Source organism: Panthera pardus, unplaced genomic scaffold, assembly GCF_024362965.1.
Source record: "Panthera pardus isolate Hobbes unplaced genomic scaffold, ASM2436296v1 HiC_scaffold_18, whole genome shotgun sequence".
Classification (NCBI taxonomy): Eukaryota; Metazoa; Chordata; class Mammalia; order Carnivora; family Felidae; genus Panthera; species Panthera pardus.
Genome location: NW_026526743.1, coordinates 1,672,016 through 1,774,071, shown reverse-complemented (window position 1 = coordinate 1,774,071; position 102,056 = coordinate 1,672,016). Strand labels below are relative to the sequence as shown.

General features: G+C 49.8%; 4 protein-coding genes, 3 long non-coding RNA genes and 1 other non-coding gene across 11 annotated transcripts; 5 read left to right on the top strand and 3 right to left on the bottom strand.

Moving 5' to 3' along the window:
• The first annotated feature begins 15,491 nt into the window (after positions 1 to 15,491).
• Positions 15,492 to 24,819, top strand: LOC109253200 (insulin growth factor-like family member 3). 2 transcript variants are annotated; one of them, XM_019425933.2, is made up of 4 exons: positions 15,492 to 15,598; positions 23,809 to 23,862; positions 23,999 to 24,266; positions 24,453 to 24,819. In XM_019425933.2, the coding sequence occupies exons 1-4, from the start codon at positions 15,580 to 15,582 to the stop codon at positions 24,484 to 24,486; spliced, it is 375 nt and encodes a 124-aa protein (XP_019281478.1). In that variant the 5' UTR covers positions 15,492 to 15,579; the 3' UTR covers positions 24,487 to 24,819. The 2 variants fall into 2 exon arrangements, with proteins under 2 accessions (XP_019281478.1, XP_019281479.1); XM_019425934.2 differs by lacking the exon at positions 23,809 to 23,862.
• Positions 18,898 to 25,880, bottom strand: LOC109253203 (uncharacterized). The gene is made up of 3 exons (XR_002074284.2): positions 25,745 to 25,880; positions 22,454 to 22,691; positions 18,898 to 19,477 (listed from the first exon to the last, which is right to left on the bottom strand). It is a non-coding gene; the product is annotated as an uncharacterized LOC109253203 (long non-coding RNA).
• Positions 25,018 to 25,582, top strand: LOC128777993 (uncharacterized). Its single transcript, XR_008423269.1, has 2 exons — positions 25,018 to 25,338; positions 25,372 to 25,582. It is a non-coding gene; the product is annotated as an uncharacterized LOC128777993 (long non-coding RNA).
• A 15,360-nt stretch (positions 25,881 to 41,240) lies between the features above and the next one.
• Positions 41,241 to 43,923, top strand: LOC109253201 (insulin growth factor-like family member 3). The gene is made up of 3 exons (XM_053905507.1): positions 41,241 to 41,348; positions 42,938 to 42,991; positions 43,080 to 43,923. The coding sequence occupies exons 1-3, from the start codon at positions 41,324 to 41,326 to the stop codon at positions 43,349 to 43,351; spliced, it is 351 nt and encodes a 116-aa protein (XP_053761482.1). The 5' UTR covers positions 41,241 to 41,323; the 3' UTR covers positions 43,352 to 43,923.
• Positions 43,924 to 53,773: 9,850 nt separating this feature from the next.
• Positions 53,774 to 53,879, top strand: LOC128778120 (U6 spliceosomal RNA). The gene has a single exon (XR_008423494.1). It is a non-coding gene; the product is annotated as a U6 spliceosomal RNA (small nuclear RNA).
• Positions 53,880 to 59,328: 5,449 nt separating this feature from the next.
• LOC128777992 (uncharacterized) lies at positions 59,329 to 62,956 on the bottom strand. Its single transcript, XR_008423267.1, has 3 exons — positions 62,755 to 62,956; positions 62,288 to 62,348; positions 59,329 to 59,893 (listed from the first exon to the last, which is right to left on the bottom strand). It is a non-coding gene; the product is annotated as an uncharacterized LOC128777992 (long non-coding RNA).
• Positions 62,453 to 66,363, top strand: PGLYRP1 (peptidoglycan recognition protein 1). Its single transcript, XM_019425941.2, has 3 exons — positions 62,453 to 62,792; positions 65,427 to 65,548; positions 66,114 to 66,363. Exons 1-3 carry the CDS (start codon positions 62,506 to 62,508, stop codon positions 66,290 to 66,292), a joined length of 588 nt encoding a protein of 195 aa, XP_019281486.1. The 5' UTR covers positions 62,453 to 62,505; the 3' UTR covers positions 66,293 to 66,363.
• A 531-nt stretch (positions 66,364 to 66,894) lies between these two features.
• CCDC61 (coiled-coil domain containing 61) lies at positions 66,895 to 90,633 on the bottom strand. Of its 3 annotated transcripts, none has more exons than XM_019425940.2 (14): positions 90,560 to 90,633; positions 82,758 to 82,916; positions 82,424 to 82,506; positions 78,272 to 78,429; positions 77,095 to 77,256; positions 70,029 to 70,239; positions 69,850 to 69,932; positions 68,957 to 69,126; positions 68,759 to 68,834; positions 68,291 to 68,433; positions 68,123 to 68,201; positions 67,894 to 67,945; positions 67,325 to 67,400; positions 66,895 to 67,220 (listed from the first exon to the last, which is right to left on the bottom strand). In XM_019425940.2, exons 2-14 carry the CDS (start codon positions 82,903 to 82,905, stop codon positions 67,123 to 67,125), a joined length of 1,539 nt encoding a protein of 512 aa, XP_019281485.2. In that variant the 5' UTR covers positions 82,906 to 82,916; positions 90,560 to 90,633; the 3' UTR covers positions 66,895 to 67,122. The 3 variants fall into 3 exon arrangements, with proteins under 3 accessions (XP_019281485.2, XP_019281484.2, XP_019281483.2); XM_019425939.2 differs by lacking the exon at positions 90,560 to 90,633 and adding an exon at positions 86,780 to 87,298; XM_019425938.2 differs by lacking the exon at positions 90,560 to 90,633 and adding an exon at positions 86,469 to 86,598.
• Between the last annotated feature and the right edge of the window lie 11,423 nt (positions 90,634 to 102,056).

Sequence of the window (102,056 nt, the reverse complement as noted above, 5' to 3'; positions counted from 1 at the left end):
GAGGGGCGGGGGGACAGAGGATCTGAAGCGGGCTCTGTGCTGACAGCAGGGAACCAGATGTGGGGCTTGAACTCACAAATCTGGAGATCATGACCTGAGGGGAAGTCTGAGGCTCAACTGACTGAGCCACCCACGTGCCCCTGGATTTTGTTTCTTAACCCTTTTCTTCCTCCAGGGACAGGAGAGGATCAGACAAGCCCTCTTCCTGTTACGGGATCGAGGAACTAGGTCGGTATTACGAAAATTGGTCCTCCCACCCCCCCCGAAAAAAGATAATGAATTCAGCATCTATCCTGCCTTTTTTTTTTTTTTTCAACGTTTTTTATTTAATTTTGGGACAGAGAGAGACAGAGCATGAACGGGGGAGGGGCAGTGAGAGAGGGAGACACAGAATCTGAAACAGGCTCCAGGCTCCGAGCCATTGGCCCAGAGCCCGACGCGGGGCTCGAACTCACGGACCGCGAGATCGTGACCTGGCTGAAGTCGGACGCTCAACCGACTGCGCCACCCAGGCGCCCCTATCCTGCCTTTTACGCAAGCACTGGACCGCAGTGTAGACAATTAGCTGAGAAAGACAAGTATTTCTTTCTAGAAGTAGTCCAAATAGGGACACCTGGGTGGCTCAGGCCGGTTAAGCGTCTGACCCTTGATTTCGTCTCAGGTGGTGATCTCACGGTTCATGGGGTTGAGCCCCACGTCAGGCTCTGTGCTGACCGCACGGAGCCTGCTTGGGGTTCTCTCTCTGCCTCTGCCTCTGCCCCTCCCTTGCTCGCGTGCTCTCTGTCTCTCCAAATAAATAAATAGACTTAAAGAAAACTTAGTCCAACCAATAAAGGTAGAAAAAGGGGGCAGAGTGACATTATTACTGTTTTGCGACTCTGAATGAATGAATAGATCTAAGCGGCAGCTCAGCCGCCCTCGCGGCGGCCCACATCGCAGGGGGGGGGAGCGGGGCAAGTGGATGGGATGCGCCTCCTAGTGGAAGTCCTGCGCACTACACGTGATGTGTCCCTCCCTTCCCGGCAAACAGGAGGAATCTCGCTCCGAGCGCAGGCCCTTGGCAGAGGCCGAGATTGGGCTCCAGACTGTGGAAAACCGCAGGACAAACAACCTTGTTCCTTCGTCACGTAAACTACCAGGAAACAAACAAAAAAGATGTAGGGGGAATCGACAGGCTAAAAGGCATTTAAGAGACATACTAACCAATCACAGCGTCTGGACCTGATTTGGTGGTGGTGGGGGGGGGGGTTGTTTGTTTTTTGTTTCTTTTTACTTTTTTCAGTTTTATCAAGATATAAATGACATCCAGCACCGTATAAACAAGTGTAAGGCATACAGCGTAATGATGTGACTTACATATATCGTGAAATGACGACCACGATAAGCTTAGTTAACATCTGTCATCTCGGGGTCCCTGGCCGGCTCAGTTGGAAGAGCACGTGACTCTTGATCTTGGGATCGTGAGTTCGAGCCCCACACTGGGTGTAGAGATTACTTAAATAAATAAAACTTTTTTTTTTTAATGCTGTCATTTCATATAGATAGAAGAAAAAACTTTCTTTCTCGTGATGAGGAAACGTTTAGGATCTACTCTCTTGGCAACTTTCAAATATTCCACACGGCAGTCTAACTACATAGAACTGTTGTCATGTCCTAGGTTATACTGCAGTACTCATCTGTCTTGTAACCAGAAATTTGAATCTTTTGATTAGCTTCGTCCAACCTCTCCACCCTCCCCTCCCACCATCTGGACCTAATTTGGATTTTGATTTCACACTTGCAGACCGCCGTGGAGGGAGGCTTTAAGAAACACCAACCGGGGCGCCTGGGTGGCTCAGTCGGTTAAGCGGCCGACTTCGGCTCAGGTCATGATCTCGCGGTTTGTGAGTTCGAGCCCCGCGTCGGGCTCTGTGCTGACAGCTCAGAGCCTGGAGCCCGTTTCGGATTCTGTGTCTCCCTCTTTCTCTGACCCTCCCCCGTTCATGCTCTGTCTCTCTCTGTCTCTCAAAAATAAATAAACATTAAAAAATTTAAAAAATAAAAAAAAGAAACACCAACCTTGTCAGCACTTGATCCTGGACTTCCGGCCTCCAGAATCATGAGGAAGTCAGTTTCTGTCGTTTAAGCTCCTCTCAGCCTGTGGTACCTTGTTATGGCTGCCTTGGAAAATGGGTACAAAAGGACAAATGGAAAAGAGAAAGGGGAACCAAGAGCAGGGCCATGACTGGGGGAGGCAACAGCGTCTCCTGTGGGATGGGGTTGGCTTGAGACTCACTGAAATACCACAGGACACAGAGTCCCCTCAGCCCCCAGGAGACCCGTGGGATCCCCCCCCCCCCCAGAGGGCAAGGCCCTGGGGAAGAGCAGGCTCTGGAGAGAGGCCTCTGTTCTGGATGCCAAAGGAGGGCATGACCTCCTTGTGCCTCAGTTTCCTTATCTGTACAAGAGGGATCACATGGTACCTATTGTCAGGGCTGACGTGAGACTTAAGGATCAAGGAGAACACAGGTTTTTTAACGTTTATTTCTTTTGAGAGAGAGAGGGACTGCAGGGGAGGGGCATCGAGAGAGGGAGAAAGAATCCCAAGGAGGCTCCACACTGTCAGCACAGAGCCCAACGTGGGGCTTGATCCCACGAACCATGAGATCATGACCTGAGCTAAAACCGAGAGTTGGACGCTTAACCGACTGAGCCACCCAGGCGCCCCAAGGGGTATAAGCCTCGAATGGCTCTCAGCACGTAATCACTCACTAAACTTGCGTGATAATATTTCCTCTCCCTTGAGAAGAAGGAGAACGAGGTGGGGCGCAACGAAGCATGCTGCACAAAAACTCAACCAGAGACAAGACCCTCCCACAAGTGTCAGGCACAAGGGCACGCTGGAAGTCACATTGTTTTTTGTTTTTTTTTTTTTAATGTTTCTTTATTTTTTTTTTTTAATTTTTTTTTTTAACGTTTATTTATTTTTGAGACAGAGAGAGACAGAGCATGAACAGGGGAGGAGCAGAGAGAGAGGGAGACACAGAATCTGAAACAGGCTCCAGGCTCTGAGCTGTCAGCACAGAGCCCGACGCGGGGCTCGAACTCACGGACCGCGAGATCATGACCTGAGCCGAAGTCGGCCGCTTAACCGACTGAGCCACCCAGGCGCCCCAATGTTTCTTTATTTTTGAGAGACAGGGAGAGACAGAGCGTGAGCAGGGGAGGAGCAGAGAGAGAGGGAGACACAGAGTCCTAAGCAGGCTCCAGGCTCTGAGCTGTCAGCACAGAGCCTGCCATTGGGCTCGAACTCACAAACGGCAAGATCATGACCTGAGCCAAAGTCAGACACTCAACCAACTGAGCCACCCAGGCGCCCCTGGAAGTCACGTTCTTGACAATGGCCACCGTGGAGCCCCTGATGTAGGCCTGAGGAGGGAGCAGTGAACTAAGGGATGCCACACCCTCCTTGACTTCAGTCACAATGCCTCGACGGTGTCTCAGTTACCTCCTAGCGCGTAACGATACGCCCCAAACTCAGTGCTGCCGAACAGCCACTGTGCTTGCTTCCCACGGAATCACAGCCAAATGGTTAGTGAACTCGGGGTGGAGAAGGCTTTGGGCGGGGGCTCACTGGCCCCTTTGCCCAGAGCCATTGACTCGAAGTCAAGCCTTCCCCCGAAGGAGTCTACCTCTCCTAACCTCTGTCCAGGTGTTTCCTGGCGAGGCTGGAGGTGGGCTGGGCTCCAGGCCTGGTCGTGTTTACCAAAGAAGGGGGTGAGGTCAGGGCACCAGAGGAACCCATGCTACCCAGGACAGGGCTGAGCTTGGTGTCTCTGAGACGGGAGGAGGCTGGCCGGCTTTCCGGGGCCCGGAACATGGTCTCACAGGGCAGCTGAGCGAGGCCCTCGGGGAGGAGGAGGAGGGAGATCGGGACAAGGTATGGAAGTGGGGGTGGGGGTGGGTCTTGGAGGCCGTGCTGGGGGCGGGGAGGACAGCAGGGGCCAGGCCAGGGCTCTCGGACACTGGAGGCCGCCAATCTGACAGCAGTGAGGCCTTGGGGTCAGTCAGCCCCGAGTCTCAATCCTGTCCCCGTACCTTCCGAAGGCGCCAAGATGCCATTCGCAGGTAGTATTACCCGCCTCCATTTCTGATGTCAGGTCCTGACGGCTTCAGGCCCCATACCCCCGGCTTCTGCTTCGCGTGGGCAGACGGACCTATGAGAGAGCCAGTACTCTCCCTCTCTTGGTACCGGCAGGAAGTTCCAAGCACTTAAACCCGTCCCACATCCAGGAACCCTCATCGGCCCCAAGTCCTAGCCCAAAGGAAGGCCAAAGCCACCCGCTTCAGTCATCTCACGTGGACTTCCCTCCGGACTGCTCATGAGCCCTGCCCTGCACCGTTGCTCTCTGTGTGCACGATCAACTCTATTTTGGACGGGTGTCATCTGTCCCACGTCAATATAAATTCCCCGGGCAGGGGCTGTCCGGCCTCCAACAGGAGACACTAGACCCTCAAATAAAAAGTTCCACCACCAGGGGCGCCGGAGTGGTTCAGTCAGGTAAGCCTCCCGACTTCAGCTCCGGTCATGATCTCAAAGGTCGTGGGTTCGAGTCCTGAGTCGGGCTCTGTGCTGACAGCTCAGACCCTGGAGCCTGCTTCGGATTCTATATCTCCCTCTCTCTCTCTGCTCCTCCCTCCTCGTGCACTCTGTCTCTCCCTCTCAAACAAAAATAAAAAACATTAAACATTAAAAAAAAAAGTTTCACACGGGGCGCCTGGGTGGCTCAGTCGGTTAAGCGGCCGACTTCGGCTCAGGTCACGATCTCGCGGTCCGCGAGTTCGAGCCCCGCATCAGGCTCTGGGCTGATGGCTCAGAGCCTGGAGCCTGCTTCCGATTCTGTGTCTCCCTCTCTCTCTGCCCCTCCCCCGTTCATGTTCTGTCTCTCTCTGTCTTAAAAATAAATAAACTTAAAAAAAATTAAAAAAAAAAAGTTTCACAACCAGCTGCCTTCTTGTCCCCCATCCCAGCCCTGGCCACTCTTGTCCAGGGATGAGTCCAGGCATGAGGCAACCATCTGTACTGCTCCTAGAGTTCTACGGGGAAACAGACTAGGGCTGCCGTGGCCAACGCCGTGTACCCAGTTGTCGGGACTCTGTCTCTTTCCCCCTCAGGATGCTCAGGGTCTCACAGGAAGTCACAGTATCTCCCACCCCCACCCTGGGTCCCAGGATACGGGGAAGACCCCAGCAAAGGGACCCACCGCAGGTCACAGACAGACACAGTCTGGACTGTCCTCCCGGCCCACCTCCATCAGTCCTTGGCCAGCTCCTCCAGAAAGGACAGGAAGGTCCTGCCCTCAGCCCTTCCCGAGGGAGAGGCCCCGGGTGCCGTGTTCCCACACCTCTTGGGTACCGCTGGCAAATCTGTACCTTCTGGAATGTGCAACAGAAAAGGACATTCCCTTTCCTCCCGTCACCGGCTTCCTACTTCGCTCCAGGAGAAAATACCTGCGTCTCCCTCCTGGCATCCTGAGGGCATTCTTTCCGTCGTGGTTCAGAAGGCCCTCCCAGGTGAAGAGCAGGAAATACCTCCTCCCATCCACTTGTACAAGAATATCTGTAGCAGAATTATTCGTAATAGCCTCAAGCTGGGAACAACCTGAATGTCTATCAGCTGGCGAATGGGTGTGGTGTGGGTCTCAGCCTCTATCTGCTGGGAACGCCTGAAGGGCTCACCCGGGCGCCCGTGCCATTGTGGTGAGTCCCCACTGGCATTTCCCCAACCGCAGCCAGCGTGGTGGCTGGATCTGCCTTTGTGGGGTTTTTTTTTTTTTCATGTTTATTTACTTTTGAGAGAGAGAGAGGAGAAAGAGTGTGAGCGAGGGAGGGGCAGACAGAGAGGGAGACAGAGAATCTGAAGCAGGCTCTGAGCTGTCAGCACAAGGCCCAACGTGGGGCTTGAACCCACAAACCGTGAGATCATGACCTGAGCTGAGGTCGGACACTCAACCAACTGCTGAGCCACCCCGGTGCCCTCACCCTTGTATTTCTTATTATGATCCCAGAACACGCGTCGGCAACAACCACCAGGGAACTGTGAATAAGACTGATCACGCACAAGTCATAGAGGGTACGCGGCTTGCCCAGGGACACACGGCGAGGTCCCAGGTAGCGAGAGAGGGAAGATGCACGCAGCCGGGGCTCTGCTTCTACTAGGGGCCGAGGATGCGGTGTCTAGGGTTTCACAGGTTCACTCTTTCTGGGTGAATTTAAAGCAGAAGAGCGGGGGGCACTTGGGTGGCTCAGTCGGTTAAGCATCTGACTCTTGGTTTCGGCTCCGGTCATGATCTCACAGTTCGTGAGTTTGAGCCCCGCGTCGGGCTCCACACCGACAATCCAGAACCTGCTTGCGGTTCTGTCTCTCCCTCTCTGTCTGCCCCACCCCGGCTCATGCGCATGCGCTCTCTCTCTCCCTCTCTCAAAATAAATAAAGCATAACATCAGGAGCTGCACTCAACCCGTCAATTATATAGGTTACCCCAGACTTTCTAAAGAGGAATTTCATGGGGAGGGGGGTGGCCTGGTTCCTTATCCGGTTATTTTTTTCCCCTCTGCAATTCCATATTGCTAATTTCATTGTCCCACATAAAAACCATGGTTCCTCCCCGAACATCCACAGATGTTGTCTGTCCGCTCAGTTCTACCCACAAAACGATTATACCATAAAAAGATTTTGGTTTGGATAAGAGTCTGAATCACTGACTTTCTCATATGTCATCACGACGCAATTATTACCACTGTGTTTTAAGCTTATTACCCTGTATTTTCCCCTTTTTTATGTTTATTTACTTCTTTTGAAAGAGACAGAGAAAGGGAGAGAGAGAGAGAAGGAAAGAGTGTGAGCAGGGCAGGAGCCGAGAGAGAGGGAGACAGAGAATCCCAAGCAGGTTCCGTGCTGTCAGTGCAGAGCCTGACTCGGGGCTCAAACTCACGAACCGAGATCACGGCCTGAACCAAAATCCAGAGTTGGACACTTAACCGACTGAGCCACCCAGGCGCCCCAGGAACACAATACACCTTAAAATATTTACTGAGAGATTCATGACCTTGTAACTGGGGAACGTTGTGTGGTACGTTACACTGAAAAAAAAAGTGAGATGTTTTCATTTCTCTCTCTCCGTATACAGGTGTGGATTTTTTTTTAAAAAGCACTTAGTGCGTTTGCAAGCACGTTCTGCACCAGTGGCCACCATTTCATCGTGAAGCCGGGTGAGGGGAGCACGGAGCTCATGAGCTGACCAAATCATGGGGATCTGGATGGAGCAAGGAAGGTCAGCACTGCAAGAGTCTCCCCCGCATCATCCCCTCCCCGGTCACCTCCACCCCTCGAGAATGAGGATCTTCTCTCCAACCCGATGAGTTCATCATCTCACAAGCTCTGCAAGGTTGACCCTGCTATGGTCTCATTCACGGCCCTGTGGGCCCAGAAATGCATCAACCGGGGCCACTTCAAGTCCTGTTCCAAGCCTGGAGACACCAGGACATTTTATCGTCCCGGGACATGCGTCTCTATGTTTTGGTGGTGGCTTTGGAGGGAGTGTCCTCCTCTACCTCAGACATGATGGGGACAGCCCCCTCCCCCCAACCTGAACCCAGGTTCAGAGTCCCTCCTCCACCCCCCGGCCCACAGGAAAAGAGCAAGAGAACTGAGTGCCAATCCTTAGTCCCAGTGCTTGCCCTTGCCCATAATCCCCCCGCATCTGACCCAGAAGGGATGCTGTCAAAACCCTGATGTGAAATTGGAAACTGGTCGTGAGGCTAAATACGGGTGGATCTGAACCCCGAGGACATAGCATAAAAAAGAGAGGAGAGGAAATTGGGAAGGTCACAGAAGTGGCAGGACAAAGGAGAGCCTAGAGAGACTCCAGGGGCTAAATGAAGACTTGATTCTGATTCTGCCATATTCCCAGTCTCCTCAGAGCCCGCCTCACCCCCGCCTGTGTCCGCCCAGCACTTGATCTGCTAGTCTGAGAACTGGCCCCGTGTTTCCTGGGGTGGGGGCCCCTGTATGGCCACACTCCGAGGGCCCCACCTCCCACTTCTGATCTTCTCCAGCTCAGTTCCGAGCAGAGCTGCACCCAACCCCCTCCTGGAGAGAAGTTCTGGTGAGGGATGGTTTGAAATGGCGTCCAGATCCCCCTTTTCACTCTGGAATGAACCTCCTTCCCCTCTCCTTCCCTTCCTGATCCCAGGGTTTGTGGTAAACATATATGATGCACTTTTTAACTCGTGAAAGACATTAGGGACCCTTGGGTGGCTCAGTCCGTTAAGCATCCGACTCATGATTTCAGTGCAGGACATGATCCCAGGATCATGGGATCGAGCCCCGCGTGAGGCTCTGTGCTGACAGCACAGAACCTGCTGGGGATTCTCTCTCTCCCCCTTCTCTCTCTGGCCCTCCCCCACATGCACACACTCTCTCTCAAAATAAATAAACTTAAAAAAGAATACATTCTGAGACCTTAAAAGTATTCTCTATGTATTAATTTCATTTTTCAACAATTTTATATCAAAATTGGGACAGAAAAGGGAGGTGCTCTGGGTCACTGAGGTGGTGTCTCCCCAAACAGGGTGCAAATAGGCGCCTCCCTCCCGGGCTTTCTCAAAGGTTCCAGACCTTTGGCTCACTGACTGAGCCACCCAGGTGCACCTGAGATGACATTTAGTTCAAACATCCCAGCCTCCCATCCATCAACGTTGATTCAGGAGGGCCCTGAAGAGTCCTCTGAGGGGGAAGGTCAGAGTCTTATGGATTGTCCACTTTGACCCTGTCCTCTATGTTGTGTTACTAAGTCCAGATCTGTCAGTTTCCAGAATCCCATAATGCCGACATGTTTGGTTTATTCCAAAGAAATCATTGTGGAGGCAAATAAATTCTTCCCGGGTGAGCGTCCAAACTCCCACACCACCGCTTACTGGCCGTGGGGCCAAGGGGTGAGTCCAGCCCTGGGTTTGGGATTCCAGGAGAGGCGAATTTTTGCTCCCTGGGGGTGGCCCTTCCCGCCTGGTCCACGCTCGCGCGGCCCTGCCCCATCCCCGATGCCCGCCAGGGGGCGTAGTGGTCCGGTCCTCCCTCCTCCGGGCAAGAGGAGTCAGGAGGTACTCAGCACTGACCACTCCTCCTTCCCTATGGATGGTGGCCCAACCCCCTGTCCCACACCCTGGCGAGGTCGAGGCAAGAACCCCAGGCTTTGTGATAAACATGGGATTTTACTCACTGAAACCAGGCGACCATGGTATCTTGAAATGCGTTCATACGTTGAAAAAGCGGGCATATCTCGCCACCTGTGAGAGCAGAGAAACGACCCAGGTCCACCATTTATGGCCTTCCCAAACTGTCAAGCTCCCCTGATGACAATCTAGGTAAAACTGTCAGATGTATGGAGTCTCTTGCGTTTTGCATCTGGCCAGAAAAGGGCCTAAGGTCTTGAAAAATATGTCAGGGCAGTGTCCCCAGGGCCAGCCTGGGGATTGTACCTAATGATACTGTGTAGGGGTAAGGGTGGGGGGTCAGGGCCCTGGGGACTTCCCAGAGCACAATAATCTCTCAGGATTGTCCAGAATCATAGAAAGGGGACCAGTCACCCTACGCAGGAGAGTCAGGCTGAGCGTCTCCTGTCCCCAAACACAGCTCCATGTTCCACACCCAACTCAACAACAGACCCCTCTCTCCAGGACCATTCAGGAAGCAGAACCCAGCAGTGAGCGGACACTGAAGAGGGACAGAGAAAGTGAGCAGGAGAGAGACAGACAGAGATGGAGGGACAGACAGAATGTGGACAGAGGAGTGGAAAAGAGAGACCTGAGCAGGAAGCTCTCCTCTCCCGCCCCGCATCGCCCCCTTTCGGGCCTGCTTCCTCTGGCAGCGGCATCCTCCAAACTGGGGGTCTCACCGCCTCGGTAGCGGGCTGTACAACCCCTTGAGTTCGTCTTGAATCATATGTTTTATAATCAAAATAGATTAGAAAATGGTTATTAGGTGCCTCACAGAATCGTATCAAATGCTGTTTACTGAAACTCCTCAGGGCCGTTGTAAACCTTGGCGGCCAAATGGTTCGATGCTCAGTAACGGAGCCGGCTCCAGGCGAGAGCCCCGCTTTCAGACTGGGCTGCCCGTCTTGTTTCCCAGTTGAGGGCCCATCTCTCGCGACCTGGATTCAATGCACTTCCTGGGGAGACGCAGGGCAGGCCTGGACACAGGCCTGGTTGCCTCACCAACATCCGAAGTACAGTAGAGGCATGGAGACCAGCCAGGGTGACGGCGACAGCACAGACCACGGGGCATGGCTTGGAGAGGTCTCTGGGGAGGGACAGCCAAGCAAGGCCCCAGCCGCATGCTCCAGGGCCCAGAGCCTCATCTCTCCAAGGAGCTGAGTCACAAAAGGGCAGGAAGGTGGAGGGAGATCCGTACAGGACTGATTTGCCTATTTTTGATTTTTCATGTTGTTAGAATAATACTGGGTGGCTCGGTCGGTTAAACATCCGACTCTTGATTTCGGCTCAGGTCACGATCTCACAGTTCGCGAGATCAAGCCTTACATTGGGCCCTGCGCTGACCGCGCCGCGGGAGCCTGCTTGGGACTCTCTCTCTCCCTCTCTCTCTGCCCCTCCCCCAGGCTCTCTCTCAAAATAAATAAATGAACTTCAAAAAAATACGAATACAATACGTGGTCCTCTGCTTTGTCTGGCTTCTTTCACCTGTTTTCAAGAGGCATCCGGGTTGTTGTGTGTATCGGTATCTTGTGTATGTTGTGAGGAACAAGATTTCATTAGACGGATACGTCGCATTCAGTTCATCCACCCGTCAACTGATGGGCACTCGTGATATTCGCACCTTCTGACTCTTGTGAGTCCTGCCACTGTGAACGAGTGATTGTCTCAACAACTACTTCAGTTCTTTTGGGTATCGACCCAGGAGCATAACTGCTGGTTCACGCGGTAATTCTCTGCTTAATAACTTATTGAAGGACAGACAGTTTGCCACAGGGGTTGCACTGTTTTACTCTCCCGCTAACAAAGTATGAGGGGTGCAATTTCCCCAAACCCACTAACACCTTTCCCCCCACTTAAAAAATCATCACCATTCTCGTGGGTGTGTAGTGATAGATAATTCCTAGTAGTTTTGATTTGCATTTCCCTAATAAAAATGACTTTACGCATCTTTTCATGTGCGTGTTGGGGACATTTGGATATCTTCTTTGGAGAAATATTTATCCAAGCCCTTTGCCAATTTTTAAATCGTCTTGTCTGTCTTTTTGTAAGAGTTCTATATATACTCTGGATATGATATTCTCGATCACTGTCAGATTATGATTTGCAAATATTTTCTCCCATTCTGTGGGCTGTATTTTCACTCTTCTTGATAGAGGGAGGTCCAGTTTCATTATTCTGCCTGTAGATATCCATTTGACTCGGCACAACATGTTGAAAACTATTCTTTCCACATTGAATGGCCTTGGTGCTCTCATCAAAAATCAACTGGGGGCGCCTGGGTGGCTCAGTCAGTTGAGCATCCAACTCTTGATTTTGGCGGTCATAACCTCCCAGTTGTGGGATCAAGCCCCCAAGTCAGGCTCTGCGCTGAGCATGGAGGCTGCTTGGGATTCTCTCTCCCTCTGTTCCCCTCCCATGCTTGCTTGCTCTCTCAACATAAACAAACAAACAAACATTAAAAAAATCAATTGGCCATAGGGGTACCTAGTTGGCACAGTCAGAGCGTGCAACTCTTGATCTTGGGGTTGTGAGTTAGAGCCCCATGTTGGGTGTGATGATTACTTAAAAATAAAACCTTAAATCAACTGGCCATAGATGTATGGATTTATTTCTAGAACCTCAATTACATTCTGTCGATCTGTATGTCTTCCCTTATGTCAGTACCATACTGTTTTGATTACTGTATCTTTATAGTGAGTTTAAAATCAGGATGTGTGGGGCTGTCTGGGTGGCTCAGTCAGTTAAGCATCTGACTCAGTCGGTTAAGTGTCCGACTTTGGCTCAGGTCATGATCTCTCAGTCCGTGAGTTCGAGCCCCACAGAGCCTGGAGCCTGCTTCAGATTTTGTCTCCCTCTCTCTGCCCCTCCCCCACTCACACTATGTCTCTGTCTCTCTCTCTCTCTCAAAAATAAACATTAAAAACAATTTTTTTTAAATAAGTAAAATCAGGATGTTTGAATCTTCCAACTTCATTCTCCTTTTTCAAGATTCTTTTAGCTATTCAGGGCCCCTTGAAATTCCATATGAATTTGAGAATGAGCTTTTACATTTCTGGAAAAAGAAGGAGGAGGAGATGGAGAGGAAGAGAAAGAGGAAGAGGGAGAAGGAGAAGGAGAAGGAGAAGGAGAAGGAGAAGGAGAAGGAGAAGGAGAAGGAGAAGGAGAAGGATAAAGAGAAGGAGAAGGAGAAGGAGAAGGAGAAGGAAGGATGAGGAGGAGGAGGGGAAAAGGCCATTGGGATGTTGCTAGGGATTGAATAGAATCTATAGATTGCTTTGGGAGGCAATAAGCTTAACAATGTAAATGAAACTGATTTTGGGGGTGAGGATGGGACTTTGCTATGGAAGGAGATGAGGGCAGGGAAAGGAAGAGCCTGGGGTAGAAGATGAGGTTCGCTTGGGAGTGGCTGTGACTGGAGATGGGGTTCTGTCCTCTGTCCCCTGGAGGCTGCATTGGGATAGTCACATCTCTGGAGTTGCCATTGGTTCAGTCAATGGTCAAGCAGCAGATTCCTCAGGTCCCTTTATCTCTAGAGAACGAATGGTGATGGCAGATCTCCAGTCCTCTTCCCTGGCCCCCCCAGGGGCATTGCTCGGCTCTGGAGCTGGGGCAGATGTCAGACAGGATAGCTATCACTTTGGAACTTGATGTCAGATTCTTTAAGAGCCAGGAGAGGACAGATGACCCCTTCATTCCCCTAAATGCCTCCAGTAATAAGGCCACTTGAGCAAAAAGGAAGGTGTGGCATGTACTTCAGAGCCATCCCCATTCTCCCAAGTTGAAATAGTGAATAATGCCTTATCGATGTGACCCTGCAAATCTTTTTCCAGGTTCTTCTGTATGTGACTACCTGCCCTGCCCGTCCACTCCCTGACCTCACACTCCCAGCCCAAGGACCAGAGTGTAGTAACCGCAGCTGATATTATTCAGGTGCAAGAGACTGTGGCAGGCAGTGACATTTTCTTTCCAGATTTGGAAATTCTTATTTGAATGAGTCGGCAAAACGGGAAATTTGCCGGGTTTCTGGGGGTCACTCGTGAAGCCAAGACAGGGACTCAAATGCCGCAGGGATACCATGTCAACTTCCATATCAGCTTTTTAGTCATTTATTCGAGGACACACAACTTGTACCTCGCAGGCACTGATCTTAGGTTCAGGATGTGAGAGTCAGTGTGGAGGCTGACCCCGCAAAACTCACTGTTCTCATTAGGCTCCGAGGGGAGAGGGACTGGGAGAGGTGGAAGGGCCCAGGAGAGGAGAGAGAATATAAATGAGAGAACGGGAAGAAGTCGTGCTGGGCACTAGGTGAGTGAGCAATGGCTTTGGAGTTGATTGATGTGACATCAGTGTCATTATCCTACTTGTTTCATTGATGTGCTGGATGAAAAAGCCCACAACTATCGCTAGGCCCTCAGGTAGACCATGGCCTCATTAGAATGAAGACAACAGGACGGATAAATGTTTTCACTCATCTCCTTCATGGAAATGAACCAGCTTTGTGCCTGACTATGCTTGATCTGAGAGACAGGGGAGTAGCTCTTCCCCAGTGAGAAGCCACTTGGGACCAGAACGTGGAGTCACTTCCCTTAGGGAGGCTGACAGGGCATTTTATTGCCTGTTTTTCTTTTCATTTTCTTTTGAGACTGAGTGTAAGCTGCACAGTGATGTACGATCTATTTTCCCCAGTGGACACAGGCCAGTGGTTAGTAAAACCAGGAACAGAGAAGGCTCTGAGCCCCAGATCAACTCCCTCGGTCCTGGCAGGGCCCCCATGCTGTTGGTGGCCTGAATTTCCGGCCCCCAGCACAGGGCTGGGTCTGATGTATAGGGGGTGGAGGAGCTGGGGAGTGGGGAGTTGTGGGGGAGGCTACCCAGGAGAGAGGTCCTGAGACCACCCCCGGCGCATGAAATCCCACAGGACCCACATGAGCAACAGCATTACAGGCAGGGCGGAGAGGCTGCCTGGGGTGGGAGAGGCTCGAGCTTCAGGCTGATTTCTGACCAATTCACAGAAAGCCATTATGTCAAGACAGACATGTGGAGTTAGATACACCCTGAACACAGGGCTTTCATCATGCATGCATCCATTCATCCATTCATCCACCCATCCATACATCCGTCCGTCCATCCATCCATCCATCCCTCCATCTATCCATCCATTCCACATTCCTCAGGCACCTGCTCTGTCACCAGTCCTATGGTAATCAGTGCTAAAGACACAGTGGTGACTTAGTCCCAGGACCTATCCTTCTGATACTTATGTCCAATGGGGAACATAAATCATCCCAAACAATAGTGACTCACAGTGAGTAGGGCTGGAACAGAGGGTCAAGGGGATCACGATGGCTTCCTGGAGGAAGGGACATCAGAGCTATGACTCTAAGAATGAGCGAGAACTGACTGTTTCAAGGAGGCTCAGCCCTGGGAGGGCAGAGGGTGGGGCCAGTCACCCCGTGGGCCGCTGAGAGGATTCTGGACTTAACCTCATGGGGTCCTATGCAGAAATGGAAGTGGTGAGATTTGAGTCTGTGGAAGATCCCAGCATTTGTCTCCTGTGAGGGGGGTGGTCAGAGGGTTGAGACCGGAGGCAGGAGGCCAAGGAGGAGGCTTCTGAAGCAGACACTGTGGAGTAACCAGAGTCCTAAATGTCTGCTCCCTCCAAGGGGTGGGGGATGGCACGCTGTCCTCCCAGTACATTCTCCCCCGCTCTTCAGGCCTCTCCTCTCCTCAGCGAGCCGCAAGGTAGAGAAGTGTTCTCCAAACTGTGGATCATGACACTTGCCCAGGATGTAAGACCGACGAGTTTGTCACAATGGGTGCTTTAAACATTAAATTCTTGACTTGGATTCAGGTCATGATCTTGTAGTTCGTGGGTTCGAGCCCCGGCACCAGGCTCTGCTCTGGCAGCAAGGAGCCTGCTTGGGAGTCAGTCTCTCTCTCTTCCTCTTCCTCCTCCTCCTCCTCCTCCTCCTCCTCCTCTGTTTCTGTCCCTCCCCCGCTTGTTCTCTCTCTCCCTCTGTCTTTCTCTCTGCCTCTGAATAAATAAATAAACTTTTAAAAAATTGAAAAATAAAAAATGGATTCAGCTCCGCCATCGTTCGTCCCAGGTGTTTCCTGGGGAGGCTGAAGGGAGGCTCCACTCACCTGAGGTCTTCATGCCCCTCCCCTTTTAGCAGCACTGCAGCTACACTCCTGTGTTGCAACGTGAGATGAGTAGGTTCCCCAGGTGTGGGTAAGGGTGTCTATCGAAGTCTCTGTATAAGGCCCCAGACCCAGCTCTTCTGCTGCCCTGCCATCGACTGCCCTGGAGCTGCATCGAGAACCATGGTGCCCAGGACCTTTGGTAAGGGCACTCCAGCCCCAAGCTTCTGTGACATCACACCCCTAATGCACCTCTGGACCTCAGACCTAATGCTCTCCTGCCCACCCATCCTTGGCTTCCTACTTGGTCATCGCCCCCAGGTTATCTCTGACTTCATCGGTCCTAACCTGCAAAAATATTAGACTCCGCTCTTCCCCTGGCCCTCCCTGCCACCCTGAGTCAACATCCACCCTGAGCTGTTCCCAACGGTGAAAGGAGGTCAGTGACGTCACGTTGTGCACCCCGGTGGCGACCAGAAGGCTCCTCTCTCGCATTATTCGCGTTCCCCTTCTGCTTCTCAGCTGCTGTCTGGATTTCTGAACTCCTGAGCTCAGGCTCAGAGGGAATCGCAGGTGAGAGCAGGCGTAGCGAGAAGGGAAGAAGGGACCGTACTATGGATGGAGGTAGGGGCTCCAGAGGTCCCAGACTAATCCTTGGAATCCAATCCAGCTCTGAGTCCCCCAGATCCTGGACTGTGGATGTCACAGCTGGTGCTCCGGTGTAGAGACCCCTGTTACCCCGTGGAGCAGTGCTGTGGTGAGGGGGCCTGACTCGGGGGTTCCAGGTGAACCTGCTGACTTGGCTTCCAGCACTGTTTTCCCAAGTCCTTGAGCTCTCTGAACGGGCTGCTGGGAGGTTGAAGGTCCCAGGCATGAGGCTCGATTGCACCAGGATCTGTGCTCACGTGAGGGGTGTATTCACATTCAGGCTCAGGGAGGAAGGAGAAGTGGATGGAGTTTTGTCATCTATGGTCCATTCAGATGAGCAATGCCTACTGTGTTCATAACACTTCCTTTTGGGTAACTACGAGTCTCTAGCATCTCCTTCCGTGTATTTCCTGCCCCTCCCCCCTTCTCCTTCCCCTCTCTTCTCCTCTTGCTCAAGTTGAATGAAGAGTAGCCCAACCACCTTCCAGAATTGCTTTTTATCCAAGCCACCCTAGGAATCAAGCGAGAGCCCGCCCCATACCCATTTCGCTGCTCATTCGCTCTCATCCCCACCCCTGACAATCACCAATGTGCATTCTGTCTCCATGGATTTTCCTACTAGTTTCGTTTAAATGGAATCAATCAGGGGCGCCTGGGTGGTTCAGTCGGTTGAGCATCCGACTCTTGGTTTCAGCTCAGGTCATGATCTCATGGTTTGTGGGTCCGAGCCCCACATCGGGCTCTGCCTAGACAGTGCAGAGCCTGCTTGGGGTTTCTCTCTCCCCCCCCCCTCTGCCCCTCCCCAGCTTGATCTGTGTCTCAAAAAATAAATAAAAATTAAATAAATAAAAAATAAATTTAAATAAATTTAAATAAAATTTAATATAATTTAAAATTTAAATTATAATAATTTAAATATTATATATAATATATATTATAAATATTATATAATAAATATATATATTTAAAATAATTTAAATTATAATAATTTAAATAATAATTTAAAATAAAATAAAATAAAATTAAATTAAATAAAAATTAAAGGGAATCAATCATACCATACATGACTTTTTATGTTACTTTCATGTTCCCCTTTGCATAATATTTTTGAGGCTTATTGACACTGTAGAATTTACCAGTACTAATTCCTTTTTTAAAAAGTGTATTTATTTTGGGGGGGGGGGGGTTGGGGAGGGGCAGAGAGTGAGGGAGAGAGACAGAATCCCAAGCAGGCTCTTTGCACTTAGCACTCGGAGCCTGACGCGGGGCTTGAACTCACGAACCATGAGATCATGACCTGGGCAGAGATCAAGAATCAGATGTTTAACCAACTGAGCCATCCAGGTGCCCCTACTTCATTCCTTTTTATAGCTGAATAGTATTCCACCCTGTCTATATACCACAATTTGTTTATCCATGCATCTTTTAATGGGCATTTGGGCTGTTCCCATCTTTTGGCCACTGGAAATAGTACTGTTATGAACATGTGTATATGTGTATTTGAGTACCTGTTCTCACGTCTTCAGGGTATATACCTAGGAGTAGAATTTCTGGGTCAAATGGTAATTCTATGTTTAGCTGTTTGAGGAGCTGTCAAACTGTTTTCCACGGTTGCTAAACCATTTTATATTCCTATCAGCAATGCACGAGGGTTCAGATTTCTCCACCTCCTTCCCCATCCTTGTGATTTTCCACTTTTCTTTTTATGACAGCCACCCTCGTGGATGTGAAGAGATAGCTTATAGTTTTAATTTGCATTCCCTTAATGAACAGTGATGAGCATCTCTTCATGTGCTGACTGGCTGTCTGTATGTCCTTTTGGAAAAGTGGACACTTTTCCCACTTTTAAACTGGGGTGTCTTTTCTTATTGAGCTGTAGGAGTTTTTCAACAAATTCTGGATACTTACCTCTTATCATATATGTGATTTACAAATACTTCCTCCCATTACGTGATTGTCTTTTCACTTCCTTGATATTTTTGTGTGCAGCACACAGGTTTTCATTTTGACAAATTGTATTTTTTTTCTTGGTCTCTGGTGCTTTTGATGTCATAGCCAAGAAAACATGGCCTAAACCCAAGGTCATTAAGATTTACTCCACTGTTTTCTGCTAGTGATTTTATGGTGTTAGCTCTTATATTTAGGTCTATGATCAATGTGAAGTTAATCTTTGTGTATGGTATGGGAGAGATCCTTCTTTCTCTCCTTCTCCACATCCTTCTTATTCTCTTTTACACACAGACACCCAGTTTTCCCAGCACCATTTGTTGAAAAGATTATTCTTTTCCCTAGTTCATTGTCATAGCACTTTTGTTGAAATTTAATTGACCGTAATTACACTGGTTTATTTCTCGACTGTCGATTCGGCCCATTGATCTACATGTGAGTCCCTTAGGTCAATACCACACGGAATTAACTAGTACAGCTTTGGAGTAAGCTTTGAAATGATGGCGCATCAGTTCAACAACTTTGTTCTTTGCTTTGGCTACTCTGGGTCCCTTCCATCTCAGTATGAATCTTAGGATCAGCTTGCTCATTTCTGCAAAGAAACCAGCTAGCATTTTGACAGGAATGGCGTTGAACTTATAGGTCAATTTGGGAGCACTGGCATCTTACCAGTATTACATTTTTCAACTCATGTACATTTATGGAGCTCGATTTATTTACACGTTCTTGAAATTCTTTCAACAGCTGTATTGTTTTCAGTGTGCCCGTTCTGCACTCCCCTTATTAAATTTATTAACAAGCATTTTATTATTGTTGGTACTATGGTAAGTAGAATTTTTTTTAATTTTTAATGTTTATTTATTTTTGAGAGAGAGACAGAGTGTGAGCAGGGGAGGGGCAGAGAGAGAGAGGAGGGGGGGTAGACAGGATCTGAAGCAGGCTCCAGGCTCCGAGTTGTCAGCACAGAGCCTGACACTGGGCTCAAACTCATGGACCATGAGATCATGACCTGGGCTGAAGTCGGATGCTTAACCGATTGAGCCACGCAGGCGCCCCTGTAAGTAGAATGATTTTCTTAATTTCAATTTCAGATGGCTCTTTGCTAGTGTGTACAATGGGCTTTTATATGTGGGCCTTGCATCTTGCAACCTTGCTTAATTCATCTGTTAGTTCTGTAGTGGCCTTAGTAGCTTCCTTGAGCATTGTTAATGTACTAGATGATCATGGTACTTGAAAACAGAAATCGTTTTACATCTTCTTTTCCAGTTTGAATGTTTTTTTTTTCTCTTTCTTGCCGAATTTCTCTGGCTTGAACTTCTAGTGCAATGTTAAATCGAGTGGTGAGGGTGAATGTACTTGCCCTGTTCCAGACGTTGGGAAGAAGTGCATGCAGTCTTTTGCCATTAGGTACAGTGAGCTGTGGGTTTTCTTGTGGATCAGGTTGAGGAAGATCTCTGGATTCCCAATTTGTTCTTTGTTGTTGTTACTATTTTAGTCACAAAAGAGTATAAATTTTGTCAAATGCCTTTTCTGTATCATTTGAGATAATCATGTTTCCCTCTGCCCATATTCTCCTAATAAGGTTTATTACATTGAATGATTGTCATATGTTGAACCAACCTTGCATTCCTGGGATAAATCCCACTTGGTCATGGTGTAGAATCCTTTATATAAGCTGTTGGATTTTGTTTGTTAGTATTTTTTCTCGAGAATTTCTTAATTTATATTCATAAGAGATGTTGGTCTATAGGTTTGTTTTCTTGTGATGTCTTTGGTTTTGATAGTAGGGTAATATTAGCCTCATAAACTGAGTTGGGAAGTTCTGCTGTTTTATTTTTTGAAATTTATGGGGCACCTGAATGGCTCAGTCGGTTAAGTGTCTGACTTCAGCTCAGGTCGTGATCTCATGGCTCGTGAGTTTGAGCCCCATGTCGGGCTCGGTACTGACAGCTCAGAGCCTGGAGCCTGCTTCGAACTCTGTGTCCCCCTCTCTCTCTGCCTGCTCATGCTCTCTCTGTCTCAAAAAAGCAAAAAAACAAAAAAACAACCCAACATTATTTTTTGAAGTTTATGAATGATTGGCATCAATTTAAGGATGGTTTTTTTCTTGGTCATTTTAGCTACAGTTTTGTCGACTCTGTTAGTCTTTTCAAAGAACACACTTTTAATTTTATTGATTTTCTGTGTTGTTTTTTCTATTCTCCATTTCATTTACTTTCCTTGGTATCATCACTGTTTCCTTGGTTCTGCTCCCCTGGGTTTGTTTGCTCTTATTTTTTCAGTCAGAAGACTGAATTATTGCTTTGAGATCTTTCTTCTCTTATCAAATAGGCATTACGTCTATAAGTTCTCTGCCATCACTGCTGTAAGCTGTACGCCATATGTTTTGATACATGGTGTTTTCATTTTCATTTGTCTCAAACCATTTTTGAATTTCCTTTGTGACTTTAGATTTCCTTGACCCACTGGTTATTTTACTTAGGAACTGGCTCTTATATTGCTGCATATTTGTGAGCCTCCCAAATTTCCTTCTGTTGTTTACTGCTCCTTGAATTCCACCGTGGTCAGAGAACGTATTTGGTATGGTTTCAATCCTTTTACATTATTGAGGCTTTTTCTATGGCTTAGAATATGGTAGAGCTTATAGAATGTTACACGTGTACTTGAAAGAATGTGTATTTTGCTATTTTGAAGTGTTCTACAGATGTTTGTTAGGTTTAATTGGCTTCTAGTGCTTTTACAAGTATCCTATATTCTTTTTTTTTTTTAAGGGAAAGAGAGCAGGAGTTGGGGAGAGGGGAAGAGGGAGAAAGAGAGAGAGAGAGAGGGAAAGAGAGCACAACAGAATCTCAAGCAGGCTCCACATTCAGCTCAGAGGCCCATGCAGGGCTCGATCCCATGACCCTGGGATCATGACCTGAGCTGAAATCAAGAGTCGGACACTCAACAGACTGAACCACCCAGGTACCCCCAAGTATTCTATACGCTTGATGACCATCTATCTGCTGTTTTGTTCTATTCTTGAAAAGGGGGTGTTGAAGTCTCCAGCTATTGCTGGATTATCTATCTTTTTTTGTTTGTTTAGAACTCAAAACCTTTATTTGCACTGTAAAAGGGAAGAAAAGTGATTGGTAACCGCGTGTGTGATGCAACAGAATTAGTTCTTACCATAGAGAGCAACACATCAGCACTCTAACCACCTACTCTTATAACTCGGATTTCACAAGAGCACACATACCCAAACATATTTCCCCACACGTGCATGACTAATACTCGCTAAGTTCCAGTGACAATAACTGTATTACACCTAGGTCACTGGTAAAGAACTGAACTATCAGGCCAACATATTTTTTTAATTTTTTTTAAGTTTATTTATTTTTGAGACAGAGACAGAGCAGGAACGGGGGAGGGTCAGAGAGAGAGGGAGACAGAATCGGAAGCAGGCTCCAGGCTCTGAGCCATCAGCCCAGAGCCCGACGCAGGGCTCGAACCCACAGACTGCGAGATCGTGACCTGAGCCGAAGTCGGACGCTTAACCGACTGAGCCACCCAGGCGCCCCGAATATTTTTAAACATTAAAAAAAAAAAAAAAGGCCCAGAAGGCAGAAAAATCCCAAGGGAAAAAAGTATTGGGGATTTTAAAATTTTTAAGTGAAATTTGTTTAAAAATTTTTTTAATGTTTATTTACTCTCTCAATAGAGACAAAGAGAGCGTGAATGGGGGAGGAGCAGAGAGAAAGGGAGACACAGAAGCTGAAGCAGGCTCCAGGTTCTGAGCCGTCATCACAGAGCCCGATGTGGGGCTCGAACTCACAAACCGCGAGATCGTGACCTGAGCTGAAGTCAGACTCCCAACCGACTGAGTCACCCAGGTGTCCCAGGCGCCCCAGTTTTTAAAATGAAATTTAAAGGGATGAAGGACATGACAAAAAGCCACTGGTATTACTTTACCAATTTAATAAATGCATCTCAGAAATAACTGTTATCATAAAGGGGTTTCAGATCTTTCCCTGAATTTTTATAAGCAGACCACATCTAGTAAAGGTCCCTCCTCCCCAGTTTTGCTTTACTCCCTAAACTGATTTTGGCCAGTAGTTTCCCCTCTAGTACTGGGTCATCTCGGAAGTACCTTAGGGGCACCTCGGTGGCTCAGATGGTTAAGTGTCCGACCCCTGGCTTAGGCTCAGGTCATGATCTCACAGTTCATGAGTTCGAGCCCTGCATGGGACTCTGCACTGACAGCACAGAGACTACCTGGGATTCTCTCTCTCCCTCTCTCTCTGCCCCTCTGCCCCCTCTGAAAATAAATAAGTAAACATTTTTTTAAAAAGCACATTAGACAAACAAGCTGACAGGTGGGGCCCATCGGGAGTGTCCAGATCCAAAGACCTCAGTTTACCCTAAGCTTCCCTCTACCTGGGCCGCCCACTCAAGGTCACCTCACATACCATCCGTTACTTACCGTTAACATTATTATGATCTGCCCCTGAGCCATATGCTCTTTGGATCCTCACCCACGATCCATGGGGGGAGAAATCCGCAAACTGTCACTCTCCTCTGGTTCCCTTCCTCGAGTTCATGGAGCCTGCGCCCTTCTGCTAGATCACGTGATAACCGTGAGCATGGTCCCAAATAGCTCTCCAGGGAGTAAATAAAGGGGTTTGGGACAGAGTTGCTTGAAAGTTCTAAGGATAAGGTACCTGGGAGATACAGAAATGGCAGGTGTTTTGCAGGGGAGGAAACTTAAAACAAATGGAGAAGCCATCCTCTCTGCATTCTCACTAATGCTGGGGCCACCACACGGAGGAAACCGCACTCACTATCTGATATGCGGTAGCCCAGGAGGTGGGGGCTCAGGTTATGGAGTAAGAGGACACTTTCCACCTGCAAGTCGTAGAAGATGAACCCAGACCTTTGCCTCCTGTTTTATCCATATGATCTCATGGTTACCTGCCTCTGTGTGCTTTCAAAGCAAGGACAGCTGCGGAATGCGTGAACTTGGTAAAGCACTAACCCGGTCACGTGATTGCATTTAAATTTTTTTTTTTTCAACGTTTTTTATTTATTTTTGGGACAGAGAGAGACAGAGCACGAACGGGGGAGGGGCAGAGAGAGAGGGAGACACAGAATCGGAAACAGGCTCCAGGCTCCGAGCCATCAGCCCAGAGCCCGACGCGGGGCTCCAACTCACAGACCGCGAGATCGTGACCTGAGCCGAAGTCGGGACGCTCAACCGACTGCGCCACCCAGGCGCCCCATGTGATTGCATTTATAAACACCCTTCGGGTCGCCTCCCTTCTTTCCCATTTCCTGCATCTCTCCAACTCCATTCCTAGTCGGGGGGGGGGGGGGGGGGGGGGGGGCAGAAGTCGCAACACAGGTAAGGGGAGCTCCAAGTCCAAGACCCTTTCAAGCCCACCCGTATCCCCAAAGCAGCCCTGCACCCAAATTCTCTCCTTGTCAATCTTACCCCAGCTTCCTTCCTCTTCCTTTCCATCCTCTGGATATCTTTAACACCTGCCCCACCCCCCACCCCCCACCTGGGAAACTCCACTGCATTCTTAGAATCCTAAGCTATGGCATCCCAAGTTTTTCCTGCATTCACTCCCCTTTAAAGGGTCCAGGCTGCTCGGACCCAGCTGTCTAGACTCTTACGTGCATCAGGAACTAGCCCTTAGGCAGAGGTGGCCCCAAACCCAAGCCTGTAGAGCAAATCTGGAGCCAAGCCTTCCCCATACTGGCCTGCCCTCCCTGAGGCCAGTCAACCCAGTGGCCGCACTCCAGCCCCATCCTCAACCTCCTTTCCCTCTCCTCCAGCTCCTGTGTGTGTATTAGTCTTTCTTCTCCTCCAGCAGTCAAAGACTGTCACAGGTGAGTACCAGGATGGGGAAGAATGAAGAGGGACGAAGCTCCCCTTGGGAAGTGGGGTCACGGTTCACAGAGGGCTTCTGACTGGGAGAGTTAGTGCCGGGACCTCCTTGGGCTCACACCAGCAATCTCTGCCCAGATGCCCCCATGGGCCCAGGGCTGTGGCTATGTCAGCAGGCGCCCAGGTGTGGGGACAAGATCTACAACCCTTTGGAGCAGTGCTGTAATGATGACACCATCCTGCCCCTGAATCGGACCAACCTCTGTGGCCCTAATTGCACCTTCTGGCCCTGCTTTGAGCTCTGCTGTCCTGAGTCCTATGACCCCAAGAAGTATGTTGTGAAGTTGAAGGTTCTGGGTGTGAAGTCTCGATGCTATTCCTCCCCCATCTCCGGGGACTGTGCCAGGTGAGGACCTTGCCCCTGGCTGAGGAAAAGAGGGTAGGGATGAGGAGAAAGGAGGAAGGGAGTGTGGGTGTCTAGGCCATTCCTTTTGAGGACACCCTGCTCACTTAATCTCCAGCAGTGACTCAAATCTTATCATTCATCCCCTTGTCTGTGCTTCATAATTTATTGGTTCCTCCTTCTTTGCAGCAGAAAGATGTTTTCTCATTTGGAAAGATATTGAAGAAAATAAATTTCCACTAAGGCAGCTTGGAAAGGAAGGCTGGGGCAGGCATCAGCGTCTGTGCAATGAAGAGCCTGGGATTTCCACCTTGGAGAGACCTTAGCTGACTGCCACTTGGTTTTCCCAGTGTGCTCCATTTTGACGTCCGCCCATCATCTCTGTCATTGCTCCCTTGTCCTTCGGTCCCTCTGTCCTGATTCACCACCCTTGCTGATACGTGTTAGTCAATCAGCTCACGGAGGTGCCGTGTACCATAGGCACCCGTGGTTCTATGGTTGCTCTATGAAACCCCTTTTGCTATTAAATATCCATGGGATTCTGTTGCAAAAATAATGTGCTCTTCAGACTCGTAACTTCTCTGGAGAAGATTTTCCAGCACGTATCAGACTTGCTTGTGCTTCTGTATGGCCTCCTAACTTAAGAGATATGACAGATGCCAGCAGGCCTATTGGGCAACTCCTAGCTGCTGAGCTCATTATGCTTCAAGTTGCATGTGGGAAAGAGCCTTCATTCTTGCGAGAGCAGAGTAGAAGGATCTAGGAAGGCTCATAGGCTTCACCCTTAGAGATAACGCCCAAGAGAGAGTACTACATTGTTCTGTGTCCAGCCCTTGGGAAAGAGGATTTCTGATTGCCTTAAGTTACCTGAAGGAGTAACAGAAGTGTCATCAAAATGGTGAAATGGAAGTTTTCTACCGTCTTCCCCTCAAAGAGCATTGATTTTGACGATCACCCACCATTCAAGAGTTTAGCGCAGCCACTCCACGGTGTTGGTGCCTCAGAATCCTTTTTATTTGGCCAAGCAGCCTGCAGGGAACCTTAAACTGGCACCCTCCCCCATTCCCCCGTGCAAGTGCATACCCCACATAAAAGCCCGCTGAGTCAGAAGCAAATCTAAGTTCCTGATTTCCCTAACAGCCCTTAAGGTCAACAGTCTCCCTTACCCCCCAGGGCCTTCCCCTGGGTGCCCCTCAGATAAGATCCCTGTGGACCTTACCGAAACACTGCCCTTTATGGTTTAAACTGACCAATCTGGCCTTAGCCCAGGGACCCCAAAACATTCCACTCATAGACCTAAATAAAGGCATGTGCCCAGAGTCCTGCCTCTCTCTCTCTCTCTCTCTCTCTCTCTCTCTGCCTGCACCCTGCCTTGACCACCTCATGTGGCCCCTTGTGTCTTGCCATGTACTTCTTCTAGAACCTGTAACAAATTATTTATTTCAATTTCTCTTGTGATCTTTAATTGAACCTTGGCTTACCAGCTAGTTGGCCCTCCATGCTCCGCTTAACAACTGTTAATTTAACAAAGTTGTAACACCCACAAACAAGAGTGCCTTTGTGGAAATCTGGGGTCCAACACAGAAGTTCCAGCACACCACTGGAGGGGAAAGAAAGAAAGAATGAATGAATGAATGAATGAATGAAAGGGAGGGAGGGAGGGAGGACACAAACTTGGGCATTCAGCACTGCCCAGGGAAAACAAATGGGAGGCTGTCAGCACCTGGCCTGCCTTTGCAGTATGGAGAGAAAGCACCCAATTTTAAGAATTCCACCCAGGGGCGCCTGGGTGGCTCAGTCAGTTAAGCGTCCGGCTTTGGCTCAGGTCATGATCTCACGGCTCGCAAGTCTGAGCCCCGCTCAGGCTCTTTGCTGACAGCTCGGAGCCTGGAGCCTGCTTTGGATTCTGTGTCTCCCTTTCTCTCTCTCTCTCTCTGCCCCTCCCCCCACTTGCTCGCTCGCTCTCTCTGTCAAAAATAAATAAACATTGAAAAAAATTTAAAAAAAAAAAAAAAAGAATTTCACCCAAAGCAGGAACAAGTAGTATGGAGCAGGAGTAGCCATAGAAAAGGTCTAGGGGCACCTGGGTGGCTCAGTTGGTTAAGCGTCTGACTTCGGCTCAGGTCATGATCTCACGGCTCGTGGGTTCAAGCCCCGCGTCGGGCTCTGTGCCGACAGCTCAGAGCCTGGAGCCTGCTTCGGATTCTGTGTCTCCCTCTCTCTCTGCCCCTCCCCCACTTGCGCTCTGTCTCTCTCTCAAAAATAAATGAACTTAAAATAACATTTTAAAAACATAAAAAAGAAAAGGTCTAAGAAAGCCTCAGAATCCCTAACAGGATCGATGGAAGGTATTTCCCAAAGCCAGTCAGTAAGACTGGAAGAGGTGACTGCTTCTTCCAATGCAAAGACAGCAATGCCAGGATTCAAGAGACATGGAAAGTCAAGGAAACAGGACACCGCAAGTGGAACACAATGACTTTCTAGTAACTAGTAACTGACCACAAAGAAATGGAAACTGCTATTTACCTCACAAAGAATTCGAAACGGTTGGGCTTTTTTTTTTTTAATTTTTTTAACATTTATTCATCTTTCAGAGACAGAGACAGAGCATGAGCGGGGAAGGGGCAGAGACAGGGAGGCACAGAATCCAAAGCAGGCTCCAGGCTCTGAGCTGTCAGCACAGAGCCCGACACGGGGCTTGAACTCACAGACTGTGAGATCATGACCTGAGCCGAAGTCAGACACCCAACTGACTGAGCCAACCAGGTGCCCCGAAATGGTTGTTTTAAAGAAGCTCCATGAGCTACAAGAAAACACAGAAAGACAATTCAATGAACTCAGGGAAACAATACACTATCAAAGTGAAAAGTTTGACAGAGAAATAGGGATCATAAAAGCCAAACAGAAATTGCAGAGCTGAAGAAGTGAATGAATGAAGTGAAAAAAATGGAATAGAGAGCATCAGTGGCAGACATGATCAAGCAAAGACTCTGTAAAGTGGTAGACAAGTCAGTCAAAATTATCTAATCAGAGGAGAAAGAAGAAAAAAGAAAGAAAAAGAGTTAAAAAGTTTTTTTTAGGTTTATTTATTTGAGAGAGAGAAAGCACACGTGGGTGTTGGGCAGAGAGAGGGGAGAGAGAGAATCCCAAGCAGGCTCCACACTGTTAGCACAGAGCCCGATGGGGGCTCAAACCCATGAACTGTGAGATCATGACCCGAGCTGAAACCAAGAGTCAGACACTTAACTGACGGAGCCACCCAGACGCCCCCCAAAAAGAGTTTTAAAAACTAAATTGTGAGGGGCACCTGGCTGGCTTAGTTTGAGGAGCATGCAACTCTTCATCTTGGGGTCATGAGTTCAAGCCCCACATTGGGGGTAGAGATTGATTTAAAATAAAATTAAAAATTAGAAAAAAAAAAAAACACCTTAAAAGCCTAACCTGTGAACAACGGGATGCCATCAAAACAAAACAAAAAAATGCATCATTGGAGTAACAGAGAGGGAGAAAAGACCAAAAAGCGTATTTAACAAAATAATGGCTGAGAATTTCCCAAATCTGGGGAGAGATTCACGCATCCAAGTTCATGAAGCTCCTAACCAACCCCCCAAAATTTCAACCCAAAGAAATGTTCTCCAAGATACATTATAATAAAACTGCCTAAAATCAAAGATCAAGAGAATTTTAAAAGCAGCAAGGGGAAAAAAACTCCTCACAAATAAGGGAAATTGCCTAAGTCTATGGTGGATTTTTCAGTTTAAACTTTGCAAGCCACAAGAGAATGAGATGACATATTCTACGTTCTGGGGGGAAAACAATCTGCCAAGCAAGAGTACTTTACCCAGCACAGGTGTCCCTCAGAAAAGAGTGAGATAAAGACTTTTTCCTAGACAAACAAAACTGAGGGAGTTGAGCACCAGTAGATCTGCCTTCAAGAAATGCTGAAAAGAGTATTTCTTTTTTGTTGTTGTTAAGTTTTATTTATTTATTTTTAGAGACAGAGTACAAGTGGGCGAGGGGCAGAGACAGAGGGAGAGAGAGAATCCCAAGCAGGCTCTGTGCTGTCAGCACAGAGTCCGACTCCAGGCTCGAAATCAGCAACCGTGAGATCCTGACCTGAGCTGAAATCAAGAGTCAGATCCTTAACCGACTAGCCACCCAAGTGCCCCGCTTTCACTCATGTTAACTAAACTCAGTGCAGTAGCTGTTTGACAATTTATGTAAGTCAAATCATTATGCTGTACACCTTAAGCTTCTAGAGTGATGTACGTCAATTATATCTCAGGAAAAGTGGGGGGGGGGGGAATGTAACTATCTTGAGACAGACAGAAATGGAGACACAATATACCAACACCTATGGGATGGCAGCAAAAGCCGTTCTAAGAGGGAATGTGATAAAAGCCAACATTAAGAAAGTAGGATCTCAAGTAAACAAACTAACTTTACACCATAAGGAACAAGAAAAAGATGAACAAACTAAGCTCGAAGTTGGCAGAAGGAAGAAAATAACAAAGATCAGTACAGAAATGAGTGAAATGGAGACTAGAAGGACAATACAAAAAAAAAAATCAATGAAACTAAGAGTTGGTTTTTCGGAAAACAGACACAACGGACAAACCTTTAGCTGAACTAATCAAGAAAAAAAAAAAGAGGACTCAAATAAGCAGAAGTATAAATGAATGAAAAGGCATTACAACTGACACCAGGAGAACACTGTGGTTCTTAAAAGACTACTATGAACAAGTATATGCCAACAATTTGAGTAACCTAAAAGAAATTAATAAATTCCTAGAAACATACAACCTACCAAGACTTAATCGTGAAGAAAGAGAAACGATGAAGAGACCAATAATGACCTGATGGTTTCACTGGTGAATCCTAGCAAACATTGAAAGAAGGATTAACACCCATCCCTCTCAAATTCTTCCAAAAATCTGAAGGAGAGGGAATTATTTCCGAACTCATTTTACAAGGCCAGTGTTACCCTGATACCAAAACCAGACAAGGACACTAACAGAAAATTACAGATCAATATCCCTGATGAAACAGATGCAAAAAATCCTCAACAAAACATCAGCAAGTTGAATTCAACAACACATAAAAAGCGGGCACCCGGGTGGTTCAGTCAATTCAGCCTCTGACTCTTGATCTTGGGTCATGTCACAGTCTCACGGATCGTGAGTTCGAGCCATACATCTGGCTCTGTGCTGACAGCACAGGACCTGTTTGGGATTCTCTCTCTCTCTGCCCCTTCCCACTCACACACTCTCTCTAAATAAATAAATAAACTTAAAAAAAAAAACACATAAAAAGACCACACACTATGACCAAATAGGATTTTTTTTTTAGGTTTTATTTAAGTAATCTCTACACCCCACGCAGGACTCGAACCCATGACCCCAAGATCAAGAGTTGCGTGGTCTTTCAGCTGAGCCAGCAAGGCGCCCCAGATGGGATTTATTTTTGCACTGCAAAGGTGGTTCAACATACACGAGTAAAAGATGTGATACACCACATTAACAAAATGAAGGACAAAAAAGGGTAGATATACATACTTACACACACACACACACACACACACACACGCAGAGAGAGATTTCTAAGAGAACCTCTGGTAGGAATGGTGGTTCAACAGGGACACAGGTATCAAGACAATGTGGAGGTCCTCTCGCGGAGGACTTAAACGGATAATTCTGAAAAGAGCCGTTTCCGTCTTGCAAGATGCCATGCAGTGTGGTTTCCGGAGCCAAGAGACTGAGACGGAGACTGAGACACCCTTAGAACACATTTGTGAAATGTGGTCTTAATTTTCTGTGGCTCTTTCCTCTTATTTTTTTTTTTTCAACGTTTTTTTTTTTTTAATTTATTTTTGGGACAGAGAGAGACAGAGCATGAACGGGGGAGGGGCAGAGAGAGAGGGAGACACAGAATCGGAAACAGGCTCTAGGCTCCGAGCCATCAGCCCAGAGCCTGACGCGGGGCTCGAACTCACGGACCGCGAGATCGTGACCTGGCTGAAGTCGGACGCTTAACCGACTGCGCCACCCAGGCGCCCCTCTTTCCTCTTATTTTCATGGGAAATGTATTTGTGGTAGAATTCTGTGTAGGGAAGATACAGGCAGTTCCTTTACTCGACACATTTGTTGATCTGTCAACAGTGTGTAATGCCAAGTAAACCAGACCAAGCAGATTCACAGCGTGGTGGAAAGACAAAAGACGCTGACAGGCCATCTGCGAAATTACATACAATGAAGACAGTGGAGGCGGTGACAATGGGGGGGAGGGGCTCTCAAGGTAGGGCAGGAGAGGGAATCTGGAGGACCAAGGGCTTTTTCGTTCTGAGGAACAGGTGAGAGAACATTCTGGGCAGAGGAAGCAGCAAGTGAGGAGGCTCTCAGATGAAAAAGGAAGACTGGACATCAGGAGAACTAAGAGGAGGCCAAAGACACTGCTGAGGCACATGATTAGGCAGGGCCTTCTAGGATGATGAAGGGTTTGCCTGATTTCCAAAAGGCAATGGGACACCAGTAAAGGCGTTCAGGTGGAGTGAAGCGGCCATTCTGGCTGCCGTGCGGGGGTCAGATGTGAGGAGTAGAGTATTGTCAGTGTGAATGGGTTCAAGGAGCCTTTGCAATTATTGAGGCAGTTGTGCATGGCTTGTTTGAATCCAGTGGCAGAGGTAACAAGGAGGAAGTGCTAGCGGACTCAGAAAGAATTAGCACTGAAGAAAAAAGGGGGCACCTGGGTGGCTCAGTCGGTTGAGCGTCCGACTTCGGCTCGGGTCATGATCTCACGGCTCGTGAGTTCAAGCCCCGCGTCGGGCTCTGTGCTGACAGCTCGGAGCCTGGAGCCTGCTTCCGATTCTGTGTCTCCCTGTCTCTCTGTCCCTTCCCTGCTCTCGAGCTCTCGCTCAAAAAGAAATAAACATTAAAAAAGACAAGGACTCATGTCGCAGCTTAACTTAATAGAGAAATTTGTAGTATTTGCAGGTTATCACAAACTTTGTTTGTTTGCTATAATAGCAGCAAACATTTACCAAACCACTAGGTTCTTGGCTGCAGGAGTCCTCATTATCAGGGTTCATTATCTGAGTCTTGCAATTACCAGATTGCATGGGGAAATAAAAGCTGTTGTCACAAAAATATTAAACTGACCCTTAATGCAGTAGTCCCCACCAGCACATATGTCCCTGTTTACCACTAGTGTGAATCCTCTCTCATCACAGAAACTTCCTTATAGGCCAGCCTCTCTGTGACCCTCTGATGCAAGGTGAAATTGCAGATCTTACAAAAGACGCTTGGTTACAAAAAGTCTTTGAAAGCGAAGTGGGGGGGAGGGGTGGGGAAAGTGATGGAATCCCACCCAAATCCCTTGACCAACTGGGATCTGACAGAGACAGACCAGTTAACTTTTTTTTTAAGTTTATTTATTTATTTTGAGAGAGAGAGAGAGACAGTATGAGTGGGAAGGGGCAAAGAGAGAGAGAAAGGAGAGAGAGAGAATTCCAAGCAGGCTCCTTGCTGTCAGCATGGAGCCCAATGTGGGGCTCGAACTCATGAATCTTGAGATCATGACCGGAGCCAAAGTCAGAGACTCAACTGAATGAGCCGCCCAGGCACCCTGACTAGTTAACTTTTGAATAAACTATCATCCACAAGGATAATGGCATGACGAGCCTTCAAAAAGGTATGATACAGAGATCAAAGGAGTAAGAGAGGTCTCTGGGGACCTCGTCAGCGCCCTAGAATAATTTTTCAAAAATTAACTTTACGACTTAGGTTATAAAAGCTAGACGTGAAATAGTTTTGTAGGAAAAATTCTAATCTATCACCCTCCTCCCCCACCAAAAAAACCATCATTTGATTCACTGTTTATTTGAAGAATGAATCTCATACTGCTGTTATAGTCTGAATTTTGTTCAGTTAAAGATAGGCCTATTTTTAAAATAAAGGTTTTTTCCCCCGATTTTTTTATGGTGGTAAAATACAAATAACATAAAATTTGCCACCTTATCTGTTTAAAAGTGTACAGTTCAGTGACATTAAGTACATGCATGCTGCTGTGTGACCATCACCAAACAAAAAAAGAGAGGGGGGATAAAATTATATGATCATCTCAACAGATAACAGAAAAAGCATTTGACAAAATTCAACACTCTTCCATGGTTTAAAAAAAAAACAAAAACAACTCTCTGGGCACCTGGGTGGCTCGGCTCATTAAATGTGTTTTTTTTTTTCAACGTTTTATTCATTTTTTGAGAGAGAGAGACAGACAGATTGCAAGTGGGGGAGGGCCAGAGAGAGAGGGAGACACAGAATCCAAAGCAGGCTCCAGGCTCGGAGCTGTCAGCACAGAGCCCGATGTGGGGCTTGAACTCATGAACCACGAGATCATGACCTGAGCCGAAGTCTGACGCTTAACCGACTGAGCCACCCAACGGACCCCAAGTATCCAACTCTTGATTTTGGCGCAGGTCATGATCTCACAGTTCATGGGTTCGAGCCCTGCATAGGGCTCTGCATTGACAGTGCAGAGCCTGCTTGGGATTCTCTCCCTCCCTCTTTCTTTGCCCCTTCCCCACCCCCTTTCTCTGAAAATGAATAAATAAACTTAAAACTCTCAACACATTAGGAATAGAGGGAATATACCTCAACATAATGAAGGCTGTAAATTACAATCCCAGGGATAACATCCCATTCAACAGTGAAAGGTTGAAAGCTCCTAAGATCAGGATCATGAGAAGGATGCTCACTCTTACCACTTCATTTCAACATAGTACCAGAAGTCCTAGCCAGAGCAATTAGGCAAGAAAAAGAAATAACGGGCATCCAAACCAGAAAGGAACAAATAAAATGATCTCTGTGGATGCCATGACCTCATATATAGAAAACCCTTTTCTTCATTTCTACCAATACAACTAATCACTACATGTCTATTTTGTGTACTTAAAGCTATCTGCAGTAGACCCTTCAACAACACGGATTTGAACTGCACGGGCCTACCTACGTGTGGATTTTTTTTATAGTACTATAAAATTTATACAGTACTATAAATTTTTTTACAGACATTATAAATGTCTTTTCTGTTCTTCATGATTTTCTTTTTTTCTACTTTAAAAAATTGTTTTAATGTTTATTTATTTTTGAGAGAGAGAGAGCACAAGCAGAGGAGGGGTAGAGAGAGAGGGAGACACAGAATCTGAAGCAGGCTCCAGGCTCTGAGCTGTCAGCCCAGAGCCCAATGTGGGGTTCGAACTCACAAACCACGAGATCATGACCTGAGCTGGGGTCGGACGCTTACCCATTGAGCCACCCAGGCGCCTTCTTCTTCATGATTTTTTTAAATGACATTTTCCTGTCTCTAGCTTATTTTATTGTAAGAATACAGTCTATAATACAATGAACATACAACATATGTGTTACCTGTTTATGTTATGAGTAAGGTTTCTCAGTCAACCACAGGCTATTAGTAGTCAAGGTTTGGGGACATAAAAGTTATACATGATTTTTGACTGCACAGGGGGTTGGCATCTCACCCCTGCATTGTTCAAGGGGCAAGTGTAGTTACATTCTGGAACTGAGTCTTTTTTTCTTTTCTAAGTTTATTTACTTATTTTGAGAGAGGGAGAGCGCACAAGCAGGGGAGGGGCAGAGAGAGACGGGGAGAGAATCCCAAGCAGGCTTACCAACTGCGAGATCGCGACCTCAGCTGAAACCAAGAGTCAGACGCTTAACTGACCGAGCCACGAGCCAGCCCGGGAACTGAGTACTAAAAAGCCAGTCTTCAGAATTTTTAAAGGAGGAAGCCATAAAGGAAGTAGAGCCACAGGGGGAAAGATTGCATTCTGCACTAGAAATCGGTTAAAAATCTCTTTCAATAGGGGCCCCTGGGTGGCTCAGTCAGTTAAGTGTCCCACTTCCACTCAGATCATGATCTCACAGTTCACGAGTTCAAGCCCCGTGTTGGGCTCTGTCCTGACAGCTCAGAGCCTGGAGCCTGCCTGGGATTCTGTGTCTCCCCTCTCTCTGCCCTTCCCCCACTCACACTCGGTCTCTCTCTCTCTCTCTCACAAGTAAACATTAAAAAATATTTTTTTTTAAATCCCTTTTGGTAAGGTGGTTCTCTTTTGGTCAATTTATTCTATCCTTGCAGTGTTATTTCAACAAAGTGGTCCTGGGCATAATCCAAGCATTCATAAACGGTTGCTACGTCCTGTTTCAGCAAGAAACTTGTAATTGTGCATAGCTTTCTTATATTAATATCTTACTGCTTTGGCGGTAATGGCAAAAATAGAATTTCTGTATTCTTAAGTACCATAAATGTTTGGTTTTGTTTTTTTAAGGAAACATTTTCCATCTGATGAAATACAAAGCCCAAGTTTCTGCTAGTATTCATACTTGAACCAATATATTGAGGCTTGCTTCACTTAAATAAATATACGAATGAGGCCGCCAGTCGGTTGACTACACTGATCTGGAGGCTGAGGACCCAAGTCTGTGGTCCCAGGGACACCTGATGGACAGAAGTGCAGTGTGACCCCCTACCCGCCCGCAGGCCCCGGCAGAGGTCTGTCCCTGCCACCTCCTCCGGTCAGCTGCAAGTAACACTGACCCAGGAGGCATTTTGTTGAGCAAATCTGAGAAACCGTGAAAGACCGTATCACGGGTACTTTCCTATTGTTTTCACAGCCCACGAATCGGAATCTATGTTCTATAAAGGTTGACACAGATTCACATGGATTCTTGATCAGTTACCACCACCAGCATTTGGGAGAAACAGAAACTCTCTTCTCCAGAAATAGGGACCCGCTGGGCTCATGTTTTTTAAATAGAGTGTTTTTTCCTTCATGAAAATGAGGCCCAGATGCTCACAGGGCGTCTCCCACACTGCTGGTAAATCGGGGAAGAGCCAGAAGAGGCTGCAGGGATGTTGCTTCTCCCCAGGGACTCAGCGCCTCCTTCTGGTGAGAGATTTAAAGAACACCAGGCAGGACCAGGGAGAGGCCTGCTGGCCGGTCTGGGAGCAACCCCACCTGGGTTCTGAGTGTCTGGTTCTTCCTTTCCTTTATAAGAAATAGAGAAATCTGGGGCATCCGGGTGGCTCAACTGGTTGAGCACCCAACTTGGGCTCAGGTCATGATTTCGCAGTTTATGAGCTCGAGTCCCACACTGGGCTCTCTGCTGTCAGTGCGGAGCCTCCTTCCGATCCTCTCTCCCTCTCTCTCTCTGCACCTCCCCTGCTCATGTTCTCTCTCTCAATTAAAAATAAATAAGCATTAAAAAAAAAAAAAAAGAAATAGAGAAATCCTACAGAAATACACAAGTAAATCACAATGTGAGGAAAGCTTCCAGGAAGGTTTGAGTGCTGAGACCTACCTTTCCCAAATTTTTATAAGCTTACGCGTTACAAAAATGAGTACACAACAGAATAGAAACATGGGGAGAAATATCCTTAGAATAGGAAGGCCTCTCCTGGGAGCTGACTAGCTTTTAAAAGCTAGATCCGGACGACAATCCAAACCAGAGACTATGACTCAGGGGAAGGGAAATAGGTCCCAGAGAAAGGGATTCCTTAAGTCACTGACTTGCCTCTGAATGTGGTTTAGATCCTTCCATTGTTTGATTAGATTTTTCTCTCCGTTTTCCCAAGTGTTTAGAACTTGAGTGGATTGAGAAAGGGGGGAGGCAGGGAGTAAGATTCCAAAACCCCTTAACCCAAGCTTGCGGGGACAGTGCAGAGCCGGCTTGGGATTCTCTTTCTCTCCCTCTCTCTCTGCCCCTCCCCTGCTCACACTATGTCTCTCTCAAAATAAATAAATAAACTTTAAAAAAAAATCTTTTAAGTGTTAAAAGAGAAAATTATAGCTTTGAGTTATACTTCATTAAATATTAATGTGATCTTCCTTGCTTTGCTTTATATTACATTTACCCCATGTATCTGTATTTATAGCTATGTATTCAGCTTTCTTTGTCTTTTTTTAAACAACCAGAGATATTTCACAGAATTTGTTTTATTCACATATTGTGATAACCAATGTGTCTGGTCTTATTTAAGGCATTTAACTTTTTTTCTACATAGTATGATTTTTCTTGTTTTTTTTTTTTTAATGTACTTACTTTTCTTGAATAGACCGTATCTGTGGGTCTGTGTGTGCACGCGTGTGCTCACACAAATGCACACGTCTTTTACCTTTTTTCTCCACTATGATTATTTGGAAACATACTATCTGTTCTTTTATTCCGTGGGTTTGCTATATACAAATGCCTCACAAAGGTAATAAAATACAGTTCTCCCTTTCTTTATCAATAGAAAATGGAACAGTAGCTATACCTCTTTCCTGACCTGCACCCATAATCTCAAACCCCAATATCAAGCTTTAAAATTGGAAAACTTTGGGGGCGACTGGGTGGCTCAGTTGGTGAAGCGTCCGACTTCAGCTCAGGTCACGATCTCACGGTCCGTGAGTTCGAGCCCCGCGTCGGGCCCTGGGCTGATGGCTCAGAGCCTGGAGCCTGCTTCCGATTCTGTGTCTCCCTCTCTCTCTGCCCCTCCCCCGTTCATGCTCTGTCTCTCTCTGTCTCAAAAATAAATAAACATTAAAGAAAAATTTTAAAAAAATTGGAAAACTTTGCAGTTATATTTACTATTTTAATTTATCCCAATATTTCAGTATTCTGTTTTTGAACATCTAATGATCAACACACTGATGTTCTGTAACCCATCAGTATCAGGCACCGTGATAAATTGGGGTCAATTCTCAGCTTCAAGGACTGCCCACCACTAGACAATCTGCCTGTGTTTCTTTTTTTTTTTAAGATTTTACTTTATTAAAAAAAATTTTTTTAATGTTTATTTTTCAGAGAGAGAGAGAGAGAGAGAGAGAGTCAGAGCACGAGCAGGGGAGGAGGAAAGACAGAGAGACACAGAATCCGAAGCAGGCTCCAGGCTCTGAGCTGTCAGCGCAGAGCCTGATGTGGGGCTCAAACCCACAGACCGCAAGATCATGACCTGAGCTGAAGTCCAATGCTCAACCCACTGAGCCACCCAGGAGCCCCTTAAGATTTTATTTTTAAGTAATCTTTACACCCCATGTGGGGCTCGAACCCACAACCCCCAGATCAAGAGTCGCACGCCCCACCAACCGAGCCGACCGACCGAGCCAGCCCCTGACTGTAAGTTTCCTAATTCACACAACTGAAGAGTGGTTTTGCATGGAGTCCAAAAGCAAGATGTGTAAGGACCCGTCCTCCCATCCTAACCTCCGGAAGGCTTACAGCAACTTGTGGAGTCCAAAACAATTCTGTGACACAGCAGGAATGTGTGAGATTAGCATAATAACAAGATGAACCAAATTGTAAGAAATTCAATTAAGCATCCAACCACCCACCTCCAGCATCCGCTCAGGGTGTGGCCTCCCCCCACCCCCCCAAGTCCAACATCAACTTTTTCTCGTTTTAAGCCTTGCAAGTGACATACCTCTGTTTCTTGGTTTGTCTGTAAGGCTCCCTTCTTCCTTCTCATTTTTATGAGCTATTTGTAATTTTTTTTTAGGAGTAATGACATTTATGACCATTTCCCCCCTACCTTTGTTTTTTCTCTATTTTTTTTCACCCAGGCAAAGCAATACAATGTCCTACACCTTCAGTTAGTTTAGCTCATTAAAGTCCGTTTGGGATGCCTGGGTGGCTCAGTTGTTAAGCATCTGACTTCAGCTCAGGTCATGATCTCAGTTGGTGAGTCCGAGTCCCCCGTCGTCGTTTGAGCATGAGCCCTGCATCGGGTGAGCTCCAGGCCTGCATCGGGTAAAAACACGGGCCCCGGGTGAGCCCCCCTACCCTCTCTCCCTCCTTCTCTCTCTCTCTGCCCCTCGTTCACTTGCGCCCTCTCTCTCTCAAACCAATCAATCGATCAATAAATAAAGTCAGTTTGGGAAACCAATTTTTATTCAGCAAGATCTTTCTTTTTTTACGCCGTCTATAAATGTTACTGGACTAGTTATATCTTTGGGGCAGAGACTCATTAGGCTACTTGCTGGTGCTGAGCTGGCCTGTTTTACTTGCCACTTGCTCCCGCATTTAGATAAAAATAAGCTCTGATGAATTTTTCCCCGTGGCATGACATTTCTCTCTCAAGAGTCTTTGCAGAACACTTGTCCTGGTCATAATCCAGCATCAGCTACCTTCTATTTGCGCGCGGTCTCGAATTTCTGGCTCATCACGGGCTTTTTTCGGTCTCGGATTTTGAAACATCTGTTCTGGTTTATTTATGCTCATGGACCAATGCACCATTCCAAACCAGCAGAGAGCTTCTCTGAGCACAGGGAGGGATTGTGCTTCCCAAGCTTCCCGACCACGTGAGGCAGATGAGGGGGATGAAGATCGCAGACGGCATCTCCCCCTCGGGTTTCTGCCCCTCCCGAACCCTAGATTCACACCTGAGCTCCCTCCATCCTGAATGATGCTCCTGGCCAATCTCGTTCTAGGGCCAGATCTGAAAGCTCCGGGTTATTTTAGGTTTTGTTTTTCTCCGTCCTTTCTTTTTCCCTTTCCTTGTTGGAACTTAATATTCTCTTAATGAAATTCATCTCACATTTGTTGTTGTTCTTCCCCTGTAAATTTCCAGCTTCCAGACACGGGATGGATAGTAGTAATTCCAGTCATGTCCTAGGAAATGCTGAATGAGGACCCGTAGCAGGGCAATAAGATGAGTTCAAGGCCAGCCATGATAAATGAGAGTAACTTATTATTTTTTTATTGAAATGTTTATGTATTTATTTTTGAGAGAGAGAGAGAGAGGACAGAGGATCGGAAGAATTCTCTGCGCTGACGGCAGTGAGCTGATGTGGGCGGGGCTTGAACTCAGGAAATATGAGATCATAACCTGGGCTGAAGTCTGACGCCCAATCAACTAAGCCAGCCAGGTACCCTATAGCTCTTGTTTTTAGGAATGGGCCTAACATTTACTATCAGGACGCAGACACCTGTCAGTTTCTCTGACCGGAGCTGCTCCTCCCTGGTCCCTGCTCAAAGCAGCCCCTGCGCCTCACCCAATGCCCACCAGGGGCACTCTGGTCCCATTCGTCCAGTCCAGACCCACTACCTGTGACTTGGGCTCACCCCTTGCCAGAGCCTCTCACCGTAAGGGATGTGTCCCTCTCCCACATCATCTGTGAAGTCGACATAGGCACCTGGAACCTCGAGACTGGGATGGGAATTTTACTCAGTTGGATCCAAGGGATTCAGGGTGCCCATGCTGAAAACGTGCGGGTGAACACACACACACACACACACACACACACACACACACACACACACTCGCCCCTGTCTCACAGATTCTGGATTCTAGAATATGGGAGCCAGATCTCCCTTTATATACCTTCTCAGCACACCCATGATAGTATTAACCTCTAGCCCATACCTGGCAGAGAAATGAATCTGAGGAGGAGGAGGAGGAGGTGAAGACCACCCACTCCCTTTTAAGAGGGAGGTATGGGCAGATCAGCTAGAGATTGTGGCCTCCATGACACTGGTCATGGGGAAGCAAGAGGGATTTGGTGGCCTTGTCCTCCCCCAATACCTACACAGCATCCCACCAAGGCTGCCCCCCCCCCACCCGGGGCAAATCTAGACTGAGGAGGGGTTCTCCACTTAAAAGAGACACAGGTCCTGACCTCCCAAGAATCCTTCTCCATTTCTGCCCTAAACAGACGTCAAGCAGGGATGCTCATCTGTGACAAACCCCACCCCTGGAGGAGGGGACAGCGAGTGACCTTCATCTTAACCATGAAGTAATTCTGGGAGCCTAAGGCTGGGGCGGCATCGCTTGGAGCAGACTGTGGATGAAGTTTACACAGTGCTGCATGGAGTCAGAACTCGTCCCCCCATCTCATGTGTGGCTGGCACAACACTAGGTGAGTGCCCATCGGGGACACTGGAGGAGACAGAGCTGGTGTGGCCCAAGCAGCAGGGCAGGTGGGTCCCAGCCTGGGCCCTCTGGGAGCCACACCCCACCCCGAGTTTCCTGGTCCCTTTTGGACTCACCTAGGGCTCCAAGTGGGCAGACGAGGGTGAGGGTCTAGACAACAAACGAGAGCCAGTGGGAGAGGAGAGGGATGGGGGGGGGGGGGTCGATGGGGCAGCCGCAGGTCCACCTGGGAGCCCAGCCTGAGGCAGGGGAAGGCTGTGGGGGTCTCTGTCCTCACTGAGGCTCAGGGAAAGGTTAAGAGCAGATCCAGGATGAAATCAAGTCCCCTGTGTTCAGGTGCCTTGGGATATAGGTCTCTGGCTGGAGAGGGGATGCATCTCTTGGGAGAGATGGGTTTAGTGTTTTCAGGAATGTGGGTATTTCCTGGGTAGGAGGAACGGGAAGAGGGTTCTTTAGATCAGGCGGCTCAGATGCAGTCAGGCTATAAAGGGGGCTGAGCTCACACGTGTTGCATTATGTATATGACCAACAGTAGTATTTAGGGAATTAGGGGGCTCCCAGCTGGCTCAGTTGGAAGGGTGGAGGAGTGTGAGACTCGTGATCTCAGGGTCGTGGGTTCGAGACCCATGTTGGGTATAGAGATTACTACATAAGAAATAAATAAACTTAAAAAAATTTTCAGAGGGTTAGGTTTGGAGTGGGAACCAAGAGAGGTATGGCACCGGGCACGAGTTTGGAAACTGAAGCAGGGATGTGGATGGGGCTGGGCCTGGGGGCGTGGAACGGGTGTCACTATGATGGAGGGAGTCTTCACTCCCCTCGTAGCCCAGGATGGAAATCGTTGAGAAGCTCAACCTAGGGTAGGGCCATGCTGCAGTCCGCCGAAGTCTGGAGCGGCCCAGGAAGCGAGCAATGAGTCAGTCTTGAGTAGCTCACACCTAAGGGCAGACCAGCCAATCAGTCCCCTCCTAAGGAAACTATGTGCTTGCCGGTGATTCTCAAACAGTCTGCTGGGGAGCTTAGGAGTGGCCTGATCTGAACTGCCCAATCAGGTGAGTAAAGGCTGGGCCGGCTGGCTGCAAAACATTCCAGTCCCGATCATTCTCTTTCATTGGCCTACAGCCTCTTCAGAAGCGATGATACCACGAAGGTGTATCTTAGGTAAGGAGGACCCCAAATCTCACCCCATCCCCCACGCAGTTCCCACACCCCAACGTCATCCCAGTCTCCTCCCCACCCCTGGCCAACTCGGAAGCATCTGTGACAAACAGCTCCATTCTTTTTTTTTTTTTTTTAAATGTTTATTTATTTTTGAGACAGAGAGAGACAGAGCATGAACGGGGGAGGGTCAGAGAGAGAGGGAGACACAGAATCAGAAGCAGGCTCCAGGCTCTGAGCAGTCAGCACAGAGCCCGATGCGGGGCTCGAACTCACGGACCGTGAGATCGTGACCTGAGCCGAAGTCGGACGCTTAACCGACCGAGCCACCAAGGCGCCCCAAACAGCTCCATTCTTTAACAAACCATAAACCTTCTGTCTGTCTGGGAGCCCAGTCTCCCCTTAACACTCGTCCCCCAGAAAGCCTCAGCAGCTCACAACCTGTTTGAGCTAGATGCCTTGCAGGGATAGCCCCAAACCAAATTCTGCACCTTTATTATTATTTTTAATGTTTATTTATTTATCTTGAGGGGGGAGGGGCAGAGAGAGAGAGAGAGAAAGAGGGAGAGAGAGGATCCGCGCTGTCAGCACAGAGCCGAGGTGGGGCTCGAACCCACGAACCATGAGATCATGACCTGAGTTGAAATCAAGGGTTGATCGCTTAACTAAGCCACCCAGGTGCCACCCCCCAAAATCCGTACCTTTAAACCATCCTAACCTGGCCTTCTTCCCTACTCATCTGCCTTCCCTGAGGATCCCACGGCCATTTTCCCCACCCCACTTTCCTCCTTGAGATATAATGATTTATAAGAAATCCGTATTTGATCATTCAGATAACCGAAAAGTATCTCATGTACATTTGGTCTTCACAAATTCCTGAAAATGACTCAGAGCCATAAAGGTGAAAGGAAGGCGACTTTTGAACCCCACTGAAGCATGGGAGCTGGTAGCCAGGAGGACCAAGCAGGCAGACGAAGGAGGGGAACATTCATTCCCACCTTCCCCACCTCCTGGGAGGGGAGAAGGGCCAGAGACCGAATCGGCCAATGGCCAATGATTAATCGGTCATGATTATGCAATGAAGCCCCATAAAAAGCCAAAAGGACTGGGTTTGGAGGGCTTCCAGGTCCGTAAGCAGGTGGAGACTGGGGAGCATGGGATGCCTGGAGAGGCTCAGGAACCTTCCCCAGACCTTGCCAAGTGCATCTCTTCATCTGGCTGCTGATTCATATCCTTTATCAGAGCCTTTAATAAACCGGTAACATAAGCGGGGGTTCCCCCAAGTTCTGTGAGCTGCTCCAGCAAGCCGGACGAACCTCAGGAGGTCACTGGAACCTCCAATCTGCAGCCGGTGAGTCAGAGGCACAGGTGACAGCCCAGGTGGGATTGTGACTAGTGTCTGCGGTGAGGGGTGGGGGACAGTCTTGCGGGACTGAGCCCTTAGCCTGTTAGCTGATGCTATCTCTGGGGAGACAGTGTCAGGACTGAGTTGAATTCTCAGACACCCGCTGGTATCTGAGAATGGCCTAGTGTTGTGTGGGTGTGAGTTGGGAATTCCGACTGGAAAAGAGCCCACTTTATTTTTCCCGTAGGAGTTCCTGTCTGCGTAACAATTTTCTTCCTCCAGGGTTCAAAGGCAGTGGCAGGTAAGACCAAGGAGAGAGAATGGGGAGGGAGGAAGCTGCCCTGGGCATCTGTCCCTCCTTGGACGCCCACCATCGGTGTCTCCACCAGACGCCCCCATGGGCTCAGGTCTGTGGCTGTGCCAGCCCGCCCCTCGGTGTGGGGACCAGGTCTACGACCCCTTGCAGCACTGCTGTAGCGATGACACCATCCTGCCCCTGAACCGGACTCGCCAGTGTGGCCCCAACTGCACCTTCTGGCCCTGCCTGGAGCTCTGCTGTCCCGAGTCCTTTGGCCCCAAGAGGTTTGTTGTGAAGCTGAAGGTCCTGGGTACCCAGTCCCAGTGCCCTTCGTCACCCATCTCCAGGATCTGCCCCAGGTAAAGGCGCCAACTGCTCGCGGCTGAGGGAAGGAAGCAGGGATGAGGGACACAGAGGGTTCTAGGGGGATCCCCTTCCTGTTATTTTTATCTCCGGCCATTTCTGGAAACTTCCCACTCTTTTCCTTGTCTCTGTCTCATAATTTCCTAATTTTTCTCTCTCTGCAGCTGAAGGAGCTAGGCGAGCTCCTTACAAAAATGGAATGTTTTGCATTTGCCAGCACAGACCCGCACGTATCACCAGCTTCCCGCCCTCCCCCCCCCCCCCCACCCCCGCCACAGCCCCCTGCAGGGTTGGCAGGAAAACAGAGAAGCCAACTGACCTGACCTGCAACCTGCCTGCTGGTCCCTGTGCTGCCCATCTTTGAACGCTCAGAGACTCCCCCACGACCTTCAACTCCTTGTGCCTCAGTCCCTCACCTGTAAAATAAGCATGTTACCCACCTCCTTGATGGACGTTTTGAGGAAGACGCGCAGGATTTGAGTATTAGGGTGAGCAGGATGAGATGGAAACTCTTGAAAAATCTGCATGTGTATTTTGAAATGGAGACAAATAAAAAATACAAATTAGCCAAAGGCCTGTGTAATTTAGAAAGCTCCTTCTAGAATATCAGATGGCTTAACGTTGCATACGTGTATATATAACTGAAACTTCTCATTTTCTTATTTTTTAATCTCTTCTGAATCTGAATAAAGGAAACCTCATTTAAAATGGAGTCTGGGGTGGCCGGGGTGCCTCAGTCGGTTAAGCGCCCGACTTTGACTCAGGTCATGATCTCACAGTTTGTGAGTTCGAGCCCTGCATCGGGTTCTCTGCTGACAGCATGGAGTCTGCTTGGGGCTCTCTCTGTCCCTCTCTCTCTCTCTCTGCCCCTCCCCAACTTGCACGAGGACGCGCTCTCTCTCTCTCTCTCTCTCTCTCAAAATAAATAATTACACATAAAATAAAATATAAAATAAAATAAAATAAAATAAAATAAAATAAAATAAAATAAAATAAAATAAAATAAAATAAAATAAAATAAAATAAAATGTCAGAAGCCCAGAAGGGGAGGGGAGGAGAGGGGTAAACTTTCAAGCTATACCTCACAGAGTCCTTCGAAGAACCAACTGGAAGAAGCCCACCTCACTACCTCAGCAAGAGGAAGATTCTGTCCTGGCAACAGCCCAGCCAATGAGATGATCGCACCCCAGCCAAGCAGAAGATCGCAGCCCAGCCAATGAGAAGCCACTACACTCAGAACTCCCAGTTTACTCCAATGGGCTTTTCCTTACAACAGTCCCTCCCACCTCCCGGCTTTCGTCTCTAAACAGTGGTTCTCCCCTTTGTTTTCTAGACTTGCCTGTGGTTTTGCCATGGCTTGTGTGTGTCGAATTCCAATTCTCTGCTACTCCTGAAAAAAAAAAAAATTGGGGGGGGGGGCTGGTAAAATAACTGATAAGTTTTATTTCTAACGTCAACATTACATATCCAAATGAGATGAGGTCACTATCTCAGAACAGACACACCCATGTTCGCTGTGGCATTATTCGCAATAGCCAAGATATCCATATCCAACAACCGAAATGCCCAACAGATAAACGGATAAGGAAAATGTGGTATACATTATAGATACAATGGAATATCGTTCGGCCATAAAGAAGAGGAAATCTTGCCATTTGTGACAATATCGATGAACCAGGAGGGCGTTATGCTAAGTGAAAGAATCCAAACAGAGAAAGGCAAATACTGTACAATATCACTTATATGTAGAACATACAACAACAAAAAGGTGATTTCGCAGAAAAAGAGCATAGACAGAATGGTGGGTGCCACAGGGTGGGAAGGGGGAGAAATGAAGCGCTCTGTTTTAAGAATAAGTTCTGTGGAGGTGCCTGGATGGCTCAGTCTGTTAAGCATCCGACTCTAGGTTTTGGCTCAGGTCATGATCTCACGCTTTTGTGAGTTCAAGCCCCATGTCAGGCTCTCTGCTGGCAGCATGGAGCCTGCTTGGGATTCTCTGTCTCCTCTCTCTCTGACCCTCCCCCACTCGTGCTGTCTCTGTCTCTCTTAAAATAAATACATTAAAAAAAAAAAAAGAATAAGTTCTGTGGACCTCAGGAACAGTATGGTGATGATAGTTAATAATATGTATGGCAACATGTACTTGAGAGTTGCTAGGGACAGATCTTAAGCAGTCTCAAAACACACACACAAATGTTTGCTATATGAGGTGACAAGTGTGTTAATTATCTTTACCTTAGTTATCATTCCAAAACATAAATGTATATTGTGAAAATCAGTAATGACAAACCTCATTAAAATGGAGTTGGGAGGGGGCGCCTGGGTGGCTCAGTCGGTTAAGAATCAGACTTCAGCTCAGGTCACGATCTCACGGTCCGCGAGTTCGAGCCCCACGTCGGGCTCTGGGCTGATGGCTCAGAGCCTGGAGCTTGCTTCCGATTCTGTGTCTCCCTCTCTCTCTGCCCCTCCCCCGTTCATGCTGTGTCTCTCTCTGTCTCAAAAATAAATAAACGTTAAAAAAAATTTAAAAAAAAAAAAAGAAAAGAAAAAATAAAATAGAGTTGGCAGATGTGGGTAGGGGGAGCTCTCATGTCCTAGCACTCATCGTCAATTGCACACCCAACAGGAAGAAATGAACTTGACCTTGTATGGTCTTCACCTTGCATGTGGCTATTACTCTTCCACTCTGGCCCAAGGAAGTTGCTTTCCTCGGCACCCCCAGGCACCAGCTCCACTAATGAGAAGCCACCACACTTAGAACTCCCAGTTTCCTCCAAAGAAATTTTAATTCAGAAAGCCTTCTCGAGTTACCCCTTCTCTCCTTAAAAAAGTGTGCCTTGGGGCACCTGGGTGGCTCAGTTGGATAAGTGACCGCCTCTTGGTTTCAGCTCAGGTCATGACCTCACAGTCTGGGGTTCGAGCCCGGCGTCAAGCCCTGCACTGACAGTGTGCAGCCTGCTTGGGGTTCTCTCTCTCCCTCGCCCTCTGCCTCTCTCTCTCTCTCAAAATACATTAAATAAACTTTTTTTAAAAGTGCGCCTCTCCTTTGCTCCCTGGACTTGCCTGCGGCTTTGCCACAGCTTATCTCTCTGGGATTGCAATTCTCTTTTATTCCCCCCAATAAACCCATCCTTTGCTGGTAAAGTAACTGACAGCATCTACTTTTGAGGCTAACGACACCAAAAATGTTAACTTTGTGTGAGGTGATGAATGTGTTAAGTATCTTGATCTTGGTAATAATTCCGCACTACATTGTATATCAAATCATTGCGTTGTATACTTTAAACACATACATACGTTTGTCAATTATCCCTCAATAAAGCTGAAAAAACCCCACTTAAACGGGACCGTTTCAATGAACAAAGCATGACATGAAACATAATTACAAAGCAGCTTTTGTTTTCACACCTCTTTCCTTTTCGATTTTTTTTCTGATTCTTCCCCCGCCCCTGGATAAAAAGGTGAAACGCCATGAAATTTTCTGGCCTCTTTTTTTTTTTTTTTAATTTTTCTTTAATGTTTATTCATTTCTGAGGCAATGCGAGAGACACAGTGCAAGCAGCGGAGGGGCAGACAGAGCGAGACACAGAATCCGAAGCGGGCTCCAGGCTCTGAGCTGTCAGCACAGAGCCCCACGCGGGGCTCGAACTCACGAACCGTGAGATCATGCCCCGAGCTGAGGTCGGAGGGTCAGCTGACTGAGCCACTCAGGCGCCCCGAATGGCCTCTTTTATTTAATAAATATCCTCTTCTGACCAACTGAAAATGTCCAGAAGTATGTAAAAGTGAGAGCAACCATCTTGACTTAAGCTTACATGTCACGCTCCCTCCTAGCTCTGGCCCTCCGCAAAAGTGGAAGCCTGCGTACAAGGGACGTGGGCGCCTTTTCTTTTCCCTAGCACGCGCTTTTATGCACCTCCTCCCAGTTTTCTGACTTGGTTTCCGAACCCACCAACGTAGGAGCTCGGAACCCTCTGAGCTTCACTGCTATCGCTCCCCAGGCTCCTACAGCGGTGGGTCCTCCTCCATCGGGACCATCATGGTGACCCAGCACTGACACTCCCTGAGCTTTGCAAATATTTAAAGCTGCTTCCTCCCCTTCTGGGTGCCTTCTGGCTTCTACCCACACACACATCTCTCACCTGAACTTCCTTCGATGGGGGGCAAGCGCCTCAATCCCGCTTGCGTGTTTACATTCCTTCTCAACCTTGCAAGGTCAGCAACCAAAATCCGGCGGCAGCTAGGCTGGCGGGCGTCATGCAGATGTCCAGGCAGCTACAGCAGAGGGGCCGCTGCCAGCCACGGAGGTGTGGGCTTATGCAAAGCGAGGGCTACTGCCTGGGGACCCCAGTGCCTGGATGGGGCAGACGCAGGTATGAGGGCCCGAACCTCACGTGTGTAACTTGGGATCTGTCTGGGTAAAGGGGTGCAGAGGCTCCATCCCCATGGGAGATGCACCTGTGCAACCCCCCCAGGAGGCAAAATCAGGTGCACTGCGCGCGGCACGACTCTCCCCGGACTCCAAGGGGCGGCGGAGCCCTGACGGGGCCCGGGGGCCGCCAACGGAAACCATTAAGGAGGATCACAGCCCCATGCGAGGGCAGTCGCAGCCACTAACTCAGCACAGTCCCAGAGTCCAGGAAGCCCCAGGAGCAGCAAAAGCGACCGCGCTGCGAGCCTAAAAGCGCGACCTCGACGGAAACATGGCGGCCCCCTCCGCCGCAGCAGTGCGCATGAGCGAGCTCTGCTGGAGGCGCCTGCGCACTGCGGCGCTGCGCCGCACCGCACGCTCGGCGTCCTCCCGCCAGAAGGAGGGACTGCTGGGGATGCTGGGCTGCGAAATCCCAGGAAAGGGTGCCCCGCAGGCCTTTTGAGTGACAGGGTAAATGCTATATGCTGCTGTGTTTGGTGCATTTTAAACCCGCCCTTGATCCCACCATTGGATGCTGTTATAACCCCTATAAAAACGAAATGACCCAAAACACAGACCAATCCAAGGCGTGACGAGTCCGTTGATGCCTCTTTGGATAGTAAGGTCCTGGTGATCTGTGTTACATTTGCTCATCCAAGTTCACGGTTGGGGCGGGGGTGAGTGCAAATAGGTTCAGGATAAGTTTTACCCCCTTCTCCTTGGGAAGTTGACCTCAGGCATGTTCTCTGGATACTGTTTCTTTGGAACCACCGTGGTTTAAGATAAAGGCGTAGTGTCAGCTGTGTTATCAGGCAACATTGTTTATCATTTAAGAGCTCGCCTGATCCGCACTGGAAGAACTGCGACTATGTGACCGGAGTTAGAGATCCCTGGAAAAGGAATGACAGACATAGCTTTCTGGACACAAGGAAAGTCATTTTAGGCCCCCGGGGCCATCTTATGAAACAATGTAAGAATAAACAGCCAGGAGGTTGACTAATCCTATCAGGGCAATAAATCAGAGTTAAAACTCCCAGTGCTCATTCATATGTGAAGACAGCCTTGTGCACACTAAGGAGTAATCTTTGTGGGATCTAAGCCCTTTTGAGCACTCAGATACTAGACCACAAGGAGCCAGAGAATTGATAATGCTGACCCTTGCCAAACCTAGTGGCTTTGACCTGGACTCAGTCATGTTAAGATGATTTTTCCGCCGCGGGGCACCTGGGTGGCTCAGTTGGTTAAGCGTTCCCCCAGTTTTGTTCAGGGAGACACTACTTTGGAAAAGATCCACCGCATTTTCCTCGTTGAAAATAAAACCCTTTCTTTCCCTATTCTTTGGCTTCATTGTGTCTTGTGGTTCAACACTACCAAGAGGCCAAGATGTGAACCCAGTTTCTGGTAGCAAATGGACCCATGGGTCCAGAGGGCCTGCATAACCTGCGGACTACTTAAGAGAGAAGTCTCAGTTTTCCTGGGTGGATTTTCTTGTTTCTGAGCACAACGCTTGCCTGTCTTGGAAGCTACACTGAGTTTCTCTCCTCTAGTCTGTTTTCCATTCACAACAACTAATGTCACAGCAGCCGATTTCTTCAGTTCACATACACAGGTCACAATAGGCTTCAGCTCAGCAGAGCAGAGTTAAGAGGACATAAGAGGGAAACCCAACATGCTACCATGACAGTGTTAGACACATCTTTATGGGGGATGCCTTGCAACTATCTAGGTGGTCCTTTCTGGCCTCCCAAACAGGCAGCCCAGTTGAAAGGGGTAGGCCACGTGGTTGGAGATGCAAACTATCTCACATGTAGATCCTCATACGGGACAGGAACCATCAGCTTGTATCAGCCCATGAGCGTGGCTTCCAAAGTATACAAGTGTCATATTCAGAAAAATGAAACTTCACCCAGGAAAACAAAAACTTATTTCTTAAACCTTTTTTAAAAAATTTATTTACTTTTGGGGCGCCTGGGTGGCGCAGTCGGTTAAGCGTCCGACTTCAGCCAGGTCACGATCTCGCGGTCCGTGAGTTCGAGCCCCGCATCAGGCTCTGGGCTGATGGCTCGGAGCCTGGAGCCTGTTTCCGATTCTGTGTTTCCCTCTCTCTCTGCCCCTCCCCCGTTCATGCTCTGTCTCTCTCTGTCCCAAAAATAAATAAAAAACGTTGAAAAAAAAATTAAAAAAAAATTTATTTACTTTTGAGAGAGAGAGAGAGAGAGAGAGAGAGAGAGAGCGCCATCAGGGGAGGGGCAGTGAGAGAGGGAGAGAGAGAATCCCAAGCAGGCTCCACACGTCAGCGCAGAGCCCATGCAGGGCTTGAACTCACGAACTGTGAGATCATGACCTGAGCTGAAATCAGGAGTTGGACGCTTAACCTACAGAGCCACCCAGGTGCCCCCTTAAACCATTTTTTTTAAAACAGTCCAGGCTACATAGGCTATGGGCTCAATGACGATCCACTTAGTCTGGTCAGGGGTCTTTTCAATGATAAACAATGTTGTCTGATGACACAGGTGATGAGGGAGCATAAGGCAGGCTGACACCCCACAAACCACCCCCACAAGGTGGGATGTGTGTGATACATCAGTCACTCCTGGCTGCCCAAGGACAAAGGAAAGGGAGAGAAAACCAATGGTTAACTGATAGAGGTCACAGTCATGCAGGACTTGAATCTCCATCAGTTTACAAATATCTTAGTAAATTACAAGAAAAAGGCAACCTTATCAATAGTCGAATCTCCAGGAACCCCCTACTGTCTTAATGCTAATGCTTTGCTAGAAGGAAAAACAACCTTAGCTTGACAATAGCTAGGCCTCCAGTAATCTGTGTCTCCTTCAGCATATGGAAATCCCTTTAAGAAACTTCCTCTTGACTTCACCTCCCCCCAACTCCACACTACATAAGCAGTCACTCCTCACAACCCCAGCACAGCTCTTTCTGCCCATGGGTCCTGTCCCCGTGCTTTAATAAAATCACCCTTTTGCACCAAAGATGCTTCAAGAATTCTTTCTTGGCCATCAGCTCTGAACCCCCATCACTCCAAAACCCCATCACAGGTGACACCCCACATTTATCTTAACCCCGGATGGTTCCAAAGAAACAATACTAAGAGAAGGTCATTAAAAAAGCCCTGTGGCGGGGCGCCTGGGTGGCTCAGTCGGTTGAGTCCGACTTTGGCTCAGGTCGTGATCTCACCGTCTGTGAGTTTGAGCCCCGCGTCGGGCTCTGTGCTGACAGCTCAGAGCCTGGAGCCTGCTTTGGATTCTGTGTCTCCCTCTCTCTCTGCCCCTCCCCTGCTGATGCTCTGTCTCTGTCTCAAAAATAAACAAAACATTTAAAAAAAATTTTTTTTAAAGCCCTGTGGCTACTGTCCAAGATTCTTGGGATACTTGCTCAAGGAGCTCAGCTGCCAGGCTGTGAGGAAGCATCAGTGGCCACGTGGGCAGGAACTAAGGTCCCTACCCACATGCCTAGACTGAACTCCTAGGTAGCACCCGGAAACAGCTTCCCAGGCACACAAATGAGATGTTCTGGAAGCAAATCCTCCAGGCCCAATCAAGCCACCCTAGCTAATACTGTGGGAAGGAGAAATGAGCCTACCCACATTGTATACTTGTGAAGAAAAGAAATGATTGTTGTTTTTTTTTAAGCCATGAATAAAAAGAAAGGAGACACTTTGTGTTAGAAATAAGCCCACCGACCCAATCAAAGGAGGGACACGGAGACTTGGAGTACAGTGAAGTAAGTCTTTAATCAACGTTCTTGCAAAAGCAGGTGTCTGAGGGACAGGTGCACTTGGGGCAGTTACAGCAGACGATTTATTTCCTAGCATATAAGCCCCTCCCCTAGTTCCTCATTGGCTGAATACTACAGAGGTTAAAGCCTTACCCAGATGTTGCCAATGTCTATGTAAGGCACGTTTGGAGGGCTTGGAATTCGTGCAAACTGCACATTGGAGGCCATCCAGAATGTGTTTAAACACTTGGAACTAAAACCCTGGGCCCATCCTACCTCATATTTCTTGATAATGTAGGACATAATCAATTGGTGTATTGTTTCAATGTTCCCTTTACATATGACTCAGTGTATCGCACACAATTTGCTTCAGAGTTTCCCCTTTTAATGTTGTTACTGGCAAAGCACTCTAATATGTACACAAAGACTTAAGTGTAAGAATATTTATCATCTCAGGGCGCCTGGGTGGCTCAGTCAGTTAAGCATCCGACATTGGCCCAGGTCATGATCTCACAGTTCGTGGGTTCAAGCCCCACATTGGGCTGTCTGCTGTCAGCACAGAACCTGTTTTGGATCCTCTGTCCCCTTCTCTCCCTCTGCCCCTCTCTCTCTATCTCTCTCTTTCAAAAAAAAAAAAAAATATATATATATACATTTTTAAAAAGTCTATTGTCTTGTTTTTAGGGTAAGACTGGGAAAGCTTAGGTGGCCTTCAAAAGGAGACAAATGAAATAAGTTACAATTTATTTGTAAAATGGAAATGTAGGCAGCTGTAAAAAAATACCTGTGTGCTTTGGGATTTTGAGGGGATATGTATCATACTATCTTAGTTTAGAAATGGAAGGGCACCTGGGTGGCTCAGTCAGTTAAATGTCCAACTTCGGCTCAGGTCATGATCTCACAGTTTGTGGGTTCACTTCCCGCGTCTGACTTCAGCTCAGGTCATGGTCTCATGGTTCGTGAGTTCAAACCCCGCATTGGGCTCTGTGCTGACGGCTCGGAGCCCGGAGCCTGCTTCGGATTCTGTGTCTCCCTCCCTCTCTGCCCCTCCCCCACTCACACTCTGTCTCTCTCAAAAATAACTATTAAATTTCTTTTAAAATAAATAAATAAACAAACAAAACTCCGACTCCCTTCCTTTTAAAAGACCTCCACCCCCATTGGCACTCCTGAGTCCAATCCTGTTACCAGTTTCCAGCAACAGCCGCTTCATAGTTTTATATAATATGCTTATAATTCTCTCTCATGGGTTTAGGGGCCCAACTCTACCATTTACAAGCTGTGGGATTTTTTTGCCAAGTGACTTGAGTGTCTCAGAACTTCAGCGCGCTCCACCCACGAGGAGGTAACAACACTTCCCCCGGCCGATGCTTGTAAGCGTACAATAAAGTAAATGCATTTGTAAATACCGTGGGAACTGGGGGCTCCAGCGTATTTCTTATCCAAGTCGAGTCCATCCCTGGAAACATTTTGTTTTTAACTGTTTAGTTAGTTTTGAGAGAGAGAGAGAGAGAACACGAGTGTGGGAGGGACAGAGAGAGGGAGACAGAGGATCCGAAGCAAGCTCTGTGCAGACAGCAGAGAGCCCCATATGGGGCTCAAACTCACGAACCGTGAGATCATGACCTGGGCTGAAGTCAGACACTTAAGCAACTGAGCCCCCCCTGGGTCCCCCTGGAAACAGTTTGGATAAAAACGTTTGAGGACATAAGAACTTGGATTCTATTTTTTTTTTAAGATATTTTTAAAGTTGTGGGTTTTTTGTTTTTTTTTTTAAGTAATCTCTACACCCAATGCGGGTTCAAACTCATGACCCTCAGATCAAGAGTCACACGCTCTTCTGACTGAGCCAGCCAGGCGCCCCCGCTTATGGTTTTTTCGTTTTTGTTTTTGTTTTTGTTCTTACTGGCTGACTCAATCAGCCTTGCCTCTTGCTTGACCCTAGGTTTCATGGGATTTCTATGAAGATAATTTAATGATACAGAGACTCGTTCTCCTGCTAACAACGTTTATGATTTGGCTTTCCAGTCAGTTGTACGGTTTATCCAGAACATTCTCTTCCATGTGGCCAGGAACTCCTTGCTGGTAGGTTCAGAATTATGAATGAAGCACCCAACTAATTCATTGAGAAGACAGGAATGGAGTTCTTCTGTGTCTGTGTTCCCATCAGCTGTTCTGTGTGAGCGGTGTGTCCCCATAGATGAGTCTTCTGGTAGGGTGCCATGGGCACGGGCAGGCATTGCAGAAACCTGCGTGTGCAAATACCAACCCACACAGTGCTTGCCTGGGCAGCACATATACTAAAATTGGAATGATACAGAGAAGATAAGCAGAGCCCTACATGAGGAACACACACACTTCCATGAAGCGTTCCTTGTTAAAAAAAGAAAAAAAATTGGGGTGCCTGGGTGGCTCAGTCGGTTAAGCGTCTGACTTTGGCCCAGGTCATGATCTCGTGGTTCGTGGGTTCAAGCCCCGCATGGGACTCTGTGCTGACAGCTTGGAGCCAGGGCCTGCTTCAGATTCTGTGTCTCCCTCGCTCTCTGCCCCTCCCCCCTCTCAAAAATAAGTAGACATTTAAAAAACATTAAAAAAAAGAAAAAGAAAAAAACAGGGACACTTGGGTGGCTCAGTCAGTTAAGCATCTGACTTCAGCTCAGGTAATGATCTCATGGTCCGTGGGTTCGAACCCTGCATCGGGGTCTGTACTGATAGCTCAGAGCCTGGAGCCTGCTTCCGATTCTGTATCTCCCTCTCTCTCTGCCCCTCCTCCACTCACTCTCTGTCTGTCTCTCTCTCAAAAATGAACAAACATTGAAAAAAATGTTTAAACAGAAAACAGAAAAAGCAAATACCAACCCACACAGACTCCTGCCAAATTAGGGGAGAAGGGCTCATTTATATGCATGCATCAGGCTGTATGTAACAGCCCTCCAGCCTGGCCAGTCTCAAGGATTAACTTGCTTCCAGGTATCACACTCCTTGCCTGTTGACTCAAGGCCCTTGATTTGTTAACAGAACTCATTTGCTTTCTTTGAGACCGCTGGCCTTGGGCAATAAGGGACCAGGACTTTCTCAGGCCACAGAGGCCAGCAAGTCTTTTTGAAGCCCCCTTAAACTTCCTGATTAGCTCAGCAACCTTTTCGCGAAATGTTTCTTTTTAAGGTCACACAGATGACTTTACTGATCTCCCTTTCCGCATCTGTAGACCTGGCCCTCCTTTGCAGAAAGAACAGAGTACGGTCCTCTCGCACAAGCCCTGGAGACTAAGGAATGGCCTTTTTGTACAACCTGCCCAAACCCCAGGCACCAAGGAACTAGAACTTCTTGTACAACGTCTGGGCACTGAGCTGACTCAGTAGCTGGCATCACGGACTCTGTGCCTAAGCCAGAAATGTCACAGATCACTGTGCTCCCTTAACTGATTAAACCCCTTTAAAAATCTCCAGGCCAGGCAGAGACCTGGGAGTTGGACTTTGGGCAAGAAACCGCCTTCACCGCCAAGTGGCCCTTCATGTGATTTTCTCAGAAACCCAAATCATCGACTTCCTTAGTGTTGTATCAAACACCAACAATATCAGTTCAAATTAGAGGAAATCTATGCCAACACCGGCTTCTTTTTTTTTTTTTTTTCACTTTTGCATAATACAGATTTTTTTTTTTTTTTAATTCTCACGATAACATACAGTGTAGTCTTGGCCTCAGGAGTAGAACTAGTGGTTCATCCCTTACGTACCACACCCAGTGCTCATCCCGAAAAGTGCCCTCCTTATTGCCCACCACCCATTTTCCCCATGGATTCCCCCCCCCCCACCCCCCCACCCCCAGGATCACTCTCCTTAATAATGACTTTCTGAAGTTTTCCTCATAAGTTGGCATCTCATCCTTAAAATACTCGGGTCCCGGCTGCTCCAAGGCCTTTTGTGGTGGGGCCACACACACCCCCCACCCTGTCCTTTGGTCTTTACCCCTGTGGGCCCATCTCCCTGTCAACCAGGCCACTCTTCCACATCGGTCTGCTTAGGAGCCCACGCAAGAATCAACTGTAGCTGCAAAGTTACTTGATGGCCGTTGCATTTCCATCCTCTGCCAAATCTGCATACTAATCCCTTAGGAATGAGAAGGCCCTGTTGCATGGCAGGTACAAACATTAAGTCAACGAGTCACTGACGGCCCCGGGTGGAAATCACGACCTGCCCTATCCTGCCAAGCCGCCCCGAGCTGTTCCATACACAAGACACAAACACTCATGCTTCACCGATTGGGTTTTGGAAGTTAAGCACACCCTGGGCTGCCGGGTTAAACCTCATCTCGTGACGCACTTTGGGTCCTGGTTTGTTCGTACTTTGCTCCGGGTTTTTGCATCTGGGCGCACGTGGGTGGCACGTGAGCGTCCAAAGTCGGGACGCTCAACCGACTGAACCACCCAGGCGCCCCCAGGACGTGGACATCTTTGAAGAGGACCATTTCTGCACCCTCCATAGCCATTAGATCACGCAACCTTTCAGAGATACAATAAATCCAACAGTCCTAGTCAGTTGAGAGGCTGAAAGAAGAAATTAGTAAAAATCTATCTAACTTACCGAGTGTCAAAGGGCAGAAGAATCTCCTAAGAGGGCTGATACTAGGAGAGGCTAGATCCGGAGGCCCAGCAATATTGTCACAGACTCGCTGCATCTTTTCTGCCTTTTCAAGAGTTGACCACACTAATTGTGGCTTCCCTCATGGTGGAAAACTGGCTTCCGGAAGTTTCCATGGGTGTAGGTATAGGCCTCCAGGAGTGTCTGCTATTGGGGCACTTGGGTGGCTCAGCGAGTTCAGTGTCTGACTTGGGCTCAGGAAATGGTCTCATGGTTCGTGAGTTCGAGCCTCACATTGGGCTCTGTGCTGTCAGTGGGGAGGCCGCCTGGGATTCTCTCTCTCCCCTGGTCCCCAATCTCACGCTGGTCCCTCTGACCCAACAGCCTCCTCTCTGCATCCTAGCTGATTGTGCCTATAGGCATCGTGGGATCAACATAATTTCAGTAACTCTTGGCTCTTAGTTCTTCATGGTTTGGGTTGCTATTGCTGCTATTAGCAGCAAACCACTCCCTGGGACAGGCAGGCCCCCAGGAAAACCACAGAACAGGTCCCACGCGAGGCTAAGAGGCTGCCCCGCTGCAATTAAGATTAGGGAAAGGCTTGCGGCACAGAGTGAGGACAGGCGGGGGCGGCGCGCCCTCTGGCGGTGGGAGGAGGGAACCGCCGAGAAGGGTGCCGCGTCTTTTTCCCAGCGCCAAAACCAAGCCCAAGGTCAGAGCTGATGATGATGTTCCATTGGGCGCGCGCTACCTGCCAGGCCTAACGCTAGTCGCGCCACCTACGTGAAATACAGTATATGTGAAACTGCTTTAAATAATTATTAGTTTCTTTATTTACTGTGTGACTTCCCCACTGGAAAGTGCGCGCAAGAACTTCCGTTTTACTTACGGCTGAATCCGCCCCCCCACCCCCACCCCAGCAGATGCTTCTGGACATTTTATGGAACCCTGAGACCCCAGAATTCCCTGAATGGGCAGCCCCCAGTCTCCTGCCAAAACCTGCCTGGGGCTCTTCCCTGGGTCAGTGTTGCAAGGGGATCGGGTGTGCACCTCTAGACCCCAGGGGCGCCCTGTCTCCGAAGCTGTGGACAGCGCTGGGGCCAGCAATGCCAGGCGCGGGAGGCCTGCATGGTAGGAAGGGGAAGAGGAGTTTAAAAAGAGGAGGGATGGGCTACAACTTGGGAGCCAGGGCCCTGCTCTCTGGTAGCCTCCGTGTTCCTGGCAGAATTCCAAGAGGTGTGAAAATTCGAAATTCCAAGGGAGTTACTTAAAAGGGTCTCGGTGGCAGGTCAGGGGGCTGTGATCACCTGTGAGCAGAGGTGGCCTGAATGAGCCCACGTAAGGGAGGGGACACCTGTAGGAAGTCCTGGATGGGGATGGGGGCAGACTGAAAGCAGTTCCCGTCCCCAGAAAAGAGGAACAACAACGGGGGTGCCTGGGGGGCTCAGTCGGTTAAGCCTCTGACTCTTGATTTCAGCTCAGGTCATGATCTCACGTTTCGTAAGTTCGAGCCCCACTGTGAGTTCTTTGCTGACAGCATGGAGCATGCTTGGGATTCTCTCTCTCTCTCTCTCTCTCTCTCTCTCTCTCAAAATAAATAAATAAGTAAACAAACTAACTAACTAACTAAAAAAGAAAACGAATAACATGAGGCGCCTGGGTGGCTCAGTCAGTTAAGCGCACGACTTTGGCTCAGGTCATGATCTCACAGTTTGTGGGTTCGAGCCCTGCATCCGGCCCTGTGCTGACAGCTCGGAGCCTGGAGCCTGCTTCCTATTCTGTGTCTCCCTCTCTCTCTGCCCCTCCCCTGTTCATGCTCTGTCTCTCTCTGTCTCAAAAATAAATAAAACATTAAAAAAACTTTTTTTAAACCGCATTTCACAGATGAAGAAACCAAGGATGGCTTAGTATGTGATCTTATCACCAACTGTGTGCAAGGAATCAGGGACATAATGGTATGTGACAGAGAGAAAAAAGCTCCTTCCTTATCTTTAAATGGGGTGGTTATACATCCTGGATTGTTTGGGACAGCCCACGTGGGCCTGTTGACCCAGCAGAATTATCAATAGCTCCCTCTTTCTCTCTCGAGTGTCATGGTTTGAACAATACTTATAGACTTCACTGTATAGCAGGAGAGACAGAAACTAATCCGAGAATTGTACAGATAACTTAATAAGTACCCTTGTGATAAATATGGAGAAGTTGATGTGGGGAAAGCAAAGAGGGGGACTTGTCACCTCTGAGGAGGCAACACAGAAGGACAGTCAGGATGGGGTGTGTGAGGGGGAGGTGAGCATTCCAGGCCTGGGAATGTCAAGGAAAAAAAAAATGGGGATTCTGCATTGTCTTTGTCTTTGCTCTAATCAGCATTTTTTTTTTTATTTTTTTTTAATGTTTGTTTATTTTTGAGACAGAGAGAGACAGAGCGTGAACGGGGGAGGGTCAGAGAGAGAGAGGGAGACTCAGAATCGGAAGCAGGCTCCAGGCTCTGAGCTGTCAGCACAGAGCCCGACGCGGGGCTCGAACTCACGGACCGTGAGATCATGACCTGAGCCGAAGTCAGACGCTTAACCAACTGAGCCACCCAGGCGCCCCTCTAATCAGCATTTAATTAGTCTTCTTTCACTATTGATACAACGAAGACGAATGCTTTTTTGCTAACCGCCAGAGACTCTGAGGAGTTTTTATAATGGCTGAATTAATTACAAGATCAAATAAAGGCAGTTGGTGAATTAAATAGTTAAAAAATCAACGTCCTAAAAGGTACAGGGGGTAGATTTAATTTCCTATTTAAAAAATACCCTAGTAATACAGTTCTCAGGATTAGGGGTAATATAACAATTACCCATTGAGGCTCTTGTAAATGCTCACAAGGGCATGTCCCACTCTGAGGCTGACAAGATACAGAATAAATAAAATTCTAACACAGGAATACTTCACCCTACCTGGCTAAAGGCTATATTCTTAGTAAGCAATCCGATGTGTACATATTCCTGCTTTTTTACAAAAGGCGCCCTCATGTTTTGTAATTTTAAAGGTAAGGTACAAAGTTCCTGAATTTCTTAAGGTTCCCCATTTATTTAGGACTTGTACAGGGGCTCCCGGGTGACTCAGTTGGTTGAGTGTCCGCCTCTTGATTTTGGCTCAGGTCACAATCCCAGGGTCGTGGGATCGAGCCCCACGTCAGGCTCCATGCTGAGTGTGAAGCCTGCTTAAGGTTCTCTCTCTCCCCCTCTCCCCTGCTCTCAGACTTTCTCTCTAAAAATGTAAATAAATAAATAAATAAATAAATAAATAAATAAACCTTGCACACAGTGCGGACAAAGTCCCCTGGGGACAGGGTAGTCAAAGCCTCCTCAAGGGCGGCAAGAAGGGCAGGGAAGCTAGGGGAAGAGGGCCTCAGGAGTGAGTCGGGTGAGACTAGGTTGAAGGCAGGCCGTGGCGAAGTGCTTGGGATCCATCCTAAGAGTCGTGAGAAGCCACAGAAAACGGTGACTCACGTTTGAGGGTCGCTTGATCAGATCTGAGCTTCGGCCTCATGGGGGCCAAGGTGCATGCTGGAAAGTCACCGAGGGGGTGGGAGAAAATCCAGGTGCAAGGAGACGGTGACTGGACCCAGGTGGGGAGAGTGGAAATAAATCAGGGTGGTCTGATTCATAAGATATTTGGGCGATAACAGCAACATGACCAGGGAGTGAGCTGGATACTTACCATTCAGTATATATTCAGCGCCTGCTACGGGCTGGGGTACTCAACACAAGAGGGGACACACTAGAGTTTGGTCAAGGATGATGCTCTGATGCATGGCTTTTGTACCTGGAAGACAATCATGTCATTCCCTTAGACAGGAACTCCTGGAAGAGGGCTGATTTTGGAGGAGAAAAATCATAAACCATTTTAGGAATATTCATGGGAGGTCCCTGTGGGGCATCGAAGTACAGGTGTGAACCAGGCAGGAAGATACACAGTTCCAGAATTCATCTGAAAACTCCAGGCTGGACATAAACACCTAGAAGTCACTTGCATTTTAGTGGTGGCTGAAGCCATTACCTGGATGAAAAAATCACCCAGCAGAAAAAAGAATAGTCTAATGGTCAAGGAAGGAAGAATGAGTCAAAGAGGGAGAGGAAAAGACCAGCTGAGAAGCAGAAAGAAAATCAAGACAGTCTTACGACACAGAAGCTGAGGAAAGTGAACATTTCAAGAAGGATGTGGTCAGCGATGTCAAATCCTGCCTAATTGCCCAAGGCCACCCAGCTAATAAGGGGCAGGGCTGAAATTTAAAACCAGGTCTATTTAATAAATAGCACCAGAACAAATGGCTAGCCATTTAGACACCAAATTAAACCCCTACCTCACACCATATGCAATTATAAATCCTAGCTGAGGTGGGGGCGCCTGGGTGGCTCAGTTAGTTGGTCAAGCGGCCGACTTTGGCTCAGGTCATGATCTCACGGTTCATGAGTTCGAGCCCCGCATCGGCTCTGTGCTGACAGCTCAAAGCCTGGAGCCTGCTTCCCATTCTGTGTCTCCCTCTCTCTCCGCCCCTCCCCCGCTTGCACTCGATCTCTCTCCGCCTCTCAAAAATAAATAAACGTTAAAAAAATTTTTTTTAATAAAATAAAAATTTTGATGTAGTTCTATTTCCTGATCTGGCTGCTGGATACATCCTGTATTCACGGTGCGAAAAGGAACACAGTTCTTCACGCTATTAATTCTATTAACCATATTTTAAAAGTACCTTTGTACATTTTGCTACATGTATGCTATTCCCTAATGCTTTTAAAAGAGACACAAAATGTACATACCCAACGACTCAACAATACTAGTTATGGGATTCTTTTCTTCACTTTGCAAATTGGTAACAAAAAGATAAACAACTCGATTTATTTATTTTTTTTTTTTTTAGAATTTTTTTAAGGAATCTCTACACCCAACGTGGGGGCTTGAACTCATGACTCTGAGATCAAGAGTTGTGTGCTCCACCAACTGAGCAAGCCGGGCACCCCAGCCCAATTTATTTTTCAAATGGACAGGGGAGATAACAGGCAATTGATAGAAGACAAATCCAAACGGGCAGAAAACATAGAAAAATAATCTCCTGAGTGGTTATAAAAATGCCATTTAAAGTTACAAAGAGATATTGCCCTCTTCTGGGGTGAATGGGGACTCCAATACATCGCTGGTAGAAATAAGGATTTTTAACAGCCTTTGGGGGAAATAATCTAGTAACAACTAAATACATACAGTCTTTGACTTAGAAAGTCTATATTTACCATTTATAGATGCTTCAGCAGGTAGGGCTGGATGTCTGATAACATTTTGTGCAGCATGGGGGCGGGAAAAAGAATTGCAAAGCTCCAAAAAAGCAAAGATTGTGTCAAAATGGTAAGCCCACAGCATGAAATGCTATGCAACTCTTACGACGACTGAATTAGAATTAGCTGCATTGACCTGGCGAGATGCACAAGAGATAGTAGGTGACAAAAGGGAAAGTGATGCGCATGATTTCATACCGTTATTTAAAAATATATATAGGGGTGCCTGGGTGGCTCAGTTGGTTAAGCGTTCCCATTTCGGCTCAGGTCATGATCTCGTGGTTCGTGAGTTCGAGCCCTGCACTGGGCTCTGTGCTGACAGCTCAGAGCCTGGAGCCTGCTTCGGATTCTGTGTCTCCCTCTCTCTCTGACCCTCCCTTGCTCATGCTCTGTCTCTCTCTGGGTCTCAAAAATAAATAAACATTTACAAAAGTGTGTGTGTGTGTGTGTGTGTGTGTGTGTGTGTGTGTGTGTGTGTGTATGACGGGAGCTTTGGGGGACGCCTGGGTGGCTCGGTCGGCTGAGCGTCTGACTTCGGCTCAGGTCATGACCTCACGGCTCGTGAGTTTGAGCCCTGCATCAGGCTCCGCGCTGACAGCTCAGAGCCCGGAGTCTGCTTCGGATTCTGTGTCTCCCTCTCTCTCTCTGCCCCTCCCAGGCTCATGCGCTCGCTTTCTCTCTAAATACATAAATAAGCTTAAAAAAATAATAATAATAAGTCAGAGTGCAATAGCATTGCGTCCCCCCAGGGTGGCTACACCTATCGTGGCGAGCACTGAGTAAGGCACAGAATTGTGGACTCACGACCTTGTGCGCCTGAAACTAACATAAAACTGTGTGCTCCTTATACGTCAGTTACAAACAGTGGGGGGGGGGGGGGGGCGTCTGTTACCTCAGTCCCTCCGGGAGGAAGAGAGATGAGACCCGGGCCCCCACCGCATCCTGTTGCAGCCCTGCCAGAGAAGGAAGCAGAATCTGGGGTCCGGTATGACCCGCCCGTCCCGCCCGGGGGGTGAAGCAAGGCCTTCCCTACCTCCTGGCCCCAGCAGATAAAGGCGGCCCCGCCCGCCAGCCGCGAGCTCCTAGGCATCCCTCCGCGCCCCGCCCGCCATGTCCCGCCGCTGCACGCTGCTCACCTGGGCCCTCCTCGGCCTCGGCCTCGGCCTTGGGGCGCCTGGAGAAGAAGCCCCAGGCTCCTGCTGCCCCATAGTGCCCCGGAGGGAATGGAAGGCCCCGGCGTCCAAGTGCGGGGAGAAACTACAACACCCCGTGCGCTACGTGGTGGTGTCGCACACCGGGGGCAGCCACTGCGACAGCCCGGCCTCGTGCCTGAAGCAGGTGCAGAACCTGCATAGCTACCATTCGAGGACGCTGAACTGGTGTGACGTGGGCTACAAGTGAGTGCGGAGCCGGGACGGGTGTAGGGAAAGGTGTGCGGGCCCGAGCGGCCACGGGCCGATCTAGGGCCGCCTGGCTGACACCCTGGGCCGCTTACTCGGCCCCTCGGTGGCCTTGGCTTCTCCGCAGGGTCGGCACACGGCACTGCGCATGTGCGGGCGGCCTCAGGGGCCTGGGGGGGTGGGGGAGAGGAACAGGGGGCGGGGCTGGAAGGCCAGGCTCTGCCCACCCCCCCCCCCCACCCCACGGAGGAAGGGACAGACTTCGCCAACGCAAAAGAAGGCGTCCTCTACACCGGAGTCCCTTCACAAAGCCTGCCACCTTTGTTGGGAGGCGGACAAGCAGGCTGGGGAAGCGTGGGGCCAACTCCAGTCTCCGCTGGTTGCCGGCCGAGATCCGGGCACTGATGCGCGCTCTCTGCTGGTTGGCTTCCTGTCCCTGCTCTGCAGTGAGCTCCTTTGTGGCCCACCTGGTCACTAAATCAGCCAACACACACACACGCAAAGCACTTAGGACGCCACCGGGCATGCGGTGGGAGCCCCGCCCCCCCGAGTTCATGGACGCTCGCCCTTAGGCACTGTGCCAGGCTCTGTGCCGGTGTGGGGACCGGGACGCGTCAACAGCGCAAACCTGGCCCGGTGGGATTTCAAGACCCACAAGGAGGAACAGGTGGGAAACAAGCGAAGGCAACCAGATGAATTCAGAGGGTGATGGAAGCAATGGAAAAAGAAAACAGGGGGGCTCGAGGGGTCTCTGGCTCGGGTGGGGGGGGGGGGGGGGCGTGCGGCAAGAGGGGTAAGCAGGGGACCGAGCAGGAGTAATTAATGGCTGTGAGGGCCAAGTGAGAGGGTCATGCCTGAAGAGCAGAGGTCAGGATGGCTGGGGGGAGCAGGGAGGAGTGACATGAAATGAGGAGGACCGGGTCGGGCTGGGACACACGGCACAGGGCCTCGTGGGCCCCGGTATACGGGAGCCACGGGAGGGCTGTGAGTCCGCGAGAGGCAAGAAGCTCCCTCTGGCGGCCGTGGGGAGAACAGACTGCAGGTGGGTAAGAGCAGAAACCCCAGCTCCCTTTCCGGGGTGACAGGCGGGGGGTCCCACACAAAGGCTTCCGCAGCCTTTGAACTTTGAACCCGACGGGTTCTCAGACCTCGGTAAGCACCAGTCACCTTACTGGAAATCCAGGTTGCCAGGCCCCACCCTTCGACACTGCTTCAAATAGGGCTGGGGTGAGGCTGGGGACTCTGGGCACCTCACTGGAAGTCTAGAGGCCACCGAGGGAATCCTCAGCTCTTCTGGCTCAAGATTTCACAGTTCAGAGGCTCCAACTCCCGGGTTTTGTCTCCTCCAAGACCGAGGGGTTCCGATTCTGAGCGTTTCCACGAAGTAGTGAAGACAACGCTTCAGCCGCTGGCCTTGAACTGCCTTATAGAAAAGCAGACTGAAGTCTCTTTCTCAGATTTTAGGATTCAGAGTCTGATCCAACTGTCCTGGAACTCCCTCGTCACATCACATTCTCTCTCTGAGCCTCAGTTTCTTGACCTGTAAGAAGGGTTCCTCGCTGTCCCCACCTGGTGGCGGTGCTGATGGTTTAATTAGAGGCAACCATCTCACGCAAACCTAGCCAGTGCCAATTGCCTGTACCAGGGGTTGGGGCAGGGCCTTAACCAGCCCAGTCCTGGGGGCCAGCATCACTGTGGAATTTCTAGTCTCTTCCGGGCCAGATTCCGAGTCTGGCCTCCTGTGCGTGAGATTCAGGACCCAAGATTCTGAAGTTCCAACGTTCTGTACGTCACAAGAAACCCTTTGAGCAGGAGGGCTGAGGCAGCGGATATTTGCAACATCAAAATGCCGACCTTCTAGTTAATTCCAACGGGCCAAGTCAGACTCGCCCAATCAAGACCTGTCAAATGAGTCTTAAGGATCTGCCGCCAGGCCTGGAAACCTCCCAGAGGTAGATGCTGGGACTCCAGGGTCTGTATCTGGTGGTGACACCAATGCTTGAGTCCCAGATCCTGTCACTCGGTGTACCCCAGCAGGGAACAGGAAACAGGAAGCAGGAAGCAGGCTGGGCCAAGGGCAGAAGAGCTTCTCAGTGGAGAGTTCTGAGGAGGCAGGGGTCTCCGGGGCGTGACCTTGGCAAATCCCCTCCCTTTCTAAGTCTCTGCTTCTTAGCTTAAAATGGGGAGGACAGCAGCACCCGCCTCAACAAGTCAAGAGCTCAACAAATCCTCCAGGGAGGCGGGAGGAAGCAAAGAAGAGGATCACGTGGGTGGGAGTCCCAGGGACCCAGGAGGGAAAATCTGGGCTCCGGCCCCTATCTGGCTGTGTGACTGCAGGCAGATGTCCCCACCTCTCTGATTCTCTGCCGAGTGGAGGCAGTACGGACTCAAGGGTTGCCCGGAGGGTGACAAATGGTGCTTGTAGAGAGCTGTGCTTGGCAGGTGGCAGGGGCCAGAGGCATTGCTGTTATGTCAGAAGATGATGGAGGGGAGGAGAGGGAGGGAGGGAGGGGGTTGGGCGGAATTGTGCCTGAGTAGTAGGGGGCAGGGTGAGTGGAGGAGGAGGGGGGAGTCCTCCCCCAGGATGCCCTCCTTCACTCAGCAAACCCACCCTCCCACCCACCCGCGCAGCTTCCTGATTGGAGAAGATGGGCTCGTGTACGAGGGCCGGGGCTGGGACATCAAGGGCGACCACACGGGGGTCACCTGGAACCCCATGTCCATTGGCATCTCCTTCATGGGTAACTATATGGGTAAGTGTCCAGCTGTAGGGATGGAGGGCAGACATGGGGTCTGGGGGATGGCGCCTCTGTGACCTTGGCCAAGCGACTGCTTTTCCAAGCCTCCTCTCCTCCTTTGCATAATGGCCATTTCTTTTCAACCCCCGTTTGGGCTAGGATTGGTTCATCTCCCTAAAACTTCTTAGGCCAGGTCCCTGGCACCTAAGAACTGCTTGATTGCTGCCCTCATGGGTAGGACCCCGAGGTCTGGGGGCAGAGGAGGCAGAATGAGCTCCGATCTTGACACGTGCTGGGGGCTTCAGCTGTGCCGGGCACTGTTCTGCGGGGGGGGGGGGGGGGGGGGGGGGGTTGGCCTAAAAGAACTCATTTTATTGTCCCACAGCCCTGTGGGCGGGTGCCACCACTCCCTCCTTTCACAGAGGACACTGAGGCACAGTAAGGTTGAGTCCCTGCGAGGGGACTGGCAGACCCAGTTCTGGGCCCTAGTGGGCCAGAGTGGAACAAATGGAACCCCTGCCCCACACTACCTCTGCCCTTCCACAAGCGGCAGCCTAACTCCTGCCTCTGCCTCCCCCAGAGCGGTCACCCCCACCCCGGGCCCTCAGGGCCGCCCAGAGTCTGCTGGCTTGCGGTGTGGCTCAGGGAGCCCTGAGCCGCACATACGAGGTGAAAGGACACCGGGATGTGCAGCGGACGCTCTCCCCAGGGGACCAACTCTATGAAATCATCCGGACTTGGCCGCGCTACCACGAGTGAGGCCCCGTCTCCCCCTACACCCAGAAACCCCACCGCTTCTCCCCTCCAATAAAGATGCAGCTCAAACTGTGTTCCTGTGTCCCACCCTGTGCCCCCCCCTCCCTCTCTACCTCCCACCAGACCCCCGCCCTTCCCACCCAGCCCTCTGTCCTCGCTGGTGCTTAGAACCCAGAGGCCCCGACCCTGAACCAAGACCCGAGATCCCAGCTTAGAAGCAACATCATAGCTCAGAACCCAGAGGTCTCAGGTCAGAGCGCAGGAATCAGCACCAAGGTGGCCCACGGGTCACCGCCAGCAGTTCGGGGGGGGGGGGGGGGGTCCTGTGGGGGCAGTGGACCATGCTCCAGGACACCCCTTCTCTACCACTCGGCCAAAGGGATCCTGCGCAGTCATCTCTGCTTGTACCCCTTTGGGGATGAGCTGCTCACTACCATACCTAAGGTCCCCCCTTTTGTTGCTTTAGGGAGCATGGAAGTTTTTCCTGCCCCTGAACTTCCCAGTCATAGGCGCGCCCAGAAATACACCCAGGTCCCAATGACACCCCTCGCCCAATCCTCATTTCCCCCCGCTCCAGCCCCACGCTTCGGTCACACGCTGAAGGATCCCAAGGACAAATATGTTTATTTACAAAATGCACACCCCCTCCCTCCGCCCCCCAGCCTGCAATGCATGGGAGAGAGGGAGGGGTCAGGGCCTCACACACGGGAGACCCCAGGAGCACCAGCAGGGGAGGAGCCTGAACCGGGCCGGAAGGACCCGCCAGCCCCGCCCCTCCACACCGAATGCAGCAGTGGGTCGGGGGGTGGAGGGGCAGTACTCCCTGCCCAAGGTCACGACCTTGTGTCCAGACGGTTCATGTACTCCTGCAAGGCCTTCAGGCGGGCGTCTATTTCCGCCATGTCCGCTGCCTGGTGGTCCGAGCTGTACTCTGTGAGAGGTGAGAGGGGTGGGTGTAGGGGCTGTGAGGGCCCAATATGCTGTCCTCAGACTGTGGGGCAGGGGAAGGGGGGACACGTGGAGTCCCAGGCTCACCTCTGATAGGGACCCAGCCCCCCGAATTAGCCGGGCGTCTCTGACGGCGGCCGCAATCCAGAGGGGTGGACTTTTGCTGCAGGAGGAGGCACGAGAGGGGGTTAGGGACCCTCCCTCTAGTCCTGCCCCCCAAGTCCACTGGAAATTCTGAACCCGAGGATCTCAAAAACTAAGGGCTGACACCCACTGGCCACTTACTGGATGCAAAATCACCTCCCGGGAGCTTCACCAGAAAGAACCCTCTGAGGTGAAGACGATTACCATCCCCATTTAATTGATCAAAGACACTGAGGCTGAGGGACACACAGGTGATAGGAAGGGGGCGGGGCCGGTTTTAAGACCTTCCATTGGAGGCCAGCGCTGGTGCCCTTGGCCACCATCATCTGCCCCCACCCCACGCCCACCCTCCCCTCCGACCCAAGGCTCAAAACATTCGCCACCAGAAGCATTTCGGAGCCACCCCTGCCCACCTGATTCCCCCACAGTGGAATCACGGAGGAAAGGGACAGGGGCTTCTGGGAGGTTCATGCCGCCCCCTCCCCCTCCAGGGTCTGGGGAAAGACACTCACCGTATTGGACCCACTCCAGGTTGTGGGGCTGGGAGGCTTCCCGCGGCGAACGCTGACGGGAGACGGTAGTCAAGGACCGACCCGAGAAGCCTCCGGCACCTCCCACCTCGCCCTCCCAACGTGGTTTCAAGGCTCCAGCCTCCACCACCCAATTTCCCTGCAAAAGCCTCTTCCCAGCCTCCCCGGACACCCGTTTGGAGGCGGTCTCTTCCCCCAGCCCAAGTTTTACCCTCTAGGGAGGGATTCAGAGAAATCCTCAAACTCGCTGCAGGAGCTGGCGGACGAGCAGCGGCTGCGGAGACTGTCCACTAGAGGGAGAAAGAGAGCGTAAGTCTCCGGCGCTCGCCCGGGGCGCCCAGCCCGCCTGCGGGCCCCCCGCGCTCTGCAGCCCAGTTACCCGAGGAGCTGCGGTGTCGCGAGCGGTTGGCCGCGTCCCCTCGGCCGGTCACGGCGGCGGGCGGCCGAGTCTGGCGCGACCAGGAGACGGACGGCCCGTCGCCGCTTCCTCCGCTGCCCCGTCGGTTCCGCTGCTGCTGCTGCCTGCGGAACCGCAAAGGAGACGCTCACCCGGCCGCCCCGCTAGTGCCAGGAAAGGCGTCGCTGCGCCCCTACGGGTCGCAGCCCGGGGCCAGTGACTCCGTTGAGGTCACGCGGCCTACGTAAGGAAGAGGCACGCGGACACGCAGACCAGGTGGTGGTGGGAGACAAGGAAGCAGGGCGGGTGGGGGGAAGGGTCAGGAGCGGAGGTGGAGTTCAGGTGCAAAGCAGGAGCAGGAAGGGGAGAGACGGAGCAGGTGACAGGTGATGGGAGGCCGCGATGGATGAGGGCACAGGTCAGCGGGCCAGTAAAGGACCAGGGACTAACTTCATCTTGATCTCTCTCTGCTTCTTCTCCTTGGCTTTCACAAAGGCCGTGGGGTCGAAACGGGGCACGCGACCACCTAGGATGGGGTGGGAGAGTGTGCAGAGAAGAGGCTGGGGTCACAGGATCACGCCTCCACAGCTCTAGTCCATTCCCCCTCCTCCCACAGGCAGGGCAGGGCAGGGCCCGGCCGGCACAGACCTGTGGGTGAAGGCGAGGGGCGGACGGGGCGGCCTCGACCCCGGCTCCCCCGACCGCTCTCCCGAGAAGAAGAGCGGGCGGCACCGCGACCACGAGATGTGGAGCGCTCCCGCGACGACGAAGCCCGATCCTCCCGCACCCGGGGCGGCACCACCGGCGGAGTCTGTCTCCTGGGAGCGCAGGACCCACTGTCAGTTTCCCGCCGGCCAGCTCCTATCTCAACTCCTATCTCAAGCCTCTTCTCGGATCACACCAACTCCGAACTTTCTGGTTCATCCCACCATCAACTCCCAGACATTCACGCCCTTGCACACGACCCTCACAGACACCTTACCTTGTCCCAGGCTCCCGCCCCTCTCGGAGCCCCAGAGAGCGCCCCAGAAGAACCCGTCTGTCACTTCCCTGCATCCTAACAAACCCCCTTCACCGGGACCCTTCTTCCTGAGCTCTCCCACCGCTCCCTAGAAATCCCTTCCAAAATCCCGTCACCCGCCGCAATAAGTAACAGCAGACATCAACCAGATCCCCACCGGCGGGGCCACAACCTTTCACCGTGTGGCCACGCCCTTTCGCTCTACGGGATAGCCTCAGGGCCCACCCCTTCCCAATCTCCAGGCCCAGCCTCCTGACACACGCTCCAAGCCCTGCCCATCTCCCCACAGACTCCGCCCACCACGTCTAACTCAGCCCCACGCGGTCCATTAGATTCCTCCCACCGCTCCGTCCCCGCCCACTCTCAGCCTCCCCACTCAAGCCCCGCCCACACGCCCTGGGCCCCGCCCTCCCCCCTCGACTCCACACCTCCTCCCCAGGCTCCGCCCGTCCAGGCCTGAGCACCCCTGCAGCCCCGGCCCGGCTCCAAGACCCCGCCCACTCCAGACCGCGCCCCTCACCCCCTCTTGTACACCGCCAGCTCGCTGTTCACGGTCCTCAGCCGCGCGCGCAGGCTACGCTCCGACGCCTTCACCTCCTCCAGCTGCCGGGGGAGAACAGGGGCGCGAGGGCCCAGACTGAGGCCGAGGTCCACGCCCCAGCGGCCACCCCCGGCCCGCCGGCCGCCCCGCCCCCTCACCTCCTTGGCCAGGCGCCGGCAATCCTGGCTGCGGCGGCCCACCCCGCGGTGTCCGAGGCCCCGCTCTTGCCGAAGCTCCAGCTCCAGGCCGCGGACGAGCCCACGCAGCGCCTCAGCCTCCTGGCGCGCCGCCCTCCCGGCCAGAGCCTCCTCTCGAGATCGGCCCAGCTGGGCCTCCAGCTCGCGCTTCTCCGATGCCAGGCGTGAAACCCTGGGGGAAGAGGGCAGAGGGAGGACGACAGAGTCGGGAGGGAGGGCGTGCACGATCCTATCATCCTCACTTCTCCATGGGTGCGGGCACGAAGCATTTCACCTGCTCCAGGAACCGGGAATGCAGCCCCACCACTCCAGCCGCCCCCACGGCCCCGTAGTCTCTCTTCCCACGGGAGGAGGAACATGGCCATCCATCCCGCCGCGAGGACACAGCCCTGTGAGATCTAATTCCAAAATAAGTCATCAATCTGCCCTTCTCTGTACCCTGAGAGCCTAGCCCTGAGTTCCTGGCCTTACATTGTCTCCCACGCCCCCACCCCTGGCCTCCCAGCCATCACCGCCTCCTATTCACCAGAAGATTCTTTGTAAAATGCAAATGCGATCAGGTCACTACGGTGCTCAAAACCTTCCTTGAGAAAAAGATGTACACACAAGGCTATTCATTGCAGCACTATTTCTTTTTTAAGTTTATTTATTTTTGAGAGAGACAGAGACAGCGGGAGCAGGGGAGGGCCAGAGAGAGACAGGAAGAGAGAGAGAGAGAGAGAGAGAGAGAGAGAGAGAGAGAGAATCCTAAACGGACTCCTCGCTGTCAGTGCAGAGCCAGGGGTGGGGCTCGAACCCACGGTTGGAACCCAGGAAACCTCGAGCTCCTGACTTGAGCCAAAATGGAAAGTCCAACACTTAACTGACTGAGCCACCAGGGGCCCCAGCACTATTTTGTAATGTTTACTTATTTTGACGGGGGGGGGGGGGGGGGGGGGGGGGGCAGAGGGTCAGAGAGAGAGGTAGAGAGAATCCCAAGCAACTTCCATGCTGTCAGTGTGGAGCCAGAAGGGGAACTCTATCTCACCAACCTTGAGATCATTACCTGAGCAGAAATTAAGAGTCGGAGGCTTAGCCGACAGAGCCACCCAGGCGCCCCGCAGCCCTATTTATAATAGCAAAAGAGTAGAAATAACCAAAATGTATACCAACAGAAAGGAAGCTGAATTTCTATGATACAGCCACTGAACTCAGTACCACACAACTAGAAAAAGGAAGGAGAAAGAGCTCTATATCCTGTCGCCAAGTGATGGCCAGGATAGAAGTTTAAAAACAGGGCTGAGGGGTGCCTGGGTGGCTCAGTAGGTTAAGCGTCCGGCTTCGGCTCAGGTCATGATCTCGCGGTCTGTGGGTTCGAGCCCCGCGTCGGGCTCTGTGCTGACAGCTCAGAGCCTGGAGCCTGTTTCAGATTCTATGTCTCCCTCTTCCTCTGACCCTCCCCTGTTCATGCTCTCTCTCTCTCTGTCTCAAAAATAAATAAATATTTTTAAAAAAATTTTTTAATAAAATAAAATAAAAAAATAAAAACAGGGCTGAACAATGTTTAATACGTCTCTTTATGCAAAAGAAAAGAGGGGAATTATAAATCATATTATGTTCATATTTTCAAAAATATGTAAGGATAAATCAAAACTTAAAAAAAAAATAGCTTACCTATCAGGGAGAAACCAGTGGCAACAGGGACACAAGTTGGACCCCACTAAATGTACCTTCTTAGTTGTTGTTTTTTTTAATTTTTATTTTTATTAAGTAACCTCCATGCCCAATATGGGGCTTGAAGTCAAGACCCTGAGACCAAGAGTCGCATGCCCTACTGACTGAGCCAGCCAGGTACCCCCATACCTTCTTTTTCAGTTTTGACTTTGGAACTCTGAAAATATTGTATTTAAATAAATTTTAAGAAATCAACCCCTAAAACTTTTATTTTTTTTTTTAATGTTTATTTATTTTTGCCAGAGAGATGGAGACAGCATGAGTGGGGGAGGGGCAGAGAGAGAGAGAGGGAGACACAGAATCCGAAGCAGGCTCCAGGCTCATGACCCATCAGCACAGAGCCGACGCGGGGCTCGAACTCACAGACTGCGAGATCATGACCTGAGCCGAAGTCGGCCGCCCAACCGACTGAGCCACCCAGGTGCCCCAACCCCTACAACTTTTAAAAGAAACTCGCTCAAATAGATCTAACTGGGTATAAAGTTGGTGGCATATTGGAGAATTTTGTCAAGTGGCAAAAACAAAACAAAAATAACGTGGGGTGCCCTGGTGGCTGTCAGTTAAGTGTCCGACTTCGGCTCAGGTCACGATCTCGCGGTCCGTGAGTTCGAGCCCCGCGTCGGGCTCTGGGCTGATGGCTCAGAGCCTGGAGCCTGCTTCGGATTCTGTGTCTCCCTCTCTCTCTGCTCCTCCCCCATTCATACTCTATCTCTCTTTGTCTCTCAAAAAATAAGTAAACGTTAAAAAAAGAAAACATTAAAAAAAATAAACTTAAAAAACTTTTTTTAATCTTAAAAAAAAAACTATATATTGACAGTTGTTGTCACTTTCCAAGTTTAAATCAATTAGGGATCTGAAAAACACATAGATGCCTACATTTTTGGCAAAACACTGAATTTATCCTTTACAATCCAGAACAAGGCAAGGATGCCACATATCACTGCTTCTTCTCAACACTGTACTGGTGATCCTCACCAATGCAATAAGGCAAGAAAAAGAAATGAAAGATAAGGATTAAGAAAGAATTAACAAAACAGTCATTTGCAGATGAAATGATTATAAACATTAAACATCAAAGGAAATCTACAAATTATTAGAAATAATTAGAAAGCTGGTGGAAGTTACTAGACACAAAATCAACATCTACAGTTAGGGAGGCCTAGGAGGCTCAGTCTCAGTCGTGCTGATGGTGCAGAGCCTGCTTGGGATTCTCCCTCCCTCTCTCTCTCTCTCTGCTCCTCCCGTGCATGTTCTGTCTCTCTCTCAAAATAAATAAAAATAAACTTTAAAAATTTTTTTGAAAAATACAATTATATAAACATCTATATCATTTATATTTAAATAAACCATTAAAAAAAATCACCCAAAGATAGGAAAAGAATCTAACAAAAGTATGATAGAATAACATCATTCAGACATTAAATAAGACCTAAATAAATACCAAGGTATATTGTTTATATATTGGAGTACTCACTATTTTTTTAAGTAGGTTCCATGCCCAGTGTGAAACCGAATGCGAGACTTGAACTCACGACTCTGAGATCAAGACCTGAGCTGAGATCAAGAGTCCGAAGCTCAACCAAGTGAGCCACCCAGGCATCCTGTGGAATACTCACTATTTATACAGATTTCAGCTTTCCTTAAATTGTTCTATAGATTCAATGCAATACCAATAAAAATTCTAACAAGTTATGGGGCACCTGGCTGGCTCAGTCACTGGAGCATCCAGCTCTTGGTCTCAGGGTTGTGAGTTTGAGAGCCATGTTGGGTGTAGAGATTAGTTTATAAAAAAATAAAATCTCAAGCCTATTATTCTAAAAAAAAAAAAATCCAACAAGTTTTATGTTTTTGTATTGAAAAACCTATTGATTCTGAAATTTATAAAGAAATGCAAATTTCCAAAAATAACCAAAAAATTCTTAAACTGGAAAAACACAAGTCAGAAGACTTGCTCTACCCAGTATGTCTAATTAGAAAGCTACAATACCTCTAACCTACATATATTATACACACACACACATACACACACATTATTTGTGATAAAGGCGACAATGACGACACAGTAGGGAAAGGATACTCTTTTCAATAAATGTCATTGGACTGATTGACTGGCCATGTGAAAAAAATATGAAAGAGCCTCTACCTCCCCCCAAAATCGATTTCAGGTGGATCGTAGACATAAATGTGAGAGGCAAAAGGCAAAAAATTATAGAAGACGATATAGGACAAGATCTTCATGATACTGGGAGAGAAGGATTCTAAGGCAAGACATAACAATTACTAACTTCAGAGAAAAAAACGTATAAATTAGGCTACATCCACAATTAAGAACATCTATTTATCAAAAGACACTATTAAGAGAGTGAAAAGGCCAGCTGTAGAGGGCAAGAAGGTGTCTGAAATACATAACATCAACAAGGGGCTCATATCCAGACTATATAAAGAGCTCCTGGAAATCAGTAAGAAGTAGATGACAAAAGGAAAATAGATACGACAGGTGAACAGGCAACTGACAAAAGAGGAAATCCAAATGGCTACTTAAATATATGAAACACTGCTCAACCTCTTGGTAATTAAGTGGATGCAAATGAAAACTACCAAGAGGTACTGACTGGGCTGACGGGAACTTCATAAGAAGGACTCAGATCTCAACCTCAGAACTCATCAGCCCCCAACGCCACCTGACAGTAGGCAAGTACATGGCACCCCCAAGGAAGGTGTCTTGCCAGAGACCTAAATCTGATTAGCCTCTAGCTTTAACAGTGACTTCACAGGAAATACAGGGGACAGAGGAATACACTGACCATGGAGATAAAACGAAGTATTTACAGAGGAAATCTGATGTCTGGGATTCGCTTCTCGGGGAGAGGGGAGGGTGTGGATCAAACAAGAAGGGCAAAATGTAGAACACCGTTGAATCTGGGGCACAAATGCTTGTGCATCCTGCTTCTGTCTACTGTGTGTGCTTGGAATTTTTCCTAATAAAAAACTTCTTAAATCCGTAGCTCCCCCACCCTCTCCCAGGAGCTCCCCATTTGATTCCCCCTCCTCGCCTCTCCTCCCACCTTCCTCTCCCGTGCTGCGTCAGCCAAGCTTCTCTTTACAGATCCAAGTCCCTCCTCCTGCAACACTTTCTCTCATCCTTTAAATGTCGCATCCGCTGTCCCCAGCCAGGCTAGGTCATGTCCCTCTGTTCTCTGCTCTCATGCTCTCCGTACATTTCCTTCCTATAGTACCAGTCATTGTAGAGTTGGCATTTATCAGTGTGATTATCTGTCTTCTGTCTGGATCCTTACTCCAGCTGTCTGGTCACCGGGAGGGAACCTGAATTCTGTGGTCGGGCTGTGTCCAACTCTACTCCACTTATTACGAGCTGGGTGACCTTGGGCAGTAGCACCTCACATCTCTGGGAAGTGGAACAATAACAATACCTACGTATAAAGTTGTATAAGAATCTACAGAGTGCTTGGACCATATCTGGCACTGAGTAAGGGCTCTAGAAACATTAACTCAGGCCGGGCAGTGTGCCTGGCACACAGTATGAACTGGATAAACACTGGATGGATAGATGGATGGATGGATGGATGGATGGATGGATGGATAGATGGATGAATGAATCTTGGAGTCTTCCCAAACTCCCTCACTACAGTTAGGAAGAGGAAGCTGGGAAGAGGAAGAAGCCACCAACCAGCTGTAGGATCTCAAGCCATCCTCTCTGGTTCTGGTTGGCTCTGAGCGACAGAGGGCGCCACGCTGTGGCCAGTCCGGGAAATGCATACATCCACACACACCAGAGAGGCCAGAGGGTAGATCCTGAGGACCAAGTCAGGAAAACACTTATCCTGCTTCCCAGCAATGTACAGCCAGGCTCTTCCAGGAAGACCCACAGGGCTCTCCAGCCCCAGGGGCCCCCACCTCCTCCCTGTCAGCCCTGAGCACTTAGCCCTGGCCTAGCGGCCTAGCAGCCACCAACGTAACACAACAGCTACAGAAACAAAGGGGGTTTGGTGCTGGCTGCACGGATTCAAAATCTAGCCTGGCTATATATTATCTACTGTGTGACCTGGGGCAAGTTCTCTAACCTCTCTGGGCCTCAGTTGCCTCCTCTGTAATATGGGGGCGAGAGCAATGTCTACCTTGCAAGGATTAAAAAACTTAAGTCACGAAGGGGCACCTGGGTGGCTCAGTCGGTTGGGCGTCCGACTCTTGATTTCGGCTCAGGTCATGATCTCACGGTTCATGGGATCAAGCCCTGAGCTGGGCTCAGCACTGATAACGTGGAGCCTGTTTGGGATCCATTTTCCCTCTCACTCAGTCCTCCCCTGGCACGCTCTCTCTCTCAAAATAAACAAACATTTAAAAATAAATAAAAATTTAAAATTGAAATGAAAAAATTTTTAAAAAATAAAGAATAATAAAAATAATTAAAAATTAAGTAACAAAGCACTGAGCAGAATCCTTGGCACACAGTTAAATGCTCTATAAATGTCAGCTACGGTTATAATTATCATTGTTCTTACAAAAATTTTATTTGCCCTTCCCAATGGGCGGGACTTCCTCCAGGTGGCAACGGCGTCCTGGATTCAGCACGCCACAGGGCACAGCATGCAGCAGGCACTCGGGAAATATGCCAAAAAGCCTTTGCTCTCTTCACTTTACTCTGCCAGCCCCCGTGTTTTCACCACATCCAACCAAACACAAAGCCTTTGCACACGCCGTTCCCTCTGCCTAGAACACTCTTCCCCACTCGCTTCACCTGACTCACCCCAAGACCCCAGCAGGTTCCTATTCAGCCTCCTAGAGCACAGACTCCCTTTTCTGCCTAATCCCATCTCTGCTAGCAATGCTATTCCCAGGTGGTTATGTGATCAACGTCCATCTGCCCCCTGGGCTGGCCACAACGTGAAGGGCAGGGAGGGGGCCAGCACAAAAGAGGCGCTGAATATAGCCCCACCTCCACCGTCTTTGCACATGCTGTTCCCTTTGCCTGGAACGCCTCTCCCTTACCAGGCAGGCTCCAGTCTCCCCTCTGGGCTTCCCAAACTCCATCCACTGGGTATCTTCACTGTCTACAGACAGAGCTATCTCCCCCACTGGACCTGGAGTCCCAGGAGGGCAGGGCCAGGATTGGCTGAATCATTGCTGTGTCCCCAGCACCACCCAGCACAAGGCAGGCACAGAAGAGGGGCTCGGAATAAATGTTTGGTGAACAAGGGACCACCACCCTTCCAATAGTGCTGAGCATAGGGCCAGGCAGTGACTGATGGGATGCCTCCTCCCTCCAGCCCCAACCGCATTCGCCTCCCGGACTCACTGTTCCCTCAGGTGCCAGATCTCAGTCTCCCGGGTGTCCCGAGCATCCTGGCCGTCCAGCCCTCGAAGGCGGCCCAGCTCCTCCTTCAGTGAGCGGATGATGCCCTGCAGGACCACAGGGTCCGGCTTGCCCTGGTACGGGAGGGGCAGCGGGTAGTGAATCCTGAGGAAGATTAGAACCGTGGCATCTCAGAGGCCAAGAATCCACCCGAGGGTAACTACCAGACCCTGAGAGCCTTCGAGCAGGAAAATGCATAATTCCAAAAACCTCACATTCCTAGAGGCTTAAGTTCTAAATGCAACTTCCAGCCCCCTCCCTGCGCCCAGATCCCTTGCACCAGCTGGCCGTCCCTGAGACTCCCTTCTAGAGCAATTTTGGAACCCCTGGCATTGATGGGCCGGGTGCAGTCCGAATTAACTTGCTCATCACACGCTGCTGGTGGAGTGAAAACTGGTATCACGTTATTTACCACCAAGCAGTCCTAATTCGATTCCACAGGGGTAGATTCTAAATGGCCTGATCTGCGTCACCGCTTAGCAGAGGAAAGGTAGGGCACCTTGATTAACGGCCGTCCAACCAGACGCTATGCTCATAGGACTGACAACTTCCCATTAGAAAATCCGGGGAGCGATTATCAAATGGGGCAGATGCTATCCCCTGGCTACCCAACGGCCATTGCCAGCTCCCTCCTCCCTTGCTGCCTCCCACTGTACAGGCTAAAGAGCCAGGCATTGATTTTAGCAGCATCCCCTGCCCATGACCACTTGTGGCCAAATATTAGGGAAAGGCCACAAGACCATTTCTGGCCAGATATGATAGGAAATCTATTGGGCATCTTGTAGGAACACTTCTATTTTCCTGATTAAAAACAAAAACAAAAGCAGTAGATGCAATTAGCAAGTACAGCCCAGTTCTCTTCCTCTTGCTTTGATACAGAAGCCACGCCTGGAGGGCCAGCAGCCATTTTGTGACCTTGAGGAGATAAGGATGAGGTCCAAAAGCCAACACTTCAAGGATGACATAAAAGGAATAACACAATACCAAACCATACAAACCCCAACAGTGAAGATTCCAAAGGCACCACCCCCACCCCGCCCTCAGGGTTTTCGGAGTTCTAACTACACCCTCTCCTACCCACCCACCAGCCTGAGCCTGGAGCCAAGTCCTTTATCCCCACCTGTCAAACTCCACAGAGTAGATGAGGATCAGGTAGCGCTTGGAGTTGAGCTGGGCTGATCTTGAGGCCAAAGGGCCTGGGCGGCCCCCCATCTTGCGATTCCGCAGGGACTCCAGGTCTGTGTAGGTCAGCAGGTCAAGGGTGACCGACTCACTGCTCTGTTGGAAGAGGACGGGAGGAACGGCCAGGCCCGGGGCACACAACCCCCAAAGCCAGGCCACGCTCCATCCATTCGTTGGGCTAGTGGGGCCTTTCCGACACTGAGACAGATGACCAGGATGGCCCTGCCCCAGGGGCTGGCAAAGGACACCAGAGGGAGAAACTGGTAAGAACCTAAATGCTCAACCATGGGGGACAGCTTAGTGCTGTGGCTCTCCAAGTGTTGTCCAAAGGCCCCTGGGGGTCCCCGAGACCCTTTCAGGGAATCCACGAGGCCAAGACAATTTTCCTAATAATACTGTCATGGGCCCTTTGTTTGCTGTGTTGACATTCTTGATGTTCAAAGACTTTCCTTGGGGAGATCGGTGAGGATATTAACAAATGTGACTTCCTGATACCGGATAATGAAATGTGTCAACACTCGGAAGGTCCACATAACGCAGCGAACCGTATTTTCCAAATGACCGGTGCATGATATGATAAAATGGGCAAAAGATCCAAGCAAAGTTCAAGGTACATCAATAGAGTTTAATGTAACGTAAAACAAAAAGTTCATTGATATGCTCTCGGACTCCACACTGCGACAGACCTTTGAGAAATGACCACCTGTGCCGATTTAATACGTTAGCAAAGAGGGGCGCCTGGGTGGCGCAGTCGGTTAAGCGTCCGACTTCAGCCAGGTCACGATCTCGCGGTCTGTGAGTTCGAGCCCCGCGTCAGGCTCTGGGCTGATGGCTAGGAGCCTGGAGCCTGTTTCCGATTCTGTGTCTCCCTCTCTCTCTGCCCCTCCCCCGTTCATGCTCTGTCTCTCTCTGTCCCAAAAATAAATTAAAAACGTTGAAAAAAAAAAATTAATACGTTAGCAAAGAAGGATGTGCACCATGATCTGATAAAAGCAATTAAAGGGGGCGCCTGGGTGGCTCGGTCGGTTAAGCGTCCGACTTCGGCTCAGGTCACGATCTCACGGTCCGTGAGTTCGAGCCCCGCGTCGGGCTCTGTGCCGACAGCTCGGAGCCTGGAGCCTGTTTCAGATTCTGTGTCTCCCTCTCTCTCTGCCCCTCCCCCACTTGCACTTTCTCAAAAATAAACATAAAAAAAAAAAAAACACATCGCAACAGACTGAATGCAGAAGCACATATAAGAATCTAGCAGTTTTCAGGGCGCCTGGGAGGCTCAGTTGGTTAAGCATCTGACTCCTGAGTTCCGCTCAGGTTATGATCTCATGGTCTGGGAGTCTGAGCCTCTCCTCAGGTTCTGTGCTGACAGTGTGGAGCCTGCTTGGGATTTTGTCTCCCTCTCTCTCTGCCCTTCCCCTGCTTGCATGCATGTGCTCCCTCTCTCTCTCTCTCTCAAAATAAATAAAAATTTTAAAACTAAAAAAAAAAAATCTAGCAGTTTTCTATTAAGCAAGGCATTAAACAGATTTGCAAAAATGTAAAACCATGCTGTATTTCCTACTAATTTATTGTGTCTTAGAAAATGTATTTTTTCATTAAAATGTTATTTAACACATAACAGGCTTATTATGGCTATTTTAAGTGAACTCATAAATATCTTGAAGTTATTCTCAGTTTTAATTTATAAAACAACTTAATTTACAATACGGCAAACAGGGGCGCCTGGGTGGCTCAGTCGGTTAGGCCGACTTCAGCTCAGGTCACGATCTCACCATCCATGAGTTCGAGCCCTGCGTCGGGCTCTGGGCTGATGGTTCAGAGCCTAGAGCCTGCTTCTGATTCTGTGTCTCCCTCTCTCTCTGCCCCTCCCCCGTTCATGCTCTGTCTCTCTCTGTCTCAAAAATAAATAAACATTAAAAAAAAATTAAAAAAAAAACAATACGGCAAACAAATATTGATAGAAAAAGCCTGCATAAACAAAAGCTCTTTGATGGCCTCAATAATTTTTAAGACCACAAAGGGGCCATGATACAAAAAACGGGGTTACATAAATCATGCTGAATGAGCGTAACAGAATACTAAGCAACCACTAACAAGGATGACAAACTCACAAGTTGATGACAATAATAAAAATAGACAATATCTATAAAGCACTTATTACCAGCCAGACGCCATTCTAAGGTTTATACACAGAACTTATTTAATCTTCACAACGCTGTGAAACAGGGACTGCTTTATCCCCCATGACAGATAGGAAAACTAAGGCATGAAGGGGAAGTAACTGGCCCAGGGCTCCCAGCTAGTAAGCGGCAGTGATGAGTCTGACTTCAGAATTCATGCTCTTGACCATTGTGCTATTCTACCTACACATACACATGAAGTGCTAACAGTCTGGAGTAGGGGAGATAAAGGGGATTATAAGAGACTGTCAGTTTCAGGGCACCTAGGTGGCTCAGTCAGTTAAGCAGCTGACTTCAGCTCAGGTCATGATTATGCGGTTCATGAATTCAAGCCCTGTGTGGGCCTCCGTGCTGACAGCTCAGAGCCTGGAGCCTGCTTCGAATTCTGTGTCTCCCTCTCTCTCTGCCTCCCCTGTTCGTGCTAGGTCTCTTTCTCTATCAAAACTAAATAAACATTAAATAAAAAAAATAAGAGGGGTGCCTGGGTGGCTCAGTCAGTTGAGCGTCCAACTTCGGCTCAGGTCATGATCGTTCGGTTCATGGGTTCAAACCCCACATCAGGGTCTGTGCTGACAGCTCAGAGCCTGGAGTCTGCTTCAGTTTCTGTGTCTCCCTCTCTCGCTGCCCCTACCCCACTCATGCCCTGTCTCTGTCTCTCTCTCTCTCTCAAAAATAACTAAAACATTTTAAAAAAATAATAAGAAAGAAAGACGGTCAGTTTCTAAGTCACACACTTTAATATGTGAGTGCAAATATCTATAATCAGAGAAATAATGTAGGTCATAGTTTTAAAATGCCTAAATAGCACCCTTGCCACTCCAACGTCCAACCTGCTCCCACCCCCCCGTCAATACTTCTAACTACTTGACGTTATACATTTTTTCAATTTTCTGTTTCTCCCACTAGAATGTCCATTTCATAAAGGACAGGAATTTTATCTCTTGTGTTTAGTGCTGTATCCCAATGTCTATCACAGTGCCTGGCACACGATAAATGCTCAGTAAATTACGTGAATGAGTAGCTATACTCACTGATGTGACTAAATTTTTATGAAATATTGTTTAATCTTTTACTTTTTTAACTTTTTAAGTTTATTTATTTATTTTGAGAGAGACAGAGACAGCATGAGTGGGGGAGGGGCAGAGAGCGAGAGCGAGAGAAAGAGAGAATCTCAAGCAGGCTCCACGCTGTCAGCACAGAGCCCGACGTGGGGCTTGAACTCACAAAACTATAGGATCGTGACCTGAGCCAAAACCAAGAGTCGGAGGCTTAACCGCCTCATGTGGTTTAATCTTTTCAAAGCAGGTTACAGAGGGGTGCCTGGGTGGCTCAGTCGGTTAAGCGTCTGACTTCAGCTTGGGTCATGATCTGGCAGTTCATGGGTTCGAGCCCCGCATCAGGCTCTGTGCTGACAGCCCATAGCCTGGAGCCTGCTTTGGATTCTGTGTCTCCCTCTCTCTCTGCCCCTCTCCCACTCGCCCCTGTCTCTCTCCCTCAAAAATAAACATTAAAAAAAAAAAACAACAACTTTAAAAGCAGGTTACAGAATACTTTGGGAAATATATCAACTATATAAAATTATACATCTGCAAATACACACACACACACACACACACACACACACTTTCACAAGTAAACAGAGAAGTGGTGAAACGGCTGGAGTGATTTTCACCAAAATATTAACAGGAATGAGTGTTAGTAGAGTGATTCTTCCTTTCTTCTGGACATTCCTCTGTGACAGGAATTTCCCACATTAGAGTAACCATCACTAGAATCAGAATAAACCACTTACATTTGGGAAAGAAGAAAAAGACAGGCCTGTCCCTTTAAGGAAAGAGACGGTAGAGGGCCTTGCATCCGTCACATGGGCATCCACCTCCCCAGGGATCCACCCCTAGCTCCCAACCTGCCCCTACCTGGGTGAGAGCCGACTCTAGCATGTTACAGAAGATGTTGAACTGTTTGAAGTTCCCTGTCTTGTGAGTCAGATCTTCGATGACTGGGTAGAGAGAAAAGTCCTTCCTGAAGTCTGACCACCTGCCCAGCCCAAGAGCAACGCATCCAAGCTTCCCAACTTGCCCCCCCTCCAGGGCCTCTGGCCTGAGGGACGAGCCCTCCACCCCCACCCCACCTTAGGGAGTCTGGTCGGGTAGAAGACGCAGATGGGCGGGTTCCTGGTTGACCTCATCTTCCGGGGGAAGGTGATCCCAGGGAAGGACAGGTGAAACCACCCCAGGCAGGCACACTCACAGCTGGCATCGAACTCGCCCCGCCACTGGTCAGCCGTCATCCGGTCCTCCACCTCCAGCTCTAGTACCTGCCCAGACACCACCACCCGCACGGCATGCTCCACACCCCGGAAGACATAGTCCACCTGCAGGCCGGCTGGCTGGTCCATGGCCAGTGTCGCTGGAGAAGGGATGAAACAGAGACCCAGAGGGGCTGAGAGGCCAGGCTCCAAGGCCGGAAGGCCAAGAATTCATATCCTGGCTTCACCATTCGCCAGCTTTGACACCTCAGGAAAGCGATTGCCTCTCTGTGCCTCAATCTCCTCATCCAGAAAACGGGTATAATAATGGAATCTACCGCAGAGTGTTGTCATGATCATTAAATTGCAAAATCCACATAAAAACACTTAGAACTGTGTCCACGCCCCACGCGTGCTGGCTGACAGGATATATGATTTCCAACAAGAGAATCGTGATTAATACACTGATATTAATTTATTAATCCTTATGCTCATTATCTATTAATCAGTCACGCATTCATTCAAACGTTTGTGGAGAAAAATCAAGCTACAAAGGGAGACAGAGAGTACTGAGGTCAGGCAGAGCAGATTTAAAATTTTTATTTTATTATTTTTTTTTTAGAGAGAGAGAGAGAGCGCATGCGAGCAGGAGAAAGGGACAGGGGGGAGTGGGGGGAGGAGAGAGGGAGGGAGAGAGACAGACTCTTAAGCAGACTCCATACTCAGAGCAGAGCCTGAATCAGGACTCAATCCCATGACCCTTGGATCATGACCTGAGTCAAAATCAAGAGTCAGACGCTCAACCAACTGAGCCACCTAGGCACCTCCAGGCAGGGTAGATTTTTTTTTTTTAGTTAAAAAAAGGGGGAGGGTCACAGAGAGACCACAGAGGGTCACAGAGAGAGGGAGGCACAGAATCTGAAACAGGCTCCAGGCTCTGAGCTGTCAGCACAGAGCCCGACGCGGGGCTCGAACTCACGGACTGCGAGATCATGACCTGAGCTGAAGTCGGACGCTTAACCGACCGAGCCACCCAGGTGCCCCTTTTTTTTAGTTTTTAAAGTCTATTTATTTATTTTTTGAGAGAGACAGAGACAGCGCAAATGGGGGAGGGGCAGAGAGAGGAGAGAGGATCCCAACAGGCTCTGCGCTGCCACAGAGACTGACGAGGGGCTCGAACTCTGAAACCACTCTTAGCCAATAGGGCTTACTTAGCCCTCTTCTCTTAGCCAATAGGGCTACTACTCGCTGTTAGTTCTATGGAGTGGAGGTCAGGGTCAGATCTGTGCGTTCGGCGTGGATTTTAGGGAGAGCCCCAGGTTGCTTGAGCTCGTATCTAGCTTCAGGTATGTGCACAGACAGGGGCAAGTTACTTAATCTCTCTTGGACCCAGATTCCTTCTCTTTAAAGCACATGCTCTCCTGGGTGCTGGGGATACCATGAGAAACCAGATTTCGCCCCTACCCTCAAGAGGGCGGCAGCAGTCAGAGGTATAAAAATGTCACACACACACACACACACAAGTTGGGGGTAGGGCTCCTGGGCGGCTCAGTCGGTTAAGTGCAGACTTCCGCTCAGGTCACGATCTCATGGTTCGTGAGTTCGAGCCTGGCACCGGGCTCAGTGCTGACAGCTCAGAGCCTGGAGCCTGTTTCAGATTCTGTGTCTCCCTCTCTCTGTCCCTCCCCCACTCGTGCTCTGTCTGTCTGTCTCTCTCTCTCTCAAAAATCAAATAAACATTTTTTAAAATGTCCACAAAAAAAAAAAAAAAAAAAAGTTGACTAGTGGGAAAAAAGGAGACGCTGGGGGTAGGGGTTGCTTTTGTAGCTAAGGTAGCCAGGGAAGGGGTCTCTGAGCAGACGCCTGGAGAGGGGTAAGGAGAGGCCAGGGGAGGGCTCCACGGTGGGATGTTCCTGGTTTATTCTAAGAACAGCAAGGTATAAGCGTGAGGGACGGAGAGAGGGGTAAGTGATGAGATGAGAGAAATACCCGGCCAGATGATGTTCATGCAGGCCTCTGTAAGCCCATAGGAGGATAACAGGGCTCATGTCCTCGGATTGGTGTAAGGATTAAATGACTTAATCCCGATAAAATCCTTGGACAAATCAAGCAATGCCTGACACAGGGCAAGCACTCAGTACACACCGGCATTATTATTATTATTATTATTATTATTATTATTAGTTGTTGTGTTGTGTCTTGAAAGGCAGTACAGAAACAAGGCAAGTCCATTTTCTCCTCAGTGTACAGATGGGGAAACTGAGGCTCGGCAGAAACCCACAGCTGCCCCAGGGACAGAGCTACCCAGGACTGCCCCCAACCCAGATCACGGGGACCCCTCCAATGCCTGGTCTCCTTCTCTCCCCCGCAACCTTTGCTCCGCGTCATACTCTCCCCCAAAAAGTCTTCCTAAAGGCTGATATTGGAAAATATAACATTTATGAGGCCAGAAAATGATGAGCCCTGAAACTCTAGGCCAGAGGTCTTTAACCTTTTTAGGAGTCTTTGTGCCTCTGATAGCCTAATGAGATCTCTGAACTCCCCCCAGACAAATGAATAACCAACCCTTGGCGAGTAATTTCAAGGGCTCCCAGAATACCACCCTGAGGCCCATCCACAGATCCCCTTTCTCAAAGGCCCAAGGACAACCGCCAAAGCCCCAGACATCCTGGCAGGCACCTCTGACTCTAGACCCAAGTTCATAAATTTATTTGGGGGGGGAGGGGGGCGCTCTCTCGAGTTTGGAACTGGCTGATGGAATCGAGAGACCTCTTCCCCCTGAAAATCCATACTCTCACAATTGGGCACTTTCACATTCTCTGGAGGTTCAGAGGTGGGGTTAATAATCCCTGAACTATGGGCAAACAAACAGCTACACATTTCAACGTAATCCTGCCCCCCCCACCCCCCGCCCCTCGGTCCTCCGCGGGAGTGCCAGGCAGCGCTGGCCCTGCCCCGCCCGGTGCCCTGAGCCCCGCCCTCCGGCCCCGCCCCTCCGGCTCCGCGAACCAATCAGTAGTCGCGCCATTCCGGTTACCAAGGCGTTGGAGGTACCGGCAGAACCCCGTAGGAGCCTTAACAGCTTCACCGCCCCACTCACCACCACCCGGCTCGCTGCACCAAACTCCAGGGAGGAGACAGAGGAGTAAAGGGGCCCGTCCCATCCATCTCCACCACCAACCCAGCCCTGCTCTCCTCCCCCACTCCCCCACAGAAGCTCCCCATTCTCTTCCCGAGAATAGCAGCCCTTCCCTAAACCACGGAGCCTTTCCTCATCCAACTGCCGTGAAGTCATTAGCCTCCGGCTCAGTGCCCAGATATTAAGCCCCTGAATATTCTCCCCGAATTCCACTGTCCCCTTACACACACCTGCCCCCCGCACCTCCACAAACTTCGCCCGCTCCCCTCTTCTCGGCCTGATGGGAGCACCCCTGCCACCTCCACATTCCTTTCCAGACCCCAACTCCCCATCTGGGGATTCTGAGCCTGGAGATTCCGGACTCCCTTCCCCTCCCCGCTGCAGAACCTCCCTCCCTCCATTTTCCAGCCTCACCCCTCCTACCACATTCCGGAAACCAGCCCTCTTCACTCCCTTCCCCATGTCCCTTACTGCCATGCGGCTCTCCAAGATGGGGGGCGGGATGGGCCACATTCCCCCTCTCCGTACACCAGCCCCCAAGTTCTCCTGAGGTCCCCCCCCCCCCATATTTTACCTGACTTTTGCTCCCTCCTGTTATTCCGCCTGGATTCTGCCTGCATATTTGCCCAAGGTTCTACTCCACAGTGAGGATCTACCCCATTTTCAGCCTGTCTTACTTTCCCCCATATTTCACCTGGATTCTGATCCCTCCCAAATTCTATGTAACCCCCCTCTTCCCCCACACACACACATTTTCCATCTCCCTTCCCTGCAGAGCCTTCCCTGAACACCCTGCCTACGCCCCCCCCCCCCTCCCCACCAATTCTGGGATTCTCCAGACCCTGAGCCCCTCCCTCCTTCCCACCCCCCACCTTGTCCTTCTACCTGCATCCTTCATCCTTGCTCTGTGACCAGTGGCCCATCCTGGTTGCTGATTTCATTCCAGTCCCAAGACTCTTCCCGGCTCCTCTTCTCCGCCTCAGCTTCCCGACCCTGCATTCGAGGCCCCGCCCCCGCCAACCCGTGACGTCAGCCCTTCAACCTTGCGCGCTCCGCGTGGACACCCCAGCACCCCACTCGGGCCCACACAGCTGACCCCACTTCTCGGGCCTCACGACCTCATGGCTTCAGCACACACGCACATGCGCACAAGCCCCCTCAACTTTCCGACCCCAGCCCTCTCCCTCCCGTCTTTCACTAAGATGACTCCCCTCTCCGCTGCCAGGGTCACACCCTGGCTCCTCCCCCTCCCAACAGCGCTCCCCGGATATTCCAGATTTCACAGCCCTCGCCCTACGGTGGGGGTGGGAGCCAAGACAAATCCACATCACCATCTCCCACACAAGACAGGGGTAAATCACCAGCTCTGGCAGCCCCCACCCCGAGTGGTTATTTCCACCCTCTCCGCAGCGCCCTCCTGCCCCCACCACCACACGTTCCAGCCTGGCCATGACCTAGCCGGCCTCTCCTACGCAGTGTACCCCCGCCCCCCACCTCACATACTATACACACCGGCCTGGCCCCGCCCCCATTCTAAGCTCACCTCACCGCCCAGTGGGTGAATTTGAGCTGGCTAGAACTCCCCTCCCTTCGCCCTGCGCTCCCGCAGAATATAGACCAGAGCCTTCCACACTGTCCCCCTGGAACACATAAACACGAAAGGCTTCTGGGACTCCCCAGGATCCACACCTCCACAGCGCACACCGCAGCCCATCACCACCCCGTGGGGTATCCAAATCCCGCCCCCCGCCCCCCCCACTATCCCTCAAAGGCTTGTTGCCTTAGATAAGGACGATGCACACCGATCAACCAGTGACTCATCCTTTAATTCTGCTCTCTGGCAGCTGCTGTAACCATCCCCCATTTTACGGAGGACGAAACTGAGGCTTGCCCAGAATCCTGCAGCGAGGGAAAGGCACACCAGACCCCCTACACATTACCCAGCTACCCTTCCCGGACCACCTTCTGCTTCCTCCCATAACTCCCTGCTCCTTTCCCTCCCAGCACCAATCCTTCTGGGTGGTCTCGTATCTTAAGCATGACACACAGGGACTCCTGGCCTCAGCTCCCATCCCACCACCTGCCCACAGTGTGACCCAGGGCAAGGCACTTAGCCTTTCTGGGCCTTTTCCCATCAGTCAAGTGGGGATAATAAGAGCTCCCATCTCACACAGGGTGACCGTGGGGATTAAATTAATACATGGAAGGAGGTTCGAACAGTGCCTGGCTTTCGGTCAGCTGTTTACCATCTGTGCAACTAGCTGATGATTAGTTGACAGACTAGAAACCCAAGATTTTGATCATTCCTGGGTCTTCAGCACCGTGGGCCTGGCACAGATCAGGGGCTACTTTATGCAAGATGCCAGGAAAACGGGGTTGTAGGTACTGGATACAGCCGAGGTCTTGTCCTCTCAGCTCACCCCTTGTCGCCAGGTCCCAGCTCCAATGTCCACTCCTGAAGGAAGCCCTCCCTGACCCCCAGGCTAGGTGAGGAGCTGTCTCAACCACCAGGCTCCCCAGCACTGCCCAGCAGAGGGCCAGCCACAGAGGGGAGGGTAAACGATGAGACAGCTCCTGTCCAAGCTCTGAACTGGTTTCTCCGAGGGCTGCAGGTGGTTGATGACAATGCGGGATCTTGGGCATGGCCCCAAATCGGCAGAAGCAGAACTTCTGGGGGGAGGGGGTGGGCCCAGGAATCTGCATTTCCCACAAGCTCCCCCAGCACTGAGATCTGAGACCTTACACCCCTGGACGCCACAGTCTTCCCAGTTTATTACCCCATCTTGACCCCACCACCCCACCCAAGACTCTCCCAATACCACAGGGAGCCCCCCACCCCCAAGAAATGATGGAGATGATGGTAGAGTATAAGTAACGCTTTTTAAAGCATCTGTGGGCGGGGCGCCTGGGTGGCTCAGTCGGTTAAGCATCCGACTTCAGCTCAGGTCACGATCTCACGGTCTGTGAGTCCGTGAGTCCGTGAGTTCGAGCCCCGCATCGGCCTCTGGGCTCATGGCTCAGAGCCTGGAGCCTGCTTCCGATTCTGTGTCTCCCTCTCTCTCTGCCCCTCCCTGGTTCATGCTCTGTTTCTCTCTGTCTCAAAAATAAATAAACGTTAAAAGAAATTTAAAAAAAATAAAGCGTCTCCCTCTCTCTCTGCCCCTCCCCCGTTCATGCTCTGTCTCTCTCTGTCTCAAAAATCAATAAACGTTAAAAAAAATTTTTTTTTTTTTTAAATAAAGCATCTGTGGACACTTCTAGGTGCTGAGTTCTATACTCTTATGAGGCAAACACTCTATCACTCTAGTGGGGGGTGGGAGTCTAAGAAGCCAGTGGATATAAACAAACACAAATATATGTTGGGTAGGAGTCAGTGTTACCAAGGAAAACAAAACCAGGTGATGACGGGCCGGGGAGTAACAGGGGCCAGTTTCGCTTGGGTGGTCAGCGGAGGCCTGTCTGTGGATTTGACATCTGAACAGAGACCTGAAGGAGGTGAGGGAGAAGCCACGTAGACATCTGGAGACTACGCGATCCTGGCAGGGGAGAGCAAGGACATTCCCCGGGGTGGGAAATTTGGTATGTCTGAGGAACAATGAGGAGGCCAGGGTGGCTGAAGCCGTGTGAACAAGGGAGAATGGCAGGAGTTGAGGGCAAAGTGGAGGGGGAGCTGGAGCCGGTGGGGGCACTACAAGCTTGGCAAGGACTTCTACTGCGTGAGGTGAGAGCTATGGGGGTGTCTTGACCAGGGAACACCATGATCTGACTTGTGTTTTAACAGGAACCTCCAACGGGGGGGGGGGGGGGGGGAAGAGTAGAGAAGAGTCGGCCGTTGGACAAATGAGTCTGGAGTTCAGGGGAGAGATCCAGACTGCAGACAGGCATTTGGAGACATCATTATATAAAGAGCATGTGAAGCCAAGAGACTGGGTGAGGCCACTAGGTGGGAGATATAGACAAGTAAGAGATGAGGTCACCCTAACGATGATAAATAAAACTGAGGCACAGAAGGTTAAACAATTGGCCCAAAGACACCGTGACGGTCAGTGGCAGGGCCAGTGGCAAAGCCAGCATTTAAACTCAGGCAGCCCCAACTCCGGACCCCACACTCTTAACCACCGGTAGGGTTGTTAAGAACTTTCAGAGTTAATTCATTCAAAACCTGGCACATAGTAAGCCCTCAACAAACGCTACGTGTATCGATCACATGCCTTCACACCTCGTTAACACACACCTTCATCCCCGGAGTCCTCACTCATTTCCTCCCTCGATATAGTTCCTCACCTGCCCGCCACCCGAATCAAAGCTTGTCACTCATCGCAAGGACCTCCGCTCCTCCACACTGCGCTGTAATAACCCCTTGCCTTAAAACCTCCCATTAAATCGCAAGGCTATATCACAAGGGCGTTTCTGTATTTTACCACCTGCTGTCGCCTGCTTTACACACTTTCCCCATTAAAGACCCTCCTGAGAAATACAAAACATCTCCCCCACTCATATGCTGCCCTCTGCCTTACAAACACTCATCAAAGCGCCTATCCGTGTTAAAGGTCACCCCCTCTCGACTCTTACACTGCCCGCCGCAGCCCACCTTCCCCCAGAGCATCCCCTCCCCCCAGGATCGCCACCCCGGCCCGCGCACCCGCTACTCCCGCCGCCTCTCACCTTCTCCACAGACACCCCTCCTCGCGAGGGGTTCAACTGCCGAAGCTCCAGCCCCGCCCCAAGATCCGGCCTTCTCGCTTCTGATTGGCCCTGGTTTACTCCCAGCCGAGTTCTCATTAGTCAAAACAGACGCCCGTCACGCCGTGTCCCGCCTCGGAGAAGAGCCCACCCACCAAAGCTTGCAATTGGCCAACTCGGATGAGAGGTTCCTAAATGGGCCGGGTCGTCGGTCTTCTCTCCAATCTTTACTGGCTAATTACTACTGCCAGTCATACAAGGAGGGGTGTTCCTCGGAGGGGAGGAAATCCTGGAAGTAGCCCCTTGACTCCGCCCATCGCCCCCTGCAGCGGAATAGGACGCTCCCACGCGGAGGGGCGGACCGGAGGAGAGCCGGGAACGCATGCGCACAGCCGGGTCTTGGCCGCCGCGGGTCCGGAAGCTGCGGAGAAGTTCTTAGCTGGAAGGCGGGTTTGAGGTTCATCGTTGCTCAGTGTGTTCCAAGTCTGCATTAAACACTTACAGGCCTTGGCTTATTTAAACTTAACAACCCTGCAGTGTAGGGGCTGCTGTGATCCCCATTTTGTTATTAAGGAAACAGTCTCAGAGAGGAACAGCCGCTGCCCGGGGATCGCACAGCTTGAGAACGTATTCCTATTTTGAGCCAATGAGTCATCAACAGGGCCCATAGAGCTTATAGAATTTGGTGGAGGTGTAGGGGAGGGGAGCATTCCTTAAGAAAAGAAATACAAAGTTACTAACACAAAATTGGGTATGAGCATGAAAACGTAGACTATGAAATAATAACGAGTTACACATTTAAAAGAGCTCACAAACACCGCAAACGTTGCACAATCCCCAAAGATAACGTCATGTTTTTATTAATTCACTGCCTGACACACCTCTGTGGTTTGTCGCCTACTTTTTTGGCTGCGTGTACTTATTTCATAATATCCTGATCTACAGAGAGAAGAGAACAGTAAATTATCTTTTCCTCTAGTGGAATGAAACTTTTCCTCTAGTGGATGAAACTTTTTCTTAGTCATTATAGCTTAGAAAAAGTTTCAACTTCACAAGTCCATATTGGTGATGTCATCTAAAATATTTTGGAAATTTGTGAAACCTTTCACGATGTTTAACTCATGTTAGCTACATTTCGGAACATGTGTTCATGGACTAGCTTCTGGCTCAGTTCTTTTAATCATTAACTCACCTCCATTATACAGGGGCTTGGGGAGTAGCCACTAGAGCGTAAGGTCATGCCCCAGTAGACGGTGGGCCTTGTACCTAGTGAGTTAGCACCTTGGACAATAGGAGCGCTCCTGGAAGCCATTCCTACACCAAGACAACTAGTTAGGCAATTTAAGTATATCTGAAAATGGCTATGAACTGCATCAGCATATCTCATGAAATGCAACCCGAATGTACTGAGCACCTACTATGCTCCAGGCACTTTTCTGGGTGCTGGGGGTAGGTACATCAGTGAACAAAGAGAAAAAGAAGCCTATGCCTAGTGAAAGGAAGACACACAATTAAGTATAAATACATACATACATAAAACAGTGAGTAAATGTATGTATGATGTCAGATTGTGGTAAGTACTATGGAGAAAATAAAGCAGAGTAAAGGAGACAGGATGGTCAGAGAAGGTGTCTCAGAGAAGGTGACTTAGAAGGGAGACCTAAAGAAAGTGAACGAGCCAGTCTTGTGGATACAGGGGTAGAGCATTCCAGGAGAACCAAACAATGAGGGCAAAAGTCCAGAGGTGGGAGCCTGCCTGATGCAGTGAGGAGGGGGGCACCTAACTGGCTTAGTTGGTAGAGTATGTGGCACTCGATCTCGGGGTCATGCGTTTGAGCTCCACGTTGGGTTAGAGATCGCCTTAAAAAAAGGCAGGGGGGGGGCGCCTGGGTGGCGCAGTCGGTTAAGCGTCCGACTTCAGCCAGGTCACGATCTCGCGGTCCGTGAGTTCCAGCCCCGCGTCAGGCTCTGGGCTGATGGCTCGGAGCCTGGAGCCTGTTTCCGATTCTGTGTCTCCCTCTCTCTCTGCCCCTCCCCCGTTCATGCTCTGTCTCTCTCTGTCCCAAAAATAAATAAAAAACGTTGAAAAAAAAAAAAAGGCAGGGGGAGGAGGTCCATACTGAGTGGGTCAGGATGTGGAAGAAGATACCTGGAGGGAGCCAGAAGCTAAGTCATGTAGGGCATGGTGAGCCATTGTGAGGTCTTTGGATTTTGCCCTGAGTGAGATGGGACCCATTGAAGATGGAGGGCAGCAGAGACACAATTTGATTCACGTCTTAAGTGGTCGTGCTGGTGGCTGTGTTAAGAATAGGGTGTCATGATCTCAGGTCATGATCTCATGGTTAGTGGGTTTGAGCCCCACATCGGGCTCTGTGCTGACAGTGTGGACAGCCTGCTTGGGATTCTGTCTCCCTCTCTCTCTCTGCCCCTCCCCTGCTTACTCTCTATCTCTCTCTCAAAATAAATAAAAGTAAACTTAAATTAAAAAAAAAAAAGAATGGGCTGCTAAAATAATTCAAATGAAATAAAATGGTGCAATCTGTGGAAAACAGTTTAGCAGTTCCTCAAAAAGCTAAACATAGAGTTGCCACAGGACCCAGCAATTCCACTCCTGGGTATTTACCCAAGAGAATTAAAAACTGGTGTTCAAACAAATTATCTGTACGTGAATATGCATAGTAGTACCATTCATAATAGCCAAAAAATGGCAATAACCCAAACGCCAATCCGCAGATGAATGGATAAGCAAGGTGTGGTACATCCATGCAATGGGATATTATTCAGCCCTGAAAAGGAATGGGGTACTGGTTCATGCTACGATGTGGATGAATCTTGAAAATATAATGGGTGAAGAAAGCCATACACAAAGGTCACATATTGCATGAGTCCATTCATACAAAATGTCCAGAGTAGGCAAATCCATAGAGACAGAAAGCTGATTAGTGGTGCCAGGGATTGGGGGTGTGGGTAGGGGTGGGAATGGGGAGTCACTGTTTAATGGGTGTGAGGTCTCCTTTGGGGATGATGAAAATGTTTTTGGAAATAATAGAGATGATGCTTTCACAACACTGTGAATGTACGAGATGCCTCTGGCTTGTGCCCTGTAAAATGGTTCATCTTTTAACCAAAAGATTTTTTTAAATTATAATTCAAATGAGAGATGATGGTGGCTTTTAGGAAGCCGTAGGAGACGTAGTTAGAATCCACACATGTTCCTAAGATAGAGCTGACAGAATCCACTGATGGGTTGGGTGTTGGGAGGGAGATGAAGAAACGAGTCAAAATGATTGCAAGGTTTTTTGATCTAAGAAGCTGCTGAGACAAAGTTTCCATTTATTGAGATTAGATGAATAGCAAGCAGGTGGGGCACAGGGGGAAGTCGGGCTCGGCAGTTTGGTTTTGGACACTACGAGGTACCTAACAGACTTCCAACTGGACGTTCATTGAGAGGATAAATGAATATATGAATCTGAGTTCTGGGGTGAGGTCCAGCCTAGAGAGATATAGAAATTTGGGATGCCATCATTAAAAGAGTGGGTGAAAAAAGAAAAGAGAAGATAAGCACTGAGTCCCAATGTTCAAGGACCCCAGAGATGAGGAAGAAATGACAGACAAGGAGCAGCCATTGAGATAGGAAGGAAATCATGAGTGTGGAGAGTCTTGAGAGCCAAGAGAAGAAGATAAACCTAGAAAGAAAGTGACTATCAGTGAGAGGGCTCAAGTGACATGAGGGCAGGTCACTGGACTATTGGATTGAGCCACATGGAGGTCACCAAGTAATCAACTCAAAAGTTGATTCGGCCAAGTGGTGAAGCCAAACCCTGGTTGGGTGATTCAAGAAGGACTGAGGAATGGAATAGAATAGGAGACATTAGTACAGATCCCTCCGTTTCTCTCTCCCCCTCTCTCTCCCTCTCTCTCTCTCTCTTCCTCTTTTTAGGGTTTGCCGTAAAACTGTAAAGAGCAGAGAACATTGGATCTGTAGCTAGAAAGCATATTTGTGTTAAGACATGTTTTATGACATCAGGAACGATCTAGAAGAGAGAGGAGTGCCTGACAGACAGGGGAGAATCGCTTGATTTATGTCCCTGATTAGATGGAAGAGATGGGATCTAATGCACACTAGCAGCGTTTCCATAGTTAGCAGGAGGGAAGGCAGAGAATGGGGTCTCAGGTGCAGGTAGGACATAGATGCCCTGGGAGCCTTCCAATGGCTCCTCTTCTCTTCATGAGATTGGATCCCGGCCAAGGGTGAGAATGAGGAGTGGGGCAAGGGGAGAGGTTCAAGGGGGAGGTGAATGGACATGAGGAAGGCATCCAGGCCACGATCAGCATGGAGCCTACCTCGGGGCTCCATCCCATTACCCTGGGATCATGACCGGAGCCGGAATCAAGAGTGGAACGCTCAACCGACTGAGCCACCCAGGTGCCCCTTAACGTGATTTTTTTTTTTTAACGTGAGGTTCTATAACTATTATGCTTATGATAAAGAGATAAATCCATTGTCAGATTTGCTAAGGCCATCAGCAAACATACCCTAAGCAACCCCTACATTGTCCTGTCAGGTGATTACGGCTGATTAATATAGAACAGTCATGAAGCCATGGCTGCTTCTGGTCTGTGCCTCCTGAGAGGCAGCGAGGGGGTTCATGAACCTGTCTGCCTGGGTTTGAAGCCCAGCTCTGCTTCTTAAAGTCTATCTCTCCATGTCTCGGCTTTCTCATCTGTAAAATGGGGATGATAAGAGCAGCTGTGCCTCATAGTGTTTTTTTGTGAGGAGCGACTTGGTTATTACATATGAAGCACCCACCACAGTGCCTGCCATGGAAGGAAACAGAATAAACCATGGCCATTATCGTATCATTGAATCCTCTTAATCTAGGAGAGAGGTAGGTACTACAATGATCCCTTTTTTACTTCAAGTGACAGAAACTAAAGTATTAAAGTGTTAGCATTCAAGGGGCGCCTGAGGGGGGGGGCAGTCGGTTTAAGCATCCAACTTGGGCTCAGGTCACGATCTCGCGGTCCGTGAGTTCGAGCCCCGCGTGGGGCTCTGTACTGACAGCTCGGAGCCCAGAGCCTGCTTCGGATTCTGGGTCTCCCTCTCTCTCTGCCCCTCCCCTGCTTGTGCTCTGTCTCTCTCTGTGTCTCAAAAATGAATAAACATTAAAAAAAAATAAAGTGTTGTAAAAAATGAAGTATTCAAAGCCTTACACACACACACACACGAATGCACATGCGCCTGCACACACGCATACGGCTGTACGTGTTTGTGTGTTTGTAGTAATCCTAGGTGCAAATGAAGACTTAAGAAGCCCAGAGAAGCTACACGGATCTACATTAAGTACGTAAAGCAATATTTTCACAGCCACTAGCTTAGCCAAAATTAGGTGGTCTGAGAACACCGAGTTCCAGAGAAGTATCTGGAAGAATGGGTCAGCTGGCATTGATGGCAGCAACATAAACAGGTGTGTCCTTTCTGGAGAGCAATCTGGAATACTCCGAGAAATTAAATACGAGGATGCCTGGCACCCCCCCCCCCCCCCCCCCCCCGTCTCCACTCTCCGACAGGCCCGTGCATGAGGTCTGCAGGAGGATGCAAATTGCGTGTGGTGTAGAAGCAAAGAATTGGAGGGAATTTTATGCCCATCGCCGGGTCTTGAGAAGTGGAATGTGAAATAACTGGGGGGGAACCCCCACAGCAACACAAAAGAGAGCGAAGCAATCATCATGCCGTGCTCAGTCAATGCCTGCTGCTAAATGCTTTAAGATGCCAGCTGGCAATGGTCCGGTGAGAAAGGTGCCATTTTGGAACCACCCCCCATTCTACCTGGAGGAGCTGTGGCCCAGAGAGGTTAAGACACTTGCCCGAGGGCATCCAGCTAGGGAGCCGTCCGGGCCTGGGATTTTAAACTCAGGCGGCCTCTCCAGAATCCTCCTGTGACTCTCTCCTCAGGAGCTGGAAATCAACGTAGCCACACAGAGAGCTCTCCAAAAGCACAATGAGAGAAAGAGAAGGAGGTTTGTGGCTTGCTGACATTTTTGCGAATTTAAAACGCACGCAAAGAAACTGTAAGGATACACGCGAATCTTAATCAAAGAACAGAAGAGGGACGCCTGGGTGGCGCAGTCGGTTAAGCGCCCGACTTCGGCTCAGGTCACGATCTCCTGGTTCAGGAGTTCCAGCCCCGCGTCGGGCTCTGTGCCGACAGCTCGGATGGGGGGGGGGGGGGCAGGGAGGCAGAAGAAAGAGGGAAATGACTAATATGAAATTCAACCAAAGATGATGGCATAGAATCGGCTCACATCTGTGCACTTGTGGTTCCAAGGTAGGGAAGCATCGAGATTCCCGGGGAGGGGAGAATTCGGGGGGGCGGGGTATGTACCGTGGAGAAAGTTGGTGGAGAGAAGAGGGGCAAGTGAGAAAGAGAAGCAGTGTGATAAAAGTTGGTAAGAGGGGTAGCCTTGCAACAGCCAGACTGTCAGGGTTCAAATTCCAACTCAACCCCAAGTGACTTGACCTCCCCGTGCCTTTGTTTCCTGTCTTTTTTTTTTTTTTTAATGCCCCACATGGGGCTTGAACTGACGACCCCAAGATCAAGAGTCACAAACTCTACGGACTGAGCCAACCAGGCACCCTTCTCTCCCTAATATTTGTAAAACCACACCCTTGGGAGAGAGAACATAGAAAGCCCCTTCTTTCTCTACAAACCTAAGGCAAGAAATCTGGATCGCTCCTCGATGCTCTTACGGAAATGCCACTTGTCTTTCTCTTGGACACCACACGGTCTATAATCCGACTTGGCTTTTAAAAGGCCGGAAAGGGGGCAACGGTGAAAGCGGGGAGCCCAGGAAGAGGCTCCTATGGGAGTCCAGCGGGGAGCCCTTGGGGGCCTGCACCTCGGCGGTGTTGACCTTGACAGACGTGGCGGGCGAGGTGGGGTCAGATTTAGAATCTTGGGTTTGCTGTTGGATTGGATGTAGGTGTGAGGGACAGAGAGGGTGTCAAGGGCGAATGCAAGGTTTTTGGCCCGAGCGACAGGGAGAGTTTGGAATTTATCCCGGAGGCAGTCAAAATCATAGGGAAGATGTTGAGGCTGGCGTGGGGGAGGGGACTGGGTCAGATGCCATGATCACCAAGGAAGCAGCCAGACTGGGAACACAGGCCTGGGAGACAGGCCACGAGGATGGATTCTAGCCCTGGCTCAGCCCCCAACTCACTGTGGGCTCCTGGGCAGGATAAAACTGTTCTCTGGACCTCCGTTTCTCCGTCCTACAAAGAGCCTGGTAGGAATAAAAAATCCCTAAAGGCCCCCTCGGGGCAAGTATTTTTGGTCCAAGATTCTCTGACTCGAATATTCTCAGGATCAGATAAATACACAATCATTAGTCAAGGTCAACCCTCTTCTTTTGAATCCTCCTTCCCAGAGCCCCACTGGGCAGGGCGCAGAATTTCTCGGGTCTGGGAACGAGGGGGACAATATCAGTGAGAACGGCGGGCGGCATTTTTTGAGCACACGTTCTGTGCCAAGGGCTGTCCACGCTCCATCACACTGAGACCGGACAGCAGGAGTGAGAGGTGGGTGCTTTACTGTCAGCCCCACGTGCAAATGGGGAAGCTGAGGCTCCGAAGAGGTGAAATGATTTGCCCGAAGCCACGTAGAAGCACCAGGATTCCAGCGATGTCTCCCCACCTGCGTTACTGTCACCCTGGGCCAGCCAGCCACCGACACCTCTCACCCAGATGTTCGCAATCACCTCCTCACGGGGCCACTTACTTGTCCCCGGCCCCCCGGCCCCCCCTCCCCCGGCCCCGACACCGACACCACGTTGCCAGAAGGATCTGTGGTTAAAACCTGAGTCAGCTCAAGCCCTTCCTCTGCTCAAAACTCTCCCAGGATTGCCAGCGCACTCAGAGTCAAAGCTAAGTCTTGACAGTGGCCCTCAAGGCCCCACACGGGCTGCTTCCTGCCTAACTGGCCTCATTCCTCCTGCCTTCCCCTCCCCCTGCTCTGCTGTAGCTTCCCTGGGCTCCTCTTTCTTCCTCCAAGAAGCCAGGTGCGCTCCTGCCTCAGGGCCTTTGCACCTGCTCTTCCCTCTGCCTGGACCTCTCTTCCCCCAGAGACCCATATGACTGACTCCCTCACCTCCTCTTCCTTCAGGTCTCTGCTCAAGTGCCACCTCCTCAGTGAGGCTTTCCCTGCCCACTATTTTTAAGCCCAAAGCCCTACTCTCACCCCCCCCCTTGCACCCCAATCCCTCATCCCCCTTCCCTGATGTATTTTTCCTCACAGCACTTATCATCTAACATACTGTATGTTTTACTTCTTTGGCTCGTTTATCGTCTATCTCCCTAGAATGTGAGCTCGTGGGATGTGTGTCTATTTTGTTCACTGCTGTACCTCCAGTGCCCAGGACGGTGCCCAACACAGAGCACGTGCTCAATAAAGATTTTTGTCAAATGGATAAATAAGGATCCGTCTTCAAGGTGGACGCTAACTGTGCATTGGGTACGTATGGTTACGCCGGTATGGCCATAACCACCATACGTTCGATACACTGGGTTGACTCTTCGTGTGTTGGCTTCCGAACCCATCTCTCCGTCTCTCCCGTCCCTGCTGGGGTCCGGGCAAAGAGCCCTTCCTCCTTGGAGTCTGTTCTGGCTCCATGCCAGCCCCTGGGGTTGGCCCCTTCTCCGTTGCCTCTTTGATGCCCACGTCACTCCCGTGGGTAAAATCCCCCAGCGATCCCAGGATTCCACCTCGTAACCGCCACGCTGGGGTTTTTCACACTGTTGGTCACGACCGGTTAGTGGACTGTGAAATCAACCGACATTTTTCAATAGAAAAGAACAGATCAGAGTCTGTGCCCATAGTATAGACATAATACACACTAAGGTATAGGGGAAGTGTGAGTTTGTGAAACTTTTGTTTCGTGTTCTATGCATTGGGTGATGACCTAAGTGTATTTCTCACCCTGGGTCAAAACAGTTTGCCAAGTCCTGCACCACACAGTCCTGACTCCTAAATCCCATGTACAGACTGGACGGATAATATTAATATCAGCTCAGACTTCCCTCTTCGCTGGCTGGGACCCATGCCAAGTGGTTTCACCTACTTCCGTTCTTGGACTCCTGGCCGCAGCCCGAGCACCGCTGTGATTCCCAGTTGACAGAAGATGAGACTGAGGCTCAGACTGGAGAAAGCCCATGCCTGAGAGCTGGGAAGCAGACCCAACCTCCCTCCTCAGACTACCTGCTACCCGGCTTGCCCAATCCCTCCCAATCTGCTCTCCATCTGCAGGGAGCACTCAGGTTCGCCCGCCCATCCTCAACGCCCCAGGTTCAAGGTGCCTCATAGATCTTCCAAAACCTCAGCCGGCGGTACCGCTTGAACTCCCATTTTGCAGGCTAGGAAACTGAGGCTAGCCAGCCTTTCCAGGAACCGGCCATCCCATCACCCTTCTCCAAACTTCTTTAGAAGCAGGAGAGAGAAAGGGCTGAGGCCACGTCTTTGACTGCCTGGGTTCAAATCTCGCGCCTCAAAACTGTGTGATTTCAGGCAGCCTCTCCGAGCCTCAGTTTCCTTTCCTGCAAAATTGGAATAATAACAGCGCCTACCCAAAAGGCCATGCTTAAGCCTTAACTAAGTTGGAACACATGCAGATTTCTTAGATCAGCCGCCACACCCCTCTGTCGGGCATCTTCCCAAACAGCCCTATGCAATCAGATTACTATTTGCCCCCCAACATTGTTGCAGAGAAGGGGAGGCCCTTGCCTGAGTTCATACGGCTAGAAAATGGGAGAGTAAGAATTCGGAGGCGGGTCTGGCTGGGCTGTTAGCCACGGAGTCACAACAGCCCTTGGGATAGTGGTTCGACGGCAACAGCAGGAACGGCATTTTCCAAATTAAGGAACGTGGTGGGACACGGAGAAGGTAAGGACACGCCCAAGTCACGCAGCGTGTAAATGTCAGAACCAAGATGCAAACCCAGGCTTGTGTGTGTCCGGGGGCAGGCTGACCTTTGCCCCAGGAGCCCCTCCATAACGTCCTGGCGGAGCGGAAGGAAAAAGTGCGGGGAGGGGTGCCCTTGCCTCAGCTCGGTCTAGAGGACTTGTATGCTTAGCGCCAGCCCCTACCCACCCTAAGCTGGCTGTTCCCCTGAAGGCCCTGGCGTGGAGATACTGGGTGCATTGGATGATGGCGGAGAGGGTGTAGCGGCCCCCTCCTCTGGCCTCAGATCGGGGCCCTGCAATCCCCCAGGATTTGGTGCTTGGAAAGCTGACGTTAGGTTGCTATGGCAATGGGTTTGGGGCGGTTGCCATAGCAGCAGAACTAGCCTGGGTTTAAAAATATCTAGGAGGAGGTTTGTGTTTGTGAGTGTGAGTGCGTGACCAACCGTGCTGTCGTGTGTGTCCAAATGGGAGGCCTTGGGGGGGGGTGCGTGTGGAGCTGGGGCTGCAGGCATTGACTTCGGGGGGGGGGGGGTGACCAGCCCCCCAGATGCCGTGTGCGATGTGCCTGTCACACTGAGTGACCTGTGAGGTCCTATGCATTTTGTGCGTTAGGCGATGGCAGCCATGTACCTAAATGTGTGTGATTATCCAATTTGCATGGGAGACGGGATTAGGTCTGTTTGTCAGTCTGTATATCACATGTCGCTAACATGTATGCCTTATGTAACATAGGCTGTTTAGGTCTTACGGCTTTGATCATGTACTTGTAACTTCTCAGGGTGTGTGTGGCCAAGTGTGGAGTTATTTTGGCTTCGAATTTGTGCACCTGGGACATACTCGGATATCAGATGTGTGTCTATCTATTTTTGCACGAAACCCTGTGATGTATATGGTCCACATGACTGGATGTCCATTATGCATTATGGGTGTGTGTGTGTGTGTGTGTACCTATCCCCATGAGTCTCCTTCATACATCAGAGTGTCCCTGTGTGAAACCGTTGAGTATACACCTGTGTGTCTGCAGGAGCGCCTGTGTGACTGTGGGTGTCCTGGGGATGTGGAACTTCACGCCAGCCTCCATGGATGTTGGGATATGTACCTGTGCGGTGTGAGTGTGTGTGCATCGAAGGGTCTAAGGTGTGGATCTTGGCCTGACCCCAGTGTCTCCCTGCATCTCTCTTGCCTCTTCCTTGTCTCCATAGCAACCAGCTCCTCGGCTCCCTCCCGGAAGATGGAGGGGGGGAGGATCCAGACTGCAGTGGACCACAACCCCCTCGAATCCCCCTTGGCTCCAGGGACAATGCGGGGGGGAGGGGACAGATGGGAGGCCACTTCATCCTCCCCAGGCCATCTGCTACCCTCCCCATCCTGGGGACCCGAGAGCATGGCAAGGCAGGGGCAGGAGTGGATGGAGCAGAGGGAGCCCCCCCCCCCGCTGCCATAATTACCCCCCCCACCCACCCAGACCCCCTCTGAGCCCAATCTTGCCTCTGACTGACCTGGGAAGAATCCTTGGAGACAAGG

What these genes read in the sequence shown, in the direction of transcription:
- LOC109253200 (XM_019425933.2), top strand. An exon ending in GCAGTCAAAGACTGTCACAG is followed by an intron (nt 23,863 to 23,998) that starts GTGAGTACCAGG and finishes ATCTCTGCCCAG; the next exon opens with ATGCCCCCATGGGCCCAGGG. An exon ending in ATCTCCGGGGACTGTGCCAG is followed by an intron (nt 24,267 to 24,452) that starts GTGAGGACCTTG and finishes CCTTCTTTGCAG; the next exon opens with CAGAAAGATGTTTTCTCATT.
- LOC109253201 (XM_053905507.1), top strand. Translation starts at nt 41,324, where the DNA reads ATGATACCACGAAGGTGTATCTTAG. An exon ending in ACCACGAAGGTGTATCTTAG is followed by an intron (nt 41,349 to 42,937) that starts GTAAGGAGGACC and finishes TTTTTCCCGTAG; the next exon opens with GAGTTCCTGTCTGCGTAACA. An exon ending in GGGTTCAAAGGCAGTGGCAG is followed by an intron (nt 42,992 to 43,079) that starts GTAAGACCAAGG and finishes TGTCTCCACCAG; the next exon opens with ACGCCCCCATGGGCTCAGGT.
- PGLYRP1 (XM_019425941.2), top strand. Translation starts at nt 62,506, where the DNA reads ATGTCCCGCCGCTGCACGCTGCTCACCTGGGCCCTCCTCGGCCTCGGC. An exon ending in TGGTGTGACGTGGGCTACAA is followed by an intron (nt 62,793 to 65,426) that starts GTGAGTGCGGAG and finishes CCACCCGCGCAG; the next exon opens with CTTCCTGATTGGAGAAGATG. An exon ending in CTTCATGGGTAACTATATGG is followed by an intron (nt 65,549 to 66,113) that starts GTAAGTGTCCAG and finishes TGCCTCCCCCAG; the next exon opens with AGCGGTCACCCCCACCCCGG.
- CCDC61 (XM_019425938.2), bottom strand. Translation starts at nt 86,514, where the DNA reads ATGCAGGCAGAATCCAGGCGGAATAACAGGAGGGAGCAAAAGTCAG. An exon ending in CAGGAGGGAGCAAAAGTCAG is followed by an intron (nt 82,917 to 86,468) that starts GTAAAATATGGG and finishes TCCCTTCTCCAG; the next exon opens with CGACACTGGCCATGGACCAG. An exon ending in TACTCTGTGGAGTTTGACAG is followed by an intron (nt 77,257 to 78,271) that starts GTGGGGATAAAG and finishes AATCTTCCTCAG; the next exon opens with GATTCACTACCCGCTGCCCC.